Source organism: Haliotis rubra, unplaced genomic scaffold (assembly GCF_003918875.1).
Source record: "Haliotis rubra isolate DU_JTF1 unplaced genomic scaffold, ASM391887v1 Scf1369, whole genome shotgun sequence".
In the NCBI taxonomy this organism is placed as follows: Eukaryota; Metazoa; Mollusca; class Gastropoda; order Lepetellida; family Haliotidae; genus Haliotis; species Haliotis rubra.
Window position 1 is genome coordinate 19,667 of NW_025765302.1, and position 114,288 is coordinate 133,954.

The 114,288-nt window shown below is 39.3% G+C and overlaps 1 protein-coding gene and 2 long non-coding RNA genes across 3 annotated transcripts; 2 read left to right on the forward strand and 1 right to left on the reverse strand.

Annotated features, from left to right (window-relative positions):
- Nucleotides 1-13,508: 13,508 nt before the first annotated feature.
- On the reverse strand, nt 13,509-19,833 carry LOC124268179. The gene is made up of 3 exons (XR_006896224.1): nt 19,749-19,833; nt 14,993-14,997; nt 13,509-13,520 (listed from the first exon to the last, which is right to left on the reverse strand). It is a non-coding gene; the product is annotated as an uncharacterized LOC124268179 (long non-coding RNA).
- Nucleotides 19,834-41,959: 22,126 nt separating this feature from the next.
- LOC124268176 (sodium- and chloride-dependent GABA transporter 3-like) lies at nt 41,960-79,995 on the forward strand. Its single transcript, XM_046703200.1, has 13 exons — nt 41,960-42,070; nt 42,456-42,587; nt 71,722-72,025; nt 72,407-72,539; nt 72,685-72,819; nt 73,708-73,811; nt 74,905-75,029; nt 75,504-75,616; nt 76,068-76,196; nt 77,693-77,792; nt 78,133-78,233; nt 78,339-78,509; nt 78,970-79,995. The coding sequence occupies exons 1-13, from the start codon at nt 41,992-41,994 to the stop codon at nt 79,048-79,050; spliced, it is 1,707 nt and encodes a 568-aa protein (XP_046559156.1). The 5' UTR covers nt 41,960-41,991; the 3' UTR covers nt 79,051-79,995.
- Nucleotides 47,255-59,499, forward strand: LOC124268178. Its single transcript, XR_006896223.1, has 3 exons — nt 47,255-47,335; nt 47,509-47,516; nt 59,488-59,499. It is a non-coding gene; the product is annotated as an uncharacterized LOC124268178 (long non-coding RNA).
- Nucleotides 79,996-114,288: the final 34,293 nt, after the last annotated feature.

Consider the following 114,288-nt stretch of genomic DNA (forward strand, 5'->3'; position numbering starts at 1 on the left):
TTATTCTCCTTTTCTCTTGTTGTTTCTGATATTTTTGAAATTCTGGTACGTAATTTGACGAAGAAGAATGTTTGGCGAGAGTTTCACCAAGCGTATTGGCAATGTCAGACTTTATCAGTTAATAAATTATCACCATCCTTCAGATGGTGGACAGTAGATTTGGACCCTTTGCCCCTTTATTCGTTTGCATCATGGTCCACACCTTTGAAATTGGTGTGCGTGAATTTAACTTGGAAACATAATTTCGCCAAGACTGACGCTTATTCTGTTTAAAGGCACGTCGAGCTTTGGCACTATTTATTTCGACATTATTTAAATTGTGAACTGTAGGATGCCGGCGAAAGTATTTCTCTGCCTTCTTCCTACACTTCCTGGCCTGTTTGCAATCATCAGTAAACCATTGTTTACGAATGTGTGGTGTCGCAGAGGACTTAGGAATAGTTTCATCAGCTATTTGATTCAATCTATCCAAGAACAACTGAATAGGATCTAGAGCATTGACAAAAAAGTCAGATTTCAGTTCGTCAGTACAAAGTGTCTGATATAATGACCAGTTTGCCTTAGTAAAATTTTCGCCTTGTTGCAGGAGGATCATCAGTTGGATTTACAGCTGAAAGTATTATTGGGGAAATGGTCACTTCCACACACAGGTCATGAACTGACTATTCGAATTCGTTATAAATATTTGGGTCTGGCAGTGATAGATCTAGTGCAGAATATGTTCCTGTACCAGGGTGTAAATACGTGGCTGATCCATCATTAAATATGCACAGGTCATTATTAGAAATGAAGTCTTCGAGGAGTTTTCCCTTTAATGTTGGTATCAGTACTTCCCCACAAAAGGTTATGACCATTAAGATCACCATGATAATGCAGGGCTTGGGAAGCTGGTCGAATAGATCCAGAAAGATCAGACTGCTGAAGAGCTGAAGATGGAGAAATGTATGAATGAACAAAAGACTGAAGGTTATTTGTAACGAAAGACGGACAGCAACCGCCTGAAGGGGACTTTTAAGGGGGACAGAGCTATGAATCACACCCTGCCTCACCAAAATAGAAGCGCCGCCAGTGGCTTTATCACCTCGAGGTGAAAACGAATGGAATGAATTGTACTGACGAAATTCAAATTTGTCTCTGTATTTTCAGGTATGTCTCCTGTAAACTAAACACAGATGGTTTAAAATCCTGCGATAATAATTGTAGATCCTGAAAATTGTTCCTAAGACCCCTGCAATTCCATTGGATTAAGTTCATAAAAAATGCTTATGGTGGTTTGACTGGAGATTGAGAATGCAAGGAGTCATCCTACACGTTGTGTGTGAACAAGCAGCAATCTCCATGTCAAGTGGTTCAAACGAATTTTGAACCACCACAGGAGGGCTCAAAGAAGGAGAATCTTCCAAATGCTGAAGTGCTCTGTTCTTTTTCCTTAACTTTTTGTTTTCTTTTCTTGAAAGTTGGGTAACACTCTGTGTTGCCAATTTATATTGTCTGGTTGCGTTTCGTCAGTCTGGGAGGCTGATGAACGTTGACAATCGTTTGATGTTAGATCAGTGTCATTCAAGGTTATTTGATCATCAGTCACCCAAGATATAACGGTTTGGCATGCAGTTGAAACTGGTTGAGATTTATAAACAGGTGTCGGAGAAGGAGAATAAACTATGGCTGAGTATGTTGGTCCTGTAGAAGATTTAGACTCTGCATTTACTACTTTCTTTGCTTCAAAGTATGATATGTTGTTAGGCATTTGATTTTGAGAACTTTGGCCTCATATATACAAACTTTGGGCAAGATTTGGAGGATGCCAGATGATTACCACCACAGTTAGCGCATTGTATGGTATCACTGCGGTCATTACTTCTCGTGACTTCCACTGCAGCGAGAGCATACAGATTTGCCTGTGCAAGACCTTGCACCATGTCCAAATTTTGGCACTTATAACACCGGAGTGGATTTGGTACATATACCTCCACTCCACGATGTTACAGTATCAGCCTTAATGGATTTCCGGAAGCTGTGTCATACCAAACGTGAATAGGTATGTATTTGTTTTACAATGTTTGAGTCTTGTTTCCTGGTAAAACGCTTCACAGTAGTAACACCTTGGTCCTTTTTAACTCTGCTACAATCTCGTCTTCATCCATGTCGGATAAACAACAGGACCTTGTCTCTCACAATACCTCTGCAGAGTGTTCAATGTCTTATGCACTGAGACAACAACCTGTTTATTCACAAACTGCTGTAATCCCAGCAGATTGACAGATTGCTGCCTCTCCCAACACATTCTACCAAAAGTGAACCATTTCGGAGGCGGGTGACATTCTTTACCTCTCCGCAGACACCTTGGATGCCCTTGGAGACGGCAAAAGGATTCATATTCAACGGACTCCCATCATCAGTTACCGTAATAACCAAAATCTTGGCCACGATTCAGTCAATAAAGGGATACCTCCTCATCAGATGAAGAAGAAATATGTCTCCGTTTATTTTGTTTTAGACGAACCAGAATGCGTGCTTTTTGAGCCATAGTAAAATAATAAGGTTCGGCAACCCTGCCCCCACCCGCCATCGAGTGTCGACATGGACGATGTTGCAGTGGAAACCAGACTGCAACACCAGGGCTGCAGGGAGGCTATACTCCAGAAACACGGACATGAATAGCTAAGAAATCTAAAGAATAAATGTCAGGCTGGTCCGGCCCATGACATTAATTTCACGAAACTCAGAATTCAGAGATCCATATCACCAGATTGGCTCCATGAGCCACCGCCTTCTGGCACAGGACTCCCAGGCAATGTAATTTCATCAAACATTTGAATATTCAAAGTCAAAATGGTCTGAATTGTTCAAAACAGCAAATATTGAAAGCAGTTTCCATGCGCAGGGCATGGCGTGACCAGCCGATTGATTGAACCGGGCCAGTTCCACCACCCGTCTAGGTGAAGTAAGGGGCGAAGTGGTGTGTTGGGCAAAGGAACACTGTTCCTGGAACCAGTGCCCTCAACCACCAGCCTCCCGTCCTCCACCGACACAGGGGCGCAACCCACGGCAAACGGGTTGGTGGACCAAATATCCCCCCGGGTCCACAACGGGGGTCGAAGGGCGCTTAGCGTGACCCAGCACCCACCACGAGGAGGTGGCCCTTCACGGGTGACTCGAGTAAAGTAGAGTAATTGTGGTGTCAACAAATATGGTTTGTTTACCTGTTGCATCGTGCCTGTTTGCGGGTGGATGAAGGGTGTCAGCAGCCACCTCCGACATGGATAGCCACTGTCTCCCAACAGGTGACAACCATGAGGCATTATTTCCCTCTCAAAAAGTACTCGCACACCACTTTCATTCAAGATTCGCGCGTCGTGTGTCGCCCCTGGCCATTTTCCGACGACATCACATATCTTGTTCTCGGAATCGAATATGAGTTGCACATTGAGTGAGTGAAAGTTTTTTCTGTTTACATATTCAACTTCGTGCTCGCTTAGAGCTTTTATACGAACGTGGGTGCCATTAATAACTCCATTAACGCAAGGAAAGCCATCGACAGCGTGGAACTGGCGTTGTTTTCTTTGTATGTCCGATCGCTGTGTGGGCATTTTGATTAACCTTCTAATCAGAGCAGGCTGGCATATAGCGTCTATGGTGTCAGTGATGATTTTGCTTATACTAGGCTGACTGATACCGAAGTCATCACCATTGCACATTTGCGTTTTACCCGTAGCAAAGTAACCAAGAGTAATGGCTATCTTAATGTCGGCGTCTACGGAGAAATTTCTTTTCGTTGGGGAGGTTAACTCGTTCCGTATGAGATCTGTGACGAAACGAATGACACCACTGTCTAGACGAAATCTCGTGATTAGTTCACCGTCAGTATAATTGTATATACATTCTTTTATAGGCGGAAAACTCTGAGTCTTCGTTGATTGGCGGCCATTTTGTTGAGTTAAGAAAAAATCTTAAGTGTCTGAGAGTGCTATGTGAGGACTCCTAACTTTTTTGTGACTTTAAGAGTAAAACTAAGAATAGCATGTTTTATAAATATGACTTTAGAAATTTCTTACAGTTAACCATGACACCTAATTAATTCTTAGAAATTCTTATAGTTATGAATTCTTAAGCACTCTAAGAATATTTTATAAATACGGCCCCTGGTGTCATCATTATGTCATATTGATTCCTAAACACATGCTCTGTTATCTATCGCATGGTGATAATCTCTGGATTGTCTGGTCGTGACTCAATTTGTTTACAAACAACACCATAAAATTCTAACACTGATGAAGAAATATATGCTCATGATATAGTCACAAGTGTACAATCGACTTTGGAGAGATTTCGTATGAACGTGGAAAGGGTTTGGTCGCTTTTATTATACAAACAGAATTTGGGAAACGTACTGAAAGGGTGATTTATGATGGATAAATTAAATTCAAAGAAACCGATTGAAGCTGTTTGTAAGGTTATAATCAAAGATTCCAATGCGCATGTGTAAATGCACGTAACACTTGTTGGGAACTTCATGACAGTCAGGTGTCCGTGTCAGATTAACACAACATAAAGAAGAAACAACAAACCTTCAAGAATCCTTCCACATTCGTTCTGTCGAAGATGGCCGCGGGGATGTTTGTTCTTCTTTTGAATGTTTAAAGAACGTAAAGCACCTGTCTATTTACTTATCATAGGTTTGAATGATAAAAAGAAACAAATGGAAGCGATCAAAACCCACAAAACTCAATAGTGTGATGGTACACATAGTTACAGTACATAGTTACAAACAGGAGAATGATTTATTTTCGCATAGTTTAAACTTGTTCACGTCACCATTGAGTGAAATACAGGATTTAATGTTCCACATCTCCCAACTGTACCAAAGGCATTATTAAAAACAAACACAAAATATAGTTGTTTTTAAATTTCCTGGAAACATCTGACAATGCCGAATGTTTTCGAATAAACACGTTGTCAATGGTTGCCAATGGTTCACATGGCTTCTTGTTATCTTCTAACCTAGATTTTCAGTGTCATTGTGATTAACTATTTCTTCCACATCAAGTTGCCCGTTGAAATTCTTTATAACGGAGATATTTTGTTTTGAACTTATTTTACCAAACGCTTCGTACTTCTTGTCAATTGATTTGAAAACTTTCTTAAAGATCTGTGGATTACAGTTCCTTTTTCCAACAGCTTTTAACTACAATGGTCTTTAAAACACTTGAATACACGTTTTAGGGTTTACTGACAGTTTTTCCTCCTGGGTAGTTGCTGTTTTTTGTTAACTTTGATTATTTTTATATTCCTTCTATACTATCAGAAGAAGTAACGGTGCATCGCATAAAATTGCATAAGAAAAGTTATTTGACAATTTATAAAAATAACCCTAAATAAATATGCAGCAAGCACCTAGCATGAAATTGGATGTCACGTATCACGTATGCCACGTGCACTTTGTGCACAATGAAGTTACTCACTTGTGCATGCTTTTTGACACTTGAAGTTCACACACTGATATTGAAAACTGAATAACGATTGAGACTCTGTATGTTCTGGAAAACACGTTAATTTCAACCTAAACTGCACGTACGTCATGCCACGACATGGTGTTTTCGTTAGTCCTTGTTTAATTGTTGACAGCATACTATTGAAATGTGTATGATTTTTTTACACTAGGCGTCGTGACCATGAAGAGATGTGGTGTAAAATGTCAGTTCACAAATTGTGCACAAAGTGCATGTGCCACACGCGTTACGTGACATCAAATTTCATGCAAAGTGTTTAGCCACGTTCATTTAACTTTTTAAATAACCTTGTTATGAAACGTGACACTATTTAACAAAGGAACCAAAATTCGTGTGAAGTGGCTGACCACTGTGTGTTGTTGCGACTGTCGATGGTAAACATCATAACCCCTCCACACGTTTGAAAAGAAAAATTAAACGCCAACGCCAGAGAACAATCAGTCTCCAAATATAAAATGAATAAATGGAAAATAAAATACAGGTTGGGGTTTCACATTTATTGTGCGTTATAATTCATAGGACAAATATCGACCATGAATCGAAATAATCCCAATCTATTTTGATTTACTGCTGTGTAAGAATAATACTGTATGGCATATCCTCTCAGTCTCGATGTGACTATGTAAAGTGCAGACGAGAGCAGACTTTGGTATGTATCATTCAATTTGGTAAAGACAATCAATATTTCCAGTTCCATAAAATAAACCGTACATCACGAATTAGGACGTCAGCCAATAGACTGAAAAAACATCAATAGCCACAGTTCCTACGACATCTGCAACAATGATATTATTTGTGGCAAGAGCGAGGAATATGTGTGAGCGACACGATTCATGGACACAACCTTCTGTGACCTACAACATCAATCGATTCTTTATTAGCTTCTTAAACATCTCATCAGTTGAACAACTCTCATCAGTTGAATTACTCATAATTATATTCGATGTTTCATTGACATCTGTTGTCGTCCCTACGACATATTGAACGCTTGTTCAATGAATAGAGAATACTATTGACTGGATGTACATTGAGTACAACGCACTGCCTGAAGGTAACTTCACTTATATCTCAAGTGGACGGATATGCATACCTGGACTGTTTAGACAATTTTCCTCCTAGTCGTAAGACATTCCATGACTTATCAACGTCAAAAATAGAACGTTAGTATTTTAGATCAAAATATAATATAGAAGTCACTATGTGTTAGTGAAATGGTTAAACATGTCCTACATTCTTATACGTCATGAGCAGTAACAAGGCACACCAACATGAAAAAGGTCATGCATTTAGACTATGCATTTGAAAGATTCATATACAGCAGCAATATAACGTCATAATTTGATTATCTTTCAGATTCTTTTCTGAGTGAGACTTGGAACAAACAATCAAACAAGCAAACACTTGCACGTTATATAGTCGGTTTTGTACAATCTACTTTGCTTTCAGCAGTGATTTCTAACGAATATGGAAAGGGTTTTGTCTCCTATATTTACCTTCTACTTCTATCTCTCCAAAGTGGAGGAAGGCGCACCATCCCCTTCCACTCCCCTGGGCTGTTTTTGTCTCATGTGTTTCTATGCCACGGCAGCCATGTTTAAAGTATATAATAACCTTAAGACTCAAGTAACTCCGTTCAATAAAAAATCATTTATTTTTACCTTGTTGACCTTTATCTTAAATTCTCTCAAAGAGGATACATATGATTGTATTATACTGTGGGATTATGTGACCTGAAATTGGTTATGTATGTTTGCAAGATTTTAGAGATAGTTATCGGTATTCAAGAGAATATATTTGAACAGTTGAGTTGAGTTGAGTTGAGCTTTACGTCACGTCGGCATTTTTCCAGCCATATAGTGACGAGAACAAGTTTGCATTAGTAAATATTGTAAGTACATACTCGGAATGAGTTTTATTTCAAAGACATTTATTTATTGCATTGTCATTCGAAAGCAGAAAAAATCATAGCATCAAATTTAAAGGCAGGCGGTTTGTTTCATTTCATAGTTACAATTTATGGTTGTTACATTTCACAGTTACAGTTTATGATACAGATTAACTTCCCTCAGGTAGTTCAGTATCAGATGGGCGCTCACGCGTGAGAACAGATCTTTTAGGTTTGTTGCATCATAATGTGAGTCCCTTGCAGGCGATAAGTCCACGCATTCAAGCAGAATATGCTTGACGGTGAACACCTCATCGCAAGAGACACACATGGGGGGTCCATCCCCATCCGTTTTCAGCAGATAGTCATGTGTAAATCGACTGTGGCCAATACGACATCGTCGTAAAATTACCTCATCGCGTCTTGACTGACAACCCAAGTAGGTATAACCGATTGTTGGCTTCAATTCATGGAGTTTGTTTCTTCCTACTTGAGTGTCCCACCTTTTTTGCATCAGGTCCCGAGTATAGCTTTTGATAGTGGGTTTGAAGTCACTGTACGGGATTAGCAGTGGAGATAGGGGCTTTTCGAGAGCTGCTTTTGCTGCAGCATCGGCCTTAGTGTTACCTGCTATGCCGACGTGACCCGGCAACCAGCAGAGGATGATGTCATATTGGCTAGTAGAAAGGTCGTTGTACAGTTCTAATATGTCCAGGATGATTGGGTGACTTGAAGTCACGTTTAGAAGTGCTTGAAGGCAGGATAATGAATCTGTAAATATGATGAAGTTTTTGGACTGATTTTGCTGTTGAATGTAGGTCAGAGCTGAGAAGATAGCTTTGGCTTCAGCGGTGAAAATGGAACTGTTGTCGGGGATCCTAGAGGAGACAGTCTTGGCTCCAATGACTGTAGCGCTGGCAACTTGGCCATCGTCCTTGGATCCGTCTGTGAAAATGGATCTGTGAGTGTTATACTTAGAACGTAACTGGTTGTATTCCTGTTGGAACACCAAGGGATTTGTTTCAGACTTTTTGAGTTTGGTGAGGGTAAAATCGACCTGTGGTTTCACCATTTGCCATGGTGGTGAGGACAGAAGTCGGTATGGTGCAATGATGTCGAGATCAATTTTAGCTGCAGATATGTGTGGTTTGATCCTGATTCCAAGTGGTGGAACCAGGCTTGGCAGTTTAGGAAATAAGTTTTCATAGAGCGGGTTGAAAACACAATTGTATGCTGGATTGGGCTCATTTGAACGTAATTTGGTGATATACTGCAGTGAGAGTTTGATGCGGCGTTGTTCAAGGGAAGGTTCGTTGGCCTCTGCATATAGACTGTCTACCGGAGAGGTCCTAAAAGCTCCCAGGCAGAGCCTCAGTCCTTGGTGGTGGATAGAGTCTAATTTTTTTCTAAATTGCTTTTGCAGGCTCCACCGTAGACAATGGAGCCATAATCTAGTTTACTGCGGACTAATGATCTGTACAAGTGAAGGGCGTGGTCTGATCCCCTCCCACTCTGTATTTGAAACTACTTTTAGCAAGTCTAAAGCCTTCAAGCACTTTGTTTTCAAATATTTTATGTGTGGTAAGAATGTCAGGTGGCGGTCGAATATGAGTCAAGGAATTTGGCCTCTTCTACTACTTTGATGGGAGTACCATCTAAAGTTAGGTCTGGATCCTTGTGTGGTTTGTATTTACGACAAAAGTGAATACAATTTGTTTTGGATTTTGAAAACCTAAAACCATTTTCATTGGCCCATTTTGGATTTTGTTAAAGGCAGAGTTGTAGCTGCCTTTCTATTGTGTGCATGTTCTTACCACGACATGAAATATTGAAGTCATCGACGAAAAGCGACCCATCAACGCAACTGTTCAGAACGTTAGTGAGGCTGTTAATTTTGATGCTAAAAAGTGTGACAGACAGGATGCTGCCTTGGGGGACGCCCTGATCTTGGTGGAAGTAGTCAGACAGTGTGGAACCCACCCGAACTTGGAATTGTCTGTTATTTAGAAACCGAGATATGAATTGAGGTAGTCTACCCCTCAATCCAAATTCGTGTAAATCTTTTAGTATACCATGTTTCCATGTTGTATCATATGCTTTTCTAAGTCGAAAAGATAGATACTGCATGTTGTTTGTTGACAATGGAGTTTTGATGAACGATTCCAGACGCACCAGATGGTCAATGGTACTTCGGTTTTCGGAAACCACATTGGAGGTCACTGAGGAGGTTATTGGTCTCCAAGTACCAGATTAATCGATTGTTGACCATGCGCTCCATGGTTTTGCAAACGCAGCTAGTTAGTGATATAGGACGGTAGTTTGAGGGATCAGTATGGTCGCGACCGGGTTTTGGTATAGGGATGATGATGGCATTGTGCCACGAAGGGGAAGTGTCGGATGTCAGATGTCATCAAATATATTTAGGAGTGTTTCCAAGCCTATGTCAGGGAGGTGTTTCAGAAGCTGATAATGGATTTCATCAGCTCCTGCCGCAGTGTCGTGAGCCTGTCCTAGGGCAGTACGTAATTCATGGAGGAAAACGTTTCGTTGTAATCCTCCCCATTATCAGAGTTAAAATTGACTGGTTTCTTTTCTTGTTGGGTTTGATATTTCTGGAACTGAGGGTTATAATTTGATGAGGAGGAGTGGTTTGCCAAAGTTTCGCCAAGTTTGTTTGCAATTTCAGATTTATTTGTTAGAAGGAGTCACCATCTTTCAGGTGGTGAACTCCTGATTTTGACCCTTGCCCTTGATCTTTTGAATCATGTTCCACACCTTGGACATGGGTGTGCGGGAGTTGATTTTGGACACATATTTCCTCCATGAGTGGCGTTTAGTTTGTTTGAAGGTACGTTTTGCCCTGGCATTTGTCATTTAACAGCATTCAAGTTATGCACTGTAGGATGATGTCGGAAATATTTTCCGCCTTCTTCCTATTTTTCCTAGCTTGTTTGCAGTTTGTATCAAACCATGGTTTGCGTATGTGCAGGTTTGCAGAGGACTTAGGAATAGTTTTGTCTCCGATGGCATTTAGGACGTCTGAAAATAGCTCCATGGAGTCAGGAACATTCCTGAAGTTGTCCGGCTTAAGTTTTTCTGAACATAGGGTTTGGAATAAAGGCCAATTGGCCTTAGTAAAATTCCATCTTGTTGATGGTGGTTCATCCGTGGGGTTGATAGGAGTAAGAATTGTTGGGAAGTGGTCGCTTCCACAAAGGTCGTCATGGACCGACCATTCAAACTCATTTAAAAGATTTGAATCTGTAAGTGATAGATCGAGAGCAGAATATGATCCAGTGGCAGGATGGAGGTAGGTGTTTGATCCATCGTTGAAGATGCATACATCATTATTGGAGAGAAACTCTTCAAGGATCTTTCCCTTACTATTTGTATCATTACTCCCCCATAGGGGGTTATGGCCGTTGAAGTCGCCCATGATTATGCAGGGCTTTGGGAGTTGATCGTATAAGTTCTGAAGATCTGATAGGCGGACAGTTGAGGTGGGAGGGAGATAGAGGGAACATAGTGTAAACCCTATGTTCAGAGTTATGCGGACAGCAACAGTTTGTAGGTTGGTGTTAAGTGGAACAGGGCTATGGAGGATGCCCTGCCTCACCAGGATAGAAGTGCCTCCTGTAGCTTTTACACCGGGAGGAGAAAAGGAGTGGTAGGAACTGTACCGACGGATGTCAAATTTATCAGTCCTTTTTAGGTAGGTTTCTTGGAGACAAAACGCAGATGGTTTGAAGTCTTGAATCAATAACTGTAATTCATTATAATTATTCTTAAGTCCTCTGCAATTCCATTGGATCATGTTTTGTGGATTCATGGTGCTTCCACTGGTGACATGTCACGTGAACGTGAGAAAGCGTTTGATGAACTCCTATTGGTGTCTGGTGGAGATGGAGTTACCTCCATATCCAGAGAGGCCAAAGGAGTTATGGACCTCGATAGGGGACCTCTGAGGGAGAGGTGGTCTTTGGTTTTGTGTTTGGCGGTTGCTCGAGTTGCTTTAGTCTCTCTAGCCTCTTTTTTTTTCCCTTTTTCTGCGCACAGTTCCTGTCTCTGGTTTTGGCATTTGCTCTGGTGTTTGTGATTCAGAGGTTTTGACTTTGGGCGTTGGAGGTGGAGTTGCTGAGATGGGCTCAGTTGTGTTGAGTTCAGTTGGTTGAGAAGACGTGATCCTTGTCAGGTCGGTCTGACATGAGATGGTTGCAGTAGTGATAGTAGGACGGGAGACAGCAGAAGAGTAGGTGATGGTTGAATGGGCTGCAGTTAAACTTGCAACCCTCTTTTTTGCTTCGTGAAAGGAGATATTTTCTTTGTGCTTGATCTTTAGTATCTCGGATTCGCGTTTCCACACTGGACAGAACTTGGAAGAGGCCATATGGTTACCACCGCAGTTTGTGCACTTCACTTCCTTAGTACAGGCGTTGCCCTCATGCTTGTCACCACAGCGGTAACAAACAGCAGAGGAACGACAGGACTTGGATCCATGTCCAAACTTTTGGCAGTTGTAGCACCGGAGTGGATTGGGGACATACACCTCCACACCAATGCTACAATAACCAGCTTTAATCGAGTCAGGGATGTTTGCTCGCGCGAATGTGAAGAGATAGGTGTTCGTTGGTTGAACAACACCATCCTTTTTGAAGGTGAATCGTTTGACGGCTGTGACGGATTGCTGAGAGAGTTCCTTGACAATTTGTTCTTCAGTCATGTCAGACAGGCATCGAGCTCTGTCCCGTACAATGCCTCTACACGAGTTAAGGGTTTTGTGTGCTGAGACAGCGACCTTGATATTGACAAATTCTTTTATTTTGAGGAGATTCAAGGATTGGTGTTTCCGGGTACATTCTATCAGGAGAGAGCCAGATCGGAGCTTTGTAACATTGGCAACCTCTCCGCAGATACCAGCGATACCTTTGGAGATTGCAAAAGGATTCAATTGCAAAGGTTGCTTGTCACAAGCCTCAATGATCAGGAAACGTGGCCAGTAGTCAGGTCGGAGGGGCGTACTCTCGTCAGACGAGGAGTTGTCATCATCCATATGTCTTCGTTTTGAACCGGGGTATTGAGAAGCCATGTCGTTAGTAATGTGGTTCAGCATCCCCTCTCCCCACCCACCGTGGAGTGTCAACAAGGACGATCTTATACTGCAGCGGGTCTCCAAGCTGCAAAGACCAGGGATAAGGGGGTGTTATACTCCAGCGAATTTGACATGAAATGCTGTAGCTGCCTACCAGATTAAAGGTCAGGATGGTTCTAACCCGATGCATGTTCAGGTGTACGAGACATGGCACCATCTTTATTGTTCACTCTTAGTTAGTGTGTATGGAATATCCAAGTATTCCGATTGCTGCAAGGCAGCATGTTCTGGAGATTTTGAAACAATTTGATGTTTTAGGATATGTCGAAAATATACAAAATGATATATAGATTAAATCTATTTTGTGTATTCTATGTCATGTAGCCCCAGCAACGTAAATACACCATCATCATCTTTATTTCCTCCACTAGGAGATTATTGTGAGGATATTTACAAATTTGAACAGTAGATGGACATTTTAGAAAGTGATGTTAGTAATTAAAGAGTGGGTTTGATTAGGAATTGCAAAACATAGGGGAACATGTATGATATCATGGATAAAGTATAGTTCATATGTTTGTGGCGTCTGCATGATGCCTCTCACTGTTCATAATTGTGAATTGAAAGCTCTCTTTGGTAGGTGGCCATGATTTTTGTCAAAATGGTCCTTCAGATGGTCACATGATAACATCACGTGTCTCAGTAGGTCAGTGTACACAGTGTTGTACAGGTCACATAGTGTCTCAACTGCTACCCACACTGAAGCCAAGTGAGTATATTGTTGGATGTACTCTGTTTCTGGCTCGGATCTAAACTGATGCTGGTCCTGGAACATCATGTAGCATTCTGAATCGTGCAAAGTCTTGGTGATTGCGTGTGCGTTCTGTCCATTCAGCATTGTATTGGGTAGCGATTCTGTGGGTAATTAGTCTCTTCCACTCGTATTTGCTTTGTAGAACCTTCATAGTCAAGTACCGATTCAGAGTGTCCAGCAAGTTGTACTTCTGTAGTACATTGATTATGTGAGGCTAGAAGCCTATCTGTTGATTGTTACTGTTATGAAGATATTGATAGAGTCTTCTGTGTAGGAGCTTCTTTGATAGGTTCTCAGGGAAGAGTGAACACAGTCTGTGAAAAAACACAAATGACGCTTTGAGATCTCTTCTGTAATAGGCATCCAGTTGATCATACTGAGACACATATCTGTTCTTGTCCTTAGTTGGAAGCCATGTATACATTTTGCCATATAGTGCCATGTTGTGGAGAGTTGCCGTATATCATGCCGAGAGAGCTGTCTCCACAGTTCGCAGCCATACAGCATACAGGGTAGAACTGTTTTACCGACAGTATCTGCGGATATGAGTGGAGTAACACCTTTGGGTTTTAAGCCAGTCTTCATTAGAGCATGAAAACACGACTTGGCTTTTCTACAAGCTTCCTTTACAGCATCTTCATGTTAAAGGCTTTTGTTCAATTATACCTCCAAGTGTTTGGTAGAGGCAGTTGTGGAGACAATATCGCCTGTTAGGCGCCACTGAAGGTTGAGGAGTAACCAGCTTTGGACCCAAACACAATTATGTGGCATTTGGAGAGGTTAAGTTCAACAATTGATAATGCACGTGTCTTTCACTCGTTATGTGAGAAGTATTTGAGAAAATCCAAACACACATTTTATGCAGCTTTCATAAATTGTCGTAAGGCTTTTGCTTTGTTGATATAAATAAACTATTGCGTGACCTTGTTTTCAAAGGTTTACATGGTGAAATGTTTCGTATTTTGAAAGATATCACCACGTATCAGCTTGTGTAAGAACTGGATGATTGAAAACTGAAATGTCCACGCCGTCATCTGGAGTACGGGGAGGAGGTATATTAAGACCTGTGTAATATATAGTTTTCATAAATGAGCAGGTATACGAAATGAAGAAAGTGGACTGAGAGGCGTTGTTGTCAAGGATGGAGTAAGAGGCATCGTGCTGCTCTTACTTGTAGAAGATGTGAAGACTGTGGTAGGCATACAAAAACCTGACACATGGAAATGCTATTATTATGAATAGAGCTTAGCAGTAAACCTGCAAAAGTCAGTGTTATAAGAATTGTCTCCACATGTCGATTACTTAGATCAAAAGCATATGAAACATTAGCACTACAAGCTCGATAGGCTTCTTTTCCTATTTTTGCTTTGCTGGGGGATTATCCAAATATTTCTCTAAATGTACTGTATTTAACTGTAAAACAGCTTCCATACTGTCATATGGATTATGTATACATATTGTGTTACACTTATCGTGCTAATATTAAAAAAAACATATTTCATGTTCGTGACAATTAATCTACATATGTTTGGGCCGCACGTGCTTGCAGCAAAATATCCATTGTTATGCAGTGCTTAATGCAAAGAGATTCAATATTGGCACGCTAAATATAGTTGGTCACAGTTTCTAAAGCATTATTCAATATAAAATAGCTACTTGAGCCACAGAAATACATTATGGTGTTATGCCCAAACAAAAGCTTTATCACGAATATTTTGCATATGCCGATGTCTGAGCCAAAAAGTATTGAATAAGTAGTTTCATTACAATGACAAAAATAATACTGGTTTACGTAATTGTAATAAATATCGTCATAATACAACTGAAGATGAGTACCATTTCCTCTTAATTTGTCCATTTCCTAAATAAAGTAGAAAAGTGTGAAACCCCAGGTACTATTACATATATCTCTCGCTAACAAACGTAAACAGAACTTTAGTTCATTCGCATAAGAAATCTGAAGATTGTTAAAATGTTGAAAATCAAATTTCCCGATTAACATATTATATATATTATATTCAGATAAGAACATTTGTTCCACCTGGCCTTCTGCACAAGCGTGATTTTATGTTCTCTTGGCCATGTAGCCCATGATATTTTATATTAAATCTTTTGTTTCTGTTTATAGATGTGTTTAATATTTCATACTTACTGCGAGTGATACCAAGACAGACATATATTTATAAAAAAATAGGAGTTCGTGATTACCTTCTAGGCCCAACTTCGAAGCAGGCGGTGGATATTTGCAGTTTTAACATATCTAAGTAATAATTATACATTTGCATATATGTACAAATACTTCCGGATTAATGTTCATCAATTACATAAGATGAGTGAGTCACAGTCACGTTTTATACCTGGGCTCCACGAACCAGAATTACCCAGTGAGTAAGCAATATTGATTCCAAGAACAGCTTTTATGCATATTTAATGAATTAGGCAAAAAATAAAACGCCCTTTCCATGGATATTCATACAGACAACGGACAAAGTTGTATTGAACATGCTGCACGTAAAATTACATAACCTTTGATAATTATAATCTCTGCGCAAATGTCCATATCAATAATCTGTTGAGCGGTTGAAATGGTGTGTTATGTAAATGTGAAAAACAATGTGAAAAGTAGCTTCTGGTAATTGTGAGTGAAAACTCATTCGTCACGGTCGACAGTTGCTTTTGTCGTTCGGTTCGATCACAGGCAAACTGTAGCGCAAATAGGATTGCGCAAGAAAGAGAAAATGACCAGTCTGCCTATATCAAAGATTGGCAACGTACTTACCTCGCATTGGTTTGAAAACATGCTAAGAATGAAAAAATGAATAATTTCTTTTCGAAAACTTAAAATTTAACTACCATGGGTAGGCCTCTGGGCGACATTGTTAAGCTTCGCTCAGAACTAATGTTTTGGAGGTTGCAAATGAATGAAAGTATGTGTATAAGTATATAATAATACTTCACAAGCTGCACATGAGTACAACAAGTGATACATGGAGATCTGAAATATGAAATCAAACTTACATTTTCGTTACTATGTATATAGTTCATTATTGCTAATGTTGTACCCTTGGAATATTTCATATTTATAATTTTATATTTGTTATGAGAGTGTGTTGTTTGTAATTTGTAATTGTAATATTACATTGATTAAGTGATAAATCCCATTCGACAGAAACTGCTTTACTGAAGGTGTACAATGACGTCCTCCTATATTTGGACAAACATGAAGTTGTTTTGCTGGTGCTGCTGGATCTGTCTGCGGCTTTTGACTCTGTGGACCATTGCATTTTGCTATCTCGCCTCAAGCACACCTATGTTTGTGGCATCTGCATAATGCCTCTTACTGTTCATAATGTTCTGTGGAATGTAGAAGGTCTAAAGAAGAAAATTTGCCGGGAACATATCAACTTTCTGAAAAAATTCAGCTTTATATCTCTCGTGGAGACGTGGTCAGATGAAAGTGAGGAGTTTTTGTTTCAAGGATATACAGTGTTTCGGAAGTGTAGACAAAAACATGCCAACGCCTTTAGAAATTTGGGTGGAATAACTGTATTAATCGCCGACACTGTCTCAGAATTTGTGTCATTAATCTCGACGGAAAGTAACAACATACTATGGTTACGTGTGCGTGTACCAGCTGATCACTTTTCCATATTTATAGGTGTTGTTTACTATTCTCCTGCAAGTTCCAGTGCACATGCTGATGAACCTATTTTTACTCTTTTGGAAGATGATGTAAACAAATTCAGATCAAATGAACCTGATTGTAGAATTATAATTTAAGTTGATTTGAATGCACGCACTAGGAATGGATGTTACAAAGATTATATTATTAATGATGACCCGAGGTATCTCCAGATTGATGATGACATAGATTATATAACCGACGACGCCATCGAACCACATGCATCACGTGACACTGTGATCAACAAACGTGGTTATGCCCTATTGAACTTCTGCAAAACATTGGACCTGAGAATATGTAACGGCCGTCTATTTCATGATAAAGGTAAAGGTAACATAACATGTTTTGCCAATAATGGACAAAGGGTTGTTGACTATGTGCTTTGTTTGGACAATGCTTTTGAACTTTTTGATGATTTTAAAGTGTCCGATGAAGTTGAGTCGACTCATCAGCCAATAACATTTTCGTTTTCATTGACACTGATTAATAATGAACGTTTCTACAATCTTTCATCTAAAACTAGATATCGATGGAACAATAACTGTTTACTAGAATATCAGCACAACTGGGATGTATTACCACCCGATGTGTAATCTATTACTTAGATATATTAAAAACTGCAAGTATCCACCGCCTGCTTCGAAGTTGGACCTAGAAGGTAATCACGAACTCCTATTTTTTATAGATATATGTCTGTCTTGGTATCACTCGCAGTGAGTCGGAAATATTAAACACATCTATAAACAGAAACAAAAGATTTAGTATAAAATATCATGGGCTACATGGCCAAGGGAACATAAAATCACGCTTGTGCAGAAGGCCAGGTGGGACAAATGTTCTTATCTGAATATAATATATATAATATGTTAATCGGGAAATTTGATTCTCAACATTTTAACAATCTTCAGATTTCTTATGCGAATGAACTAAAGTTCTGTTTACGTTTGTTAGCGAGAGATATATGTACGTGGGGTTTCACACTTTTCTACTTTATTTAGGAAATGGACAAATTAAGAGGAAATGGTACTCATCTTCAGTTGTATTATGACGATATTTATTACAATTACGTAAACCAGTATTATTTTTGTCATTGTAATGAAACTGCTTTTTTCATACTTTTGGGCTCAGACATTGGCATTTGCAAAACATTCGTGATAAGGCTTTTGTTTGGGCATAACACCATAATGTATTTCTGTGGCTCAAGTAGCTATTTTATGTTGAATAATGCTTTAGAAACTGTGACCAATTATATTTAGCGTGCCAATTCTGAATCTCTTTGCATTAAGCACTGCATAACAATGGATATTTTGCTGCAAGCACGTGCGGCCCAAACATATGTAGATTAATTTTCACGAACATGAAATATGTTTTTTTTAATATTAGCACGATAAGTGTAACACAATATGTATACATAATCCATTATTCCATTCCTTTATTGATAAAGGTGATGTTCAAGAGGCATTGTCACTTTTTAATACGGGGTTATGAAATCATGTGCCAGTTTCTGTAAATCTAGTGTATTGTCGACAAATAATGTTCCAAAGTGAGACAGCTGGTACGACGGTGAATGCAAGAGTGCACGTGATACCGCTCGGCGCCTTCTGCGTGCATTTCAAGCAAGTAGCTGTAAATCTGATAGACAACGTTATGTCGAGTCTGTGTCACACTATAAACAGTTGTGTGCTGCGAAACAGTCTTCATCATTTTCAGATTACACACATAAACTTAGTAACGCACTCTCTACTAAAGACAGTAAATTATTCTGGAGAACTGTGAAATCGAAATCATCATTTGTAAACAATAATATTACACCATTTGACTGGATGAATCATTTCAAGAATGTTTTTCAGTCTTCCTATTAGTCAGCCGATGAAGAACACTTCTATATTTTTATCAAACATTTTGTTGATTCAATCAGTGATAGACTTATTGATTCATCTGTGGACAATGACTATTTGGATAGAGAAATATCCTACCTAGAAATAGTTAATGCTATTCAAGAAATGCATAATGGAAAAGCACCAGGACTCAGTGGCATTCCAATTGAATTTTTTAAATATGCACCTGATCATTGTATTGATTTATTGAAATCTCTTTTTAATAGCATTTTGTCTACAGGTATTAATCCATCTCAGTGGACGTATGGAGTTATAATTCCTTTATATAACAAAGGTACAACTGATTGCCCTGGGAATTATATACCTATTACACTGCTTGAAGTAACTGGTAAAATATTTTGTAAAATTATCAACAACAGGTTAAACTCTTGGGCTGAAAGGGAAGAATTCTTCGTTGACGAGCAAGCTGGGTTCAGGTATGGTTTCCAAACACATGATAATATATTCATTCTTAATGCTATAATTGATAAATATCTTTCACTTTACAAAGGTCGCCTCTACTGTGCATTTATTGACTTGAAGGCCGCTTTAGACTCAGTCGATAGGTGTGGTCTCCTTTACAACCTGTGGCCTGGCAATGTGAAAGGTAATACCTACAGGCTATTGAAAAATATGTACCAAGATGTTAAAGCTTGTGTGTCGATGAGAGATGGTTACACACCGTTTTTTGATTGTTTATCAGGAGTTCGTCAGGGATGCCAGTTGTCTCCCTTTCTCTTTTCCTTCTTTGTCAACGACATTGTTGAATGTCTATCTGCTGATGGTCAGAGGGGTATCAATCTAGACTTAGTTGAGCTGTTCATCCTATTGTTTGCTGATGATATTGCGCTTTTTGACTTTACAGTTATAGGTCTGCAAAAGGGGCTAGACAAGCTAGTTTCGTATTGTAACAAGTGGAAATTGAAAAACAATATTGATAAAAGTAAAGTTATTGTATTCAGGAAGGCTTGTCGACTAAGACAATACAAAAAGTTCCATTTGAATGGACAGTTGCTTGAAATTGTTGCATCATATAAATACTTGGGTGGTCACTTGTCTTCCTCTGGATCATTGTATGTTACACAGAAAACTTTGGCTGACCAAGCATGGAAGGTGTTGAATATTTTCAAATCATCGGTTAAGAATTTTTATAATCTACCAATTAATGTTCTGCTCCATATATTTGATGTCAAGGTTTTGCCATTGTTACTATACGGAAGTGAAGTCTGGGGTTTCCACCCGTCGCCATTTGTATTGAATGTACACGATAGGTTCTGTAAACAGGTTTTGGGTCTTTCAAGATACACGCCAAATATTGCAGCGCGTGCTGAGATTGGTCGTTCTTCATTAAAGGTAAATCAGTACATTAAGATTGTTAAATATTGGGTTCGCCTCCTGTCTCAAGTTGAGAATGAAATCTTAAATAAGGTTTATTAGTAACAGTATTGTCTTGCTGAAAAAGGTATAGATTGTTGGGCTTTTAAGGTGAAATCTCTTTTGTACAGTTATGGTTTTGGCAATGTGTGGGCCAGTCAAAGTGTTGGAAATATCTCTATTTTCATATCATTATTTAAGCAAAGATGTATTGAAATAGATAACCAGTTGTGGTCATCTCGTATTATACTTGTTTCGAAATTGGATTTTTATCGCAGGCTCAAAGAAGGTGTAGCTTTTGAGTTCTATATCGATAGTGTTACTGTAAAAAGGTTTTGAATCTTCTTAAGTAGATTTCGTTGCTCAAACCACAATTTGATGATAGAGTACGGTAGACATTTAGGTCTTAAAAGGGAGGATCGCCTGTGCCCGTTTTGTATCATACCTAACATAAAAAATGAATATCACTTTTGCCTGGAATGCCCTTTTTATGGGAAATTAAGAAATGATATCCTCCCTAAATATTATCACATATATCCATCTGAAGTGAAATTAGCTCAGTTGTTTACATCAAAGAATACTTATATTATAAATTGTCTTGCAAAATATCTATTTTTTGCCATGAAAAAACGAAATAAATTTATTTCAGTCTTCATACCCACAAATGTATAATTCTGTAGCTCTCATGATGTTGTACGGTGCTCTAATGATTGTATATTCTGTACACCTGATGTATAATGGGCCTTTGGCCCCTTTACTGAATAAAACTCTCTCTCTCTCTCACTCTCTCTCACTGTTCAAAATTGTGAATTGAAGGCTCTCTTTGGTAGGTGGCCATGATTTTCATTACAAATGATGCACTTAGGTCATAGAATAGGTGACTGCAATCAGAGTCAGGTAGCGATTCTGTGGGTAATTAGTCTCTTCAACTCGTATTTGCTTTGTAGAACGTTGATAGTCAAGTAACGATTCTGAGTGTCCAGCAAGTTGTACTTCTGTAGTACATTGATTATGTGAGGCTAGAAGCCTATCTGTTGATTGTTACTGTTATGAAGATATTGATAGAGTCTTCTGTGTAGGAGCTTCTTTGATAGGTTCTCAGGGAAGAGTGAACACAGTCTGTGAAAAAACACAAATGACGCTTTGAGATCTCTTCTGTAATAGGCATCCAGTTGATCATACTGAGACACATATCTGTTCTTGTCCTTAGTTGGAAGCCATGTATACATTTTGCCATATAGTGCCATGTTGTGGAGAGCTGCCGTTATATCATGCCGAGAGCTGTCTCCACAGTTCATAGCCATACAGCATACAGGGTAGAACTGTTTTACCGACGAGTATCTGCGGATATGAGTGGAGTAACACCTTTGGGTTTTAAGCCAGTCTTCATTAGAGCATGAAAACACGACTTGGCTTTCTACTAAGCTTCCTTTACAGCATCTTCATGTTAAAGGCTTTTGTTCAATTGTACTCCCAAGTGTTTGGTAGAGGCAGTTGTGGAGACAATATCGCCTGTTAGGCGCCACTGGAGGGTTGAGGAGTAACCAGCTTTGGACCCAAACACAATTATGTGGCATTTGGAGAGGTTAAGTTCAACAATTGATAATGCATGTGTCTTTCACTCGTTATGTCAGAAGTATTTGAGAAAATCCAAACACACATTTTAGGCGGCTTTCATAAATTGTCGTGGGCTTTGCTTTGTTGATATAAATAAACTATTGCGGGTACTTGTTTTCAAAGGTTTACATGGTGAAAATGTTTCGTATTTTGAAGATATCACCACGTATCAGCTGATGTAAGAACTGGATGATTGAAAACTGAAATGTCCACGCCGTCATCTGGAGTACGTGGAGGAGGTATATTAAGACCTGTATTTATATATAGTTTTCATAAATGAGCAGGTATACGGGAAATGAAGAAAGTGGACTGAGAGGCGTTGTTGTCAGGATGGATTAAGAGGCATCGTGCTGCTCTTACTTGTAGAAGATGTGAAGACTGTGGTAGGCATACAAAAACCTGACACATGGAAATGCTATTATTATGAATAGAGCTTAGCAGTAAACCTGGAAAAGTCAGTGTTATAAGAATTGTCTTCACATGTAGATTACTTAGATCAAAAGCATATGAAACATTAGCACTACAAGCTCGATAGGCTTCTTTTCCTATTTTTGCTTTGCTGGGGGATTATCCAAATATTTCTCTAAATGTACTGTATTTAACTGTAAAACAGCTTCCATACTGTCATATGGATTATCTATACATATTGTGTTACACTTATCGTGCTAATATTAAAAAAAACATATTTCATGTTCGTGACAATTAATCTACATATGTTTGGGCCGCACGTGCTTGCAGCAAAATATCCATTGTTATGCAGTGCTTAATGCAAAGAGATTCAATATTGGCACGCTAAATATAGTTGGTCACAGTTTCTAAAGCATTATTCAACATAAAAGTGGCTACTTGAGCCAGAGAAATACAGTATGGTGTTATGCCCACACAAAAGCCTTATCACGAATATTTTGCAAATGCCGATGTCTGAGCCAAAAAGTATTAAATAAGCAGTTTCATTACAATGACAAAAATAATACTGGTTTACGTAATTGTAATAAATATCGTCATAATACAACTGAAGATGAGTACCATTTCCTCTTAATTTGTCCATTTCCTAAATAAAAGAGTAGAAAAGTGTTGAAACCCAGGTACTATTACATATATCTCTCTCGCTAACAAACGTAAACAGAACTTTTAGTTCATTCGCATAAGAAATGTGAAGATTGTTAAAATGTTGAAAATCAAATTTCCCGATTAACATATAAAAATATTATATTCAGATAAGAACATTTGTTCCACCTGGCCTTTCTGCACAAAGCATTGATTTTATGTTCTCTTGGCCATGTAGCCCATGATATTTTATATTAAATCTTTTGTTTCTGTTTATAGATGTGTTTAATATTTCAGACTCACTGCGAGTGATACCAAGACAGACATATATCTATAAAAATTAGGAGTTAAGTGATTACCTTCTAGGTCCAACTTCGAAGCAGGCGGTGGATATTTGCAGCTTTTAACATATCTAAGTAATAATTATACATTTGCATATATGTACAAATACTTTCGGATTAATGTTCATCAATTACATAAAAACGCTTGAATACAAGAGTGAGTCACAGTCACGTTTTATACCTGGGCTCCATGAACCAGAATTACCCAGTGAGTAAGCAATATTGATTCCAAGAATAGCTTTTATGCATATTTAATGAATTAGGCCAAAAGTCAAAACGCCCTCCCCATGGATATTCGCTACTGACAACGGACAAAGTTGTATTGAACATGCTGCACGTAAAATTACATAACCTAACGATGTCCATATATCAATAATCTGTTGAGCGGTTGAAATGGTGTGTTATGTAAATGTGAAAAAAACAATGTGAAAAGTAGCTTCTGGTAATTGTGAGTGAAAACTCATTCGTCACGGTCGACAGTCGCTTTTGTCGTTCGGTTCGATCACAGGCAAACTGTAGCGCAAATAGGATTGCGCAAGAAAGAGAAAATGACCAGTCTGCCTATATCAAAGATTGGCAACGTACTTACCTCGCATTGTTTTGAAAAAAAATTAATTTCAAAATATAACATCACCACCCATTTCTTCACAGGATTATACTCTCAGATTCCAAACCTCATACTTAATAATTACCGCCACTTTCGGACAAAGGATTTGACAAAATTCAACATGCTAAGAATGAAAAAATGAAGTATTTCTTTTCGAAAACTTAATATTTAACTACCATGGGTAGGCCTCTGGGCGACATTGTTAAGCTTCGCTCAGAACTAATGTTTTGGAGGTTGCAAATGAATGAAAGTATGTGTATAAGTATATAATAATACTTCACAAGCTGCACATGAGTACAACAAGTGATACATGGAGATCTGAAATATGAAATCAAAATTACATTTTCGTTACTATGTATATAGTTCATTATTGCTAATGTTGTACCCTTGGAATATTTCATATTTATAATTTTATATTTGTTATGAGAGTGTGTTGTTTGTAATTTGTAATTGTAATATCACATTAAGTGATAAATCCACTTCGACAGAAACTGCTTTACTGAAGGTGTACAATGACGACTTCCTATCTTTGGGAGAACCCCAAATCCCATGCTACTACATGATAACCACGATACTATTCCCAATTTTGGAAAAGACCTGGCATGCCAACTTTTATGTGGGAAATATAGAGAGTGGAAGTGAAAGGACCGGGCCTTACGGCCGGGACGGAAGCAGACAGATTAGGACGTGTATTGTCGACGTCATGCCCGCTATTTGTAGACCTGGTTTAAAGTATGGCGGAATACTGTCGAATTTTTCAGGGGGATTAGGCACAAGAAATTCATCTTCAACTCATTTTGACTTCCACAACATCAAAGATATTGCCGAGGTAGTTATCACCGATGTCTGACATGTTTGTTTACAAACAAAAGGGTCAACGAGTTCATTGTATTCATACGCCGTCAATCGGTCACTTTAATTAGCGGTCCTTAAACTGCCATTTAAGTACGGTATTGATGAGCTCTCAGCCAATCAGAATCGAGTATCGCACAATATCGTGCTAGAATAAGCATTTATTTCAATATTTCGGTAATATAACTTCATAAAGTAACAAGCGTGTGGCATCCACGTCTGTGCCGTACAAGGTGGAGATCGACTTTTCCATAAACATTTCAAGTTTTCTGTTTCAGCTGAGCATTTGTTAACTTGTTAAGGACAAGATTCATATGGGTATGTTTGCATTAACACGAGAAGCAAAAGCTTACAGAGAGTATAGTGATATAAATATTTTGTATAAAATAGACATATAAGTATTTGACATGACCCAAAAGTCCTATTCTGAGTTTACATTGGTAGATCATAGACATTCACAATCTGCTGGAATTGAATCAGTCGCCATGAAGGATACAAAAACATGCAGGCTTGTTCAAAGGTTAGCTGATGTAATGACACAAGTTATACGTGTGTAAGCATCACTCCCCATATGTAAACGACTATTTTAAACTAAACATACTTTTCATTCCAGGATTGTTCTGGCTCAATGACAATTAGTGGAGTTAATTGTTCCCGCTTCACCTTTAAACTCAGCTAGGATCCCAGTAAACATGTGCGAATGCAGTGAGTCCTGTTAGGACATGTATATATTAGACTGATAACAATATATGACAATAATATATACTAACTACTAACCTTTAAATTCCGGATCCAGTATCTCTATCCCTCTGCAGTGTTTGGTGGCAGCGAGAAAGTGCAGAGGTGAAAACAATGGGTTTAAAAGTAGGAGACCAATTCAAAACAAGCCAATCATAAATATGCCCCGGCTCCTATTTTGATAACAAATGCTTACTGATCTACCCTAAACTAAAGTGGAGTGACCCAGTGACAATACATTAACAAAAGAGAAGAGGTTTAAGGATGTTATTCAGCTTACAACTGCTTAATTTTTAGAGTGCATGCAGCCTGAAATGAGAGATTTTATTATTTAACATATGTTATATTTGGGATAACACTTTCTTAGTAAAGTACAGATTCTAGTACGTTTTCGGTTGAGTCCCATGCGGCATTCGAACCCACACCCTCAGAGTCAGACACCTAACCGCCAGCACACAAAGTCAAACGCCTAGACCGCTCAGCCACCGTGGCTTCCATAAAAAAAGTCGGACAACTGGTGATCTAGACTGCGGGCCTTGTGTACCCCTCTGATATGTGTTAATTGGCACGGCTCCTACGGCCGAAAGCTATGGAATACACAATGCCATTTTAGAAAGTGATGAAATGTAACATATGTTATATTTGGGATTACACTTTCTTAGTAAAGTACAGATTATAGTACTTTTGGGGTTGAGTCCCATGTCCCATTCTAGAATCTGTACTTTACTAAGAAAGTGCAATCCCAAATATAACATATGTTACATTTCATCACTTTCTAAAATGGCATTGTGTATTTCATAGATTTTATTACTGTAGATATGACGATTTCTGCTTATAAATCTGAAAGTAATACGATAAATGATATTTGTTGCTGCACTATCTGGAGTATACAAATGCCATTATTTCAAATTAAAACAGCTGAATGATAAAACATGAGCAGTATGTACAGAAATTTGAATAAATTGCAAATGATTAATTGTGAATGTGGACTGGATATATTTGGATTAGGAGAACTAGGCTATTCCTGAAAATGGCTCCGGCATTTCTGGCACTTAAACATTGTGGCACATGATTGGTTGGTTTGTTGTTTAACCCCGCACTCAGCAATATTCCACCTATATGGCGGCCGTCTGTAAATAATTGAATCTGAATCAGACAGCATGGGTTACTGAAGACCAGTTTTAACCCGGATCTTCACGGGTCTTGTGGCACATAGACCAATAAATACTCGCACGGGTGGTGACGGTTTTGCACGAGTCAATTCATCCTCCTGACTGACAGCTGAGGATGCCTAGAAGACTCTCGTATATGTATTATTTCAATATAGATATCCTTCAGCGTGGTTTTCATAGATATCAAGCAGTTTTAGACAAAGTTCATACATGTGGAACTGAATATAATAGTCAGCTGTTCTTTTAGTCAAATCGTTACATGCAGGCTTCTATTTAATATGAACTTTGATAGTATATACTGTCCTAACTGATCTAAATCGACATGATGAAGTGGTGACACGAAGGTGTCCTATTGAACACTCTCATTATACTCATTCATTTTTACTGAAGGGAGAAGCTCTGTCCTCAATGTTGTCTGTCTCACAGTTCTTTACTGACAAGCACCTGTTGTTGGAATGTGTGGTTCTTTATCATGAGAAATCCTCCTTGGGGATAAGCATTAAAATGTCCATTTTTAATCCCTACGACAGTTGTAACTATATTTTGAATAAAATATTTACAAAACGAAAAACAACATTTTTGTCATGTTCGTCCACCCCTACGGAACTCAGAATGGACCCGTCCGCCAGAACAGGTAACTCTAGGATCTAACCTCGTACCTCACTTTCCATGCTGTCGTTCATCAGTATCGACGTGTGTGTCCATCAGCCTGTGTTACAAGTTGATTTCTCCCTTACGATTTCAAGATGAGTTCTTCTGAAACAGATACTGTATATATGGTTATCTCTTATTCGCATTGGCGATAACTGATAAGTGTTTTTGAAAGTTTTCATTCATCAATTTGTTGTAACTTACGTCTTGGTCCCTGTCGATTTGCCATGTGCTTGTCAAGAGGGCAGATGGGAGGCGCATACACGCTTGCTTTTTCAGTTAGCCTGTAGCTTTCTTGTATAGGTTTGTGTGTTGTCTCACTGTATTTGCAGATATTTTATCTCTTTTAAGGTAGATTATTTATATTACGCATACTTAAGTACAGTCTAGTTGTATTTACGTTATATATACTATTTTACGGACTCCATGTTATGGAGTAGGGCTAGCATGCACTAGTTCTTATTTAAGTACAGTCTATAATATGGTAAATATATATTTCTATTTATTAATCGCACATGCGTATAATTGTTGTTCCTTTGCAGTTTAAAACCTGCGCTACGTGCAAGTTATCTTTCCCCCACAAAGGATAGTCATGATTCGTGATATCTGGGGTCAGGACCCCCCTTCCAAGAGATCACATAAGAAGAGCAGGGGGCGAAAAAAGCTAGGGTCTCTAACGAGTGTTCACCTGTTCCTTCCACATCCAACCCGGCACCCACTGCTGCTGCCTTTAATATTGATTCAATTGCTTCATTATTTCAGCAACAAATGCAGCAGCAGATGACTAATGTCAAGTCGATGATTGAAAGTGCAATGTCCGGGCTCAGTCAGGAGCTCGGCTCGCAACGAAAAAATCTCGATGGTCCATGTGTCTCTGCTGGTGACGGTGGTGGCCTAGTCTCTGGCCCGGTGAGCGGACCTATCCCTTTGCAACCTATGGTCTGTCTGCTATCCCCAGTAGGGCACAGGATTCAACTGCCACCGATGGGCGTCTGAGCATACCTGGGCAACCAGGTCCCTCGGCGCCGAGAGGCTCGACTGGGCACACTGTGCAGCCTGCTTCGGCAGTTCCTACCCTGTTGGGGACAGGGCGATCAGAACCCTCTGGTTCAGATCTCTCCATTGAGCCTGTCGGTTATGTAGGGATGTGATGATGTGGACATTGAGGAGGATGGGGGAGAGACAAGCCGGAGGGCGAGGTCTCGTACTCTTTGGGGTCGTCCCTGAGGCAGGTGCGCGAATGCATTGCGCAAGCGCCGCCTCAGGTTACTGTTCCTCCTGTACTTGGCCCTGATCCCTCGGAATTTCACCTAACGGGGGAGGCTTTGGTGACTACGCGAGTGGCTGAGGCTAAACTCCGTATTCACTGGTTGGCGAGGTGATTATTCCTCTCCTCTCGGGTACCCGCTCTCGTTGAGACCTAACGGATCTAAGCAGGCGGTACCCATTGGGAGGCACTGTTTGAACCGCTGGTGGTGAATGAGTGTGTCTTTACGTCTGTCACACTTGGTGGTTATTCCTCTTCCTCCCTGGCTTTGGTTAGGCAGGGTCGGCGACTACCGTCATTCCCTGCCAACGGCCAAGCTCAGAAATCGGCCTATCGCTCTTTTGAAGAGCAATATAGGACGGCGGCTCAGCAGCTGCGGATGGCTGTCTACTCAGCATGCCTATCTGCACTGCATTGATAGAACAGGGAATTGGTAGATCAGGGAGTGAGTGGGGATTACACTTTCTTAGTAAAGTACAGATTCTAGTAGCGAACATGGGACTCAACCCAAACAGTACTAGAATCTGTACTTTACTAAGAAAGTGTAATCCCAAATATAACATATGTTAGATAATAAAATCTCTCATTTCAGGCTGCATACGTTCTAGAAATTAAGCAGTTGTAAGCTGAATAACATCCTTAAAGTTCTTCTCTTTTGTTAATGTAGTGTCACTGGGTCACTCCACTTTAGTTTAGGGTAGATCAGTAAGCATTTGTTATCAAAATAGGAGCCGGGGCATATTTATGATTGGCTTGTTTTGAATTGGTCTCCTACTTTTAAACCCATTGTTTTCACCTCTGCACTTTCTCGCTGCCACCAAACACTGCAGAGGGATAGAGATACTGGATCCGGAATTTAAAGGTTAGTAGTTAGTATATATTATTGTCATATATTGTTATCAGTCTAATATATACATGTCCTAACAGGACTCACTGCATTCGCACATATGTTTACTGGGATCCTAGCTGAGTTTAAAGGTGAAGCAGATTGAAGGGAACAATTAACTCCACTAATTGTCATTGAGCCAGAACAATCCTGGAATGAAAAGTATGTTTAGTTTAAAATAGTCGTTTACATATGGGGAGTGATGCTTACACACGTATAACTTGTGTCATAACATCATCTAACCTTTGAACAAGCCTGCATGTTTATGTATCCTTCATGGCGACTGATTCAATTCCAGCAGATTGTGAATGTCTATGATCTACCAATGTAAACTCAGAATAGGACTTTTGGGTCATACCAAATACTTATTTGTCTATTTTATACAAAATATTTATATCACTATACTCTCTGTAAGCTTTTGCTTCTCTTGTTAATGCAAACATACCCATATGAATCTTGTCCTTAACAAGTTAACGAATGCTCAGCTGAAACAGAAAACTTGAAATGTTTGTGGAAAAGTCGATCTCCACCTGTCGTGTACGGCACAGACGTGCATGCCACACGCTTGTCACTTAATGAAGTTATATTACCGAAATATTGAAATAAATGCTAATTCTAGCACGATATTGTGCGATACTCGATTCTGATTGGCTGAGAGCTCATCAATACCGTACTTAAATGGCAGTTTAAGGACCGCTAATTAAAGTGACCGATTGACCGCGTATGAATACAATGAACTCGTTGACCCTTTTGTTTGTAAACCAACATGTCAGACACCGGTGATAACTACCTCGGCAATATCTTTGATGCTGTGGAAGTCAAAATGAGTTGAAGATGAATTTCTTGTGCCTAATCCCCCTGAAAAATTCGACAGTATTCCGCCATACTTTAAACCAGGTCTACAAATAGCGGGCATGACGTCGACAATACACGTCCTAATCTGTCTGCTTCCGTCCCGGCCGTAAGGCCCGGTCCTTTCACTTCCACTGTCTATATTTCCCACATAAAAGTTGGCATGCCAGGTCTTTTCCAAATTGGGAATAGTATCGTGGTTATCATGTAGTAGCATGGGATTTGGGGTTCTCCCCAAAGATAGGAAGTCGTCATTGTACACCTTCAGTAAAGCAGTTTCTGTCGAAGTGGATTTATCACTTAATGTGATATTACAATTACAAATTACAAACAACACACTCTCATAACAAATATAAAATTATAAATATGAAATATTCCAAGGGTACAACATTAGCAATAATGAACTATATACATAGTAACGAAAATGTAATTTTGATTTCATATTTCAGATCTCCATGTATCACTTGTTGTACTCATGTGCAGCTTGTGAAGTATTATTATATACTTATACACATACTTTCATTCATTTGCAACCTCCAAAACATTAGTTCTGAGCGAAGCTTAACAATGTCGCCCAGTTAGTTAAATATTAAGTTTTCGAAAAGAAATACTTCATTTTTTCATTCTTAGCATGTTGAATTTTGTCAAATCCTTTGTCCGAAAGTGGCGGTAATTATTAAGTATGAGGTTTGGAATCTGAGAGTATAATCCTGTGAAGAAATGGGTGGTGATGTTATATTTTGAAATTAATTTTTTTTCAAACCAATGCGAGGTAAGTACGTTGCCAATCTTTGATATAGGCAGACTGGTCATTTTCTCTTTCTTGCATAATCTATTTGCGCTACAGTTTGCCTGTGATCGAACCGAACGACAAAAGCGACTGTCGACCGTGACGAATGAGTTTTCACTCACAATTACCAGAAGCTACTTTTCACATTGTTTTTTTCACATTTACATAACACATCATTTCAACCGCTCAACAGATTATTGATATGGACATCAAAGGTTATGTAATTTTACGTGCAGCGTGTTCAATACAACTTTGTCCGTTGTCTGTATGAATATCCATGGGGAGGGCGTTTGACTTTTTGCCTAATTCATTAAATATGCATAAAAGCTATTCTTGGGAATCAATATTGCTTACTCACTGGGTAATTCTGGTTCATGGAGCCCAGGTATAAAACGTGACTGTGACTCACTCTCTTGTATTCAAGCATTTTTATGTAATTGATGAACATTAATCCGAAAGTATTTGTACATATATGCAAATGTATAATTATTACTTAGATATGTTAAAACTGCAAATATCCACCGCCTGCTTCGAAGTTGGACCTAGAAGGTAATCACGAACTCCTAATTTTTATAGATATATGTCTGTCTTGGTATCACTCGCAGTGAGTCTGAAATATCAAACACATCTATAAACAGAAACAAAAGATTTAATATAAAATATCATGGGCTACATGGCCAAGAGAACATAAAATCACGCTTGTGCAGAAGGCCAGGTGGAACAAATGTTCTTATCTGAATATAATATTTATATGTTAATCGGGAAATTTGATTTTCAACATTTTAACAATCTTCACATTTCTTATGCGAATGAACTAAAGTTCTGTTTACGTTTGTTAGCGAGAGATATATGTAATAGTACCTGGGGTTTCACACTTTTCTACTTTATTTAGGAAATGGACAAATTAAGAGGAAATGGTACTCATCTTCAGTTGTATTATGACGATATTTATTACAATTACGTAAACCAGTATTATTTTTGTCATTGTAATGAAACTGCTTATTTAATACTTTTTGGCTCAGACATCGGCATTTGCAAAATATTCGTGATAAGGCTTTTGTGTGGGCATAACACCATACTGTATTTCTCTGGCTCAAGTAGCCACTTTTATGTTGAATAATGCTTTAGAAACTGTGACCAACTATATTTAGCGTGCCAATATTGAATCTCTTTGCATTAAGCACTGCATAACAATGGATATTTTGCTGCAAGCACGTGCGGCCCAAACATATGTAGATTAATTGTCACGAACATGAAATATGTTTTTTTTAATATTAGCACGATAAGTGTAACACAATATGTATAGATAATCCATATGACAGTATGGAAGCTGTTTTACAGTTAAATACAGTACATTTAGAGAAATATTTGGATAATCCCCCAGCAAAGCAAAAATAGGAAAAGAAGCCTATCGAGCTTGTAGTGCTAATGTTTCATATGCTTTTGATCTAAGTAATCTACATGTGAAGACAATTCTTATAACACTGACTTTTCCAGGTTTACTGCTAAGCTCTATTCATAATAATAGCATTTCCATGTGTCAGGTTTTTGTATGCCTACCACAGTCTTCACATCTTCTACAAGTAAGAGCAGCACGATGCCTCTTACTCCATCCTTGACAACAACGCCTCTCAGTCCACTTTCTTCATTTCGTTTACCTGCTCATTTATGAAAACTATATATAACACAGGTCTTAATATACCTCCTCCACGTACTCCAGATGACGGCGTGGACATTTCAGTTTTCAATCATCCAGTTCTTACACAAGCTGATACGTGGTGATATCTTTCAAAATACGAAACATTTCACCATGTAAACCTTTGAAAACAAGTACCCGCAATAGTTTATTTATATCAACAAAGCAAAAGCCTTACGACAATTTATGAAAGCTGCCTAAAATGTGTGTTTGGATTTTCTCAAATACTTCTGACATAACGAGTGAAAGACACATGCATTATCAATTGTTGAACTTAACCTCTCCAAATGCCACATAATTGTGTTTGGGTCCAAAGCTGGTTACTCCTCAACCTCCAGTGGCGCCTAACAGGCGATATTGTCTCCACAACTGCCTCTACCAAACACTTGGGAGTACAATTGAACAAAAGCCTTTAACATGAAGATGCTGTAAAGGAAGCTTGTAGAAAAGCCAAGTCGTGTTTTCATGCTCTAATGAAGACTGGCTTAAAACCCAAAGGTGTTACTCCACTCATATCCGCAGATACTGTCGGTAAAACAGTTCTACCCTGTATGCTGTATGGCTGCGAACTGTGGAGACAGCTCTCTCGGCATGATATACGGCAGCTCTCCACAACATGGCACTATATGGCAAAATGTATACATGGCTTCCAACTAAGGACAAGAACAGATATGTGTCTCAGTATGATCAACTGGATGCCTATTACAGAAGAGATCTCAAAGTGTCATTTGTGTTTTTTTCACAGACTGTGTTCACTCTTCCCTGAGAACCTATCAAAGAAGCTCCTACACAGAAGACTCTATCAATATCTTCATAACAGTAACAATCAACAGATAGGCTTCTAGCCTCACATAATCAATGTACTACAGAAGTACAACTTGCTGGACACTCTGAATCGTTGTAAAGCACGTGTTTATGTCATTGTTAAGCACGTGTTTATGTCATGTACGATAAATATGAATGACAGAAATGAACTTTTTAACTCCATGTGTGATATTCTGGATGTAGAAACTTTTGTTAAGATCTGGGATCAAGATGATGATGTTATTCTTGCATTTTTACTTGGTGGATGTCCAATTGCGTGCATAATGGAACTAGAAAGAGATGTATGGGCAAAAGTAATAATTAATGTAAGCCATTTTATAAGGAAATGGCGATACTTGCTAAAACACTTGTATGTATATGAACATTTGTGACTCTATCAATAACCTATCTTAATCATTTGATGTAAAATATATTATTACCACACATTGTAATCTTCATTCAGTTGGAGGAAATAAAGAATATCTATCTATCTCACCAATGTCCTAACGCATTCGGTTTTTAAATTACTAGTACATTTAGCGGTCTTAAATCAACGATAAAGGACCGCAAAATTGAAAACAGAGTAGCTTGATCTTCTAAGTTTCTGTCAATATGGCAATAATCCATAAACCTATGATCAAGCAGTTAGATTGTATGAAATATACAGGCTGAATATAAACCCGGTACAAGATTTCAAGGAAATGTACTGTAAGTCCCCATGGTCCCTAGTATGGTGATGTACCTTCAGTTGTTGGCAACCTATAACCTGTTTTTATATTGTATTGTCATTTACAGTTCCAATATTTTAGATTTAATTGCTAGTTTTAAATGGATATCTGTGATACACTAGTAGTTTTACTGTTCGATGATTCGATATCGCTAAATAACCATCAAATAGCCAATTCCCTTCCACTGATTTACCCACCTGAACTTGAATTAGGGAGATAAGTGAGACAACCTCAACTCTTTGATATTTAGATCTATGCATAGAAGTCCAGTTACAGCTGTCACACTGCTGAAACAAATTTATACATCTATATAGTCACAATTGTACAATCAACTCTGCTTTTAGCAGAGATTTCGTATGGACGTGGAAAGGGTTTTGTCGCTTTTATTATACAAAAAGAAAAAGCAAGCATAATTTCGGTGCATTTGGGAAACATACTGAAAGGATGATTTATGATGGATAAATTAAGTTCAAAGAAACCGATTGAAGCTGTTTGTAAGGTAATAATCAAGGATTCCAATGCGCATGTGTAAATGCACGTAACAATTGTTGGGAAATTCATGACAGTCTCGTGTCAGTGTCAGATTAACACAACATAAAGAAAAAAACAACAAACCTTCAAGAATCCTTCTACATTCGTTCTGTCCAAGATGGCCGCGGGGATGTTTGTTTTTCTTTTGAATGTTTGAAGAACGCAAAGCAGGTTTGAATAATAAAAAGAAACAGATGGAAGGGATCCAAACCCACATCATACTCAATGTAGTGATGGTACACATACTTACAGTACATAGTTATAAACAGGAGAATGTTTTTTTTCGCGTAGTTTAAACTAGTTTACGTCACTATTGAGTGAAATAAAGATTTAATGTTCTGATGTATGTTACATTAAAACATGTCCTTTGATATTGCATTTAATCGATTTGTTCCCCCACATCTCCCAACTGTACAAAAGGCATTATTAAAACAAACACAAAATAATTTAAATTTCGTGGAAATATCTGAGAATGCCAAAAGTTCCCGAATAAACACATTGTCAATGGTTGCCAATAGTTGCCATGACTTCTTCTAATCTTCTAACCTATATTTTCATTGAAGTCAGTGTCATGGTGATTAACTATTTCTTCGCCATTAAGTTGCCTGTTGAAACTTATCAATCGATTTAAATTTTTCCTTATGATCTGTGGATTACTGTTCTTGGTGTCCAACAGTGGTCTTTTAAATCACTTGAATACATTTTTAGGGTTTATTGACAGTGTTGTTTCTCCTGGGTGGGTGCAGTTCTTTGTTACCTTTCTATATTTATATATTCCGGCTATACTATCGGAAAAAGTAACCGTATATTGCATAATATAAAAGGTTATTTGACATTTTTTTTACAAATAATATTTAATAAACACGTAGCAAAGCACTTAGTATGAGATTTGATGCGCGTGGCATATCACTTTGCGCACAATTTAACTATTTAACTATTTAACGAAGGAAGCAACAATTCGTGTGAAGTGGCTGACCACTGTGTGTTGTTGCGACTGTCGATGGTAAACATCATAACCCCTCCACACGTTTGAAAAGAAAACGCAAACGCCAGAGAACAAGCAGTCTCCAAATATAAAATGAATAAATGGAAAATAAAGTACAGCTTGGGGTTTCACGTTCATTGTGGGCTACAATTCATAGGGCAAAATTAAAATCTACCATGAATCTAAATAATAACAATCTATTTTGATTTACTGCTGTGTAAGAATAATACTGTATGGCATATCCTCTCAGTCTCGATGTGACTATGTAAAGTGTCGTAAACGAGAGCAGACTTTGGTATCTATCATTCAATTTGGCAAAGACAATCAATATTTCCAGTTTCACAGAATATACCGTACATCAAGAATTAGAGCGACATCCAATAAACTGAGGCAACATCAATAACCACAGTTCCTACAACGACATCTGCAATAATGACATTATTTGTGGCAAGCCAGTGGAATATGTGTGAGCAACACAATTCATGGGCAGAACCTTCTGTGACCTACAACAGCAATCGTTTCTTTATTAGCTGCTTAAACATCTCATCAGTTGAACTACTCTCATCAGTTGAATTACTCATAATTATATTCGAAGTTTCACTGACATTTGTTTTCGTCCCTACGACATATTGAACGCTTGTTCAATGGATAGAGAGTACTATTGACTGAATGTATAGTGAGTACAGGTAACTCCACGTTAATCTCAAGTGAACAGATATGCATATCTGGGGTGCTCAGACCTTTGTCCTTATCAACGTCAAAAATAGAACGTTGGCATATAAAGTCAAAATATAATAAATACGTCCTTGTATTTTCTGTAAATATTTCAACAGCATCAATACCACATTGTTTTACTTTCGGCGTGAATAGTTATCTTCTTAGAAAAAAGAATCATAATAATAACCAAGGTTGTAGAAGAGACAAACTGGGACGTTAATGCCCGGTCACCGTAATCAGTGTTTAACAATCCAAAGGCAACGTTTTTACGAGTTTGTGCGGGTGTTTGCGTGCACACGCGCGCGTGTGTTTGTGATATTTGAGATATATCATCGTGCAGCTACCTTAAAAGCTCTAAGTTGCAATACTGAGATGCTGTTGCCAAGGTAGTTTGCCAAAGCAAGGAAATCAGATCAAAGAACAAACCATGAACATCACTGAAATTTTAGTAGTTGCCGGATTGTACGTGTCAGCTGGTACACTTCACTCAAACACTATCTCACCAAGCAACTAACAAGGCAAACCTCATAGTCCATGGGCTGATATAGGTGACCCTCCCCCCCCCCCGGGGGAATTTTGAAGACTATATTTTTTTGAAAGCTTATCATATGTACATTCTAATTCCAGGTGTTTGCAGGCTGGGTGCGGGGGATTTTTCACGCAGTGACCCCCCAAAGAGGGTCAGGGTGGGAAAAATTTGGGAAAATTAGTTTTTGCTTCCACAAGAGTTGACAAACATAATATCCAGCAAGAACTTAGATTTGAGTAGAATGGAGGATTCAGACGAAGTTGAGATTGAGAGTCTTCTGGACACAATCTATGATGATTCGGCATAAAGGTACATAAATATAAGTAATGGTAACTCAATGTTATAAAAAGCCAAAGTGAGAATAAACCACCATGCTTTATGTATAACTGTAACATTAATTTTGATCATTTTAGAACAATTGAAGAAATAATACTTTCTTTAACCAACTGCCAACTAGACAGTGTAGAAAAACAGCATTCAAGTCTGATTTCCCCTTAGACACAATGCATTTTTCAAATTTAAAGTCTTCCTGTGCCTCTAACTAAATAATAAATGTTAGATATTTTCATTGTTCCTAATAAAGGGCAGTTATTAGAATGTATTTTGTGAAAAAAAGAAAAAAAAGAAATTTTTCCAAATTTTTACCCCCTGGCCCCCCTCTTGGGGGGTCAGGGCATGAAAAATCCCCAGCACCCAGACTACAATAAACCATCTCAAAGTCCTTTCATGCTTTAAGTATAGCTGTAACATTAATTTTGATCATTTTACAGCTATTGAAACAAGAATACCTTCTTAAAACAATTGCCCACTAGAAAGTGTAGGAAAACAACTATAAAGTTTAATTTTTTCGTTAGACGCAATGCATTTTTCAAAGTAAATGTCTTCCTGTACCTGTAACTTATCAATAAACTTTAAATATTTTTATAGTTCCTGATAGAAAGCAGTTATTAGAATGTATTTTGTGAAAAAAGCAAAAACTAATTTTCCGAAATTTTTCCCACCCTGACCCTCTTTGGGGGGTCACTGCGTGAAAAATCCCCCGCACCCAGCCTGCAAACACCTGGAATTAGAATGTACATATGATAAGCTTTCAAAAAAATATAGTCTTCAAAATTCCCGGGGGTGGGGGGGGGGTGTGGGGTGAGGGTGTCACCTATATCAGCCCATGGACTATCATAATTTAGCCTTCAACTCTCCTCTTCATAACCTATGCTAAACAGCTTCAACGCCAGAGAAACATCGATTATCCAAAGACACTTATTTTATTGGTCAGATAAAGCAACACACCGGAACAAAATATATGAATGGATCACTGTATGGCAGTGTGTTAGTGAAATGGTTAAACATGTCCTACATTCTTATACGTCATGAACAGTAAGTAGTAAGGTACATCAACATGAATAAGATCCTCCATTTAGACTACATTTTTATCACTATTTTGCCTTTTAAACCCAGTTGAAAGCGTTTCGGTGATCAATTATTCCCAGGTTTTAAGTATTTTAGTGAAAGGTCATTTAGCAGGAACATTAAGGAAACCGAAACACAAAATGTTATGCACATCATCACAAGAAAATTATCATGGGATTCTTATCAATAAATATGTGTTGTTTGGTGGCAGACTTCGTTTTAAGTCACAAAACCACGCAGGTCATTGTGACGCCACGTATTACATACACATTTTGTGATTTGACACCGAGGTGTATGCATCCTCTTAAAATGAATATGAATATTTCCTCAAATATGAATAAGGTATTGTTTGTTTGTCTGACGCCGCCCTCAGCAATATTCTAGCTATACGGCGGTGGACTGTAAATAATCGGAGCTGGCCAGAGAATCCAGCGAAAATAGCATGAGCATCGATCTAAGCAACTGGGATACGATGACATGTGAACATGTGAACCAAGTCAGCAAGCCTGACCACCCGATCCCGTTAGTCGTATCTTACGACGAGCATGGCTTGCTGAAAATGAATGCAATTTTCGTGGGCATGAATAAGCAAACGTCAGATGAGAGATGAGTGTTCATATTTTCCCTGAAAAAATCTTGACAATAATCGACCTCTCCACCAACACGCAAAAAGAGACAGTTTGTTCATTAAACGATTAGACTAAATGTCATTGACAAACATGACATTTGGGAAAATAGAATCTTTGTGACAGATATGTTCTTTGTTTGTAAATAGTCTCAATCAAAAATTCGGGAACAATATACGCCATTCTCCCTCCCACCAACCGTCCATTGAATACGATATGGACCTACCAATACATGTCTATGTCAGTTCAAAATGTTGGATCTCTCTTGAGCTTCATGTGTAACAGCTGCGATGAATAATGTCAATACATTATGTATTCATAGCATACATATATTATACATATTTAGTAGAAAGAAAGGTCATGATTTTCCAGTGATCATAACAAATAATTGCAGCAGATTAATGTATTGTAACATATAATCGGCAATGCATCATCATATCCCCGTGTGGGTGATAGCTGACATAAATGGCTTGGGACTCGACCAGTGCATTTGTATGATACTGCCACAGTAGGTGTCACAACGTAAATGAGCAAGCATTGATCTGGCGTGACAATTGACATCTATGATTCCCACAATAATAAATTGGACGTGTACAGGTTGATTGTATGTAACTCAAATATTTCGTACTTGCTCCACATTGGCATTTTCGAATCTGGGACCATTTTTGAACACCTGTCGAGTTCAGTCAGGGTCATTAAAACATATTTGCTGAAGTACGATCATATTCAGGCATCGTGTAGAGAACTCTATTGCAGTGCCAGATGCACAGATGGCTAATAATCAACACCTGTCTGAATGTAAAGTGGACAAAATTATGTCTCTTTTATGGGAATAAGGTGAATAGCAGGCGAACAGTGGTAATTGCATGAGTCCTGCAACACTACAGAATAAAAGCGACCAAACCATAACCGCATCTCTGAAAAGGTAAGAGCAGATTGAACAACTCTAAAGTGAGGCGATTTATGGATGCAACATAGGAATGTAAATCGAAATAGGGAATTGCAGTGGTTCCATTTCGTCCGTGGAATATCAAATTTAAAATTGCCTCCACATACAAACCGTTACAGGTTTTGAAGACATTACTGAAGCCTTGAATGTTTTAACCTTGATTGTACAACTTCTGAGCAAGAGTGGTAAATGCCAGTATTTGAGATCTGGACGCTGCATGCTCGTTTCACGTTAAAAGGTCTGAAAAGGTTGTCAATTACGTAAGGATGTGTTAACATAGCAGAGACGGTCACATGTCGACACCAGAACGGATGATTTATCTTCGTGAACAGTCCCGTGCATGTTATATTACTTTCCGTTTCTTTGTAAAGCAATGGGTGTGTTCATAAACTACATTCTCATCTCCCTTTACAACCCTTCAAGTTGAGATGTTATCCGTTGTTATGCACAACATGTACATTAGGTTTCTACCAGGGATATTTCACGTTATGAGTACTAATACAAACGCGCTACTTACTGGAAGGTATTAAACATATAGATATGCATCCGATTCAGCTGTATATGCTCATGTATGGATAAGACCATCCAAATCCGTGAAACTCCAAAACGTCTGGCATCATTGAATGTTCGTATGTACATGAAATATACGGACTGTGTATTATCGTCTATGTTACGCTGCCCATGGTAATTGAATGTAGTCTGTTTGACAAGAAACACCCTTTTTATTGTATGCTGAAAGTTATGTTCTGTTCTGTGAGCGTCCACCAAATGACGTCATTACAATGTAGGGCTAACAAAGATTATATTGCAATACGTTGTAATGGGAGACGTGACACATTGAAATGTGTCTGTGATAACGACAGAGATGTTTTTGTTAAAATTCACATAAATTATTTGGACAAATGCATTTTCACACCTTGATGATCCGTTTCATAAGATAATATATGCGTCCTTGTGCCCAAACCTGAAATGATATTATACGAAATAGTGTTTATGCAGCTGCTAGTGATCTTTCGTCTCTACTCCCTACTGTAAGTACATTTTAGAAGACTCATCCTGTAGCTCTGTAAGCAGTTGCCTATGCATAAATTCTATCATGAAATGAGGGAGTCTGTAACACTGTCAGTCTGTCGACAATGCTAATAACAGAATCCATGGACTTATATCATTAATAGGTTCTTTTCCAATGCTCTGCGCAGAGGAAGGTTTTAACGACAATGTTAATCTTAGACAAGCACACACACACACACACACACGCACACACACACACACATACACACACGCATTGGACAATAGTGCACAAACGGCAAACTAAACAAGAACACAATGTAACAGTAACACATGTAGTAGCAACAAAAAACGACTATAATAAAAGGAACTGGTGACCACTTCAACTGTTACCTCTTTTCCAGATCCTTTCAAAACAGTTATTCTTCGCTGTACATACATGTGGATTCACAGCCAATGTATCTGTATCATAAATTGTAACTGTAATGTGACTAACGAATTGCCTGCTTTTAAACTTGGTGCTATGACTTTTTCTGTTTTTAAATGACAATGTAATGAATATATGCTTTTGGAATAAAACTCATTTTCACTGTACTTACAATGTTTATTAATGCAGACTTGTTCTCGTCACTATATGGCTGGAATAATGCCGATGTGACGTAAAGCCCAACTCAACTCAACTCAACTCACAGCCAATGTTTGTCAGTGTGTCCCGAGAAATTGCTCTTACTTAGCATAAAGACGCAAATCTAGTTACCAAGTTCAAACAGTGGACAGGGGAACACTGCGGCTAAACGCTATGTGCTAATGGACATCCGCCACCAACGGTGGGAAAAGTGTTGACGCTTTTCACCTGCATTCAGTTTCTTTCACACTCGCAAGTCGTTATAACTATTACTTTTTACCCTTTCGTTTCCAACAGAGATGGAGCACGAGAAATGGGGATCCCACGTGGACTACATGATGACAGTTCTTGGCTACGCCCTTGGAGTGGGAAGCATGTGGAAGTTTCCCTACATGTGTGTGAGAAACGGAGGAGGTTAGTATTAGGACAGACATCGAGGGATACAGAAATTTCTGTGTGGCATGTATATGTTTTGGCCAATTGATGTATGTATTTGAAGGTATAACGCCTCAGATGTGTCCCTTGTGTCGTTCACAACGTTCGTATCAAACTTCTTACACGACAGCCGTTTCATATTTTCCATTCGTCGTCTTATCTATATAGTGATATTATGATGTAAAGAACATTATCAGTGTTACCAAACATGACAACATTTGATGGTTAAAATAGTTCCACAATTAATGAAGCCGTTTCGTAGGAATGATCATCAAAAGTATCGTATTATTGCGTGTAATAATTGATGCATTGAGAATTCTTGCATTCACCAATCAGATTCATGTCAGTACATGTTGTTTTGAAGGAGCATTCCTGATACCGTATATGGTATTCCTGATCATCGGCTCAGTTCCCTGTGTGTTCCTTGAAATGGCGATCGGTCAGTTCTCACAGAGTGGAGCAGTTAAAGTATGGAACATGTGTCCACCGTTTAAAGGTACAACACATTTTGTTGCAGTTAATAAATTTGCCGTGACAAAAGGTTTAAGAGTCCCCTTTGAACCAGCAAAAATAGAACACAGACAAGTCTAAAATATTCAATAATATATTGAGCAAACACTGAGCAAGTTACAATGAATGACAATACAGATATCTGGTACAATGCAATTGAGTCGCAAATCTAAATATTGGGTCACAAATCTGAAATATTAACTCACCAGTCTTGACATTCACGGTGAGAACAGATATACTGATTGAAGGTTGTTTACAACGACAGTAGTAGAATAGATAAGCACGGTGTTGAAATGTTGACAGACAGACTTGAAGACGATAGGCAGATGTGTAAACTCCAATCATGTGATACATCCGTGTGTGTGTGGCACATCCGTGTGTGTGAGTCAACAACCAGCCTTTATATAGCTTACACAGATCTAGAGCATTCTAGTAGAGCTAGGCTGCATCTTTATCCACTGAGAACATTCACGAAAACAAGACGTCAAAACAAATAAAAGCCAACCAAGGGAGGCAACTTTCAAAGTGCTATCAAAAAGGTGTACCGCTACAAATACTATTGCCCACACTCAACACTTTCAACATTGTGACCCATAATAACTATTACTTAATCAACGTTTTATTACAAATTACAAAAAGCACACACTCATAACAATATGCTTGGTTATGTAACATCTGTTTGAAATTATAATGGGAAATTCAGGAAATATGTACGCATCCCCGTCGATTTGCTCCCTTTGTTCCTGTACGCTGTTCATAGGAAATATGAATTGCTGCTCAGTTTGGGAAAGTAAAAAGAACCTCATATAATTTAACGAAGAGGCAGTGAAAAGTCCAATGAAAGCTGATACTTTGTAGAAACTGTACAAAATAGAAGAGGCAAACCCTTGTTCATGTTGCATAGATTGTGTTGGTGGTTAACGGAGGAAGCTGGTGTGATTTTGCTCTGTTGTCAATTTGAAATTGTTTATAGCAAGAGAAAAGGGTTGTGGGTATGTGTAAGTAATCTATCAAACTTGCACCACTGTCACGGAAATTGTATATTCACTGCTGTTACTATCATCACAACAACGACCATTCTTCATTTAGATATCTCATGAGTGAGTGAGTGAGTGAGTGAGTGAGTGAGTGAGTGAGTGAGTGAGTGAGTGAGTGAGTGAGTGAGTGAGTGAGTGAGTGAGTGAGTGAGTGTGTGTGTGTGTGTGTGTGTGTGTGTGTGTGTGAGTGAGTGAGTGAGTGAAAATTTGACATCGCATCGGCAATATTACAGCTATATAGCGATGAAAACAAGGTGGACTATATGATGAGTACGTATTTGTTTCAGTAGTATTACAGCTGTACGATGTGGTTTGTAAACAATCGAGTCTGAACCAGACAGTCCAGTGATTGTAACCATGCGATACGATGACAGAGCCTGTTTTTTATGAAGCACTATGGAATAGTCATGATACTAGAATAACAATTTATACATTTTTAAATACAGAATTGTACGTATAATCAATATTTGTTATAAAAAGTAGTTTTATGACCCTGCGTTTTGTTATACTAGCCTTTACCCATGACCTAAATTAATACATTTCCTCCAGGTATGGGAATGGGGAACGTCCTCATCGGCATATTCTACAGCACCTACTATGCTGCCCTGTTTTCCTGGTTAATCTACTACTTCTACCACTCCTTCTTTCCCAACATTCCCTGGAGTAACTGTGACAACCCATGGAACACACCATCGTGTATAACGTTCAACAAAGTCGGCGATGACGCACCTGCCAACGCAACAAATCATTCACTTGATGTTTCCAGTGCAGCGATGGTCATTCAAAATTCTTCTGCCTTGCCTAATGGAATCAATGTGACGGGGATCACTTCGGCTGAAGAATTCTGGACGTAGGAAGGGAAACCACATGTTTTCATATAAGATGTGTTTTTTCTGGATACTGTACACTAGATAATAATATACAAAATGTGTACAAAGCCCTGTGTGCTTTAGCACTCTAAGGCGCTTAGATGATGTATACTGGAAGTGTTTCAGTACTGATGTCACAGAATTAGTGGTCTTAGTAGATATTTTCTTCAGCCATGATGGCTCTGTTGCTCTCAATATGGTTTGCGCTACGTGAAACAACAAACAGAATACATGGTCTGAAACGATGATTTCATGTTCATGCTGAACACGATGTTACTCAGCGGCATGATTCAGACTGATAATGCTAACTGTAAATAAATACAACAAAACCTTTCCGGAACCAGTTTAAGCTCAGGCATCAATCCGAAGTGCGAAATCTGTTAATTAATGTTCTGACATCGCTTCAAATGTTGAATGTGTATGCTTTATTGTGAGGTCAAAATGGAAGTTTCATGAACCGTCATTATAAATTAGCTCTCATCCTCTATCTGAGTCATGATTCAAATAACTCCTGTTACCTGTTATCAGTATTATATGCATCAGTACCCGTAATGTACCTCTATTTTGGACAGGTTAAAGGTCCTACAGATTAGCGACGGCCTGGAACATCTCGGTAGTATACGGTGGCCTTTGGTTGGCTGTCTTGCTATCACATACATCGTAGTGTTCTTGTGTCTCTTTCGAGGGATCAAGGTTTCAGGAAAGGTAAAGACCATCAGAGACAGATCGATATAAATGCGACGCGTTTGTCGATTGCATACATTTATATAATATATCCTTTGCTTTTTATTATTATAGCATATTTATATAGCGCACATATCCACGCAACTAGTACATGCTCAAGGCGATGGTATTTTTCCCTCATTGGAAGTCAATCTCAACGGCACATCGTATTATCAATCTCAACTCCCTGGGAGTATAGAACTCTTGCAGCCACTAGGCGCACCAAGGTTTTGAGGCTCTCTCATCCTAACGAGGTTCCTGATCTTTGGTTTGTCAGAGCATACACGTGGTCCTAGTATCTACTCCAGTTTATTTCCTGTTTCTACGACAACAGGTGGTGTACGTCACCGTGGGCCTTCCTTACATCATCGTGACTGTGTTCCTCGTCCGGGGTTGTCTGCTTCCGGGTTCGGCTGACGGAATATATTTCTTCATTAACCCACATTTTGAGAAGTTGCTGGATCCACAGGTGAGGAAGATTGGCGGCCCTTTCACCAAAATGTATTATATGATCTGCAGTTTTGCAAGATTTTGCAGTTTTACTGTCTCTCGTAAGTAAATGAAAATGATACGAACACGTTATCCACGTTGAATTTGTCTTATTGGATTTTCTTTGCGTATTGTATAGATAAAGATGATAAAATGTTTCATGTAATATTCATGACAACGAGTATTGGTGTACATATCGGAGTTTTATTCGTTGACTTTCATCAGGCCAGCGAAAACGGAATCTTTTCATATTTCTATAACTGTGTAATATTCTACACTGCCGAAAATATTTTCCTCGAAATAATGCATACATATGACAAATATTTTCTTATGCTTGAAGTTATTTGGACACTTATCCTGTGTTCCTGTTTGTTCTGAACATAACTGCAATTGCTATGATTCAGTTCAGATTCTATTTGCAGATTTGGATTGAGGGTTGTAACTACGCCTTGCTCGCATACGGAATTGGGTTTGGATGTCTTCCAACAATGGCAGGACACAACAAACTTAACAACAATTGCTTCAGGTACATTATTTTTCCGAGACTACCTATATTGATATAGTCACTGTATTTAGTTATCGCAGATAATATGGGTTCATGTACGGCAGACTGGATTCGAGCTGTCCAGTCGTACATGAGAGCGGACTTCCTGTGGGCTACCCCATCAATACTTAGTAGCGTAACTGATATCACACGGATTAGGAAATCAATCTTGAGGTACTCTAGTATTCATCAACGTTACAATATCATCTCAAAAGACGTGTTTATATTTTAAGTAACAAACGGGTTGCCCAACAAACTTGGAACACATTCTATCCGTGGGCCCAGAGGAACAATTGGTGGAGCTGGATTTGTGGACATGGTTCATATGCTGTATACAACATGTCGTTGATACACAATGCCTATACAATAATTTCATTGTAGGGACGCTGTGACTTTGGTGATCGCTACTGCATTATCATCTGTATATAATGGGTTTGCCTTCTTCGCAATCATGGGTCACGTTGCTCATCTGCGTGGTGTGACTGTAGATACGTTCCAATACTCAGGTACTTCCTTGATTGTACCCAACTCCAGTCATTTTAGCAGTTTCTCTGTATTATGTTTAATATATATTGACCCACGGCATCAGCTTATACACACCTTTCACACTTAGTGGTGTAGTAACACAAGACAAATCTTATGGATAACAACTTCTTGATGTATTTCTGATAACGTTTCTGGGCTACTTCTTGCCCCTTCTTCAGGTGGAAACATAAATCAAGAAGTTGTTATCCATAAGATTTGTCTTTCATTCATAGTATTGTTGAAGCTTTCACCACAGCTCAAAGACATTTAAGGAATGAAAATGTCTTAGATGAACATCAGTTACAAATAGAACGGTCGTACCAGTTCATAATATTTTGTTTCACAAACCAGCTACAAGTGGCCGGTGGACATGACAACACCAGCGCTGCCATCACATACATTCCTGTATTGTGAATCATTTGGTTGTTATATGTCTATCAGCATTGATAGGAGGAGACACAACTGATATTGAACAGGAACGATTTATCATGGATAGGCACCTTCTTTATTGCAATGGATGGGACGTTTCGGTGTAGATGCTGACACCGTTATCAAGCAAGTTATTAAACGTCGCATCCATTGCAATAAAGAAGGTGTCTATCCATGATAAATCGTTCCTGTTCATCACACCAGCTTCTAAATACCACCCAAAGAAGTTAAGCTTACATTGTTATACATCTTACGAGGTACCAAATATTAAAACTTGCTCAGAATTATCAGTCACTTGTGTGGGTTCATTTAAGCATGAAATACAAAACACACCAGCCCAAATTGTACGGAGGCCCGAGCTAGTGATTTATTCATTCTTTATCATACAAAGACACTCAGGATCACAAATATTATAGGTCATCATAAATATCAAATGACACATGAAGTAAACAGTACTATGTGACGAATACCTTTTCTTTGTACTAATGGTATTCTGTTGCCTCGGGCTACTACCAGATGACATCAGATACAGTGTACGGAAACTTGCAATTGTATATCTTGTTTCATCAGGGACAGTGTTAATATCAATCTTCACTATTTTGATGAATACAATCGTGTTTTTATTTGTACAGGTTACAACCTTGGATTCATCGCATACCCGGAAGCAGTGGCGGCACTCCCCTTGCCTCAGTTGTGGTCTGTCTTGACCTTCTTGATGTTGATAACACTCGGAATCGACTCTCTGGTTACGTATGGTTTCTAGAGAACGACACCCATCTGACCAAAAATTCCTTTCCAAGAAATAAGTAAAACCTGTAAACATCGCTTGTATATCATCAGATATGTTCATAAATAACTTACTTGAGTATTTTGGGGTATGAAGTAACACAAACAGCTGATGTAAGGTTAAATGTCTCGAAACGTTTTGTAAATACTTCAATACAAACAAGTCTTAGTCATGACCAGACCTTCAATGCTTGCATATATATACTAGAAAGGCGAGTCATCAGAAATTTCAAGGGGGGACAATGTTCACACAAATGTCTTTCAATCTTGTCCACAACATAAGAATTGATATTTATAGAAGCTTTAAAAGGCCCTTATTTTATGCCTTTCTTTTGAACAATCGATCACACAGACAGGAGACGGATACGATGGTTTGCATTTTGTTATTTTGGTAAATTGTTTATATGAAGTTGTAATTACATGATAAATAGATATTTATGCTAGTCTATAAAATGGGATACTAGTATATGAATATATGGTGTCTACTATACACATGGAAAAATGTATCGCAACAACTATGATTTTAACCTCCATTCATATGCATATTATAATTATGTCTGTATGATTATTTTGTGCCTTCGAAAGCACCATACATTGATTTTAGATATGCCCGCGTTACGATAAAAAACGTGAGTATCATGAGCATTGCGTTACGTGTAACCGTCATTAGGCACATAAGAAATTTCAGTAATTTGTTCTCGCAAATACTCTGGAATAAACATTCATTTCGTTGTTGATAAGCATATGAATGGCCTCCTCAACTGACAACTGCTCAGAGAGTGCAATTTCTTGGAATGCGGAATTCCGGTCTGGCACTGGGGTCTTTTGTAAGAAATGTGGGTTGTTAGCAATCGACTATCAGCCCATTTGCAAGAAAACGCCAACAAACTAATAACGTTAAAGACTGACAGGGCGGCTAAGAGTGACAGCTTCTGAGGATGATACCGCCTTGCTGAGGATCACACGTCTTCATCCGTTCATGCCAGTCGCGTGTTTAAAACAGAGTGGCCTCCACATCGTCGTTTGCCCATCAGAACAGTCGGGCAAAGAGACCACTCAGATGTCCGTTGTTATCCCAGAGCACAAAGCAGCACGACTAGATTGGTGTAAAAGCTCGACGTCATCGGAATTTGACGTCATGGAGAAGGGTTCACTGGTAAATTGAGGTTTGGAAAGGTTCCTTTGCTATGGTTAAGGAAAACATATTTATACTATGAAAACTAAAGGGTGTTGCGATACCTTTTCCCATGGGTATATATTGAGAACACACAACTGTGGTTGATATATTGAAATCCCGTTTCTATACAGTTACCATGCTACGAGATTGCCATAACAGCATTGTCAGATCAGTTTCCATGCCTATCTCGCCGACGTTTGGTGGTGATCCTCATGGTCCTGGTGCCATGTTTCCTCCTTGGTCTACTGTACCTGACACAGGTGAATATCATGAACTGTCCAAAAGTACCTAGTGCCTTCCCTGTCCACAACATCGTTGTTTTGATTTTTGACTTGTCAGACTTCTACAATGTTTTTTCCTATCAACTGATTGGCAATACTTAACTTCACAATACAGTGCGGTTGTTTGTATAGGTTGATATGTGATCTAGTGTTTGTTGAGTAACACGTGTCTTCATAATGTTGAAACTGTGTTTTATGACAGGGAGGAATGTACATGCTTACACTGGTGGACTGGTATGCGTTTTTCCCCTCAATAGCAGTTTTTGGCATGTTGGAATGCTTTGTTGTCAGCTGGATCTATGGTAAGCACTCAACAGAGACAAAACAAAGTCGAATTGAAAACAAAAACTAAACAACCGTAAGTGATACGTGATATATATCTAACAGCCTCATCATATTGTGCTACCTCTTTCAACTATGGTATTAAAGTCTTTTGGTAACACCATGACGCGAATGATCTACACTGCTGATGCGAGTGTCCCTGTAGATCATTAAAACATACATTACGCAAGGAGTTTGGTGTTATTTTAGGCACACAGAGAATGGAGGAGTTCATCAAAATGATGTGCGGGAAGACTGTTCCAAGGGTCATGATCTTCAGCCTGAAATTCATCAGCCCAGGACTCCTTTTGGTAGGTGACAGTGTCTCCCTTTGTTCACAAACAACGGCCGTTTGTCATATGCAATCTGCTATTATCGTGACATTGTTGTTTCGTGACTGACTGTAGTTTACATGTATAATAGGTGACAAAGTTCTACTTTGTCAAGTTTGATATTAAGAAGAATAGCGTGCCACATTTCTATGTTGTTTGTTAATGTTGATTCCCATGTTAAAAACAATGCCGCGAAAACAAAAAAACACCAACAAGCAAAAGAAATGCGACATAATATGTTATTGTAATTGATAATTTTTTAATTGTAAAATTAACAAAGTACACAAATCAATTCAAATTACATTACAGGAATTACAATGGCAGTAACAATACAATGCCAATGTGATATTAAAACAGCAATAGAATACAGGTATGATATTTGCCTAGATGCAACAGTGGCCAAGTTTCCAAAATAGGCTCAGGCTGAGAATCCAGGAAGAAACACATGTGAGACGACCAACACATTGGTATGGCCATTAATATATGCAAAGCGTTTCTGTTCTGAAACTTTGCCTATCACACTGTGTGAGATTATACTGGAATATTTCGACTGCTGTAGTAGCTTAGGGTCCAGGGTCACGATCCACAAAGCGTTCGTAGCACTATGCCATTCGTAAGCTTATGATAAAGTATAGAGTTACGATAGGTCGTAAAGCTTTTGGATCGGCACCCATCCCGGTCCAAATACAGTAATAAGCACACTACTGCTCTTAACAGAAGCAACGTGATACAATTGCTATACTTTTTAAAACATTTCCACATAACATGTTATATAGTTGAGTAGTTTGTCCATTTTCGCATGTTCATGTCGGTGTATGAGGCACAGTGGTATAACATGTCCTTGTTTGTACAGAGTAGACACCGGAGAATAGCTTTTACAAAATCGTCCAGAAGATAAGGTGGTGTTACACATTCAAGTACGAAATAATGCTTTCATGTATGTGAATTTACCAATTGTATTATAATGCCCCATAACTGACAGACAATCGTTTCATTGTTATCATATCTGCCTCACATCATTACCATTACTTCTGAGCCGCAAACAAAATTGTAAATAGACAATATTGCATATAGATTTGACCAAACTGGTCAAACATTGGTCATGCCCTGAATCATCCTTCTTACAGATCATCTTCTGCTACTCCCTCTACTCCTACCGACCCCCTAGCTATGGTGACTACATCTACCCTACCTGGGCCACGGGATTTGGATGGATGATCTCCATTGGTTCACTCTTACCATTGCCCGTTGTATTCATCTGGACGGTGTACAAAACAGAAGGAAATACAATCAGAGAGGTAACGTCGTTCGGCGCTGTGCATAGACAGGAACGTTGTTAATAACAGTGATTCGGGATCAATGTTTTAATGTTTATATGTTTGACTGACTGCAGAGGCCCAGATAAACTGCGTATCCGTGTAAAATACGCATAGAAAATTTCCAGTTACGCATTGAAAAATAATCGTTGCGTACCAATTACGCATTTAAAGTGTAAGATACGCAAAAAGTTTTAAACATATGCGTACCAAATACATTTATAAAACTCGCTTGCGTTATGAAAAAGACATCAGTTGCTATCAAGTTGTACTGTCAGTGTAGGCAGGATGAGTGAATTTTTATGAAATTATTTCCATTATATTTAAGTTGGTTTTGATTAGGTATGACATAAAGCAGTACATACCTGCTTATTAAACTTACTCAAAGACATTATACTTAGCTGAGTAAAATCACTGAAGTACCCACATATTTGAAAGAAGTGGGTAACGGAAAATGAAATACCCACTCAACATTTATAATACCCACTCCAAGAAAATACAGTGGGTACAGTACCCACGTGAGGAAAATCTTATCTGGAGCTCTGTTAATTTGACTACAGAAGAAGTTCCAACATCAAGTTTATTTACGATGGTAAATGATTGGCTTAACTATACTTCGTGTGCAGGTAATTTTTTATCCAGGAGACTAGGCCTGCTTCTCCTGGCACATTGCAACCCCCTCCCATCAGTCCCGGTTCAGATTCTGTCTATGTCATAAGAGGGGATACCACTCCACAGAAAAGAACAATTATTGACAGTTAAACATTCAAATGTTGGTATTCCAGACGTTAATATGATAACATAATATGGACAATACTTGTTAAACAGCACATCCTCATTTTTTTGGCTGGTTGCATAATGTTGCCATGCTTTTCAGTTGTGCTCATTATTTTGGTCCGGGAGACTGCGAATAATTTTTTATTTCTTCTCTTTTGTAGAAACTGAAAAAGTCGCTGGAACCCGACACACAGTGGAGACTATCATTGTCGAATGAGAACACCATAGAATTAATGCTTTAGTTCCAACTCGCTTCATACTCATTTCGTACGTAGGAGCAAATAGTTTGGCGGTTTCATGTTTTTTGTGCAGTGAGAAAACAATGGAGTTACGCAGCTGCCATAATCTGAAACGATGCCCAAAGACAATATCCTTATGTAAACATGTTGATTATAAGATCTATTCATTATTTCAATGTTTTTATTTGATAACGAGTAAGAACACCAATCAACACAATTTGCACTGCTCTTCGCATCTTTACTTTAAATAGTAATTGCGTATTTAGTGGTCATAAACAGCAGCTTGCAGGCACTACATATGTCTACGATCTCAAGGAAGGACAGCTTACCACTTGGAAGCCCAGAGTCGTTGTGTGATCTGTGATGGTTACCCTGAATATGAACATTGGTTTATTTGCACCATGGCCGTGTTGGTTTGTTTTCTAAAAAGAGTTTGAAGCTCTGGGAAATGCATCAATTATGGTTGCCACTCATGAGATGAACATACAGTCGAGCACCGTTGTCTCGATATTCATGGGACCAAGAAAAAAATATCGAGTTATCCGAACTTCGAGACATCTGACCAGGGCATATCATCACATATCACTATGAAAGAAAACAAAACGCTTCTGAGTATGTTTTGATTCGAAACTATAATCCGTATTCAGTAGTGTTAAGTCGTAACAGTGAGTACTTCCTAATTAAATTCTTCTTATTGAATGTTAATTAAATAACACACAAGTGACATCTTCAACTCAATTAGCCCTAATAAGTTTACGCTTCCGCATCCCTTTGGTCATGCCGCACCGTGTGTAAACGTGTGGGAAAAAAAATCACTTCAGAGTGATACTAGCCCATGAAAGGTAGGTGAATATCGAGTTTCTTAGCAAATATCGAGTTAAAAGGGTAATTTTGGTTGTCGGGACTTTGAAATTATATCGAGATATCCGAAATATCGAGACATCCGTATCGAGTTAAAAGAGCTTGAATAATGATAAATTATGAAGGATTTTGCCGGGACCGAGATGTTATATCGAGACAACCGAGATATCGAGTTATCAGAGTTCGACACAACGGTGCTCGACTGTATTTTGGGTTTTTTCAAAGCAGACCTAAATACGAACAACACTCATCCACAATACATATTTGTGTACGAAAGCCTAACGGTACCACGTTTTTAGCTTAAATCTTTTGAAACCGAAATAGTTCATTATTTTAATTATTTCTATATCTTGTCGAAATGTCGAGGAATATGTTCGTTACTTGGTAAAATTTGTTTTTCAAGTCTCTTGTTCACCATAGTATGTACGCACGTAACCTTTAACGGATTACATTTGTCCTGAGGAGAATGTCCATGGTTCTTGTTTGTATTCTAGAGCGCTCTAACCTTCACATCTTTCAATTTTAGAACTTGAACACAAAGGCATTATCGATAACGATATTAATTAGCCTTAAGTCTCAGCTTGAGTGAGTGAGTGAGTTAACATTTATCGTTTATCGGCAATATTTCAGCCATATCGTGACGAGAACAATTAATTTTATACATAGTACTTAATGGTAAATTGTAAAAACCTGTCAACGAAGGACAGTAAAAAAAACTATATTATCACAGATTCGAATTTAAAACTAGTAATTAGATCTAAAACAGTTTAACTATAGATGACAATACAAGGAAAAACAGGCTATATATTGCCAACACTCAGCTTGAGGGTAGGTGGGGTAGCCTAGTGGTCAATGCGTTCGCTCGGCACGCCGAAGACACGGGTTCGATTCCCCACATTGGCAAAATGTGTGAAGCCGATTTCTGGTGTCCCCCGCAGTGATATTGCTGGAATATTGCAAACAGCGGCATAAAACTAAACTCACTCTCTCAGCTTAAGGGGATACGAATTTGCTTTTACCTATTTCCTGACACTGAAAGCAAGAAACCCTGTGCCAGAAAGATCTTTAAAGCGGTATCATTTACAATGAGCTTATGCATGGGGTAGACCCATTTGAAAATGCAGCTGATCGGAAACGCTCTTTTGCTTTCAAGTATTTGAGAATATTTTATGAATGTTCGTAGCAATGTTAAACAAGTTTATTATAGATATCGTATCGCACTTCCAAAACAAGATTTACAATGTTAACGTGAGTGAAATGGTTCTTTGTCCACCCGCTTACAGGAACTGCTTATCATTGATGCTGGTTAATGGGACAATGAACTGCTTATGGAAAGCAATCGTGTGCCCGAAAAATCAAAAGAACATACAAATTATAGCAGTCAAGTTGAAAGCACATACGCTAACCATATGCATATGGTAGACAAATTTGGTAATAAAAATCGATTGCTGTTAAATGACCATTTTATGAAAAAATCTGCTACTCCTCAAATAAATAAAGTTACTCGTACATTCGATGTCAGGTGTGAACGTTAACTCATCTGTTCTGAACAGAGGTAAACTGGTACGAACCGAGGCGTGGACTCGACCTAAAACAACGAACTCTCTAAGGCCGCGTTCGTATGCCACGGTATACTTATACGAGTATATTAGCTCATATAAGCAAATTTACTCCTAATGAGTAAATTGACTATGTGAAACGCAGTTACTTATATAAGCAAATTTGTTACCGTAGTAAATTTACTACACCTCCAGAGGTATAGCAAAAGCAAATTTGCTTATAAGCAGATGAAGAGGAAGAAGGAGACGAAGAAAATGATGAAGAAAAAGAACAAGTGGGGGAGGCGAGGAATGAAAACTTTACTGTCGGTAATACAAAATTTGAGAATATGTGCCTGTGTTTGGAGACAAAGAAAGCAGAGGCCGAAATGAAAAGAATAGAGCTCGAAAAACAAAAGATCGAATCAGAAGAACGACAAAAGCGCGAGGAGAGAGACCATCCGTTTCGGATGATGCAGATGATGCTGGGCAGGATGGCTCCACAGTCTCAACAGCAACCTATTGCAGGTCCTTCACACTGGGGTAGTACACCATCTGGTACTGAGAACTCTTATGGGGACTCATATTATAACATGTAAAGTTTCATTTACATAAACCAGAGTATGGACTTACTCGCCTCACGTGACCAAAGACATTGGCCATCATATTTTGTTCATTTTCAATTATTCCAATTATTCCTTTGATAATGTGATTAATGACTTTTGTTGTTTGAGGATAATTGTGTTTGATAAATGTTTATGCACACCACTTCCGTAATCGAAGAGACAGTTTTCTTATTGGAATTATTTTAAAATATATTTATTCAATTTAACATGTATGAGTATTATTCCATTGTGATATATAACCGGATCCACTGGACTTTTCAATCCTTTTTGGTTATTAAAAGTGTGTGAACTGTAACTTTTTGGGCATTATTCAATAACAATAAAAGGTTTTGAGATGTTTTGAATCTCTTTATTGTTTACAGACAGACATACAGACATTTTATTTCAGTAATGTAGGCCCTTGGCCCATAATACAACATAGTGCAATTATAAAGAATACATAAATGCTGCATATTGAATGACGATTGGAGTACAGGGTCAATTGATAGTAATAGTGAGTGAGTGTCTTAGTTTTAATACGGTGGAGAGGAATGTAGTTAATGATTTTAGATAATTTATGTCGTTGCGAGTAATTAAACGCACAAAAGTTTCAATTGTTGGAGGGTGGGTCTGGTGGGTTGTGAAACATTTATTTCTTATTTCAGAATATTTACCACAGATGAGTAGAACATGTAACTCATCTTCAACATAGTTTAAACCAACAGAGTGGCAGTAAAGGCAGAGACGTTGATCATACGGTGTATTGGTGTGGCGGCCGGTTTCAACTGCTAATCTAAAGTTGTTACAGCGGAACATAGCAATAACTTTCCTTTGATATGGGAGGAGGTCACATGACAAGTAGTGCTCGACATTAAGTAAAGATTTAAATTGTGAATAATATTTACATTTAGTTGAAGAGTCAAGTGAGGAACGCCAATTTTGAATGAAGGAGTCATAAAATCGCTGCTTGAAGATGGATATAAATGTTTTAATGCAGCCAATTTCTTGTGAGATCCATACAAACCCAAAACCATACTCAAAAAGGATTTGTCTTATATGTGAAGCCCAAGTAGATTTAGTATTATCATCGAGAGATTTGAGCATTTGGTAGGCCTGATAAGGAAGTCTATGATGTTGTAGCTGCAACAGTCTGCACCAGTACATTATTGATCTAGAGGTATAGTGGTATTGCAGTGAGAGTCTGCCACACTCTCCAAGCACCATGCTTTTGTTGGTATACTTGCTGACTTTGAGAAAAGTCTTACAGAACTTAAAATGTACAGTTTCAATATGTCTGCAATAAGTGGTTCCCCAAATCTCTGATCCATAACAGAGAATAGGTGTAATCATGGAGTCAAATATCTTACAAATGTCCTTGTGATCAATACATCCAAAATGTTTCTGGTAATTATAGATGGAGAATATAGCTTTGCTTGCTTGAGCTGCTAAACAGGATTTGGCTTTAGTCCATAACAATTTAGGGGTGAACACAATCCCAAGATATCTGTACATATTCACAACTTCTATTTATTCACCTTTTAAAAACCATTTCTCACAATAACGGAGAGGACCACCATTTCTAAAAACAATAATTTTTGTTTTGTTCAGAAAACGATATTGTTTACAAAACGATATGAACACATGAATGGAAAGTTCACTGCAACATATCATATTCACATAAGATATAAAGAATGGAAGGTTCACTGCAGCACAAAATATTCTGCCAAGTCCTTGTGCGGAGTTGTGGCGCTGAGGATTACATTGTCCTCTGGATCCACCTCATCCACATCCTCCTGGTCCTCTAGGTCACCGTCCTCTTGGCCAAATGCTTCATGGTGCATCTCACAGAGATTATGCAGGACTACACACGCAATCACCACTGAACTAGTGAACTCAACAGAGGTGTCTAAGCGCTTCTGAAGACAACGCCATCTACCTTTCAGGCGCCCAAATGCACTCTCTGTAGTCATACGGGCACGACTTAGGCGGTAGTTGAATGTGGTCTGGGAGAGGCTGCGGTTAGCCCTGTTAGTAAAGGATTTCGAAAACCAAGGTTTCAGGGGATAGGCTGCATCAGCTACGAGAATAATCGGCATGTGAAACTCCTTGTTGGGAGTCGTTAGTTTCTTTGACCTGGTCCACTGAGGCAACAAATCATCCGTCTCTCCTTTGTGGAAAAGCTCAGAGTTTCCCAGAACACGCGCGTCATGTACCCGTCCCGGCCAGCCCACGTTGATGTCAGTGAAGATATAGCTGTGATCACAAACGGCTTGCAGAATCACTGAATAGTATCCCTTTCAATTTAATTAGTCACCATGGGCATACGCGGGGGCGATGATAGGAATATGAGTGCCATCAAGGGCACCTGCACAGTTTGGAAAATCCCAGGTTGATTCAAATCCCTCAATAACAGCTTTTAGAAATGAGACATATGTTGGCAGCATTGTCTCCTCAATTGCAATACATACATCCCTCACACATTACCATACTGTGGACTTGCCAACACCAAACACATTTGCGAGGGTCCTATATTCAGCCGAGGATGCAAGCCAGTATACTGCGATCAATCTCCAGTCTGTCTCTGACAGGTCGACCTGCACAGTTTGATGTCAAACCAGGTTCAAGCTCTCGACACAGAATATCAAATGTTGTCTTTGTCATTCTAAAGTTCTCTACTCATTCTTTACTTGTGAATCCTTCTTTGACAACATTTGACCACCAATGCTGAGATCTGGGCTTCACTCATATCCTCTTCTGTCTTGTAAGCCCTAGAAGCAGACCTGTGCTAAAAAAATAAGGGAAGTCCCGACATCTTTTTCTTTCTAAAAGCAGTGACTGCATCTTATCAGATCAATGGTACACTCTAAAATGACGATAAAAATACAAATACTCATATAAGTGCACTGAATTGTGCACTTTGTGTTACAAGCATGAAATTTGGCATGATTTAGCTTATACCCTTCTTATTAAATAAAGAGCGAGAGGCCTCGCAGATTTTTATATTTTTCATAATGTTTCGGGGAAAAGTGAAAAAAGTAAACATTTTCTACTCATTTCATCATAATTTCTTTCAAAATTCTCCAATTCTCATAAGTCATATATCAAATTGTAGGAAATTCATAGCTGATCATTTTCCATCTCTACATGCTTTTCTATGTTAGGTCTACGGAAGTCAATATATAAATATCATGACTAACCGAAAATGGGAAAATTGGCGGCCATTTTTCACAAAGTGCAAAATTTGATCACTTATCCGCTATTGAGGTGACCATGCTTGTTGATCAAATGCGTTTGACTATGATTTACATGTGACAAGTCATTTTAGTGTTGATTCATAAGGGATCAGGTACTGGACAGAAAACTGTGTTGTGTCATTCGACTTGAAGTGAAGTTCAAAGATGCAGCTGTACCAAATGTTAACATTTCTACCAATGTGACAAAGTAGTTTCGGTAACGTGATATTTTCACTGCAGTTTTCATGTACGCATCTTAACATAACAATATGATCTATTTACAACTTAGAACACGGGCTGTAACAATATTATTAAGTATTTAAATGTTTTCTGTAACAATGCTATTTACAATCTATAACACGGACCAAAAGCCCAAATTTACAAACAAGCAATTATGACCTATACGGGCTTGGATACACAGGTGATTATTTTTGTGATAATTGCACATGTGCTTTTCAGTGATTCTCAACGTTGATTGGTCAGCTAAGCAGAGAAGAAATATGATTGGTTGACGGAACTACTTTTCATGATCTACGTTTATTGACAACTTTTACCGTTTCAATGATAATTAGAACGTGCTGTACTCACACATTCCGATATTTAAAAAAGAAAACATAAAGGTTAAAGAATATGAATACTCTTCTTATTAGACATTATTATTTTGCAATAAAATTGCGTTATAAATAGTAGTATTTCTAAAATAAATAACCTTAAAAAACCCAAAGCAATCGTTTGCAATGTTTGTAAACAAACATGGCGGCCATTAGGCTAACCCCGATCAAGGCCCGAAAACCTCTAATCCAGTGACAATGGTGTACCAGTACATCAAATCATGCAACTTTCCGGACACAAAAATGTTCAATCAATAAACAGTTACTCTTCAATTAATGAGAAACAACATCAAGTCCATCAATAAATTGTTGTCCAACCCTTGTATCTCCACCACTCTGTCCACTCATCCTCAGCCTCAGGCTGCCACCATGACGTCACAGTCTTTGTCGCATGCCGTAATTCTTCATTCTCTACATACACTATTCTCAGGTCCAACTTGGGGTAGTATATTCCACTTCAATATATCCGAATGACTGCTCTGTCAGTCGACCATCTGCTCCAAAGAGGCGTACTATTCTTCCCATTGACTCGGATTCCGACTAGAGTTATCCTTCTTGGAACTGTTCATGCTGTACTCTACTCAATTGTTTAATCTTCAAACTTGACAGAAAACTTGTTCTACATGTATTTATGGGATGGTTGTCTATTAGATTTCCAAACTTTTAACCGTTGACTTTCCCCCAAATTGACCGGTTTTTGCCAAAGTTTCAACCCTACACCTTCACCCGTCACTAGACACACGTCAGTCGTGAATGAACGATGTTCCGTCGCACTGACTTGATCAAATAACGGTTTAGCTGTTATTATGTTCAATGATATATTTAAAAGATCATTTTTACCTTATTAACAAATGTTAATTAATTATTCCAGACAAAATATTTTTGTTGTATTTTAAAGCGATTTTACTAGGTACTATTTTCCATAGCGTAGTTATGTTATAACCGCTGGAGAAGTTAGGTTAAAGTAATGTTCAGTGCCTCGCCAATGCTTCAGTGAACATTATTTCGATTGGAGATTTCCGTAATCACTGTTAGAGGAGTTGGTGAGCAAATAGGACGATGTTTAGAATTTGGCAGATGAGCGCTTTAAATCAAGAATGACGACAGTCATTTGAACAAACGTCGGTGTAATGCGATCATGTCACAAAGCACCGTATTGTATATTTATATAGATTTCTTATTATCAATATTGTGTCACAAATCTAAAATATTATACAGTTCCAGAAAATTCCTGCTGTCTTACTCGATGTACACTCGATTGGACAATCATATGAGAGGAGGTGAAATTTCTTGCATCTTCTAAAGCAATCCTCATCATCCGCCAAAGGACCGCATAACAAAGAGGAGGTAATGTTATTTTGCAGTATTACAATTCAGGTTAAGTCTGCAATCTTATTTACCACACAACAGTTTCGGTTTTCTTCCACCACACGTTCCATTTATTACATCCGGTCATCTCGTCTTACAAAACACACACTCATGAGCGAAACGAAATATTCCGTATCTGACAATACCGACCCGACATCCCTCCCCTATCAGAGAAATGCTGTAATTACTGTAACCTTATAGCTTAAACAAATATTAACATAAACTGACATTTCTGCAGAATCATGAAGTCTGGACAACTTGAGCCAAATAACTAAGCATACCCTCAATACACTACTTTATGAACTCCAGCTCTTGTGTCTCAGTCAGTATCAAGATAGTCAGAACTGAAATTAAATGTTGCAAACTACTGAACCAAGTCAAAATAACATGAATACTTATGTCCATGAAACTGAACTCTCAGTCTATGCTGAAACAGTAAAACTATCAACTTAACGATGGTTAAGCAATCAGATCCCCAATCAGTCAAGCATAACAAAGTCATCAAACTTCTTTGGAACAGACTTCTGTCTGTCAGACCTCCTAAGACACTGATCAATATCCACAGTCTCTGAATGGCTAGCTTTATTGTCATCAACTCGTGCACCGGTTGGTTCTGTCAGATTGTTCAGCTGTGACTGATATGGCTTCACATGCGAAGTATTACGCCTATACTGAGCACCATCCTCACTTTGCACAGTCACCATGCTTCCTGCCTTAGAAATAACTTCAACTGGTGTTGGGAAATAAGGTGTTTCTACCTTACTCATGTGTTCCCTTTTAAGCAACACCTTGTCTCCAGGAACAATCTTGGACTCTGCGGCATGGCGTTTTTCATCGGCGTACAATTTCGATGAACCTTTCTTTTCGGCGTCTCTGTCACGAACCTCATAGTCAATGGATTCAGGAATCAAAACAGGTAACTTAGTTCTCATCTTCCTTCCAAACAACAGTTCAGCTGGGCTTTTCCCAGCTACTGTGTGGAGTGTTGCACGGTACTGAGTGACATATACCTGCAGTGCCTCTTTCCAGTTCTGCTTTGTGGCATGAGCAATCTTCAATCTCTTCACTAGAGACTGATTTTGTCTCTCCACCTCACCATTAGCTTGAGGCCAACGAGGAGTTACTCGATGGTGTTCAATACCATTGTCCGTCAGATAGTCTCCCATCACCTCAGATACGAACTGAGGACCATTGTCTGAGTAGATTGACACAGGCAATCCATGTCGTGAGAACATACCTTTGAGAACATCTACAGTTTTCTGTGCTGTGGTTGATTTCATCACCTTGTATTCATAGTATCTACTATAATAGTCAATCACCACAAGAATCGATTCACCAGATGGTAATGGACCAAGGAAATCCATTGCAAGGTTTTCCAAAGGTTTTGGTGGCAGTTCTGTTGTCTGAATAGGTTCTGGAGGACTCGGCTTGCTGACCAGCTGACAACCGTGACATGTTTTGCAGAGCCTTTCTGCATCCTTATCCATATTTGGCCACCACACCTTGGATCTCAAGTTCTGCTTTGTACCAACAACACCAAGGTGCCCTTCATGTGCAAGTGACAAAACTCTGGGTCGCAAACACATGGGAATCACTATTCGATTACCTCGCAACACCAACTTCCCTATTCTGCACAATTCAGAACTCACAATCACATATTGCTTCAATTCACAATGATTCCAATCACTAGAATCAATACACTGACGCACCATTTCCAACTCATCATCCGTTGCAGAAGCTCTCTCGACTTCTCGAGTTGTTACAGCCTGAGGCGTTGCATTCACCGCTACAAATCTGACATATTCTTCAGCACTACTTGACACAGCTTGAGGTTTCACAAACTGTTCTCTTGACAACCTGGACAACGGATCAGCTATATTGCTCCTTCCTGGTGCATACACAACCTTGAAGTCGTATTGTTGGAGGCGCAAAACCCAGCTTTCTATTCGAGCACAGGGTTTGGACTTTGGTGAATATATTGCTTCTAGGGGTTTGTGGTCTGTGACCAACTCAAATGATATCCCATATATGTACGGGTGAAACTTGCTGATGAAAGTCTCTGAACGACTTGCTCAAGTCGTTTATTATGCTCATCTGTGGAAGGACCATGGACAACAATGTCATCTGATATATTGGCAACCCCTGGGATTCCTTGAAGGGTTTTCTGGATTTCATGCTGATATATCTCAGGTGCAGCATTTATCCCAAACAGCAGCCGCTTATACCTATACAGTCCACAATGAGTCACAAAAGTTGTAATGTTACGCGACTCAGGATGTAACTCAAGTTGATGGAAACCCAACTTCAGGTCTAACTTTGAGAAGACTCTACTTTCACTCATGTCCTGTAACACTTCATCTATTGTAGGTATAGGGTGCCTTTCTCTCAAGATAGCTTCATTGGCGCGTCTCATATCCAAGCATAGCCTTATATCACCTGAGGCCTTTGGTACAATGACAACAGGATTCACCCATGGGGTCGGTTCTTCCACCGGCTCAATAATATCTTTCGCAATAAGTTCCTGAACTTTGGACTCAAGTTTTCCGCGCAGTCCAAATGGAACACGTCGCATTGGCTGGGCAATAGGCTTAACTTCTGGATCAATTTTCAGCTTGATCTGCTTATTTTTCATTTTCCCAAGTCCAAGAAATACTTCAGGGTACTTGTTGAGGCACTCAGGAATCACTGATGAAGAATGCACTGAATTGATATTAAGTCCAATCTTCAGCACGCCAATCTTCATAGCGGTTTCTTTGCTGAGGAGCGGTTCTGCCCTACCATCAATCACAGTGAACATGGCATCTGTCCTGTGATCCCCAGCTACTACTTCTGCTGTGAAAGTGCCTAGAGTTTTCAATGGTGTCCTACTTGCATATGGAAACAACTTTTTGCCACCCTTCTGTGACACACACCTGATGTTCTTAGACTTCAAATAGTTCCACGAGTTAGCATCAATAATGTTACTATCACTGCCAGAGTCAACAGTAATGTCAATATCAACACCACCCACAGACACTGGAATGACTTCACTGCTATAACCATTGCCTCTGTTCACGCTGTGCACATTGCTTCTCATAGGGAAAGCATAACCTTGGCCTTCATTATCTTCATCATCACTGTTATCTCTGCCTGTTTTCTCAGTTTCTAAATGCTTCACATCACCACGGCCATGTGATTTCCTGTTAGTTTTCTTGCCTCTGTAACCACTTCTATCTCTCTTTTCTTTTGATCTAGATGACTTTCTAGATAAGTCTGAATAGCATTTAGAAGCAAAATGGTCAAACCCTTTACACCTTTGACATTGTTGACCTCTTGCGGGACATGTAGAATCTCTGCCGTAGTGACCAACTTGTCCACAGCGGAAGCAGGAGTTGTCAACTTTCCCTGTCTGATTACTATTCCTGTTGAATGTTTTCTGTTCTCGTATTCTTTGGACCCTATCTGACTGTCCCCCTTTTAAGTTCATATCTTTCATCTGTTCCTCGACAGCTTCAAATGTTGCAGCCATTTTCAACATTGATTTCAATGAAAGTTCATCTCCTTTTCCAGAAACTTGCGTCTCAAATGGTCCGACTTACAATTTTCAACCACCTGATCACGAATCTGGTTTTCAACATCCGTATATTCACAGCCTTCAGATGCCTCACGTAACCTTGTTACATACTGTGACACAGTTTCATCACTCTGCTTCATTTTCCTGAAAATATGGCGTTGGTACGTCACATTAGGTTTGACAGTTAGATGGTCATTCAAAGCCTTTTTTGCCTTGAAATATTCTTGAGACGACCCCCGATCTTGCAACGTCTTAAAAACACCTCTAAGTCCAGCTCCGGCTATATACAACAGTAGTGCACGCCTTTGTGACTGATTATCTGCGTTTCCTTCCTCAACAAATAATGCTTTGGTGTCAGTGTATGCCTCAAACTCCTCTATCCAAGCTTTCCAACGGATACTCACTGCGCTCGCATCACCATTTTGTCACTGAACAAAGTTGCAATTTACCCTTTTACGGCTTCCTTGTGAGTTTATGATCCTTGTCGCCAATGTTATTTTGCAGTATTACAATTCAGTTAAGTCTGCAATCTTATTTACCACACAACAGTTTCGGTTTTCTTCCACCACACGTTCCATTTATTACATCCGGTCCTCTCGTCTTACAAAACACACACTCATGAGCGAAACGAAATATTCCGTATCTGACAATACCGACACGACAGGTAGCTCTGAGCGTAGCTCCTCAGCCCACTCTCAACAGGCGGTATTACGTATCCTAAGCAAGATGCGAGTTCAGCTTACACTCAGCACTTTAAACTTTTGTCATCCATAATAAGATAAAGTTAATCAATGTGACATCTTAATTAACAAAAACACAGTGTCACTGTCATAACACTTCTTTCCATGGAATGTAAACAATTGCTCCGTACAGCGAAAACTGTCGCTCGCGGTGTTGTCGGTGTTTGCCGAACGGGTTTCAGTCACAAGTTGTGCGTAGGATATTCGTAAAGAGCGCTTCAGGGAGATAACTCTATGGGGATCGCTTAAAAAAATGTTCGGTAGAGGGCGCGAAAGACTTTTTCAATTTAATATTGTAATCTAAATTCGTAATTGTTTTGGGAATAATTTATATGTTAGCTTCCCTGAGGGCTCATATACTACCCATCAAAAGTTTAGACTCACTTAAAGCACTCACTATATGTTATGTATATGTATGTGGTTACATCGAAGATGAATTTCTCCACCAACTTGGGGGAACCAACTGAAAACCTTATGCAGATGAATTGCACAAGGATGATGCTTCAAATTGCGAAAGGCATGAGCAAATGTCGTGCATGTGAACAGATGCGTTTTGGTGTAAAGTTTTGTTAAGAATTCGCCAATTTTCACAGATTTTAATCATTTACTGAACTCATGACAATAATCTTTTCAATGTTACGAATATGTTTTACAATACACCAGTTCATAACTAAACAGTACCTTTAAACAGTATGGAATAGTTTGCAAAAAGCTAGTTTAGAACAGTGGACAAGTAAGTGGCTACATTTCCACTAGTGAGTCTAAACTTTTGATGGGTAGTATAGTATTATTGAGAGAAATGCATTATTTATTTTAAGAGAAGTGTGGTGTGATATAGTGCCCTTATCGTGTTGACGGGTAAAAGTATTGTTGAAACGCAGGCCATGGAGAGCCTGTGAATTTGATACCCATAATTATGTTAATACACACAAGTGAGTATGATCGAGTGAATATTGCGAAACGCCGCAACAGCAATTTAGAAGCTATTGTTTAGTGTAACTGTACGTTAACAGACGTAAATATAAGCCAAAATCACGTGGTTAGGAGTGAGTGAGTGAGTTTAGGTTTACGCCGCACTCAACAATATTCCAGCTATATGGCGGCGGTCTGTAAATAATCGAGTCTGGACCAGACAATCCAGTAATCAACAGCATGCATGAGCATCGATCTTCACAATTGGGAACCGATGACATGTGTCAACCAAGTCAGCGAGCCTGACCACCCGATCCCGTTAGTCGCCTCTTACGACAAGCATAGTCCCTTTTTGTGGCATGCATGGGTTGCTGAAGACCTATTCTACCCCGGATATTTCCAAACAGATCTAATTATAATTGATTATGTTATTATTTATCTTAATACCTTTCCACGTTTACTTAAGGACGCAAGATTCTAAAAACATACCTTGCTATCATTTCCAGTGAATTATAATTAAAATGACAGCTATGTAATTACTACTAAAATGTACCAGTGCACCTCCCCTACATGTAAAAATATTATGTTGTAACAAAAATTCAAAATATATAATGTTCTCATAGTTAAGAAATAAACATTTATTTCACTCCGTCCAATATTCCAGAAAGTCACTATTCTTCTCACATAGTTTTCGTCTCTGATCCACATGGAGTAAGGTAATTCAATTCATGGTCCCATCTCTTTATAGAAATTCTGAAATATTTAAGGCATGGTTTTATAGACACTAATTTGAATTAATTTTGATATTTGGATGTTGCGTGATAGGCAACTGCTGACACTGACTATGTTTCCGTTTGAATAAAAAATAATTATTCCCTTAATATTTTGCACTAATAGCAGAAAGTGTACTGTAGGCTGTCAGATTGTGTTTTTGAAACTTTAAAACATCCTATAATGTGTGACAAATTTTTGAGAATATCCAAGGGCGATAGTAACAATATACACCACATTGTTCTTAAGGTAACGAATTCTGCTATTTCGATCGACCTTAACTGAAATCAGATCGCTGTCAGATTTGTTTACATTGTGTCACGGCTTTCCCGCCGGTTTATAACACTTGCAAAGTCTTAAACTGCTATTTGTTGTCATCTATTGGCAATGGTTTTGCACATGTGCGAAAGTGTGTAAATTCGTGCAAATTCTCACCCTCGAGCAGACGTAGGTTTCGTGAGCGATGGTGCAGACATTTCACTGATCGTGAGGCCTATCGCACTCCTTGGCCCGCCTCAAAACTTTTGTCTTGACAGTAATGGTCGTGTTAAAGGTACACATCAAATTGCAGCATATGAAGCACATTCATAGCATTGCACTTTATTTCATACAGATTTAATGCAGAAAACATACGTGACCATACAAACATACATATACAAAATGTTTACTACATATTCCTTGCATAGACATAAAACAAAGAGTCACGTGATAGGGCGTCATCAAATTCCCCGAATAGAACGTTCGGTATCTCAACTGTTCAATGTAGTGGCTGGTCATATGTTATCTGCGACCAATCGTATCATGAGATACCTGTCACAGAGGAAAGGACAGGTGATGGGGCGTGGGCGAAATTTCTGAAGAGCACGTTTGGTCACTCAGCAGCTTGGATAGAGATTGTTTATTGGCTATATCCTTGACCAGTCGATATGCTGGGTTTCGGCTTTATCAACTCAAGCTATCATGTAACAGTTTGTGTATTGTAAACATACACACTGGTAACGATGTATGAAATATACACATAAGACAAATAGGAGTAGATAGTCACTTAGGCGAGTTTATTTGTCCTCATTTTAGTGTTTTTCGTAAGTAAAACAAAGCGATTGAAATCCAACCACTGAGTAGAGGTAGTATTTATTTTCATATACATTTCATGCACACAACTAGTACATAAAACATAATGGTTTGCTGTACATGTAAATATAATCTTCACCTTGATACGAATGACTATCCAAACTAGAGTACACGCATTACAGAATTCACGAGGTGACACTATACTGAATTATTATAGTGTATAAACTTGCAGTTGACACCCCCAACCCCAATATTTATGAAGGTGGGCGTGCCTATATCTTTACTGAATGCAAACGAGGTTCATAAGATGACAGATGTGCATGCATGTATAAACTTCACAGAGAGGGGCGTGACTCCATAAAGCAAGATGTCCAATGATATAACAGCGCATCTGTTTATTTTACACTTGTCACGGGACAAACGTTTCAACAAGGACGTAACTACATATGCATTCTACCGGTGACTGTTATTTCAAGGTCGAAAGAGGCGTTCAATTATCTCATTACTGTAATCTGCTTGAATGATTATACGCATGTGTACCGATACCGTAACTGATATACTATCCAGCCTTTATTGACGACGGATCAATAGAGACTGAGTTGATTGATACACGTGATAATTGCACCGGATTTGATAATTACACAGATCAAATACAAACGTTTTACAGAATGCTCATGTAAATTGCATAGAAAACTGACAATTCAAATCAACATGAAACTTTCAACAGCTTGAACAAAAATGCTTGAAATACCTTTGCATGGCTTACATGTATTAACTTATGATATTACTTCTGTCCATGTGTGACACTGTTTTGAATTACCAACTTACTGTCTTTTGTAACAAACGTCGTAAAACATTTCATTGTTGTAATAACACTGACATGTATATATGTATTCGATGCAAAGGTTCGACTTATCACTTTATATTCGCTTAGGTAACATTACGAACTTTAGATTATGGAAAACAACTAGTTACAATTCAGTAAACTTCAAATTTGTAAGTTCAATTATGTTTAATCTATTCGAGCTTGGATGTATAATTACTTGTGTTTATACATTATGTTTCAGTATATGAAACATGACAACGTAATGATGCCTAAAAAGTAAATTCAAACTATTCTATTGTGTTTGAATTCTTTGTATGTCCTTGAAATTTCGTATATTGTTTCCTATTTATTAGGTAGTTGAAGGAAATATAATTTTTAGTAACCTCTAAACCATTACATCTAATTCAATCAAGGTGCATACGAAGTATTTTAGTATCCATTCCCAAGGAAGAGTACCAGGCACTTACCTCTGTAAAAAACATCATAATCCCCTTTCTCGCCGACATGCGTCCATTTGCTAAACGCTGTACAAGCCTATGATAATGATTAGCAATTGTTATCAAAACACTTTAAATACTTCTTCTGATTGATACTAAAGGTGGGATCTCTCGTAGGAAAAGCTAACATTTGCTCAGTACTGCTAAATTGGTTGAAATAATAGGTACAGTGCGATTTTTAAAAGTACAACACACATGTGCGTCTCTCGCTGAATAAGAGGTGCTTTCTGTTGACGACTGTATGTGGCTCTCGCTGTGAGAAACTGCTAATTACCTGCCCCATAAACACGTCACTCGCTGTGAGGAGTTGATTAATTTGCCTCATATATGCGTCTCTCGGCCTTAATGAGTTAACTGATACATCAGTATCCCGACTACGTGGCACTTGTTGTCGTGGCGCTGGCTCCTGTCGTACATCTGCTCGTTCCGCCTGACCGGTGAGGACATTCCCGGATGTAATGCGAGAATTCTCCGCAAAAGTGAGATTACCCTTGTCCACGACCATTGACCCAAAAGGGCTGCAAACGGGATCGTTGTGCACAGCAGGAGTAGAAGCATACTGCGGAAGCGTACTGGACCTGCGAGAAGCACGGGGACCATAAGGAATCTTACGATTATGCTTAGCTCTCAGTTTCATGATAGCCTTAGACTCCGCATTCTCAATTTTCTTGTCGTCGTCCGAATTATCGGCTAGCTCGTTTGAAACAGAATGTTTCACGGTTTCCCATTCTCCTTCCGATGAATCAGTGATCTTAATAAGCTTATTTTCCTTTTCTAATTTGGCGATTGCGTCCTCAACGCCCTTAGAAAGAAGAGCCGTTGTGAATCGCTTGCCTTACGTTAATTAGGTCTTCCAAAACTAACGTTGAATTGGACCCGGGTTCCCTGAGGTGAGACCTTAATAAACAAGGGTGTAGGGTGAATGGAGGAGAATCAGTCGGGCGTTTTACTTAAATTCAAATGTTGTTGGTTTGCTGTTTCGAAACGCACTCAGCAATATACCAGCTTATGGCAGCGGTCATTATGTAAATAATGGAGTCTGCATCAGACAATCCGGTGATGGGCATCTCCTTCCGATGAATCAGTGATCTTTGTAAGCTTATTTTCCTTTTCTAATTTGGCGATCGCGTCCTCAACGCCCTGAGAAAGAAGAGCCGCTGTGAATCGCTTGCCTTACATTAATTAGATCTTCCAAAACTAACGTTGAATTGGACCCGGTTTCCTTCCCGAGACCACGTATATTCTGTTTCTGACTTCAGTTTCCTGAAACCCTTTGCCCTCTCAATAAATTGTCTCAAGTTGGAGATTCTGTCATCAATCGTCCTCTCAAACTCTGTTTGTTGATCAAGCTTTTTCAAGATGGCGTCTAATTATGCCGCCGTAGATTGCTCGTCTTGAGGGTGTCGTACCTGGAAGTAGACATTTGTTATTACAGTAAAAATCCTTTGATGTTCGGCCGAGGTAGATACATGTTGTTTTAAAGGATTAATGAGATGGGTGACACTAAAACTTGAACTGGTGAGTGAACTCGGAGTTCACTAATTAGTGATATGAACTCACTAGTTCTAACTATGAATTGGAATCGGATTTTATTCTTATAAATCATATATTACTATGCTTAAACTATGTCATTCATTTTGTGTACTTCGCGGCTGATGATCAATAATCACAAATTATGTATTCATAAAATAATCTTGTGCTTCCAGGTAGACGACGTGTGGCTGAACGCACTTGCAGACATGCCTGACGACCCTCGCTGCCTCCGTCTCGCCGACTACGTGACCACCCAGTGGGTGGAAGGACATATACCCCAGACAGCGTGGAACCACTACCAGAACACCGGTCCAAGAACCAATAACCACCTGGAAGATTGGCATGGTCGCCTTAAGAAAATTATTTCTAAGGCTCACCCCAATGTCTTCGAGATGTTGTCTTTCCTCAGGAAAGAGCAGAAACTGAACGAAATCACGTTGGATACAATTGCATATATAAACTTGTTCCCAGGATTGGGCATGTAAACAACCAAACTGTGACTTGAGACCACATAACACAAGATCATTGAACGATCAAAATTATATTCAATAAAACCCATAAGGTTAACAGTCCAAATAGGCAATAAAATATATTTAACTTTCTGCAGCAGGCTATTACATGAGTCACCAGGCGTTTTAAAGTGGAATATCTTGAATAAGCGACCTACTGCATTAATATATCCAGGAAGCATTGTTGCAATCCGGATAGTTGTTAACAATAAATAATGTTGCACATAATGCTGTAAATGGTAAGTGTCATGACTTTATTGAAAACGAAACGAGTGGGTACTTTTCAAAATGGGGAGTCTCATCCGTATGTTTAATTCTTGGGTTTTTAAAAGAGATTGCTTTTGAATGAATGTGTTTTAACTAAGGTTGATGTGATAATTGGAGTTTTATTGATGTAATAATTACACATATGTTTTTTATTTATGACTGGCATTGTTTACAACTATCAGTGACTGAAGTCATCATGCCGGGGATTTTTGCAGGAAGCTGAAGTACTGTAATTCCCAATGATACCCTGTAAGGTTGCCTAGCTATGGTTGCTGGTGGTTTATAGCAATGTGTTTCAATATTATTGAATGTCATATCGATTTCTGTTGTTCAAGAATACAAGCCTGTGCCCATGACCTCAAATAACGCATGTTATCCAGGTATGGGAATTGGGAACGTCCTCATCAGCCTATTCTACAGCACCTACTACGCTGCCCTGTTTTCCTGGTTAATCTACTACTTCTACCACTCCTTCTCTCCCAATATACCCTGGAGTAACTGTGACAACCCATGGAACACACCATCGTGTATAACGTTCAAGAACGTCGTCGATGACGCACAAAACAGCTCTACAAATGTTTCCGTAGCCTTTACCAGTACGGTCAATGTCCATCACAACTCTTCTGTCTTGTCTAATGGGACAATGAATTTAACGGTAATCACACCGGCAGAAGAATTCTGGACGTAAGAATAGATTCCGGGAGTTTAATCCCAACATCTTCTGCAAATATGAACTGGTTGATGTCATTACATGTGAAATAATTCATTTTCCCACAAAAAACTCAATATTTGTTGAGGTTTTTATATTACATTCAATGGTTATACGTCCTTGGCAGCCATTTAATTCAGTCACGGTAGCTTCTGATCGACACATCAACTTTCATCAGGCTAAGTCAGTTGCTACATTCACGCTATGGCATCACTTCACACGATGAATGTATATGCTTTATTTAAATTCTAAATGGAAATTTCATGTACGGTTATTGCAGATTAGTGCTCGTCCTCTGTCTAAGACACATCTCAAATATTGCCTTATTTCTCAAAATGTTACCCTCTTTTGAACAGGTTAAAGGTCTTACAGATAAGCGACGGTCTGGAGCATCTCGGTAGTATGCGGTGGCCTCTGGTTGGCTGTCTCCTAATCACATACACCCTGGCGTTCTTATGTCTCTTTCGTGGGATCAAGGTTTCAGGAAAGGTAGAGACAAAGAAAGACGGGATTGTGTATGTTTTGGATATGCGAAGTGTTTGTAGTTTGTGACACTTTATATAATAATAATTCACCATTTGGCCGTGCATACACATTTCAATGACAGTTGTATTCTTTGTGTCTATGGCAACAGGTTGTGTACGTCACCGTTGGTGCTCCTTACATCCTCATCACTATTTTCCTCATCCGGGGCTGCCTACTTCCGGGTTCAGCTGAGGGGATATATTTCTACATGTATCCACGTTTTGAGAAGCTGCTGGATCCAAAGGTGAAGGATGGAAGGAATTACTCCATTAACTGTCGGTCCATTCACTATCAATTATATATCATCATCCAATCATCGGCCAGGAAAGTGTAATGATATATGAATGTTGGCCCTGTTAGACAAACTATTTCACGTTACAATTATCGTACTTCAGTGTTAAGGTATGACAGGTACGATGAACCAGCAACAAAGACAACTTTCTGTACCAATATTGTGGTCTATATTGAAACATTCGGAAATACCAGAGCGTGATTAGTTATGTTTCTGTTTTCCAAATGGAATCTATCATCATTGAGAAAGGCTATAAAGCACAATAAACATTCCGATACATGCTTGAACATGCTTTCTTTCCATATTGGTAATATGTATGTCGAGTACATGTTGTTGGCTTGTCTGAACACACTGTAATTATAAAGACAACAATGGATCTAATGTTCTATGTCGAAGTATAATATACTCATGGTCACGAGAAAGGGAACACGTGAAAATACATGTGTTCCTTTATTCTTTTCCAGAATTTCACCCACAGTGCAATACAAAGCTTGTAAAGAAACCTGGAAACGAATACAGGAACACTTGTACTTTCAGGTGTTCCCGTATTCGCTTATATTCAGTATATATTCATGTCAGCTTGTATTGGTGTAAATTAAGGGCTTGTCTTTGCTGACTCTTATGACTCCATCAAAACTATTTCTTTTCTAAATGTACGAATACGGAATCCTTTCATTTTTCTACTATTACGTAATTTTCTACACTGCCAAAATTATGCCTTATGAAAATATATACTTATAAATCTACAGAATATGTTCTCTTTGAATTCAGTTGCAAATGTTCGTGTTCGTTCCGAACATAACTGCAATCAGTATTAGTCAGTTCAGATTCTGTTTCCAGATTTGGATTGAGGGTTGTAACTACGCCTTGCTCGCACACGGAATTGCGTTTGGATGTCTTCCAACAATGGCAGGACACAACAAACTTAACAACAATTGCTTCAGGTACCTTTTTTTAAACCTTATTGACTTGTCAACAGCAGTTTCATAAACCAGGTACTTTGAGTTCATAAGAGACCCATCACATAAACCGCCTGTGCGTTTGCGACCCTCAACAAATACCAGATTCCGACTATAGGGATTTGATACAATGTTAACATTTATTTACAAGGGGCCTTGAACGGATATACTAATCATTTGTACCAAATATAACTAAAATGGGAACATGTGGGGAAAAATATATGAATAATGTGTATTATACATGTACACCTGAAGGTGTAACAGTAGGTTTTGAAAGAAAGCCCAAGCTAACAAGCAACATAAGATGGTGCCCCAAAACTAGGGACCATGGCACCTCGTCAGCATTTACACCATCAGGAACAGGCACCGATGTAACCTTACTTATCGATGCCACCAGCAAAACAATATGATCAAGAGGGACACACTTCTAAAATGTTTCTCTTAGAATATCCTGCAATGTTTCATCTATGTCACTTTAGTAGTTTCTGAGGAACCGGTTACCATTACATACTAAAATACTTACATACTAAAATACTTACTAAAATAACATGGACTAAGGGTCATAACTGTGTAACTGAAAAGTCAAAACTCTGAAAAATAATTTATGGCTTCAATTTTCATGTCACGATGTGCATGACAGGCATGGCAAATTTCATTCACGTAACTTAAGCAGTTTGTGAGAAGGATTTTCCAGATTAAATTGAACAGCTCGGAGCTAGGACTAGAACTCTTTACGTTAAGCACCCATGGGGTATGAATACGAGCATTCGCAAAGGAATTGCTTTGTCAGCAATAAACCAATAACCAGCTATTCACATTTTTTAAAAGGCCATGTCTAACGTGTTCAGTACACTGTATCCCATATACTGTAATTTCACATCCACTTACAAGTTCTACAAATGTGACTGACAGATTGAGTTCAGAATATGTTCCAAAGGATAATTTCTAAGTGGTGGATTAACAATTCTGCCCCTAAATGTACAAGAGTGTGATCGATGCTCATGCTTCGTCCGCTGTATGAGACATGAAAATTAATTTACAGCGTGAAATATAATAAAATAACATTTTGTTTTTGTAGGGACGCTTTGATTCTAGCTACCGCTGTTGCACTGACATCTATATACATCGGGTTTGCCTTCTTTGCCATCATGGGCCACGTTGCTCACCTGCGTGGTGTGACTGTAGATTCATTCCAATACTCAGGTACTTCCTTGATTTTACGGACAAACTGCACTCCTTTCATTGATAAAACACTGCTTTATTTATTCCGACCAATACCACTATGGCAACATCAACCTTGTACATACCAGTGACACCTAAAGTATGTCGAAGGAAATCTATGTCTTTCGTGATAAAATGTATGTCTCTTTTTTGTGAAGCTTCATGATATTTCTGAAGAATGTACTTTCGTTGAAACAAGTCTTAGTCGTGAAAGTTGATTTATGTGAAGACATTGAAACAGATGGACTAGATCAAATTATTTGGTTTCACAAATTAGCCGCTAGTGGACAGTCGCACACCCAATGTACTTTAACTCAGCCATCACGTGGCTTCCATGTGTGTCTGCAATATCTGGGTATTATATGTTCATCAGCATCAGTGCGAGGTGACACGTTAAACGACATTTATTTATGAATATATAGTTTGACTAATATAATTCTGTTTTTATTTATCCAGGATACAACCTTGGATTCATCGCATATCCAGAAGCCGTGGCTTCACTCCCCTTGCCTCAGTTGTGGTCGGTGTTGACTTTCTTGAACTTGATTACACTCGGATTCGACTCATTGGTAAAGTATACATTCCAAATTACGATAACGAATGTTGATATTAGGCTAAATATACCAAAAGGCCGTATGTAGATGTTTCAGGGATCATTTATTTCAAATGCATGAATGTGAGCAAATCTTTGTTCCATGCTCTTAGATCAACGACTCTTTGAACAATAAAAATCTCTATAGATGGACAATCCTGTCAAAATCTGCATGTATAATACCTGTGATCGCTTTTAAAAATGGACGGCAAAGGTCAGACATTGTTTTTCAAACTCAGCCATAAAAAAATTCATATCTTTAACAAATGCATGAAAGACATATATTGTGTAGGATATTTCATTCTTTATAAGGTATTGCTGTAAACATTACCACAATATTCCTGCTCTATTAAGAACACTTCCAAAGTTTCTCATATATGTATCAGACTTAAACGTGCTTGATGTGTTGGAATCCCGTTTCCACACAGTTACCATGCTATGAGATCGCCGTAACGGCATTGTCAGATCAGTTTCCACGCCTGGCACGCCGACGTTGGGTGATCATCCTCATGGTCCTGGTACCATGCTTCCTCCTTGGTCTACTCTACATGTCACAGGTGAATATCACGAACTGACCCAACATAATTAGAGCCTTCCCCGTCCCAATATATTGGGCATTATGAAAAATATTGGACGTTGTTATATATAATAGAAGTAAGTGGCAGTGCCTTGAGTGAGTGAGTGAGTTAAAATGTAACGTCACTTCTGCAATATTTCAGCCATATAGTGGTGAGAAACAAATTGGTTTAACTAAACGAAATGCTGTCACAAGGACATTAGAATAAAAATTATCACAACTTGAGTCTCCAAACTAAACATTTCCAATGAGAAAATACTTTATTAAACACAAAGATAAATATAACATGTAATGCCATTAATATCCGAGCTATAGACCACCTACTACCAAAGATAAGACCAACAATACTAACTCATGAACCCCATCAGGATTTAAGCCATCACTACGATCACTGGTAGTTGTAGGAAAAACTAGCCATCAATTAAAACATGTCTAAATAAGTAAACGTGCAATTCTGGTTACCTGTAAATATTACAATAACAGTAAGACTAACATGCTATCATAAGAGGATGTATCATCAGAGCTATAATAATAAGCAGTGGCTTAATGGCATGTAAGTTACGACAATGTCGTATTGGCCACAGTCGGTTTACTTATGACTATCTGCTGAAAACGGATGGGGATGGACCCCCCATGTGTGTCTCTTGCGATGAGGTTTTCACCATCAAGCATATTCTGCTCAAATGCATGGACGTATCGTCTGCAAGGGACTCACATTATGATGCAAGAAACCTGAAATATCTGTTCTCCCGCGTGAGCGCTCATCAGATAGTGAACTACCTGAGGGAAGTTGATATGTATCATAAATTGTAACTGTGAAATGTGACTATCATAAATTGTAACTGTGAAATGTGAATAACAAATTGCCTGCCTTTAAATTTGGTGCTATGACTTTTTCTGCTTTTAAATGACAATGTAATGAATATATGTTTTTGAAATAAAACTCATTCCGAGTATGTACTTACAATGTTTATTAATGCACACTTGTTCTCGTCAGTATATGGCTGGAATAATGCCGATGTGACGCAAAACCCAACTCAACAACTCAACAACTAGCGATATGTAAAGCACCTTAATAAGTGCACAAATGCAACTAATTTTCACAACAGCAAAACTAGTAAAACCCTCTCCATACCTTTAAAAAATCATTGTTCATTGTACAACACCAACTAAATAATTAACATGTATTAGTTTGTTCAACGCCTCCCTCAGCAACGTTACACCTGTATGACGGCCGTTTTCAAATAATCTAATCTGGAAAAGATAATACCATTTCTGACTTAATGAGATACGATGACAGAGTATGGGTTTAAGGTGTGCGTAACCTGACCTGGAATGTTAGTTATGTCCAAAGCAATCATTGACAATACTGAGGCTAGTGTGATTCCACCCTGAAATCCCCGAACAAACCGCAACACTACCGCCTCTGCCAACCTGAAAAACAGAAAATCAATAATGTTGAAACTTTTATGACAGGGAGGAATGTACATGCTTACACTGGTGGACTGGTATGCGTTCTTCCCCTCCATAGCACTGTTTGGCATGTTGGAATGCTTTGTGGTCAGCTGGATCTATGGTAAGCATCTTGTAACGAACTAAAAACTTGCAACAATCAAAATGAAAACATACACAAAATAACTCACAAAATAAAATGAAAGAGCCAAATTAACTGGTGTAGAAAGAGCCAACTTAACAAGAGATCGGACGCCTTGAGTTGCCTCTTAAACACATGACGTTGAAGCTTTGATACGTATTTGTTCTGAATTAAGGATCCTAATATATACAGGCTGAGAGGTGTAAATGACACTAACTCTCATGATCTCTTTCGGCATTACCGTGTCGTGAATACAGATTATGTACACTACCGATATTCGTGTACCTCGAGATAAACACAATGAGTCGGTTGGTTGTTTTAGGCACACAAAGACTGCAGAGTGTCATAAAACTAATGTGCGGGAAGACTGTCCCAAGGGTCATGACCTTCAGCCTGAAGTTCATCAGCCCAGGACTCCTTCTGGTAAGTGGCAGTGTTCCGTGTTGCTGTGTCAATGTCGATGTTGCCATATCCATGTCAAACATCACCGGAAATGTTTCGTCATACCCGGAATCATCCTTCTTACAGATCATCTTCTGCTACTCCCTGTACTCCTACCGACCCCCTAACTATGGTGACTACATCTACCCTACCTGGGCCACGGGACTTGGATGGATGATATCCTTTGGTTCTATTTTACCTTTACCTCTTGTCTTCATCTGGACGGTGTACAAAACAGAAGGAAATACAACCAGAGAGGTAATGTATACACAGGAACCTGTTTAAAGCCGTGCATCAGGCTTACATGTTTAAATTTAATGGCTTAAATTTAATGCTTACATGTTTCATTTAGGAATATGTGTTAACATCAAGTTTTTTTCACAATTGTTCATGATTGGCTCAACTTTACTTCATGTGCAAAGGATTCCTTGTAATAGGGGTCTATTGTAATTTCCCCGTCCACTTGGCCAAACATTGCTCGGTCTTTTCCTCCTTGCAAATAACACATCCGTCCCATAAATCTTAACATGTCCTACGTTATTCTAATTATGATGCCATGAAAGGGAAGAAATATAAACAGCTACAGGCCTGATTTTGGCTACGTTGTTACATATCATATACTCCTTTGTTGCTGGTCGGTTTATACTTAGTACAATTCTAATCAAGTAACCATTGGGCAGTTGCAATATAATGCATTGCTTTTCTTTTTTGTTTGTAGAAATTAAAGAAGTCGCTGGAACCTAGCATACACTGGGGATTATCTTCGTCGCCTGAAAACACCACGGAATTGATGTCCTAGTTTCAACTCCAACTCTTTCGTGTATAGGAAATATCGTATTTTTTTTCATGTTTATTGCAGTTGCTGGAACACAATGGATGTCATATTCTGAAACGACACCAAAACCCAAACGCCACTTTCTTATGAAAACATGTTGTTCATAAGCTCATTTTTTAAAATTATTGTATTTATTTAAAAAATCAGTAACAACACCCAACAACACAATCTCCACTGCTCATCGCAACATAACTCTAAATAGTAGGTGCTTATTTAGTGGTAATAAACCGCATCATGTCGACGTTACATAATGTGACGACGGCAAGGACTGGGGCGAAAGGACATGTCGTTCAAGTTGCCGCTACAGAGTTCAGTAGGCGTGAGGTTCCTAGATTCCAATTTAAGATTTTACCTGATTTTGACCATTGGTTTATCACTCCCATTGACGTGTTGATTTCTTTCACCAAAGGGATGAATGCCTGTGGCATACATCAATTCCTGCTGCCACTTTTATAATTGAGGTATTTTGGGCTATTTGAAAGTAGACCCAAACATGGACACACTCAGCCAAAGTACAGACTTGTGTACGAAGGCCTAATGGTACCACCTTACTAGTTTAAATGATTTTTAAACAGACATTATATTTTTTTGTATATTGCTAAAAAACCGCCATGTTTTGCATTCGCTTCGAGGAGTTTATGTTCGTGTGTGTTGCACCCCACTATCAAATACAGGCCCTTTCATTTAAGATTTTATGCATTAAATTCTTTTATATTCCTCAGCGTTTGATCATTCACACACTTTAATTGTAAAAATGACCAATAAAGTAGTGTCCGAAATAGAAAAAAACCCTGTTTTTTTCCGCATTTATATGTGCAATTACTGTAGTTAATATGTGAAAGTGTGTAATATCTGTTAAACTAAGTTCGGCCGAACTACAGCCTCAGTGGTAGGGGGATAGGAAATGTAGAAACAGGACTTTACTGAGGAGAGATTAGTGCCGAATTGAGCAATGCATTTTTTCTAAGTCCAAAGCGACTTATTTGGAACAGACCATGACTTTATGCAAATTAGTGTGCGATGAGATTGTACTAAAAACGACACTTTTTAAATGCCCATTCTAAAATGTAACTTAGCGTCATTATAAACGATAGCTGACGTAAAAAATAATATCTTTAATACTGAAACTATTAAGGATGTAGATACCATGCAGTCTCGCTATCACTTTAAAAAGAAACAAATAGGTGGGGTCGTCTCAAACGGTGTGTCAGGACGGGTGGTTGGGGTCGGGCTGGGGGATAAGAGATATCAGCTGAGATAAGATAATCCTTTAGGGGAATTAAACTGGGGAAGCAAACGGCATGTCATAACAATTTTCAAATAATATCCAGTCCTATCGATCATCAGGTGGCCATCTATGGTATCATACTCTTTTACATATCTCAACATAAACTGTATGAAAGTAAGGCACGTAAGATGTTAATCAATAGATGAAACATATTTAACACACGTGAGAAAGCATAAAATATCTTTGAGATGACCTCTTGCGCCTGCAGGCAGCACATGCATTTCATGTCAGGTGAGTCGACTGTCCGACGTCATACCTGGCTGAACGACCTAATTGCCATCTATAGTCTGATCTATTGTTTTCATCAGCTATTCGTATTTTTTCTAAGGTTTGCCCGATTTTACGAGTAAACATGCTTTTCTGGATATCCATTACGCATCCCACTGAACGCCAAATTAGGCCGATGTGGGGTATTTGGATATTTTCGATATAATTTATGCTATTTGCAATTGTGTAGATTTTAGCGATACAGAGTAACAGCCTAAAAACAGTTTTTTTCTGTTTCCGACAGTACTTTAAATAATTATCGGTAAAGCTTAAGGAGATACGAGATGATTGTACCTAATTCCTGACACTGAAAGCAGGACGTCATGTGCCAGTGAGATCATCTGAACGCTAAAAGGATAACTTTTAATTTGGACACACTATGACTTAAAATGAGCTCACTCATATTTCAGACTTGTCATTCAACTGATCACTAACGCTCATATGCTATCAAATGTTTGAAAATATTTATTGAATGCTAGTAGTACTTTTAAACATGGCTTTGGTAGCTTCGAAAACACTGACAGTGTCCTTAGTTTCATTGATCTTCAGCGCAAGCAGTCGTGTGTCCGAAAGATCACATTGACGTAGAAAGCATAATTTTAGTTGTTCTCAGATATATGCCAACTAGATGACGGCAGCCATCAAGTCTAGACCAGCTAATGCAGTGATTAATGTCAAGTATACTGAGACGACACGTTCTTAACCGAATCAATGAGTCATGTCCAAACCTTTCAGTGCAAGTCAGATCTCACAACATTCATAGGTGTCTGTGGACCTTTCGAAACCTGTATTCATGAGATATTCCTGTGTGTATCATGCACAACTTGAGCAAAATATATGTCTGTACCTGCTTTAAACTGTTTTGAAACTTCCAGCTCGGAACTGAAAAAGCAACACGCGTACTCCGTGTAATTACCTACGTCTCATCGCCGGTTGTTAGACGACTATTAAAGTTAAGGACTTCTTTTCTTTTATAATAGAATCCGCACTGTTTGAACTTGTGTTATGCACAATTATGATTACAATACATAACACATCGGTTTCTTTTGTCTTTGTTTGCCGTCACTGACGGGGTTAAGTCTTCCATTGCTGATGGATTTGTTTTCCATCGTTTTTCGTTGAGGTTGTTTTCAATCGTTGACGTTTTATTATCATTGTTTGTATGTTGTTTAACGCCGCACCCGGCAATATTCCTCATACATGACGGCTGTCTGTAAATAATCGTGCCTAGGCCAAACAGTCCTGTGATTGACATTGTGAACATCGATCTTCGCACTTGGAATACTATGATATGAGTCAACCAAGTCAACCCGATACCGTCAGTCGCCTCTTACGCACAGGGGCGTGTAAGTCACCATTGTCCCTAGTATTGTGACAGCTCTAAATGGTGTTCTGGACAACATCAAGATGTCCGTAGATGACGGAAATATTGCCCTGCTCGTTCTTTTAGACCTCTCAGCTGCCTTTGATACTATTGACCATGCAACATTGTTATCAAGGCTACAGATCGAATATGGACTAAACGGCACAGTCCTAAAATGGTTTTCATCATATCTAGAAGATCGTGTACAGTCTGTTCAAATTAACAGGGCACTGTCAGACAGACATGTCCTTGAATGTGGAGTGCCACAAGGCTCAGTTTTAGGACCAATACTGTACACTATGTACACCAAACCTCTGGGACAACTGATCTCTGATCATTGCATTGGGCGGCACTTTTATGCTGATGACTCCCAATTGGTGGATAGCTTTAAACCAAGTCCAGACAGTCAGCAGAAGGCCAAAGATAACATGGAGTCGTGTCTCAATGATGTCAAGTCATGGATGACAAACAACAAACTGGTTTTAAACGATAGTAAAACAGAAGCCATCATTATTGCCCCACGTCAAAGACAGCAGAAGTGTCAGCTTTTTTCCATTTCCATTGGACAATCCTCAATCCCTTTCTCTCCCTCTGTAAGAAATCTTGGTGTTTATTTGGACTCAAATTTGTCTATGAAAAGTCATATCAACCACCTATGCAAAATATGTCACTTCCATCTCCGAAATATTGGTTCCATACGCAACATCTTAACCATGGAAGCAACGGCCACCCTCGTTCGATCTCTAGTTCTATCACGCTTGGACTACTGTAATAGTTTACTAATTGGTATCTCTGATGAACAATTACAGCGCCTCCAGAAAATACAGAATCAGGCTGCTCGCTTCATCACAAGGACAAAGCTATGCTCTCATATTACGCCAGCTCTCAATTCTCTTCACTGGCTCCGGATCCGCGAGAGGATTGAATTTAAACTGCTCTCCCTTGTTTATCAGTCTGTTAATAGCATTGGTCCAGCATACCTCCATGATTTGATAACACTGTACAAACCTGAAAGATCTCTCCGCTCCAGCGATCAACTCTTGCTAGTTGTTCCTGTGTGCAAACTCAAAACCTTTGGTGCAAATTCATTTTCTCATGCTGCTGCCACTCTCTGGAACTCTCCACCATCGGATCTTAAAACCTCTCCATCACTCCCAGTCTTTAAGTCCAAGCTCAAAACTCACCTCTTCAAGAAATATCTATGACGTCAACTTTCCTGTACATAGAACCTGTATATATGTTATGCGCTTAGAGCATGTCCCTGGGTGATGTGGATGAGGCGCTATAAAAGTACTCTTATTATTATTATTATTATCTACCTTTAGTTGTTGTCTATATCCCGATTTTTATGTTGTATTGTCCTGAAAAGTCAGGTAATTTTAAGCTAGAAGCTAGTTTTAATATCTCAAATTGTGATATTCTACTTGTTTTTTGTCCTTTGTCGACAGATTTTAAACACTAATATACTCTCCCAAAAAAGAAACGCATATAGGAATTTCAACTGTATTTTTATGTGTTTTTGAAATTGCTATTTTAATGATGAGTTTCTTATTTTGGGAGAGTATATTATCTATTGTTAACGTATTGCCTATTTTAGTCACGATATGGCTAAAATATTGCCGATGTCACTATAATTTTTAAATCATTCACTCAATCACACAGCGGTCAACAAAGAACATATTTACATGTGTGTTATGGTCTAAACAAGAAAACAATATTGGTGTCCTTGTACGATATATATCACGGGGCCCTAGCCCGATTTCAATAAAGTTTGAAATACGTGCTCTGAACGGATATGTTCATGTCTCCCGATATCTACTAACTCCATTACAGATGGCGCTACATGTTTGAAACTTATGCTTGTCTTATACTGCCGTTTGCAGTCACATTTCCCACGTTTGCTATGACCATATTTGCAGACACTTACAAGTATGAATTCAACAGCTGATACCTCAGTAAATAATTGTTCACAGAGTATTTACATAGATTCCTTCTAATTGAAGTTGATGCTGAAAATGCCTATGCTATGTTAATTGCAGTTAATGCTGAAGATTCCTTTGCTATGTTAACTATGGTTAGAATCATAGACATTTTTTCTTAGGAAGCGTTTGTTAATTTGAAAATGTTCCAATGTCTTGTCACTCACCTATCATTCCTGATATCAAGGGTATTTCTTTGAACAGTTATAATGCGTTCATTTTACAGTCGATATAATAAGATGACCACATATGTACCCAGTATGGGCTTGCTTTGTTATATTGTGACAAGACCTCAGTTAGCCTGGCTAAGCGAAATGTGTTATAAAAGCGGATATGTTCCCATTAGGTCATCAGTTAACCATTTCATTGTCCATTCTTTAAACCAGTGGGAGTGATGAAAAGGGTTCCAGATATAAGTCTGTAAGAATGCGCTCAAATGTTATTATCAAATGAAAGGGCTCAAATATTGGTATCTGATACGGAATTCGAGTTCATGCATGAAGGTACATGATTGTGATGGCCCAAACCACCTTTCAGTGTTATATTTAATAAATGAGGCATTGTCAGACTTGCATTCATCAGTCAGTTCCATAAAGGACATCTCTGCTACATGACATTATTTGACGTTGTATTTATAATACATATAGTCTTCTTGGAACATTTCTGATGCCGTTCATGGTACTCATGATCATTGGCGCAATTTGGTATTGGTCAATTCTCACAGAGTAGAGCAGTAATGTCTGGAGCCTGTGTCCACCAGTCAAAGTTATTGTACGTCAAAAAAACAATTAACTTCACAACACAATATCAATGAGCCTTCAACAAATTATATTGAGAAAAACATTATGTTTACAACCCAGGTAGTAAAAATGGTAAAATTATAAGCATCAACCGTTACTGACAGGCAATAAAGTGAATTCCCACGTCGAATGTCTTGAATACGCGACGTACTGCATTCTTAAATTCAGGAACATTCTTGAAATAGGTCAGAAACTTTCTGAAATTAGTTCACAAATAAAGTTGCATATACTGCAGCATTATGATTGTAAATGGAAAGTGATAATAAATCTGCTGAAAGCGAAAATAGTGGGTATTTTTTAAACATGGGCGTCGTGTCCTGATTTGAAAAATCACATATCATGATGGAAATAGTTCCAGAAGTTACTGGACATACTGGGTGTAGTAAGTTTTGTCGTTATTGTAAAAATCACCTCGACACTTCAGTTATTGTTCCGTTGCAAGTTCCCTTCTAAAACGTACAGAAAATCTAAACAAGTATATAGGAGCCAACTGAATAAGAGATCGTGACTTCTTGAGCTGCCTCACAAAGAAAATGTTGCAGATTTTGGGAAATACTTGGTCGCGATTTTGTTCTGAATTGAGGATATAAATCTATAACAAATTAGCTGTGTTAATGACACCATATATATCCTGCTGGAATGCGTAGGAAGATGGGATAATGGACACTGCCTATATTAATGAGCGGGAAAACTGTCCCGAGGTCATGATCTTCATCCCAGGACTCCTTTTGGTAATTGACAGTGGCCTGTGTTGGTGTGATGACATCCATGTCGGTGCGTCCGTGTCCATATCGGTGTGTCCATATATTGCAGGGATGGTACATGTCCATGTTTGAATAAAATATACGAATTTGTCGCGGAAATTGTGGTTCAGCATATCCACGCTCTTGAAATAGGTCCATGTATGCTGGTATGTTATTGCCAGTTGACTTGAAAGCCGACGGTAGTGTAGAATATAACTGTTTAAATGTAGGCGACAGTAAGTATGCAGTTTATACACAGTTGACAACAATTGTGCAACGTTTCTGTATATAGAAAGTACAGGACGAAGATACCTGATAGCCAGTGTTACAGCTTGACCTGTTTTGATGAGTGAATAAGTTGGCTTTTACACCAGTTGTGACGGTATACTTGTTACGTCGTGGCGTTTCAGCTGGGTGTTTGATTCTGGTCTTAGACGTTTCACACTTAGGTGCAATGCAGGCGAATTGGTACGGTGTTGCCAAAACAAAAACTATGATCGGGGATTCGAACCCACCATAGGTTTCTGGCGTGCTCAAGGGAGACAATGTGGCGCTTTCCACGTTACGTACTGCATCTCATTACCGGATCACCTGACTCATGGCCCCACGCCATTCATATACACAACGAAATTGCATTTCTTAACTATGTTACGGTTTAGGAATTGCTGTAATAAAAGGCTTGTGTGTCCCCTTTAAACCTGCAAAAATTAAAACGCAAACGAATCTATGATATTCAATTGTATATTGAATAAACACGGTTACATTACAAATTTCTAATGCAATACTATTTGGACCAGAAATCTAAAATATTTCCTCAGCATAGTATTGATATTCCCAATAAAGCAGATGTACTCATTTAAGATTGTTGACAGCTGTTGAAAGTTCAGTGTAGACGAGTGATAGGTCTCTTGAATGGTTGGTCTTGATTTTAGCAGGTAGATGGCTGTAAATCCAAATCAGTCCCCCAACATCTCGACAACCATTACTTATATATCTATTACACAGTTCTAGCAAGAACTACGCCACAACACAATAATTTAGAAATACCTCACAGCTTCCACAGCATCCGCTGAAAGCAAATCAACAACAAAAAGGTTCATCCAGAGCCTACTCATAATAGGTGAAAATACACAACCTAAGTTCAAGGTGAGTTCAAATCCACACTCAGCGCTTTAACTCATTAAGGCCGAGAGACGCATATATAGGGGAAACTAATCAGCTCCTCACAGCGAGTGACGCGTTTATGGGGCAGGTAATTACCAGTTTCTCACAGCGAGAGCCACATACAGTCGTCAACAGAAAGCACCTCTTATTCAGCGAGAGACGCACATGTGTGTTGTACTTTTAATAATCGCACTGTACCTATTATTTCAACCAATTTAGCAGTACTGAGCAAATGTTAGCTTTTCTTACGAGAGATCCCACCTTTAGTATCAATCAGAAGAAGTATTTAAAGTGTTTTGATAACAATTGCTAATCATTATCATAGGCTTGTACAGCGTTTAGCAAATGAACGCATGTCGGCGAGAAAGGGATTATGATGTTTTTACAGAGGTAAGTGCCTGGTACTCTTCCTTGGGAATGGATACTAAAATACTTCGTATGCACCTTGATTGAATTAGATGTAATGGTTTAGAGGTTACTAAAAATTATATTTCCTTCAACTACCTAATAAATAGGAAACAATATACGAAATTTCAAGGACATACAAAGAATTCAAACACAATAGAATAGTTTGAATTTACTTTTGAGGCATCATTACGTTGTCATGTTTCATATACTGAAACATAATGTATAAACACAAGTAATTATACATCCAAGCTCGAATAGATTAAACATAATTGAACTTACAAATTTGAAGTTTACTGAATTGTAACTAGTTGTTTTCCATAATCTAAAGTTCGTAATGTTACCTAAGCGAATTTAAAGTGATAAGTCGCGCCTTTGCATCGAATACATATATACATGTCAGTGTTATTACAACAATGAAATGTTTTACTACGTTTGTTACAAAAGACAGTAAGTTGGTAATTCAAAACATTGTCACACATGGACAGAAGTAATATCATAAGTTATTACATTTTAGCCATACAAAGGTATTTCAAGCATTTTTGTTCAAGCTGTTGAAAGTTTCATGTTAATTTGAATTGTCAGTTTTCTATGCAATTTACATGAGCATTCTGTAAAACGTTTGTATTTGATCTGTGTAATTATCAAATCCGGTGCAATTATCACGTGTATCAATCAACTCAGTCTCTATTGATCCATCGTCAATAAAAGCTGGATAGTATATTAGTTACGGTATCGATACACATGCGTATAATCATTCAAGCCGATTACAGTAATGAGATAATTGAACGCCTCTTTCGACCTTGAAATAACAGCCTCCGGTAGAAAGCATATGTAGTTACGTCCTTGTTGAAAGGTTTGTCCCGTGACAAGTGTAAAATAATCAGATGCGCTGTTATATCATTGGACATGTTGCTTTATGGAGTCACGCCCCTCTCTGAGATGTTTATACATGCATGCACATCTGCAATCTTATGAACCTCGTTTGCATTCAGTAAAGATATAGGCACGCCCACCTTCATAAATATTGGGGGTGGGGGTGTCAACTGCAAGTTTATACACTATAATAATTCAGTATAGTGTCACCTCGTGAATTCTGTAATGCGTGTACTCTAGTTTGGATAGTCATTCGTATCAAGGTGAAGATTATATTTACATGTACAGCAAACCATTATGTTTTATGTACTAGTTGTGTGCATAAAATGTATATGAAAATGAATACTACCTCTACTCAGTGGCTGGATTTCAATCGCTTTGTTTTACTTATCGAAAAACACTAAAATGAGGACAAATAAACTCGCCAAAGTGACTATCTACTCCTATTTGTCTTATGTGTATATTTCATACATCGTTACCAGTGTGTATGTTTACAATACACAAACTGTTACATGATAGCTTGAGTTGATAAAGCCGAAACCCAGCATATCGACTGGTCAAGGATATAGCCAATAAACAATCTCTATCCAAGCTGCTGAGTGACCAAACGTGCTCTTCAGAAATTTCGCCCACGCCCCATCACCTGTCCTTCCTCTGTGACAGGTATCTCATGATACGATTGGTCGCAGATAACATATGACCAGCCACTACATTGAACAGTTGAGATACCGAACGTTCTATTCGGGAAATTTGATGACGCCCTATCACGTGACTCTTTGTTTTATGTCTATGCAAGGAATATGTAGTATACATTTTGTATATGTATGTTTGTATGGTCACGTATGTTAAATCTGTATGCAATAAAGTGTAATGCTATGAATGTGCTAGACTAGCGTTATAGTACTTTCTTTAAAATAATTCGTAAACACTAGAAATGTATCGGCAAAACCGCTATTTTCGTCGAAGATTATAAAGTATGAAAGTAAATTCTTCTTTACAGTATGTCATTGTCATAGATGATTTGTAAATTTAAACCTCACACAATGATATAAGAGAGAAAATTTGTTAACGTGTGTCTCATCTGTTACATACAAAAAATACATGTGTATGCATATTGTGATAAAATATAAATGTACAAGCCGACAAAAGGTCTACAAGAGAAACTTGCAATAAAATGACATAAAGCTTGCAATACACGACATGTATTCACACCTGATTTCTTTCAACATATATCTTTACGACACAATTAAACAATCAGGACTTGTTTGTACGACTAGACAGTTTCCTGTGATCCCGAAACCTGCCAGGGAAATCAGGTGTGACTAGCACTAATTAGTCTCGGCACAGAGAGTGGGCAATCAGCGAGGGCTTCCAGGTGTTGAGTAGTGATGGGGCTCTCGGGCTTAATGAGTTAAACTTGTGTGACCCATAACAACTAAAAGTTTATTTATGTAACATTTTACTTAACAACAACAAGACAAAGTCAACAATATGCCCCGCAATGGCAAAATACTCTTCATGCATTTGTCTACGAGTTGTGACTATGTCAAATGTTTTGGCGTACATATAGCAAAGTGGAAGGAGAGTACTGAAATGTTTGAAGTTCTGCTCCGGAAAGGTGCACGACCACCAACTTCAGGCGAAGTCAAATTTGTTGCCATGGAAACGCAAATAATATTTCATTCAGAAATCCAAAACTACCAAAAGGCACTAATTCACTACCAGACCTATCCAGGTGCCAGGTTTTGTGAAGGAGTAGTTAATGGTTTTAAAGTTCTGCTCCGGAGAGACCACCAACGCCACTTTCAGTCGAAGTCAAATTTGTTGCCATGGAAACGCAAATAATATTTTATTCAGAAATCCAAAACTAACAAAAGGCACTAGTACAACACCAGACCTATCTATTTTGCAAGTCTGGTGAAGAAATAGTGAACGGTTTAAAGTTCTGTTCCGGAAAAAACGAATGTGCACGGACCGACGCAGTCCATTTTAATAATACATCTTCATAACATAGCTTTGTTATTATTGACCATTCTTTATATGCATTAAAAGATAGAAACACATACTTTCAGATTATTGGTTTAACTAAATTTGAACAACGGATAGATCAATAAAGGCAGTGTTGACAATCTATTGAAACGATCTGGAACTTGCCCCTGTGGTTGTGTTTACGCTTTTTACAAAATTACGATGGAATTGTTTAAAGAAAATACCCCAAACAACAAAATTCAGATGTCATTACCCTGCTAATATATGTTACGGACGCAAATTGCCTGATAGATTGGTTTCAAAAGAAAATACGCTGACCACTCTCATTAGCTGGCCGATACGATTTCCCTCGCCATATGCAATCTGACAACTAAAATATATTCAAAATCAAATATGTAAAACTTTCCTCTATAAATACCATTCACAAACGACGTAATACCAAAGTGCCACAAGCAGAATTCATCAGCAACCAAATAACGTCTCGCCCTCAGTGACGCCATTGGCATTAGTCAGTGGTTGTTCGAAAACGAAGACAAGAGTTTGTGAGGGGAGCTGGAAAGGTATATTTGTTGAGTGATCTTCAATTTCTAGCGGTACACTGTACCACATGACTAGTTGGGAGTTATCTGCCTTGATAGTACTTATATAATGATCCTCGATTAAACATCGAGTCCTTGGTATTCAACGTGTCTGTTGTTTGCCTAAGAACCCAAACCGGAGCACGTAACATATTTGTCACTGCTTGTCTGAAGATAATGTTAGTTGATAGCCATTTGCATCTGCTGGAGAAAAACGCCCCTGTTTCTGTTTTTCACATCTTGGTGCAGTCTGACATTGTCACTATTAACAGTCGATGACAGGTTGGGGTGTGTTTGTGTGTGTGTGTGTGTGTGTAGGGGTGGTGGTGGTGGGGGGTGTTATTTTCTTTCATTACGTCACTACAGCAGTTTGGTTCAAAGTTGAAAATAATCAGAAGAGACGGGTGGGCGAACTGGATCAGTCTTTTGGAACTATTCCTGGTCCTAAGGCTGTATGTCGGTTTTGCGGTAAGTTTCGCTATATGCGCATCCACACAACTAGAAGGAGCAAACGATTTGGTAGAGCGATCTCTAGAGATGGTTTCTCCTCTAGACAGAAACTTGTTCGTTGTTCAACCACCACCAAAACAATGGGAAAACCTATTAAAATGCCTAGACCGCTGTCTCGTTCTAGAAGACCAGACGACGATGCGACTTTGGGAGAAAGCGGTAGAATGGGCTGCTGCAGACTTTGGTTTCCGAGCATGTCCAATATTTTTGGAAGACATACTATCTGCTACATATACTGGTCTAGAGCTAGGCCCACTACGTTGCAATACAAAGGTCCCCGATGCAAAAACAATACTGTCTGCGAGTAGAAGACCAACCCAGCTACAATTTACAATTTATAACTAGTAATTAAATCTAAAATATTTTGACTATAAATGACAATACAATATAAAAACAGGCTATAGGTTGCCAACAACTGCAAGAAATAGAAGAAGCATCACGCGTGGAAGAATGGAGAAGAGAAGCATTGGCTATCCTAGAAGGCAGAAAGACAGCACGACAAGAGCATCGTAGAGAAAAAGTAATGGAGCGACTAGGAGAAATAGTATTGGAGAGAAAGGAATACACAAAGTGATCGGAAGAAGCTCGCAAAGAAGTAGAAACAGCTCTACGAAATGCACAAACGAAACAAATAGCAGACGTAGTGAATACTACATGGTCTATTCTAGGATACCGCAAAGAACAGGAAGCACAAAGATCCAGCAGAGTAATATTGTCGCAAAAAGACATAAACATGCCAATAGTAGTTTGGGCAAGCAGAAGACTGGAGCATGTGTTAGAAGAGAACCACGACTTTGTAGAGACTACTATCGGCAAATACTCGCGAAGAGCTTGTTGGATACCAAGAGGCTTGGACAACAACGAAGAAGAATACGCTGTTGGACTGCATCTTTTCAGAAAGATGGCAGAACAATATCCTGGAATTCTATTGCTGTAGTCGTTGCCCCAGATCCTAGAAAGCTATCTTCTATAGACATAGAAGCGATAGAACAAGAATACAACAACCTACTGGACGAAAGAATGCAAACGAAATGGTATCGTAGAGACTGCAATAGCGCCAATTCAAACTTCTGGATGTCGAACCTGGAAAATACATTTGCAGAAAGTTTGCTGTTACACTATTCGAGGGAAAGCAAGAATTGTATTGTACCTGCTGCCAGTGGGAGAAGATGGCAACCCAACTACAGACAAAGAAGTACCAACATATGAATACTTTCCAGAGAAGGAAACAGAAAAACTTGGTTGGGTAGAAGCCCTGCGGAAAGCAGACAGTTTGCTTTTCTGTAGAGTAGGCCAGGAAAAGACAACCGCACAAAAACAAAGCTAGACTGGTGTCCAGCTAGGCTATAAAAGACAGAAACAAATAACTAGAAACAAATTGTACCACCAGGGATACAGAATAGAATACCACCAGCATACCCAACGGAATACATTCTGCTACGATTTGCAAACTGTTTTGCTGTATCTTTGCCAAAGTGGCCTAGTATACGGGCTGAATGGTCTATTGGTCCTTCCCTAGCCATTTCTTGTAGCTTTTCCTCCACAGAAGAATACTCCATGGGGATCTCTTTCCAGTATGCAGCCTGTCTGCTGTGTCCACGAGGATCTTCTTCTTCTTCTTTTTGTATGGTTGCAATGGTTTGTTGTTTTCCATGTTTGTACGTAGCTCTCGCAACTTTCCGTACTGCCACTATGTCCATTTTTGTATAGTTTCTAGCAATCAGATTTTATATACCTTCTTTTGTTTCTTTTTATTCCTCTTCAACCTCTTCCAATTGCCTCTATACCAGAGGCTGTATGCATTTGCAGACTCTTTTGCACTCCTATGCGATTGTAGAAATCTTGGATAGTAGGTGGTAGTACATCGCCACACCATGTGTCCAAGTGTATCAGTCACAGGGACTCAATCTTTCCCTCAGCACCTATTTATATAGTAGCCGAAGGTCTGGTCGACCAATGTATATTTCTTCGTGATATTGCTGGAAAAGTGCTGTCTCACTCCACATAACTGAGACCGTTGGATCTTCTTCCATAGTATTATTCTGAATTAATGTAGAGAATTCATGTGTCAAAGTAAAGTTTATAAATGAAAGTATGTTTATACGTATGGTGACACAAGATTGAACTCATTGTGACTTAATTCAGCTAATTTAGAGGGATATTAGAATGTCTCGGCAATGGGTGAAAAACAATTTAGCCCGTGTGTGAGAAGTTCTACATTTTTTCAGGACAGTATGTACGAATAACCGGTTCTGGACAGATACTTTACAATCATGGTTCATCTTTCCGAGTACCTCGAGTGATACCTGCAGATCGAAAATATGAAATCAAATTCTCATTTTCGTTAAAATGTTTATGGATCATTATTCGTGAAATTAAAATGTTGTACCCTTATGTACATTTTAGAAATACATGCAACGACAGCTTTTTTACTATTACAGTGTAGTTGAATAAGGACGTCATGCTTTTGAGCATAAACATTTATTACTATTACAAGGGCACTGTCAAACTGGTGGTTTAGTTTATAGACACCATATGTGATATATTATTTTATGATCCAAACCTGTGTTCCACAGGAGATATTGCTTGTGTGAGATAAAACGATATCTCCTAAGAGATATTATTTTGACAGTAGATTTTGTACAGTGCCCTGAGAATGCTATGACGTCATGAACATGATGACGTCACAATGCTATGACATCGCTGCACTGCAAGTCAATGACAGAACCGTGTTCAAAGATGGACATTATTTTTCATTGAAATCTAAGTGATTTTGGATGATAGAATCTCACCCTCGTGTCTTCTGATATCAAATATATGCAGACTCGTTGATAAAAGTAAAAATATTTGCAACTTTATCAACTCGTGGTTATATATTTGATGTCAAAAGACACGCGGGTGAGATTCTCTATGTGTATAGACAATTGGCATTAATGCACTTGACATTCCCGACATAAATAGAATTAGTTATTCATGACATCGAACCTGTTTTCATTTCAAGAATTAATTGCTTGCGAGCAGGTTCGTGTGTGTGCATTTTGATATGCTGTGACTATAACGAAACCAAACTGGTGTAGTATACAATGAGTGTGTGAGTTTGGTTTTATGCAGCTTTTTGCAATATTCCAGCAATATCACGGCGGGGGACACCACAAATGGGCTTCACACATTGTACCCATGTGGGGAATCAAACTCGGGTCTTCGGTGTGGTGAGCAAACGCTTTAACCACTAGGCTACCCACTGCCCCAGTATACAATGAACGCCAAAGTTTAGTTCCTAAACGGGAAGAAGTTGTAAAAGGGGGATTCTGCCGCACATGCAGCTTAGAGGTTGATTGATGTCTGAATGTGGTCCTATGGTAGGGTAAAAAAATGGTGGATGGGTTGTGTGAGTATCGTGGGATGCGTCCTTGTTTTAACCATAGCCGTAAAATTGAGCGATGACTTTATGGATGGGATCTGTCATAAATTCCTCGAAGTAGGCTAAGGAGTAGGTCGAGTACGCGGCGGTTTTGATCTCGGGTTTTAAGGCTATAATCGACTAAAGTATCCATGACACGTTGTAAACGTTTGGTACCCACTAGACCTAAACTATCATACAGGGTGGTGAATTTCCCTCGACTTATTACTCGACGTAGGGCTGAGCAAATATCGAGCCCATTGACGTCCATCCAGACACGCCTGAACAACCGTTTTTTGATCAGTGTCCACATGATAGCTATATATAGACGTATCTTTAATTAGGGGGATAATACCGTGTCGTGTGGGACAATTTGCAATTCCTCTCTGACGAGCCCTCTCGGCGGCCCGTCTTTTAAGTAATACAAGTCGGTTTGCCTTCTTTGATGTCCACTAGGTCGAGGTGGTACGTTTTCATGAACCAAATATCGAGCCCATTGACGTCCATCCAGACACGCCTGAACAACCGTTTTTCGATCAGTCTCCACATGATAACTATATATAGACGTATCTTTAATTGGGGTGGTAATACCATGTTGTGTGAGACAATTTGCAATTCCTCTCTGACGAACCCTCTCGTAGTACAAGTTCGGTTTGCCTTCTTTGATGTCCACTAGGTCGAGGTGGTACGTTTTCATGTACCAAATATCGAGCCCATTGACGTCCATCCAGACACGCCTGAACAACCGTTTTTCGATCAGTGTCCACATGATAACTATATATAGACGTATCTTTAATTAGGGGGGTAATACCGTGTCGTGTGGGACAATTTGCAATTCCTCTCTGACGAACCCTCTCGGCGGCCCGTCTTTTAAGTAGTACAAGTTCGGTTTGCCTTCTTTGATGTCCACTAGGGAGAGGTGGTACGTTTTCATGGACCAGATCGGATCGGTGGCCCATTTTCTGCTGTCTCCTTCATGTTCGCCCGGCTGGTACAAGTACCTAATGCTGACCCGATCCGGTAATGGTTTTTGCAATCGAAGTGCTGCTGCTGCTGCCGATTCGGCCGTGACTGATTTCATTCGGATGGCTTCAATGGGTCTCTTGCCCAGGAGTTGGGTGACTTCGTTGTTGATGGCATCCACTATTTGCGGCAAGCGTACGACCCATTCCATATTTCTGTTTTGTGTAGAGGTTAAATCCTGCACGTACTGGTGCGAGAACAGGTGTTCGGCAAGGTGCGATTGAACCTCTCCATGATGGCTTGGCTGCGGTGAGCTCCAGCCACGCCTCGTCGAACCTGGACTTGGTGCTTGGCAGGCAGCTGTGATCGGGATCGGGATCGACTTGCAGCTTGGCTGGCCATGTCAGCGTATTGCGTTTGTAGATTCGTTCCAAGTCCTTGGCCACTTCGTTCGAATCTTTGGTCTTTAACGGTTCGGCTTCCTTGTAGCAACTCGCAACGTCCATGAGGGTCAGGGCGTACTTATAGGTTTTATGCCTCACCATGTGGGAGAAACAGGAGGTCGGCTTGATGGACGCGATTGGGCATCGAAATATCGAATGTTCTTCTCGGGATGTATTGGGGCGCCAGAGAGCTTGTTTTTTAAGCCAAGCTTCGGCTTTTTCTTCGAAGAAGCGAGCGGTTTTGGCGATTTTTTGGATGGCGGTCGCGCCTTTCCAGTATCACCGTGGGCTGTAATAGATTTTTTCCATAATTTATCTATAGTTTTCAATTTTTAATACAATTGCGACAAGGATGTTTTATTGATGGTCAGTCCGTATATTCTATGCTTGTTGCTTTTGATCATATTCATTTGGTGTTTGAAAGTGCGTTTATCGAAGAGAGCCTGTTTAAGGAGGATGTGTTTGATATGCTGTTGAACCACATATTTTTTCACTTCTTTAGCCTTTCGTATTTCACTGTTGTTGGCTTTCAGGATGGGATACATTTTAGGTCTTAATCAAACGTATTCCGTAATGGGTGTACTGGTGCATTCGTCCTTCATTTTTCCCAGTATCTTTTTATTGGTCGTATTGTGTAAAGCGTGATCCGATGGTTAATCGCTCGTATTGTACAAATCGATGTGTTTGCCATGTCCTCGTACACATCCTCGGTACGAATTTTTAAAAACAACGAGTCGGTGTATACAACAACTCGCATCCATTACCGTACTGCTTTTTGAGCTTGTAGTAGAAATCGTACATCAAATGTTTGGAGATTTTCGGGGATAGCCATGATGTTATCCTTTTTAAAATTGTTGCTATTAACCCAGTCAAACCCACCCGTAGGTAGATATTGACTCATGGCCCAGCCATACAGGTTGTTGGCATTGAGATAGAGGAGATGGTTGGCCTGTTTACACGAATCGTAGCCTTTTATGTATTTATTATTGGCTTTGGCATAGCGCTTGGAGACCATCATAACCCCGCCTCGCAGGCCTTTTTCGATAAACATATGCATATCATAATCTGTTAATAATTCCAACCTCACGCTGTTTTTTTTAACAAGGCGTCACACGACAGACCAGGACTGGTGTAATACCAGGCTGGATCGAGACTGTATTGTTTTAGACACGTTTTTCTGAATACCTCAAACACGTCGGCGAGCAGGAGCACATCCATTCTTAAATACAGGTCGTGATAATCGCCTAAATTCTGACAGCCTAGTTTTTCCCACACGTGAAGGGCGTGGGTGTAATCGTCCTTGGTGATCTCGGATTCGGTTAAGTGGCTATAAAAGCGGTCAATGGGAGGTAATTGTGTCTCCTCAAACTTAGACCAATCGTCCATGTACTCGTAGGGGTACACACCCTTCCTTAACAGCAAAGACCGAGCCGCCCCATAGGTGTATCAATCGGTGATGGGAAAGGTATTGTTGGCCTAGACCAAATTGGTAAATGATGATAGGAGAAACTGTATACTATCGATAAATTTCAGACCGTTTTACGAGGAGATGTATTTCCCCATGTTTTGGGGGATGCATTTGATATCGCCATCGATTTTCGAGATGGCCTGCATGATCAGGTGGGCATCGTACTCTCTTAAATTGTGGAACACCACGGGGATGGGTGTCTTTTGGGGATCGATTTTGAGCTTTAGGTTGCACACCTTGTGAGTGGCACCTTAATACCGACCCTTGGTGTGGCAATGATCTCTTACGGAATCCCTGTTCAGTGGTTGGTTGCACACGTGGCAATAAGTTGACATTTTGTGCCTGATTTTGTCATCCTCCATCATATGCATGGGTATAATGTTGGCTAAAATGTCCCTTATTTTTTTTCCTTTGTTCTGTAAAGCCGTAAAAACATTTTCGGCTGCCTCGGGACCTCGGTAGACAATGGGAGCGTTTTGTTTGTCCATCGTATTGGACGACCACGTACCCGAACCCGCAAGCTTCGTGTTCCTGCGTTTTGTACATGAAACTGTGGCGAGCGACATTTTGATGGTGAGCTGATATTTGATACTTTTTAAATCATCCAACTCCTCATTGATCTTGCTAGCGATCAGGGGTTTAACGTCATTGATGTCGATGTTTGACTGAACGGCCATCCGCTAGCCTCATAGATACTTACCCACGGCATGGTCTGGCGGCACAAATCTCAACTCGACCGGCTCAGTGTCTTCTAGCAAGTTTAGTAGTTGGGCTTATCTCATGTCAGAATAACTCTTCAACCCATGTTCTTTAGCTCGAATTTTTAGTTTTTAGTAGGGGGCTTGTCATATTTCATGTTGAGCAAGGTGAGTAGTTGGGCTTTCCTCATGCGAGAATAACCAGTCAATACACGACTTTTCGCAAGAGCTTTGAGTTCTCTGATGGTACTCATGATTTGCTAGATCCACATGCAAAGTCAAATGTCTAATTGATTTGCTTTATATTTGATTTAAAAATTATATTCTGAGTAGTCGGTTACGTTCGTTGAGATACTCATTTTTCTTCTCATAAATAAGTTGGTTTCGGACCACGTCTGATCCGTGGGCTTCGCATAAACCATAATGACATTTCACTCCAATACACGAAACCTTTTCTGATAGACATCATTGTGTATGCTGCAGTACTCCTCGGTCCTGCATTTCTTGCCGCAAGTCTCGGCTTTTCCCAGAAGCACGTATTGACAATGATACAGAGCGCGTCTCATCTTTGCTATATGCATTTAGATATACATGAGTTTAATTGATGAACAATCAACACTGTCGCGGCTAAACCAAGCGCGATGAAGATCAGGTCCCGGTCTTTCTGTTCTGGGGAAGGCGTGTAATACTGAGATAAGGTGGGTTCCTCGCCGAGAGGTGGGAGGCATTTGCCGGTGATGAGATAATACATGTGCATGGGTTCGCCCACGTCCTTAAACGTTCGAACGGCGTGACTTTCCCGCTGGAGTTGGTCGTGGATAAAGTCGATTCTGTGCATGCGTTTTTTCGCGTGTGCTTGTAATTTCTCGATGGCTAAATCGTGACGTTTCCGTTCTGCTTCGATTTTGGCCGCGTTCAACGTTCGTAGGTAAGAAAAAAGGTAATTGCTCCCCAAAAAGGCCAAGGCGTTGACTTATGCCCCACTGACCATCAAGGAAATAGTAGCCATTTTATTATTTATACTTTCTTACTTTAATACGTTTTCCGGAATGATGCCTTGCTTGACGGGCATATCTTTGGCCACCATCGCTAGTCCCAAGTCGAACCTCGTCATACCCATGTCTTGCAGGTTGAAATTGAGTTTGGGTGCCGGTTGTTTGGTGATCATTTTGCTCAATCGGGCCTAGCCGATGGCCAGTCCGCTGATCACGGCGGCGTGAGACGCATTGTTGCCGAATGTTTTTCCATCGGCGGTAGACATGATTATAACATAACATGGGGGTTTACCTCTAATTGTTTTGTTAAGGGTTGGGACATCGCTGGTGGTGGTGTTGTCTTTTTGTTTTGTTGTTATAACCATACACCTGCGGTGATACCCACGACAGTCTAGCTAACCCCCACTTTTTTACCAGCGGCTACTTTTCGGATTCTTGGGTTTCTTCGTGACGGTATGAATCACTTATTGAGGTACAGTCTCCTCCACAGGTGTCAAAGTCGTTTCGATGTTCAGCTCCATCATCTTGTATATCAATAGTTGGGCATTTATGTTTAAATTTACAGTGTTTCAATGTAATGATCGCCGCGGTGACAGGAGCTAAGAACACACCATATCGGTGATACAACTCACAACTGAGGGTGTTCAAGGCGTGACAGATAAACGGATCTTTGTTGAGATCTTCGCACAAATAAGGTCGATGCTCTGGTGGAATTGGAAGCAGAGACGTAGCTGTAACAGTGTAGAATTGCGTTAAAGTCGACCCTGTGGTTTTCGTCATTTCAGCACCGAATCGGGTTTCGTATCTCATGTACAGTTTATCGATGTCTCCATCGGACATTTTATAAATTTTATCGGTGGTGACGTTTTCACCCAAGTATTGTTTACCCTTCCCACCCACGACGAGGGCCACGAGTCGTCCAACTACATCTTATAATACATCAATCGGGATTTAAATCTAATATAATGAAATCTGGCATAACCCAAACAGAACAAGAATGCCAGGTAAACCAATACGAGAATTTCAAACGTCGTCATGTTTTTTTATATAAAGGCTATACATTTAATTTGCCAAGCAGTTTGCCAAGTTTTGCTAAGTTTTGCTAAGCAGTTTGCTAAGTTTTGCTTAGCTAGCACACCGCATATGCCACAGGTTGGTCTGTTTTCAGCACGAGTTTGGCGTGTTTCGTTTTGGCTAACCAGCTTCTCACGCGGTCCTGCTTGGGTTTGGTGGGAATCACGTCATTTTCCCTTAAACATTCCTCAAACGAATCCCTGTCCTTGCAGTGAAATATGGCAAACCATCGCGTTTGTTCTCTGAGGTCTTTCAGGACCGAGTTCAATTTTTGCGTCAACACCCAAACGCTGTGTTTCATATGACGTTCCGAAAACGCTAAATACGATAACATATCTCTCTTTTTAGTGATCTCTTTATTCGCGCTGCAATCGTCTAGGATAAACAGCGTCCATTCTCCCTCGAACTTCTCGTAAAAGGCTCGCAACCAGTCCTGTAAACGTACTCCCGGACCGATTTTATACAGCTCCGCATCGTTCAACACCCACGCTCTCTCCGTGTACGGTTTATAGACGCATATAGTAGGGCAAACAATCACGATATGATCGAACACCTTCCAGCATATCTGAGCCAAAAAGGTCTTCCCACATCCTGTCTGACCGCACACGATGGCGCAATGCGGCTCTAGTAGTAGCTCGATATCAAACTTAATAGAGGGTTTGCATGAATCTCCATTTTCTATATTAAGCTGCGCATCCATAATCACGTACAAATATAGGTTTTATTTTACCCGCGGTTTGAGCTTTTTTTGGTGATTTGGATCGTAATCCCCTCGCTGCCCGTGCAGTCGATCATTGTCCACGGATCGCATGTCCAGCCACAGTGTGTACTTGGTCATTAGGTATTGCCGTAGCGTCATGTAGGCGAGGCTGAGATCCTTCACGACCGCGTTGATTTCCGGTGGGCGCCTGATCGGCAGTAATTTTGGGATCTCGTCCAAATGTTGGTAAGCTCGCATGCCTTGGCTAAGCAATTGATTGAGCATGCCCTCGACGGTCACTTCCACTTTGATAATCTCGGGGATTCTAATATTTTTCGTTCATTCTTTCAAACGGTGAAAATTCTTCCACTGGCAGGATCAAAATACCCTTCATCGATCGAGCAGGTATGTTCAGATTGATATTCCACAACGTATCGCTTTTATAAGCGATGAGCTTCTGATGCCGCAGCACGCGATCATACAGGATGGGCAGTTTTCCCGAATACTGGTTGCGAATTTGCTGCCAATCGCGCCAATTCCGGTTCGTGACCTTGTCGAACTCCAGCGAAATATTGTCAGTGGTATACCTGCCCTCACTGTTCTCTACAAAAACAACCCGGCTATAATCGTTAAATGTCAGTTCGTATTCCAGCCTGTCGCCCAACACGGCTTGGTAAAATGGCATGTGACCCTCCAGTAGTTCGAGGTCGAGCGGAATGCAAAATCGTTTCCTGAACGCCTCAGCTATAGCCTTATGCTTCTTCGGTTTAGCGGCGAGATCGGCTTGTTCCAAAGTATACCCCACACGCAACCGAGTCGATGGACTTGATATTTCATGTTTTCCCGTTCGCTCACAGTTCTCCAGAGGTCTGTGTAACTGAAAAACACACCACTGTCGTCAAAGCTGAGGATCTCATTCCCTCTGATTTTGATCGTCGTGTTTTACACGATGGCTCGACCCAGGTTCGCCATGTGTTCTCTTTTGTTATTATCCCAGGTTGGGAAAGCGCACCAACCGCGTTTGGTTTCCATCGATCGTGCTTGGGTTGTTGGTGATGGTCACAGATAGACGCACGGCTTTCACCCCAAGGGATTCCCTCAATCTTCGGGAAGGATCTAGTTTTTGTCCGTATGCCTTCGTTTATATTGAAAGTATGTTTTTATATCTTTAATATAACAGAACCATGGATGAAGGTGTAGAAGATATTCCCATGGACGATTTGAGGTGTGGGGTGTTGTTTTGTGTGTGTGTGTGATAGAACCCAATTGCTAGATGATGATGATGACGACGATATAACCCAGGTGATTGCTAGATGATGATGATGACGACGACTTAAGAAAATAGAAACATAGGTGATAAAACATATTGGCCGCTTACTGGAACGAACCCTTGCCAGGTTTCGAATTTACCATTCGGAAACTGCGAGGGCTAGACAAGGCCTTGCGAACCACTCGTGGAGAACTCGTGAACAACATATCCAAACTGAAAGAAGTCGATGATCATATCGCTTGTGGTAAAAGAAAACTAGCCCAGGTACAGGACGACGAGGTCCTAAAAATATCATCAAGGAAAGGTTGCGCATCATGGAAGACGAAAGTTTGAGCTGATTGGAAGTGGTGTCCTCCTTCTGAGAAGCGCTTCGAACCCAGATCAGTCGCATTCGCGAAACTGTCGACCGAGTCCTCTACAAAGACACCACGTTAGCCGAAAGGCTTAGAACGTTATTCAGAGAACAAGGGATCACCATCGCCAGCATTCTGACGGCTTTGTGCTTCATCATATCGTCCCTGATCATCTCGCTGACAAGCGGTGTAGGCGGTGGAAGCGGTGGAAGCACACCACCAACCCCAACACCAACTCCATCAGACGTCGGTAGCGACGTCAGAGACTGGATAAAAAAGACATTTAAAATAGCTCGGGGAAGCCTTGGCTAAACTGGCTGGTTGTTAGGCCTCTTGTTGAAAACGGTCACGTGGTTCGGTCTTAACCTGTTGGTGTTGATCGGTGCCGTAGTCGGTCTGGTGACCATCGCCGCTAAAGAATTTTGAATCCGATAAGGTACAGTCCGACCATGAGCGCTGTTTTACGATCAATGTGTTGCTGATTTTTCGACCACCGCCAGTACCGATGGGTGTGGTGCGGGTTGAACACTGGGCTCCGGCGATGGTGGTGGTGTCATGATCATCGTTTCGCAGGTACTCGTGGGTGGTGGGACGTGACTCACGTTGATATCAGGGTTACACCCAACTTTTGATCACCGGTCGCGATGACGATTTTGCTATTGTAACCCACCACTTTGTGGAGTGAGTGAGTGAGTTAATATTTAACGTCACATCGGCAATATCGTGACAAAACAATTTATGCAATATAAAGAGAAAACGTTTTGAAGATTAAAACCTGTCGACGATGGACAGTAAAAATACTAGAAAATCACGGATATGAATAAATCTAGAGAGCAAAGCTAAAACATTTCAATTAAAGAGGACAATACAGTATAAAACACGCCAACAACTGAAGGTAGAGTGAGTGAGTTAAGATTTTAAGTCACATCGGCAATATTTCAGCCATATCGTGACTAAAGCAAGTTAGAAATATATCAACAATCCAAGTGAAACCATAAAATTCTGCCAACGAAGGACAGTAAAATAACTAGATTATCACAGATATATATGTAAAACTAGTAATTGAATCTAAAACATTTTAACTATAGGGGACAACACAATATAAAAATGGGCTATAGATCGCTAACAACTGAAGTTAGATCACCATACTAGGGACCATGGGGACTTACAGTACATTTGCTTCCTGCATGGGCCCTAGCTGGATTTACATCATCCCCTCAGCTGTTAGCAATTGAGATAAATCTAGCCATACGTTAAAATTACACATATTCTACGATTAAAAAACGGAAAGTTGAAATTTACTTTGAATGTTTTGGGACTTACTTACACCTCCTCGGGAGGACAATAATTTTACAGTACTTTAACCCCCTCGAGGATACAGCCACTAACAATCTGTGTTACTAATTCGAACTTCCAATCATAAAATATTTAGCTATTTACAAATCTGTTAACAAATCTAATTCTTTTAAAAATTCAATAATTAAATGAGAACTGATACTATTTAAAAGATTCTTCATAGTTCGTGATTTAAAATATTTATCCCTTGTGATGGAATACTCAACACAGTCAAGCAAGACGTGCTTGACCGTGATTCTTTCATCACAAGGGATACAAAACGGAGGATCCTCGCCTTTAAATAGGTACTCATGCGTATATCTTGTGTGGCCAATACGACATCGTCGTATGATGACCTCTTCAAATCTGGACTGACAGCCCAAGTAGGTGTAACCGATAGTTGGTTTTATTGCATGTAATTTATTTATACCGACTTGGGTGTCCCACTTCTTTTGCATCAGATCACGGATATAAGATCTAATAGCAGCTTTGTAATCAGAGTATGGAATAAGAAGTGGTGTCACAGATTTGTTGAGTGCTGCCTTGGCAGCAAGATCGGCCATTGTGTTCCCAGAAATGCCAACGTGGCTGGGTAACCAACAAAAGACGATGTCGCATTGGCCAGTAGCAAGATCATTATATAATTCAATTATTTCAATTAAAAGTGGATGTTTGCAAGATAGATTTTTAATAGCCTGAAGGCAAGATAGAGAGTCAGAAAAGATTATATATTGTTTATGTTTAGGATGCCTTTGAATATATTCGAGAGCTGTTAAGATGCCACTGCGCCACCGTCCTTGGACCCATCTGTAAATAAGGATTTATATGTATTATATGTACTTTTTAATTGATTATACTCTTGTTTATATTGTAATTCATTAGTTTCTGATTTTTTAAACTTTGTCAGAGTTAGGTCAACCTGTGGCTTAACCAACTGCCAAGGAGGAGAAGAAAGAAGACGGGAAGGAGCTATATGTTCTAGCTCAATGCCAGCAGCAGAAAGGAAAGGTTTCACTCTTATACCAAGAGGCGGAACAAGAGAAGGCTTCTTGTTATACAGATCTTCATATAGGGGATTAAAGACACAGTTATATGCAGGGTTTGACTCATTGGAATAAAGGTTTTGTAATATACTGTAAAGTTAATTTTATACGGCGTTGTGTAAGAGATGGCTCATCAGCCTCGACGTAGAGGCTGTCAACAGGTGAAGTTCTAAAGGAACCAAGACATAGTCTTAGACCTTGGTGATGGACAGAATCTAAAGGTTTTAGATTACTGTTGCAGGCTCCACCATACACGATGGAGCCATAATCAAGTTTGGAACGTACCAATGATCGATATAATTGTAGGAGGGTAGCTTGATCCCCTCCCCACTTAGAATTGGAAACGACTTTCAACAAGTCAAGTGCCTTCAAGCATTTAGTTTTTAGGGACTTGATATGGGGAAGAAAAGTTAGATGCGAGTCAAAAATTAAACCCAAGAACTTGGCTTCCTTAACGACTTTGATGGGTGTGCCATTTAAAGATAGTTCAGGGTCTTTATGCGGTTTATATTTTCTACAAAAATGGATACAATTAGTTTTGGATTTAGAAAATTTAAAGCCGTTTTCAAGACACCATTTATCTATTTTGTTTAAACACAACTGCAGTTGCCGTTCAATAGTATGCATACTTTTACCGCGACAAGAAATATTAAAATCATCCACAAAAAGTGACCCATCGATTGAATCACTTAAGACCTTGGATAAACTGTTGATCTTAACACTAAACAATGTGACAGACAAAATACTACCTTGTGGGACACCCTGATCCTGCTTATAATGGTCAGACAGGGTAGAACCCACGCGGACTTGAAATTGCCTATCAGTTAAAAACTCGGATATAAACTGAGGCAAACGGCCTCGGAAACCAAAATCATGTAAATCTTGTAAAATGCCATGCTTCCATGTCGTGTCATAGGCTTTCTCTAAATCAAAAAATATTGACACTGCATGCTGCTTGTTAAGAATGGCATTCTTAACGAATGACTCCAATCGAACTAAATGGTCAATGGTACTGCGATTTTTACGAAAACCACATTGGATATTTGTGATTAAATTATTGGACTCTAAGTACCAAGTTAATCTGTTATTGACCATGCGCTCCATGGTTTTGCAAACGCAACTAGTCAAGGAAATTGGCCTATAATTTGAGGGATCTGTATGATCACGTCCAGGTTTAGGTATGGGTACAACAATGGCATCACGCCAAGATGAAGGAAATTGACGAGATGTCCAAATGTCATCAAAAATATTTAATAGTGTTTCTAAACAGGATTCAGGTAAGTGTTTCAGGAGTTGATAATGAATGTTATCAGCTCCTGTTGCAGTATTGTGAGCTTGGTCAAGAGCAGTATGAAGCTCGTGGATAGAAAAGATTTCATTATAGTCTTCCCCATTATCTGAATGAAAATTGATTTGCTTCTTTTCTTGCAATTGTTTGTATTTTTGAAATTTAGGAACATAGTTTGACGAGGAAGAATGCTTTGCAAGTGTTTCACCCAGTTTATTTGCGATGTCAGATTTATCTGTTAACAATTCGTCCCCAGTTTTGAGATGATTAATGCTTGATTTGGTACCCTTACCTTTAATTCTCTGGATCATGTTCCATACCTTGGACATCGGCGTCCGTGAATTTAGTTTCGAAACGTAATTGTGCCAAGACTGGCGCTTATTTTGCTTAAATGTTCGACGTGCTCTAGCGTTTAAAATTTTAAATTTATCTAAATTATGCACCATTGGGTGGCGACGGAAATAGTGTTCAGCTTTTCCGTGCCTTTCTAGCCTGTTTGCAGTCATTATTAAACCATGGTTTACGTATATGTGGATTTGTAGAGGACCTAGGAATACACTCATCAGCTATTTTGCGTAGATCATCAGAGAATAATTGCACTGAATCAAGAGCATCAATAAAACGAGCAGGATTTAGTTTGTCAATACAGAGTAATTCAAACAAAGGCCAGTTTGCTTTGTTGAAGTTCCATCTTGATGATGGAGCAACATCAGCAGGAGTTATTGTTTTAAGAATGGTTGGAAAATGGTCGCTGCCACACAGGTCGTTATGGACTGACCATTCAAATTCATTTGACAGATCTGTGTGAGTGAGTGAGTGATAAATCAAGAGAAGAATATGTGCCCGTGCCAGGATGTAGGTATGTCTTCGAATTATCATTAAATATACACAGATCGTTGTTTGAAATAAAATCTTCTAGTACTGTCCCATTTCTGTTTGTATCAGAACTACCCCAAAGAGGATTAAGACCGTTCAAGTCACCCATAATGATACACGGTTTGGGGAGCTGGTCATAAAGAGCCTGAAGATCAGTTTGGTGTAGAGTGGAAGATGGCGGCACATAAAGGGAGCATAATGTAAAGGCAATGTGTAAAGTCAACCTGACTGCAACAGCCTGAAGTGTTGTATTTAGGGGAACAGGGCTATGTATAACACCCTGTCGCACCAAAATTGAAGAACCTCCAGTAGCTCGGAGTGCCTGAGGAGAAAAGAAGTTATATGAAGTATACTGCCGGATATCAAATTGATCTGTGGTTTTTAGGTACGTCTCCTGTAAACAAAATGCTGATGGTGTGAAATCTTGTATTAGTAATTGTAAATCATTAAAATTATGTCTCAGTCCTCTACAATTCCACTGAACAATGTTATTTGAGCCACTCATGGAGGATCAATTGGAGAACGTGGATTGGAGTGAGGTCTACTCCCATGGACTGGGAAAGAGGGATTGACCTCCATCTCCAAAGGTTCAAATTGATTTTGAACCTGTACAGGGGACGACTGAGAGGAAGGCACCTCCAAATGTTGAAGGGCCCTGGTCCTTCCTCTCGATTTTTTCTTTTCCTTTTTCTCATTTTTGGATGGTTTAATTTGCTGTGATGCATTTGAGGCACATTCAGGTTCAGAGCAGGATCTGCTGAAGGCAGCGATGTGACAGTCTCCGTCTGAGAGGCCGATGTCGAAACACCAGAGATACCCATTTGAGAGGTCTGGATTTTATCATCTATCGTAAATTGTTTGTTCACCCAGGATATGGATGTCTGGCACGACGTTGATGTCATGGGGGTCTGGAGGTATTGCCACGAGAAGAAACTACAGTTGAATATGAAATAGCTGAATTGGATGATACAGTTACCTGCTTTTAGCTTCAGCATAAGAAATGTTGCTGGTGTGTTTTATCTTTTGAATTTTAGTCTCACGTTCGTAGACCGGGCATGATTTTGATGAGGCCAAGTGTTCCCCATCGCAGTTAGCACAGTTGATGCTATTCGTGCACTCAGAGAGTTCATGTGCACCATCACAACGGGAACATACCATGGTATTACGGCAGAACCTGGCCCCATGACCAAACTTTTGGCATGTGAAACATCGGAGCGGAGTTGGTACATATACCTCAACTCCGATGTTAAAGTACCCAGCTTTTATACTTTTTGGAAGCGTGGAAAGTGAGAACGTAAACAAGTACGTATTCAACTTGACAATTGTGCCATCATCTTTCTTTTTAGAAAACGCTTTACTCCTGTTACGCCCTGGTTTTCTAGTTCATGAACAATATCGTCCTCATCCATATCAGAAAGGCAACGGGCCCTGTCTCTGACTATACCTCTGCAGGAGTTCAGAGTTCTGTGCACCGAGACAACAACAGGTGTATTCACAAACTGTTTTAGTTTCAACAGATTGACCGATTGCTGTCTACGGGCACATTCCACTAAGATCGAGCCATTTCGAGACGTGTAACGTCCTTCACTTCTCAACAGACACCATAAATGCCCTTGGAGATTGCGAAGGGTTCAGTTGTAACGGAGTGTCTTCTATAGATGAGATAACAATGAACCTCGGCCACGAGTCAACAGTGTCAGAAGATCCTTCATCCGACGATGTAGATTCTACAAATCTACGTTTATGCTTCGATGAACCAGAAGGAAGAGGAAAAGCCATGGTGTAGGAAAAGTGTTCAACATCCCTGCTCCCCACCCACCATGGAGTGTCAACAAGGACGGTGTTACAGCGGAATCCAGCATGCTCCACCAGGGTTACAGAGATGTTATACTCCAGCACATAAACACTTGAATAGCTGTCAAATCTAACAGAACAAATGGCAGGCTGGTTCGCCCTTGACACCTTTCTGAAGAAGAACAGAATTCAGAGGTCTCTATTGCCAGATTGGCCCATGAGCCACCGCCTTCTGGCATAGGACTCTAGGCAATTCAACATGAGAATAATTTGTAAATGGAAGATCAAAATATCAAAAGCCCCAAAATAAGTATGTGTGCCAATAATATATGTACCATGCACAGGGCTTGGCGTGACCAGCCGATTGATAGAACCGGGCCAGTTCTACCACCCGTCTAGGTGAAGTAAGGGGCGAAGTGGTGTGTTGGGCAAAAGGAACACGGTTCCAGGCTCCCAGTGCCCTCAACCACCAGCCTCCCGTCCTCCACCGACACAGGGGCGCAACCCACGGCAAACGGGTTGGTGGACCAAATATCCCCCCGGGTCCACAACGGGGGTTGAAGGGCGCTTAGCGTGACCCAGCACCCACCACGAGGAGGTGGCCCTTCATGGGTGCCTACTGAAGGTAGATCACCATACTAGGAACCATGGGGACTTACATTACTTTTGCTACCTGCATGGACCCTAGCTGGATTTACACCATCCCTTCAGCCGCTGGCGATTGTAGGAAAATTTAGCCGGCAGTTAAAAGAACAAAGATACTACGTTTAAAATATGGTAAATTTACATTTTACTTTGAAAGTTTTGGGACTTACGTACCCTCTCAGGAGGACAATAATTTTACAGTACTTTAACCCCCTTTGAGTGTACAGCCACTAACAATCTAAGTTACTAATCTAAATTACCAATCTTTAAAATATGTCTATTTACAAAACACATTAATCAGAATTCATCAAACAAATCAATTTCTTTTAAAAAAAACCATAATTAAATGAGAATTAACATTTGTAAAAAGATCCTTCATTGTTTTTACATTGAAATATTTATCCCTTATGATGGAGAATTCAACACAGTCAAGCAGGACATGCTTGACCGTGGTTCTCTCATTACAAGGGACACAAAATGGAGGATCTTCACCTTTAAATAGGTATTTGTGAGTATAACGCGTATGGCCAATGCGACATCATCGCATAATGACCTCCTCAAATCTGGACTGACAACCCAAGTAGGTGTAACCAATATAAGGTTTTATTTCATGTAATTTGTTAATACCTACTTGGGTGTCCCACTTCTTCTGCATCAGATCACGGATGTACGTTCTAATGCTAGCTTTGTAATCAGAGTATGGAATAAGAAGTGGTGTCACAGATTTATTGAGGGCTGCCTTAGCAGCAAGATCAGCCATTGTATTCCAAGAAATGCCAACGTGGCTGGGTAACCAACAAAACCAACAATTCAATAATTTCTATTTAAAGTGGATGTTTACAAGAAAGATTTTTAATAGCCTGAAGACACGAAAGAGAATCGGAAAAGATGACGTATTGTTTATATTTACGGTGTTTATTAATATATACTGAGTCAAAAAAGAAACTTCACAAAATGTAATTTGAAAAATAATGAATAATTTTTCTCTGATGATACATCTATGTATCCGAAATGGGATCCCTATCTTTCGACTCTAGAAAAACGTTAGCAAAACCCACTCAAACCCATCCATTCGTCGTTCAAATGACGTTAGTGCCAAATCAGGTTTTGCACGTGCAGTCGATCACGTGATCTTCACATCGAAGTTTTCTTCATATGCACGTGTTTGCATTGGCCTCAAGAATTGAAAAAACACTTTTAAACCACAGTTCTAACGGTACTTGAAACGCCACGATTGTCAAATGTGCAACGTGAACGTGCCGTTGGCATGTTGCAAGCGGGAAGATCAGTTATTGACGTCGCAAGAGCAATGGGATGCAGCCGTCGTACTCTGTATGACTTGCGAGGTAGTCTACAACAAACTGGCACCACTTCTGATCGCCCAAGGTCGGGTCGTCCAAGTGTTACGTCACGAACAGAAGGCCGTCAAATCGTCCTATGTCACCTACGTGACAGATTTCTGCCGGCTACACGAACCAGGGCTGAGATGTTTAGAGGTCGACTGTCCTCACAGACCATTCGAAATCGGTTGCGGGCTGCTAATCTCTATTCTCGACGTCCATATCGTGGGCCAATATTGACGCCGTTTCATCAACGTCAACGTCTGCTGTGGGCCCAACGTCACCTCCGATGGACCCAGAGAGACTGGAATCGAGTCGTCTTTAGCGATGAATCTAGGTTTACCCTCAGATTCGCGGACGGCAGGCATAGAGTCTGGAGACGACGTCGTGAACGGTATGCCCAATGTTGTGTACAGGAAGTCGACAGATTCGGGGGCGGAAGTTACATGGTGTGGGGTGCTTTCTGTGGGAACAACCGTTCCCGACTTCTGGTCATCCGTGGAAACCTCACAGCTGCTGCTTACCGTGACCAGGTGCTCACCCCTCAACTTGTTCCTTTCATGGCGGCTCATGGCCCAGGTCTACAGTTCCAGCATGATAATGCTCGGCCGCATACCGCGATGTTGACACGAAATTTCCTTCAAAACGCTGGAATCAATGTCATGGACTGGCCATCGAGGTCCCCTGACCTTAATCCAATAGAGCACGTTTGGGATGCATTTGGGAGAAGGCTTCGTGGTCTTAGGAACCAACCCCAGAATTTGCATGAACTTGGCGCTGCCTTGCAAGAGCAATGGCGCAGAATCCCCAACCACGTGTTCACAAGCATCAGGCAATCGATGAGGAGACAGTGTTTGGCAGTGGTGAATGCGCGGGGCGGCCATACACGATATTGAACTGAGAACTTTCGCATTTTTATTCTTGTAACTTGACATTCTGTATACCCATGTTTTGGAACGGCGGTGTAGCCTAATGGAACTGATTATGGCACTGTCAGTGTATCGAGTACATCACACAGATCTCATCAATGAAATAATAACAATTTAACCATCTTACCATCTCTTGTTCTTTTATAGTGCCCTGAGGAAAGAATGTGAAGTTTCTTTTTTGACTCAGTATATTTAAGAGCTGTTTATATGGCGTTAGCTTCTGCTGTGAAAATAGAGCTGTTGTTTGGTAGTCGAGAAGATATTGTTCGGGATCCAATAACAGTGGCACAAGCAACTGCGCCACCATCCTTGGATCCATCTGTAAATAAGGATTTGTATGTATTATATTTATCTTTTAATTGATTACATTCTTGTTTATATTGTAATTCATTAGTTTCTGCTTTCTTAAACTTAGTCAGGGTGAGGTCAACTTGTGGTCTCACTAATTGCCAAGGAGGAGAAGAAAGAAGACGAGAAGGAGATATATTCTCCAGCTCAAAGCCGGCAGCAGAAATGAACGGTTTAATTCTGTGCCCAAGAGGCGGAACAAGAGAAGACTTTCTGTTATACAAATCCTCATAAAGAGGATTGAAAACACAGTTAAATGCAGGGTTAGACTCGTTAGAATATAGTTTGGTAATATATTGTAAAGATAATTTTATACGGCGTTGGGAAAGAGAAGGCTCATCTGCCTCGACATAGAGACTATCAACTGGAGAAGTTCTAAATGATCCAAGACAAAGTCTTCGGCCTTGGTGGTGAACAGAATCAAGTAGTTTAAGGTTGCTTTTGCAGGCTCCGCCATATACGATCGAGCCATAATCAAGTTTAGATCGCACCAATGATCTGTATAAGTGAAGGAGGGTAGTTTAATCCCCTCCCCACTTTGAACTGGAGACAACCTTTAACAAATCGAGTGCCTCCAGGCATTTAGCTTTAAGGGATTTAATATGTGGCAGGAATGTTAAATGGGAATCGAAAATTAGGCCCAAGGATTTGGCCTCCTTTACAACTTTGATGGGAGCGCCTTTTAAAGATAGTTCTGGGTCCTAATTAGTTTTTGATTTAGAAAATTTAAAGCCGTTTTCAAGACACCATTTATTTATCTTGTTTAAACATAACTGCAGTTGCCGTTCAATAGTATGCATATTTATACCACGACAAGAAATATTGAAATCATCCACAAATAATGATCCATCAATTGAATCATTTAAAACCGTTGATAAACTATTGATCTTGATGCTAAACAGTGTGACAGACAAAATACTTCCTTGAGGGACACCCTGATCCTGATAATAATGATCCGACAGGGTTGAACCCACTCGGACTTGAAATTGCCTGTCTGTTAAAAACTGTGATATAAAAAGAGGCATACGGACTCTCAAACCAAATTCATGTAAATCCTTCAAAATGCCATGCTTCCAGGTCGTATCATAAGCTTTCTCAAGATCAAAGAAAATTGATACAGCATGTTGTTTATTTACTATAGCATTTTTAACAAAGGATTCTAAACGTACCAAATGATCAATGGTACTACGATTTTTCCTGAAACCACATTGAATATTTGTTATAAGGTTATTGGTTTCAAGATACCAAGTTAATCTTTTATTCACCATACGTTCCATGGTTTTACAGACACAGCTAGTTAGAGATATCGGTCTGTAATTAGACGGATCTGTATGATCCCTGCCAGGTTTTGGTATTGGGACAACAATGGCATTAATGACGCCACGAAGGAGGAAATTCTCCAGACGTCCATATTTGGTCAAATATATCTAAAAGTGTCATCAGACATGGTTCAGGTAAGTGTTTCAGTAGCTGGTAATGTATATTATCATCACCCGTTGCAGTGTCATGAGCTTGCTCAAGAGCAGTATGTAGCTCATGTAATGAAAACACTTCGTTATATAATCTTCACCGTTATTTGATTCGAAATTAAGTTTTGTCTTTTCCTGTTGTTTCTGATATCTCTGAAACTCAGGGACATAATTTGCCGATGATGAATTTTTGGCAAGAGTTTCGCCAATTTTATTTGCAATTTTAGACTTGTCAGTAATTAAAATATCACCATCTTTAAGATGGTGGAACAGCAGATTTTGAACCTTTGCCTTTAATTCTTTTAACCATGCTCCATACCTTAGACATTGGCGTGCGTGAATTAATTTTTGAGACATAATTTCTCGAAGATTGTCGTTTGTTTTGTATAAAGGTACGACGGGCCTTTGCATTGAGTATTTTAAATTGATTTAAGTTATGGACAGTTGGATGATGGCGGACATAACGCTCTGTCTTTTTCCTCGCTTTTCTGTCTTGTCTACAGTCTGTATTAAACCATGGTTTTCGTACATGTGGAGTCGTAGAGGACTTTGGTATGCACTCATCAGCTATTTGCTTTAAAACGTCAGCAAAAGTTTGAATGGGATCAGTTATATCACTGAAACATTCAGGTCGCAGTTTCGATTTACATATAGTTTGATATAATGACCAGTTAACCTTCGAAAAGTTCCATCTTGTATACGTTGGAGAATCAGATGGAGTTATTTCTGAAAGGATAGTTGGGAAGTGGTCACTTCCACAAAGGTCATTATGAACAGACCAATCAAATTCATTCAGGAGGTTAGAATCT

Bases quoted from the DNA above. Each gene is read 5' to 3' on its own strand.
- LOC124268176 (XM_046703200.1), top strand. From the start codon at position 41,992: ATGATGACAGTTCTTGGCTACGCCCTTGGAGTGGGAAGCATGTGGAAG. The intron at 42,588-71,721 runs GTACAACACATT...CATGTTATCCAG, and splicing joins CATGTGTCCACCGTTTAAAG to GTATGGGAATTGGGAACGTC. The intron at 78,234-78,338 runs GTAAGTGGCAGT...TCCTTCTTACAG, and splicing joins TCAGCCCAGGACTCCTTCTG to ATCATCTTCTGCTACTCCCT.